Source organism: Protopterus annectens, chromosome 1.part0, assembly GCF_019279795.1.
Source record: "Protopterus annectens isolate FY-2018-M chromosome 1.part0, PAN1.0, whole genome shotgun sequence".
In the NCBI taxonomy this organism is placed as follows: domain Eukaryota; kingdom Metazoa; phylum Chordata; order Ceratodontiformes; family Protopteridae; genus Protopterus; species Protopterus annectens.
Genome location: NC_056725.1, coordinates 581687358 through 581831536, shown reverse-complemented (window position 1 = coordinate 581831536; position 144179 = coordinate 581687358).

Sequence of the window (144179 nt, the reverse complement as noted above, 5' to 3'; positions counted from 1 at the left end):
CCTCATTAGGGAAACCACTGTAAAAAATTTCTCCAAAGCCAACTTCACGCTTCTTAAGACAGAAGTGGTAAACTTCACAACACCCATGCAGACAGACAATAGAGGTACGATTGCTGAATCCTACACAAATGCACTTTATAAGCACTTATACGAGAGCATGGATTGTGTAATCCCTAACAGAACCAAGATGCTATCCTCCAAAAAAAAAAGGAAGCCAATCTGGTGGTTCCCTGCCATAAACAAACTCTACAACAGAAGAAAGAAACTGTTACAAAAAAGAGTAAAATCCCATGTTTGGAGGAACTGGTCAGCCTCAGTAAAAAGCTAAAATCTTTCATAAAATCCTCCAAAACTAGTTACAAAAACAAAATCACCACTGATTCTAAAGACAACCACAAAGCATTCTATAGCTATGTCAAGAATCTCAATGGCAACACTCAGATCTGCTCTGAGTTACAGCACAATGGCACTAAATATACAGAAGCAACTGATATTGCCAACATACTGGCAGATAGGTTCAGTGCTAACTTTACCCCCCTCTCACCCCCTAAAGGGCCCATCTCTATACCAGAAGAATGCAAAGTTCCTGTAATCACGGCTTCACAGGTAAAAAACACACTCTTCAAAGCCAAGAACACAGCATCCATGGGACCTGACAACATCCCAGGCTGTGTTCTACACAAACTACAGAACGAACTGGCACCCCACCTAAGTAACATGTTCAGTCATAGCCTCACCTCAGGCTTTGTGCCCACTGAATGGTGCACAGCGACTGTTATCCCACTCCACAAAGGGGGAGCCACCACAGACCCTGTAAACTACAGCTCTATTAGCCTGGCGAGCTTGGTCTGCAAGGCCATAGAATGTATCATCATGGAACTTATAAACAATGTCATTGGTAATCTCCAAACTCGGAACCCCATCCAGTTCGGGATTGTAAAAGGCAGATCATGTCTCCCAAACCTGATAAGACCTCTTTGAAGTGGTCATCAAAGGTGTAGATGAGGGTAAGGTGGTTCACACAGCCTATCTAGATCTTGCCAAGGCTTTCAACACCATTCCCCACTCTGGAATTATAGATAAACTCACTAGACTAGCTATAAATCACTATGTCACAAGATGGGTTGCCAAATGGCTCACTGACAGAATCCAAATTATGAAAGTAGCAGACTCCAAATCTGACTTCAGACCAGTGACAAGTAGAGTACCACAGGGTTCAGTCCTTGTCTTCTCCTGTTTGGTATCTACTTCTCTGAAGTACAGGCTAACAGAGACGGTCTTTGGCTAATGAGGTTTGCAGATGACTGCAAACTAGGAGCCATAACTGAAACTCCTAAAGATGTGGACATTCTACAAAGGGCCTCACTGAGACAGATGCCTGGTGTCAAAGCCATGGCCTCAAACTCAATGCCAAAAAGTGCATTGTCATCCCTTTTGGTAAAGATTCTGTACCCATGAACTACCACATAGGCAGTAGTCTACTTAACACCAAAAGTGTGATAAGAGACCTTGGGACACAGGTGGACAGGAGTCTCTCCTTTGATAATCACATCACCACAGTAGTCAGGAAATCCTTCTATGTGGCACACCTCATCACAAAAGGTTTCTCATCCAGGAAAAAATAGGTCATTGCTCCCCTCTACTCATCACTCATTAGACCCATTATAAAGTACAACGGCCCTTTTGGTATGTACCTCACAAGACATCTAGAACAACTAGAAAGGACACAGAAATACCTCAAACAGCTGCCCTATGCAGACCATCTCAAAAAACACCAGCTTTTCTCCGTTGCATATCACCTACTCAGAAGCGATCTCTTCCTAACATACAAAGCTATGTCAAACTCAGAGCTGTTGAACATGCTCCACTTAACAAAATCCCAATCCCTCTGAGCTACATACTCTAGGGACTTAAACCTTGTCACCACAATAAACAGAACATGATGGAGGGATAGACTCCTGTCCCAGAGACTTCCCATACTCTGGAACAAACTACCTATCTATATCAAACAAAGGTCCTCATTAGTGCGCTTCAAGAAAAATCTTGATGATTGGATGGAAGATAGAAAATTCACCCCGGAGATCATTTCTGTGGCTATGCTCGACATGGGCAAAGGAAAATAATTTTCTTGGGTGGCGAAAGCCAGGGTACCTTTTTGGCCAGGCTTATATAGGCCTTAAGGCTAATTGCCTAGTATCTACTTATGAACCTATGAACCTATGAGTACACACAACATAATACAGATTACACCTTCCCTCAACAAACAAAGAAAGGATTTTGAAAAAAAATTGCTAAGAAGACAACTTCTTCTGTAACTCAGTAGTATATTGCAGCATAAAGAAAAATAATGTACATCATTCACGGAAAATGGATAAAACTTTTGTAAGATATGCACATCTGTGGAGGGCAGCCAGGTATACATCACAGGCGTAAAGCAATTTGGTATGCTAATAATGCAAAACACCTTGATCTTGTTAATAAGTAATACAACACTATTCTGCACTAAATGGACAGCTTCCCACATTAAACTTTCCATTAAATGTCAGGTAACATTTTTAGAAACATTTTCAATGGTCAAAAAAATAACTGATATAAATGCCCATGCCAACAATTAGTAAGAAAAATGCAAGCAGTACACCAATAGATGTATTGTGAAGTGCAATCCAGAAGTAAGATTAAAATATATCACTTTGTAAAAAGCAGCAACATACCTTTGCAGAAAGTCAGTTGGTAAACAAGAAACAATGTTTTTATTACAAAGAGTAGACTAGAGCTGTCTGGATCTAAAAAGTCTCCTCTACCATGATACAAGTTTCTTACCTACACAATTACCTTTATATAGTGCAGATTCAGCCTTCTCAATACTGTGAGTATGCAAATGTGGTGTGAACTGATTAGCATTCATGAATTCAACAATTTGCACTAAGTGGAGGGCAGGTAAATGTGGTGTAAGGGCCTACATGATTTTGTGCACACATCTTAGCAGTAACTAATGGTTTGCTGCTGAAGGAAAAAAGGGAAGATTTGAATTTGGCTGCCTTCTGAGCAGAAATGAGCCAGGTTCTGGTGTGTGGCCATCAGCACTCTGGGTAGTAATCAGTGAAGAAAATGCATCTGTCAGGTAACATTCTCTATGTCTCAAGATGTAAGTGCAGTGAGCTTAGTCAAAGAGGACAACTCATGCAGGATTTGAATCCAGTTTACAGATAATTTTACAGAGGTGGTATAAATACATACTGGCACACATTTTGTTATATCATTGTGTTGTTGCTTGAAACTCAGCTATTCTCAGCATTGCTAACAACATGTGAGGTGCTGTCTGTCCCATTTTCCATTATTTGGCATTACCTGTAGGAGAAATTAATGTTCTGATATGGCAAGCAAATGTAAAAAGGATGAATGTTTCACTGTAATGAACTTCTTGCTCTAGTTATTGCTAGGTATACCCTTTGATTGATTTAATTTCCTTTCTTTTTTTTCTGTTTTAATTGTTTTGTTTTTTTTTTTTATAATGCCATTTGCAATTGTGCTCAGCTTGGCAGCTTGCAAACATGGTTCACTTCCTAAGAAAAATAGTGAAAAATATAATGTTGGAGGCCTTCTGTAGCACAAATGAATCTGGCACTGGTGAATTGCACTTAGAACTCTGGATCGTACTAAGTGAAGAAAATGCACCTATCAGGTAGCTTTCTTTGTAGCACATGGTTTAAAATTAACAGAGTTTAGAGAAATATAACAAGTGATGCAGGGTTTGCATCCATTTCACATATACTTTTATAGAGGGAGTCAGAATGCCATTTGTCATCACACTTTGATTAAGAAAATATCAATTTATGGAAATGATTATCATAATTATGTTTATTGCTACAAATGTTTTATTACTGCTTGCTATATATATGTGTAAAGATTATGTTAAATATGACAATGATGATATTTAATGTAGAGCGCACATGCATAAGTATGATGTGCACAATATCTTTTTTATAATTCTTACGAGTTACCACATATTATAAGCATGTGTTTATGACAGTATGTGTTGTGAAGATGTATGTAAAATAGCCCACCATATATTACACAGGTTACATAACTGCATGCATGGAAAATGTATTTACAAACACAAATACTGCCTTTTACAGAGAAATGCAGTACCATGAGTTAGTAAAGTTGTAGACGTACAGGTATCTCTGAAGTATATCTCCATTCATTCTAACATTAGTGTAACTCTAATTACCATGTTAAAAACCAAGTTCTTCTGTGGTGTTGACAGTTAATAAGCAAAGTTTAACATTTTGTTTTTTCTCAGGGGTTCAATTCCCAGGTGGCATTATCCAATATTATTGCTGTGTAAGTCACAACAGCCCTATATATCACAAGTAATACCATTTTCCTTCAACCAACCATGATTATAACAAACACCATAAAGCAATTCAGTGTTTAAATTTGGAACATCTGTGAATAGTTTGAGCTTTACACATGGCAAAAATCACTGCGGTATTTCACTCCTTCTGTGCTTTTTGATGTAATCATTGCCGATGTGTCTGACAAGTCATTGAAGTGCTTTCAATTGCTCAAATACAGCTGGCAAGGCTGTGCTTCTTTGGACACAAGCTGTTACACATGAGGTCTGAACTGGGTACCCGTTCAGACAAATATTTCTAGTTTGACTTCTGCAGAAATGGCTAGCAAAGAAAGTGATGTTGTTCCATTTAGCGCACAAAGGTGGGGTGTTGAGGAGTTCACTATTTTTGTTTCACGTCTGTTGCATTACAGCTGGAGGCTGCTGCAGGAGACATTACACTAGGTCTTAGTATAAGGCTGAGGTTTGGAATAGCTTGGCCAAGGCTGCAATAGTACATGATATTAATAATACATTTTTGCAAATTTAGTTACTGTAGACTCTCTCTTATCTGGTCTCTCTGGGACCAGACCGTAGGCTGGATAAATGAATGGCTGGTTAATCTGAAAACACATACAAAATAGCACTTATAGGTTATAAATCAGCTAGAATAACAGGATTTGTGTTAGTATGCATTTTTCTAATGAATATGAAGTCTAAATCGCAAATGTCTGTCATTATTTAGCCCAGGGAAGGCAGAAGTATTGTTCTTCACTATTGTCTTTTGCTAGGGCTATGGCAAAAGTCTGATGGCCGGTTAAAGTGGACGCCAGATAAAGAGAGGCTGGTTAAGAGGGAGTCTACTGTATTAACTTTGAAAACATATATCTGGTATGGCATAGCCGGGGATATGATTTTATTTGTCAAATCATATCATTGTGGTTGATTGATTTTCTGACGTATTAATGTCTTTCCATTATATCTGGATGTAACAAAGATGTGCATATCTGTTTCTTATATTTGTTTATATATTGAAATAATAAGATAATGTGTCATGCCATTGATCTAATTATTTCTTTTTTGTCTCCATCACCTTATCTCTCTTTTTTTGCATATATATCTATATCTAATCTATCTACCTATATCTATCTATATATCTATATCTATCCATATATCTATGACTATCTCTCTCTCTCACTCTCTCACTCTCTCTCTATATATATATATATATATATATATATATATATATATATATATATATATATATATATATATATAGCTATACTAATCCATTGCTGCTGAAAACAAAATGATCATCAGTACAGGGAACTACACCAGCCAGTGTGGTTCAGCCCTCCATCTAGGCAGCACAGACACCCATCACATCTGGGTTGCAACCTGTCAGCATTGCCTCTACAAACCCTGCCCTACCTGCTCAACCTGTGTCAAGTAGCTCTGCCCTGGCTGGTGGTGCACTGTTAGCATCAGGGACTCTCCAAAGTGATGAAATTGTGTGTACCACTCTTGCATTTATATCATGAAGAAGTGGACAGCTGTGGTGCTCTTCTGCCATCTTCCTGCAAATTCTGGCATTCTTCTCTGTGTTCTGTCCTCTGTTTGCCACCTTTTTTATCACTGTCCTATCAACCCCTTGTTCACACATGTAATCAGATGAAAAAATAGAATCACACACAGCACACATGGCCAGAAATTGCCCATCAAAAAGCCTTTACTTTTTGTCTTCAGCATTTGCACAGAGGCCGGCATGTCACACCATCAATTAATTGACAGTGAATGGTATTTCACATCCTATTGCAAAAAAAAAGTTGAGTTTTTGCTATTACATGCACAGGTCCAGTTATTTTAAACTTGTACTTAAATCCACTGTGCAATAGAAATACAGAGTAAATGCATAGTAAAGACACTACTTTGAAACTGTTACTCTAACAAGTCTTAGAATTATTGATGCAACAAGCTAGGAGTTCTTATGTAATGTGTTTCGATAATTCCCATCTCTGTAGGCTGATGTTTTTGCACAGAATCAAGGGTCTGATTACAGTAGTATGCCAAATTATTATTTCATGACAGTTTATATTTCTGTCATAAGTTTCACTCAAGAAGTCTGTATGTATCCCGTTACAACATTTCATTAACATAGCATTTGAATAGTGCACCAAGAAAGCATTTGCCAAAACATTCCATCCCCACCAGCGACACTTAGTAAACCCCCCTTATCCTGCTTATGTCTTAGTCTTGTTTCCCCTCTCCTATCCCTTCTTCCTCCTTATAGCAAGCACTTTATTGTACAGAGCATGACAAAGTAAAAATGCAGAAAAAGTAAGAGTAACACACCTTAAAGTTGGTCCTAAATTTACCATAAATAATTATTGGTATTTCTCTCTCCATCTCTTTCATCATCCCTTCTGTTTTGGTAAGCTGTGTCTGTCGCTTCAATGGTGTAATGCAAACTGCATAGAGTAGGAGTTCCTTTGTGGTCTGCTGAGAGATCTATAGAATGATTTTTGTATATTTTCAATGTTTTTAATCCAGAAGTGTGTCAAACTGTTATTTCCTGTTTTTATTAGACAATTTCGTGTGCAACTGTTGCCTACATATTGTTGTGAGTCACCATCATCCTGCTTCTGTTATACTCTACTTGCTCTCGACTTCCGTCTCTCCCTGTTTATGTTTCCTCCTTCTTCTGTGTCATCAGTCTGTCTCCTCAGCATTTGCACAATGCCTGGTGCTGAGCAGCGAGTGTAACTTAGGGGTAATAGAATTATAGAGCTTATGGCAAAATCTTGTGAGTTTTTACCTTTGGCCACATTACTCAGGTGCCCTTCACGCTACTCTGCTCAGCCTCACTGTGATATGTACAGCCATGCTAATCTTCTGCTCAACAGGCTGAAGAGTTGAATGTACACCACATAGGGTGTTCCAGTTGCAAATGTTGTTAGGAAGCATGCTGTCCAAATATTTCTGGCTTCATGACAAATGTGTAAATCATGACACATTACACCTTAAGATAACAAATCTCTTTTCTGCATTGGATTGTTTATTGTGCTGCTGGCTGTAATCTACACCTTATGTAATGTTAAAATTGCCATCACTGCAATAAAGCCTTTTGCCTACATTCTCCCTTGCCTCATGGTTTTGTGAATGTTCCTTCAAACCAGTAAAATTAAGGTTGTGAAGTAACATTTTCTTTGTGACATGTTGACAGAATTCACGTTTGGAAAATGCTTTTAGCATAGTGACAAGCATTTGAAAACAGAAATATGTGAAAAACATATTTATTTATATTAGTTCTGTGTGCGTAAGTGTTGCCTACATATCTTAGTAACCCACTGGTACCCTGCTTATGTCTCAGTCATGTTTCTATTTTTTTACCTTGCTTTCTTCCTATTGGAAACACTTGATTGTACATAGTAAAACAGACTGCTTATCATGAAAAATATAACAATAACACACCACAAAAATGTTTAAAAAATGGCCCAGAAAAATCTAATATTCTTTAGCTGTCTATATCCCTTTCTCCAGGTCTCTATCTGTTCTCACATGTGTATCGTCACTTTTTACTATTTCATATTTATTATGCTACTGGAAGCTATGAACATTTTATGGGATTTTACAGTTGTCATAAATGCAGTGAGAACTAATACATACATTTTCCTTTGCTTTATTCTGTTGTCACCTTTGAAGTGTGTGTGGTTATATGATATTCAGGTCTGTAGATTTGTTTTGGAAAGGTACAAATCTAGATATATGTCAACATGTTCTTGAATGTTTTGTATGATTCCTTTGTACATAACTGTTGGCTATACATTTTATCAATGCAGCATTATCCTGCTGCTATATTAATGTGCTTGCTGTATATTGGGAAAACTGTCTGGTATAGACCTTGCCTTAATAATTATGATGGCAAACTGAAGAGTAACATAGCTTAAATAAGTCCAGAAATGAGCCAGAAGCTAGTGTCTTAGTATGTCTGTATTTGCATCCCTGTCTCCAAATGTCCACCTCTTCCTATCTCTTCTGTGTCATTAAATAAATCTCCTTTGTTCAAAACTGTTTCTATATGCCATGTGTGCACCAGAAATAACATGTTTTTCTATCATGCGTTATATAACACACATATATAATGCATGTAATTATTGAAGAACTGTAACTGTCATGATAAACATGTAAATCATCACACAATGAGCATGACTAAAACAAATACCTTTTCTGTATTCCATTACATTCAGACATGGTTGTATGCTTATGTGATGTTCATGCACTGGCCCAGTAATCAAGGAGACTCAGTCCTCACCACTTACACCAGGGAGGTGCGTCCACATTGGGAGGATAAAAAGTACACACACACATAAAGTATAATTTCCCTTAAGAGCACACAGAGATCACAGTCAGTCTGGGGCTGGCTTCTCCCTTTCTCTCCAGATCCCCAGTAAGACTCCCCACTGGCATAGCTATAGGGTACAGATCTCAGCCTAATGGTCAAGCCAAAACCTCGAGCACCCTCTCTGTCCCACAAGTCCTTTGTGTCCCTGCCCAGGAAGTTGACACACACACTTTGAGATATGACTTATATACAAACACACAGACACTCCTGGGAAGGTTGGTACAGGTTCTCCAGCTATGCCCCCTTCTCTCCAGACTATAAGGTAGAAATCACTGCCACCAACCACTATTTATCAGCTACTAATAAGGCCCTTCCCAAAAGGTGACCAACTACACTGTTTAATATTATTGTTATCCAAACAGTAAGGGTTACACAGGGCTAAAGCTATTCTGGAGTGACACAGTACAGTATCACCAAATACATGTAAAGTACTCTAAGTTCTTAAATTATCACTACACAAAACAGCCACAGTTGAAAGGTGTAAAAATATTTAATAATAAATAAAAATAACAAAAGGCAATACTCACCAATTCAACATAGTGCTAATACAGAGTTCAGAAATCACAGGAACATGTTTTAAAATAATACTGTAGGATAGTCTGACATAAATGTAGAAAACAGCTAGATTAATCTGGCTATATTCTATCTATCTCAAAGAGAAATCACGTTTTAAGTACTACTTACATACAGAGCAAGCAAGTGCTGCTGAGTGGATGTTCTTACTAGATCCAAGACAAGTTACAAAATCCTATTCTTTGTTTCGGAGATAGCCCTTAAATTGATAATACACAGTAATGCTGAGTCTTTTCACATTACATCATTCTTGACACCTCTGCTGAAGTTTCCCAGGCTCACAGAACACAAAATTTCACATATCTTTGTAATTTTGCACCTGCCAGGAAACCACAGCAATAAAAGACACTTTACTTGTAAAATATATTAATTATCTCTTGTCTTAAAACAATAGAAACAATTTCTAGTGCAGACATCCTGTCTCTGAGCTTGAGATCAAACTGTCACAAAATGCTTTACTTATCAGCTTGCTTCCAGCAGGGTGCACTCTGGTTACATTTTTGAAACTCAGAACATAAAACAATTTTCTTACATTTATTACTCAAGCCTGTGGATCATATTAATATTTACAATGACATATAATTATTACAAAATTCTATCTTGCTAGACTGGCAGCCTTCACATATCTCCCCCTTGGAGAACTCAAGCTAGTTTTCAAGTGATCCTTGAGATATGTTGCTTGAGAGCATTAGGTCTCTCTGAGTATACCTTACCCCATTTCCAGTCTTGAGATCCCATCTGCATTGGCATTGCTAATCCCACTATGGTGCTGCACTGACATATATACTTGCGACCCTAGGCCCCACCTTAGTAACTTGGCATTCTGCTGGCTAGCTCAATGTAACCATGTTAAGGGATTGTGATCTGTAACTACAGTGAATTTCCTTCCATACAGATAAGGCTGACGCTTCTGCAGTGCCCACACTATGGCTAGACATTCCTTTCCTACAGTTGCATAGCTTTCCTCTCTAGGTTGGAGCCTATGACTGAGATAAACCACTGGATGCTCTAACACTTCTGAAGAAATCTAAGTACAGCCCCCACCCCGTGGTTCGAAGCATCCACCTGCACAACAAATTATTTGCTGTAATCTGGACTGGCTAACACAGGAGTCCTCCCAAAGCTTCTTTAAGCTTCTGGAATGTCTGTTCACCTGCTGTGGTCCACACTACCTTATCTAGCCTGTTTTGTCTTATCAGGTCTGTGAGGGGAGCAGCTATGGTACTATAACTGGGGACAAACATCCTGTAGTACCCTGTTGTCATTAAGAATGCCCTCACCTGCTTTTTGGTAACAGGTACAGGCCATGCCTGAATGGCTTTCACTTTGGCAGGTTCTGGCCTGATCTTACCACTCCCCACTCTATGTCCCAGGTAAGAGACCTCTGCCATACTCACCTGAAATATGCTGTGCTTAGTGGTCAATCCTGCCCTCTGTAGTGTGCCCAGCACCTCCCTGACATACTGAAGGTGTTCTTGCCAGGAATGGCTGTAGATGACAATAATATCTAGGTAAACAAGGGCAAAATCTCCTGCTCCTTCTAGGATGTGATCTACCAGCTTCTGAAAAGACACTGGGGCATTTTTTAACCCAAAGGGCATCTTTGTGAACTCATACAAGCCAAAAGGAGTCACTAAGGCTGACATCTCTCTAGTACTATTAGTCAAGGGCACCTGCCAGTAACCCTTGGTAAGATCAATGGTGGTAAGATACTTAGCCCCACCTAACTGCTCAAGGGCTTTATCTATCCTAGGCATGGGGTAAGTATCTGACTCTGTGTGACTATTTTATTTCCTGTAGTCCACAAGGATCCTGGTGCTGCCATCCTTCTTTGGAACCAGCAGCAATGGGGAGGCCAAGGGATTGTTGGACTCTTGAATTACCCCTAGTTCAAAGATTTCCTGTATCTCCTTCTCAGAGTCTTTTGGCACTCTCAGGCATCCTATAAGGGGACTGCCTAATAGGCCTTTGGGTTCCTGTATCCACCTGGTGCTGCACCAGGTGGGTGCACCCTGATTTCCCAGTAAACATGTCCCCAAACTCATGTAACACTGCTCGGATTTCTCCAACCTGGGTAGGAAATAGCTGCTGTGACATTGCTACCCCATCCAATGAAGTGTCAGTATTAGCCTCACTGAGGAGATTAGTCACCAGATCTCTCCCAGACTCCTCCTGCAATCCACTGCAAATACTCAGCACAAGGGCCTCCCTATCATAGTAAGGTTTTATCATGTAAACATGGTACAATTTGTGCTCCTGCATCCTGCCTAGCAGTTCCATCATGTAGTTAACATTACTGACCTTCCTTACCACCTTGTAGGTCCCTCACAGGCTGCTTGCAGCTTGTTGCATTTGACAGGAATGATAATCATTACCTGCTGCCCTACAGGATAATCTGTAGCTTGAGCATTCCTGTCATACCAGACCTTTTTCTGCTGTTGAGCTTTTGCCAGAATCTCTTGGGCCAAGCCCATGAGTTCCATGAGCCTTGTCCTGAGGTTTAGAACATATGCCACAACAGACTCCTGGTGTGATTCACACTCACCTTCCCACTCATCAAGAATTAAGTCTAGAGGCCCTCTCACCCTATGCCCATACAACAACTCAAAGGGTGAAAAACCTGTGGATTCCTGTGGAACATCTCTGTAAGTAAACAACAGATGGGCAAATATTTGTCCCACTCCCTCTTAAATTGGTCTGCAAATGCTCGTAGCATGTACTTGATTGTAGAGTTTAACCTGCAACAAGACCATTAGTCTGTGGATGGTAGGGCATGATCTTTAGGTGCTTCATCCCATAGTACATCCACAGACAAGCCAGCAGGTCTGACATGAAATTGGCACCTCTGTCAGTCAGTATTTCTTTTGGGAAACCTACCCCAGTGAAAATCTCTAACAAAACATTTGCCACCTTTTCCGCATCAGTGGACGACACCGCCACTGCTTCAGGGTATCTTGTAGTATAATCTACTACCACTAGGATATACTTTTTCCCTGTGGAACCTGGGGTACTCAGAGGCCCCACAATATCCATAGCTACCCTCAGAAATGGCTCCTCAATCACAGGCATTGGCATCAAACGAGCTTTCACTTTGTCTCTATGCCTTGCCTACCCTTTGGCACTGCTCACAGGTCCTGCAGTACTCTGTTACATCTCTGGAAATCACAGGCCAATAAAAGTTCTGCATATTATGTCTCTTTGTATGTTTTATGCCCATAGGACCTGCAAAGGGAATATAATGGGCTATGGCTAGAAGTGCCAGATGGGAGGCTCTAGGCACTACCAACTGTTGTAACCTCTAACCTTCTACCCTCCCTCAGGGGTCCACTTTCTATACAGTAACCCTTTGTCCCAGTATACAGATTCCCCCATCCCTTGAGAATCAGGTGCCTCACTAACTACCTGCCTCAGGCCTTGTAATGTAAGGTGTGAGAGCTGAGCCTGCCTCAACTCTCTCTTTGTAACCCTTCCCAGCTCCCCTTTCACAGGAAGTCTGGCATCCTGTGACAGTGGCGCCTCACTGTCAGCCTGTGTATTACAACTCACCTCTACCTTTGCATTCACTCTGTCCAAGGGAACATGAGTACCCACAAGGAGCTGTGGCGCACCTTCAGTCTCACTTCTACAGGGTAGCCCCCTTTCTGTATTCACCACCTCAAAAGTCCTGGCTGCAAGTGTGTGATCTGTCTGGGTATCCCCCAGGCTACCAGACACACATGCTTGTCTCCAAGCCTGACTGCATGTAACTGCATTAACACATGGTACTGCCTCATCAAAATCCTTCCCTATCAGGACATCTACAGAATAGTAGTTTGACATCCCTTTTGTCTCAAGACAACCTACTATTGGCATTTTGTCTTTCCCAATTACTGGCTCTCTCACCTTTTGTTCCCCACCTTGCCTCCATGGACATCTATATGTTACATTGCCCCACTGGTTGCATTCAAAACATTTAACCCTAGGTACTGGATGTGTACCTGGACTAGTGGCTTCTCTGCTTGGGTTCCTTTAGACCCATCCGCAGCACTGGGTGTCACTTTCCTGTGCAGTGATACCCTGCTTGCTAGGTATATGTCCAACTTCTTCCCCAACTAACCTGAAGTAGCACAATGTCTATCAGCTGACCAGATCCTCATGTCCTCAGGCAAAGTTCTAAGGGCTTGTTCCCTCAGCCAAAAGTCTGCCAGCCCTTCAAAAGTGGTGACCTGATATCCACTCACCCACCTATGAAAATAAGTGCTCAGTTCAGCAACATATTTACACACACTTTCATCTGCCTTCCGTTTAAGTTCACAAAATCTTTTCCTATAAGCTTCAGGTGTTAGCTTAAAAAACTCTAGCAAAAAATTCTTTACAGCAGTATAATCAAAAATTTCACGATCAGATAGTTTATACAGCAGTTACAACTTTACCATAGAGTAAGGGGGTCAGGAACTGTACCCAAAGCCTTTGGTCAACATCATACTGTTTACTTACCCACTTAAACATATGAATGAAACTATCAAAATTATCCCCCACTGTAAACTGTAGAAGAAATTTACTGACATTTTGTGCTTCTGGGGTCCAGTTACTACCTTTCCCATTACCTCCATGACTCTGGTGAAGAGTCAGCATCTCCTTTTTATATTGCCTCTGCATCTCCTTCTCCTCAGCTTCTATTTCAAATGCCCGACCTCTAACTCAAGTCTCTTTAGCTCCAGATGGATTTTTATGTCCTCTGTAGAACGGTTGAGCTGTCCATTTTCTGAGTGTTGTACATCTCCACGGCCAGTCTGATCATCCTCCTGGTTGCTATTTTCTGTTGCAGCTATGACCAATCCTGCAATCACGTCTGCCTTAGTCAGATTTCCATGCACCAGTCCTTTAGTCTGGCACATCTCAGCCAACTGGCTCCTTGTCAGCTTGCTATACTCCTCCGCTGACATGCTTGCCTGCTCTCCCTGACTAACTAAGCTAACAAAAGAAATAAAACAATTGTTATTTGAACCCTGAATGTTCACTGCATAGCTGATTTAGAGTAAAAAAACACCTTCAGTGATCACTGTACACAAGCTACAGGAATTCACTACCCACACCACAACAACCCAGTTATTATGTGATATGGCTAACTCACCACTATCAAACAATTAATATTTGATGTGGTTATCCCACCACTGCCAAACAATTAATATGTGATGCCCGTGCACTGGCCCAATAATGAAGGAGTCTCAATCCTCACTAGTAGCACCAGTGAGGGGCATCCACATTGGCAGGATAACAAGTACACACACAGTAAAGTACAATTTCCCTTAAGAGCACACAGAGATCACAGTCAGTCTGGGGCCGGTTTCTCCCTTTTATTCCAGATCCCCAAGAAGGCTCCCCACTGAAACAGCTATAGGGTACAGATCTGAGCATATTGGTCAATCCAAAACCTCCAGCACCCTCTCTATCCAACCAGTGCTTCACGACCCTGCCCAAGTAGCTCACACACACACTTTGGGATATGAGTTATATATAAGCACACAGACACTCCTGGGAAAGGCTGGCACAGGTTCGACTGCTATGCCCCCTTCTCTCCAGACTATAAGGTAGAAATCACTGCCACTAACCACTATTTATCAGCTACTAATAAGGCCCTTCCCAAAGGGTGACCATCTACACTGTGTAATACTACTCTTATCCAAACAGTAAGGGTTACACAGACCTAAGGCTATTCTGGAGTGGCTTAGTACAGTATCACCAAATACATGCAAAGTACTTTACACAAAACAGCCACAATTGAAGTGTTTAAAAATATTTAATAATAAATAAAAAGAACACAGAACAATACTCATCAATTCAACAAAGTGCTAATGCAGAGTTCAGAAATCACAGGGAATGCTTTAAAAAATTCTGTAGGATAGTCTAACATAAATGTAGAAAATAGCTAGAGTAATCTGGCTATATTCTATCTTTCTCAAAGATAAATCACATTCTAAATACTACTGACATAGACAGCAAGCAAGTGCTGGTGAGTGGATGTTCTTATTAGATCCAAGACAAGTTACAAAATGCTATTCTTTCATTCTGAGATAGACCTTAAATTGATAATACACAGTACTGCTGAGTCATTTCGGGTCGCATCATTCCTGACACCTCTGCTAAAGTGTTCCAAGCTTACAGAACTCAAAATGTCACATATCTTTGTAATCTTGCACCTGCCAGGAAACCACAGCAATAAAAGACATTTTACATGTAAAACCCAGAAATTATCTCTTGTCTTAAAACAATAGAAAGAATTTCTAGCCCAGACATCCTGTCTCTGAGCTTGAGATCAAACAGTCATAAAATGCTTTAATTATCAGCTTTTTCCAGCAGGGTGCACTGTGGTTACATTTTTGAAGCTCAGAACATAACACACTTTTCTTACATTTGTTACACAAGCCTGTGGAACATATTAATATTTATAAGGACATATAATTATTACAAAATTCTATCTTGCTAGGCTGGCAACCTTCACATATCTCCCCCCGGAGATCTCAAGCTAGTTTTCAAGTGACCCTTGAAAACATTGCTTGAGAGGGTTAGGTGTATTGGAGTATACCTTACCCCATTCCCAGTATTGACAGCCCATCTGCGTTGGCATTGCTAATCCCACTGTGTTGCTGCACTGACATATCATATGCTTGCAACCCTGTGCTACGCCTTAGTAACTTGGCATTCTACTGGCTGGCTCAATGTAACCATGTTAGGGGATTGTGATCTGTAACTACAGGGAATTTCCTTCCATACAGATAAGGCTGAAGTTTCTGCAGTGCCCACACTATGGTTAGACATTCCTGTTCTACAGGTGCATATCATTTCTGCCTGGGTTGGAGCCTATGACTGAAATAAACCACTGGGTGCTCTTCCCTTCTGAAGAAATCTGGCTAAGTACAGCCCCCACTCCATGGTTCAAAGCATTCACCTGCACAATAAGTTATTTGCTGTAATCTGGACTGGCTAACACAGGGGTCCTCCCAAAGCTTCTTTAAGCTTCTGGAATGCCTGCACACATGCTGTGGACCACACTACCTTATCTGGCCCATTTTCCTTATCAGGTATGTGAGGGGAGCAGCTATGGTACTAGAACTGTGGACAAACTTCCTGTAGTACCCTAATGTCCCTAAGAATCCCCTCACCTGCTTTTTGGTAACAGGTGTAGGCCATGGCTGAATGGCTCTCACTTTGGCAAGTTCTGGCCTGGTCTAACCACTCCCCACTCTATGTCCCAGGTAGGAGACCTCTGCCATATCCACTTGACATTTGCTGGACTTAGTGGTTATCCCTGCCCTCTGTAATCTGCCCAACACCTCCCTGACATGTTGAAGGTGCTCTTGCCAAGAATGGCTGTAGAAGACAATATCATCTAGGTAAGTAAGGGCAAAATCTCCTGCTCCTGTGAGGATATGATCTACCAATCTCTGGAAAGTCACTGGGGAATTTTTCATCTCAAAGGCATCTTTGTGATCTCATACAAATCAAAAGGGGTCACAAATGCTGACCTCTCTCTAGTACTGGGAGTCAAGGGCACCTGCCTGTAACCCTAGGTAAGATCAATGGTGATAAGATACCTAGCCTCACCCAGCTGCTCTAGGGCGTCATCTATCCTAGGCATGGGGGTAAGCATCTGACTCTTTGTGACTATTTAATTTACTGTAGTCCACAAGGAACCTGTTGCTGTCATCCTTCTTTGGCACCAGTACCATTGGGGACGCCCAGGAACAGTTGGACACTTGAATTACCCCTAATTCAACCATTTTCTGTATCTCCTTCTCAGAGTCCTTTTGACTCCCTCAGGTACCCTATAAGGGGCCTGCATAATAGGCCTTTGGGGTCCTGTATCCACCTGGTGCTGCACCAGGTGGGTGCACCCTGGTTTCCCAGTAATCATGTCCCCAAACTCCTGTAACACTGCTTGGATTTATCAACCCTGGGTAGGAAATATCTGCTGGAATATTGCTACCTCTTCCACTGAGGTGTCAGTCCAAGCATCACTGAGGAGATCAGAAATCAGATCTCCCTTAGATTCCTCCTGCAATCCACTGCAAATACTCAGCACAGGGGCCCCCCCTATCATGATAAGGTCTCATCATGTTAACATCGTACAATTTGTGCTCCTGTGTCCTGCCTAGCAGTTCCATCATGTAGGTAACATCACTGTAGGGTCCCTTCTAGGCTGCTTGCAGCTTGTTAAGTCTGACGGAAATAAGAAACATTACCTGCTGCCCTACAGCATACTCTGTAGCTCGAGCATTCCTGTCATACCAAACCTTTTTCTGCTGTTAGGCTTCTGCCAGGTTCTTCTGGGCCAAACCCATGAGTTCCCTGAGCCTTGTCCTGAGGTTTAACACACATGCCACAAATGACTCCTGGTGAGATTCACACTTACCTTCCCAGTCATCATGAATTAAGTCTAGAGGCCCTCTCATGCTTCTCTGTAAGCAAACAACAGATGGGGCAAATATTTGTCCCAATCCATCTTAAACTGGTCTGCAAAAGCTCGTAGCATGGACTTGATTGTAGAGTTTAATGCCTCAACAAGACCATTAGTCTGGGGGTGGTAGGGGGTGATATTTAGGTGCTTCACCCCACAGTACTTCCACAGACAAGCCAGCAGGTCTGACATGAAATTGGCACCTATGACAGTCAGTATTTCTTTTGGGAAACCTACCCTGCTGAAAATCTCTAACAAAGCATTTGCAACCTTTTCTGCCTCAATGGAGGGCACCACCACTGCCTCAGGGTATCTTGTAGCATAATCTAATACCACTGGGATATACTTTTTCCCTGTGGAACCTGGGGTACTCAAAGGACCCACAATATCCATAGCTAACTTCTGAAATGGCTCCTCAATAACAGGCAAAGGCATCAAAGGAGCTTTCCCCTTGTCTCCTGCCTTGCCCACCCTTTGACACTGCTCACAGGTCCTGCAGTACCCTGTTACATCTCTGGAAATCACAGGCCAATAAAAGTTCTGCATAAGATGTCTCTGTATGTTTTTTGCCCATATGACCTGCAAAGGGAATATCATGGGTTATGGCTAGAATCACCAGATTGGAGGCCCTAAACACTACCAACTGCTGTATCCTCTCACCTTCTAGCCCTCCCTCAGGGGTCCACTCTCTATACAGTAACCCTTGTCCCAGTATACAGGTTCCCCCTTCTCTTGAGAATCAGGTGCCTTGCTAGCTACCCACCTCAGGCCTTTTAATGTAAGGTGTGAGAGCTGAGCCTGTCTCAACTCTCTCTTTGTAACCCTTCCCAGATCCCCTTATAGGTTCATAGGTTTATAGGTAGGTACTAGGCTATCTGCCCGAAGGCATTTATAAGCCTAGCCAGACTGTGTTGACTTTCGCCACCCCCTTAGATTAGTTCCCTGTGCCTCTGTCCAGCAGAGCCATTGAAGCGATCTCTGGGGTAAACTTTCTGTTTCCCATCCACTCATCAAGGTTTCTCTTAAAGAGGGTTAGTGAGGATCTCTGCCTAAAGTAGATTGGAATCTTGTTCCAGAGCATGGGGAGTCTCTGGGACAGGAATCTATCACTCCAGCATGTCCTATTTTTGTTGTGGTGAGATTTAGATCCCTGGAGCGTGTGGTTTGAGGGGATATGGTTTTCTTTAGGTGGAGCATGTCCATCAATTCTGGGTTGGACATGGCATTGTATGTCAGGCAGAGATCACGTCTGAGTAGGCGGTATGCAACCGAGTACAGCTGGAGTTTCTTCAATCGAGCTGCATAGGGCACCTGCTTGAGGCCAGTGATCCTCTTGGTGAGTTACTTCTGTGGTCTTTGCAGTTGTTGCAGGTGTCTTGTAAGGTACATCCCAAATGGGGCATTGTACTCTATGATGGGTCTGATGAGTGATGCGTAGAGGGGCCCAATGACCTGTTTTGATCTGGATGCAAACCATTTTGTGATTAAGTGGGCCACATAGAAGGATTTTCTAACCACTTTGGCAATGTGATTATCAAAGGAAAGGTTGCTATCTGCTTGGGTCCCCAGATCCCTTATTACATCTTCTGTATTTAGGGAGCTACCACCTATGTGGTAGTTTGTGGGTACTTTTTGTTTTTTCCAAAGGGGATGACTATACACTTTTTGGCATTTAGCTTGAGGCTATGGTTTTGACACCAGGTATCTGTCTCAATGAGACCATTTTGGAGGATGTCTGTGTCAGCAGGAGAGTCAATTATAGCCCCTAGTTTGCAGTCATCTGCGAACTTGGTTAGCCATAGTCTTCCTGTGCCTGCCTGTACCTCTGAGAAGTATATGCTGAACAGGAAGAGTCCTAGGACTGAGCCCTGAGGAATGCCACTAATAACTGGTATAGAGTCAGACCTAGCTCCCGCAACTCTTACCATGTGGGTTCTGTCCATGAGCCAGTTGGCAACCCATCTCATGACATAGGGGTTTATGTTCAGGCTGGTGAGCTTGTCTATAATACCTGAGTGGGGAATGGTGTTGAAGGCCTTTGTGAGGTCTAGGTAGGCTGTGTGGACCACCTTTCCCTTGTCTATAGCTTTGGTAACTGTCTCAAAGAAGTCCACCAGGTTTAGGAGGCATGATCTGCCCTTAACAAAGCCGAACTGGGTAGGGTCCAGTGATTGGAGCTTTCCAAAGTCTCTGTTAATGAGATCCATGATGATGCGCTCCATAGCTTTGCAGACCAAGCTAGTCAGGCTTATAGGGTGATAGTTCCTGGGGTCCGTTGTGACTCCACCTTTGTGGAGCAGAATAACCATTGCTGTGCACCACTCTGTGGGCATGTAGCCTGTGGAGAGGCTGAGTTTAAACAGTGTGTTTAGGTGAAGGGTTAGTTCATCTTTGAGCTCATGTAGGATGCAGCCTGGGACACCGTCCAGTCCCATTGATGCTGTGTTTTTGGCTTTGGAGAGGGCTGTTTTAACCTGAGTGCCTGTGATTTCAGGGGCACTACTATATTCTTCTGGTATAGTTATGGGCCCTTTTGGGGGTGAGAGGGGGAGTGAGGTTTGCACTGAACCTGTCTGCCAGGATGTTGGCTATATCGGTCGGTTCAGTGTATTTTGTGACATTCTGCACTAACTCCGAGCAGATCTGTGAATTGCCACTTAGATTCTTGACATAGCTAAAGAATGCCATGTGGTTATCTATGGAGTCCATGGCAATTTTTCTTTCGAAGCTAGCCTTGGATGATTTTATGAGGGAACGTAGTTTCTTGCTGATACTGATCAGGGATGTCTTCCCCTCTTGAGATTTTACTCTTTTCTGTACTAGTTTCCTCCTTCTATTGTATAGCTTGTTTATGGCAAGGGACCACCAAACTGGTTTCCTTTTCTTGGAGGAGTGAGTCTTGGTTTTGTTTGGGATAGCATGATCCATGCATTCTTGCAGGTGCCCATAGAGTGCATTAGTAAAGGATTTTGCAGCTTGAACAGTGTTATCCTTTAGCATGGGTGCATTGAAACTTCCCACCTCGATCTTAAGTAACGTGAAGTTTGCTTTTGAAAAGTTCTTCATGGTGGTTTCTTTGACCAGGGGTGGTGACGGAATGTGGATATCCAGAGGGTTTAGTTTATGGTCAGATGGGTTGATCTCCGGTGTGGAACACCGGTTGCCCATGTTGGTGATGACTAGGTCCAATATGTTGTCAACTCTGGTGGGGGTGTTGACCAGTTGATCCAGGGCATTTGAGTTTATAAATTCTAGGAAATGTTGGGCAAAGGAGTTTGTACTTGAGTAGTTCTCCCAGTTAATGTTTGGGTAATTGAAATCACCCAATATCAGGGTGTTTGGTAGGACATTTATGTTTCCCAGTGTTTCCAGGAATGCAGAGTGGGGGTCCTGGGACATGGTGGGTGATCTGTAGCAAGCTATAATTTGAATAGCAGTTTTGCCCGTTTTTAGTTGCACATGGATGATCTCTGAAGCATCATGCTGTGCCACTAACCTGGAGGTGTGGGTATCCTTGATTAATATGGATACTCTCTCGCCTTTTGTATTTCGGTCCGGGTTTTGTGGCCGAAATGTATGGTATGAGTTGTAGCCTGGTAGTGCTTGGGTGCTCTCTGGAGCCTTAAACCAGGTTTCTGTTACTGCACATATATCGATTTTCTCCATACTGAGGAGTGCCTCAAGAGCATGCATTTTGAGGTTTAGACTTCTGGCATTGAGTAGCATTACCCTCAGTTTTTTTGTTATTTGTGCTATTTACAGTGGTGGGTTTGTCTTTTGAGGCTTGCCTAAAAAAGGCACTATGGGGGTGGCAAAAGCCTTAGCCAGTATTCAAAAGCCTAAGGGTGACAGGTGCAAGCCATCTCTAAAGAAGCAGCGTGGCTTGTCGAGCATGTCATCCCAGGCTGACAGACACTGCATCCCCTTTGAATGACACCAGAAGCTTAGCCAATTGTTGAAGTTGATAATTTTTTCTCTATACCGTGATATCATTCTTGGTGAGGGCAGGATGCTACTCAGGATCAGGTTCATACCAGCCTGGGCTACATGATCAGAGAGCTCCTCCATGTCTCTTTTCATGTAGTCCAGGAAGGTACGGCTCAGGTAATTAACACCAACATGGACAATGACAGAGTCATATTTGTACTTGTTCTGAAGTGACCTGAGTGCTTGTGTTATGTGGCAGATCCTGGCACCCGACAGGCAGCTAACAGTAACCTTCTCCTTGTTCAGCCTAGTGAGTGGGACGTCAGTGTGCCTGACTATAGAGTCACCTATTACTACTGTGTTGGGTATGTTATTTTGCCATAAAGGCTGTGATTGTGTGACACACTGGTTTTGTAAAGTGTGTGTTTCATGGTTTGTGTTGGGGGGGGTGGAGGTTGCTTGGATGTCTGCTTTGGAGGTCTCTGTTGCTTTTGCAGATTTTTATATAGAGCCTCCGAGTATGTTTTCATGTATTTATGTGTGTTTTTTTGACGGTGCTGGTTTCATAGGTCTATGTGAGACTGGTGGTGTGATGCAAGTAATTCCCTTCTCCTCTTGACTGCCTGGTCCAGTCTTGGGTTGAGAGAGCTTAGCCTCCAGTTTGGCTGTATAATTGCATCTCTCGCATGTATTAGTGTTTGGTGGAAGGAGGAGAGGGTTGTCTGTGTACATGAGGCAATTGTAACATTGCCTCAAAATGCCCAGATTCACCAGTTAGACTGGAGAGTACACCTGAAATTGCATTTTGGACATACCTGGATAGGTACAGTGAACTGTTTTACTGATTGGCTGGTAAGGTCAAAAAGAGATCCTTGTCCTTCTCTACAGTACAGAGGGGTCTAGTGCTAAGGTTTATTAGTGCTTGCTATGAGTTTTGAGCAAGTGCTGGGATGGGAAGTGAATGGAAGTCTGGCATCCTCTGACAGTATTCTACTACTCACCTCTACCTTTGCAGTCAGTCTGTCCAAGGGATCATCAGTACCCACAAGAAGCTCTAGCTCACCATCAATCTCACTGCTACAGGATAGCCCCCTTCTTGCAGTAATCACCTCACCAGTCCTGGCTGCAAGTGTGTGGTCTGTCTGGGTCTCACTCAGGCTACCAGACCTACATGCTTGTCTCCAAGCTTGACATCATGTAATTGCATTAGAACATGGTACTGCTTCATCAAAATCCTTCCCTATCGGAGCATCGGCAGAATGGTAGTTTAGTACCCCTTGTCTCAAGGCAACCTACTATTGGCAGTTTGTCTTTCCCACTTACTGGCTCTCTCACCTTTTGTTCCCCACCTTGCCTCCGTGGAAATCTATATGCCACATGGCCCCACTGGTTGCATTCAAAACATTTAACCCTAGGTCTTGGATGTGTACCTGGACTAGTGGCTTCCCCTGCTACTGCCAGATTCTGCTAGGGCAGTCTGGGCTGCCCACCATGGGTTCCTTTAGATCCATCAGCAGCACTGGGTGTCCCTTTCCAGTACAGTGATACCCTGCTTGCTATGTATATGTCAACCTTCTTCCCTAACTCATCTGAAGTAGCACATTGTCTTTCAGCTGACCAGATCCTCATGTCCTCAGGCAAAGTGCTAAGGGCTTGTTCCCTCACCAAAAGGTCTTCCAGCCCTTCAAAAGTGGTAACCTGATATCCACTCACCCACCTCTGAAAATAAGTGGTCAGTTCAGCAACATATTAACACACACTTTCATCTGCCTTGCATTTATGTTCACAAAGTCTTTTCCTATAAGCTTAAGGTGTTAGCTTAGAAAATGCTAGCAGTATAATAAAAAACTTCATGATCAGATAGTTTAGACAGTGTAGTTATAACTTTACTATGGAGTAAGGGGGTCAGGAACCATACCCAGAGCCTTTGGTCAACATCATACTTTTTACATACCCACTCAAACATATGAATGAAACTATCAATAGTATCCCCTGCTGTAAACTGTGGAAAAAATTTACTGACCTTTTGTGCTTCTGGGGTCCAGTTCCTCACTTTCCCATTACTACCATGACTCTGGCAAAGAGTCATCATCTCCTTTTCATATTGCCTCTGCATCTCCTTCAACTCAGCTTCTATTTCCAAATGCCTGGCCTCCAACTCAAGTCTCTAGCTGCAGATGGATTTTTAAGTCCTCTGTAGAAGGGTTGAGCTGTCCATTTTCTGAGTGTTGTACATCTCCACGGCCAGTCTGATCATCCTCCTAGTTGTTATTTTCTGATGCAGCTGTGACCAAAGCTGCAATCATGTCTGCATTAGTCAGATTTCTATGCACCAGTCCTTTAGCCTGGCACATCTCAGCTAACTGGCTCCTTGTCAGCTTACTATACTCCTCTGCTGACATGCTTGCCTGCTCTCCCTAACTACCTAAGCTAACAAAAGAAATAAAACAATTATCTTAACTCTGAATGTTCACTGCATGGCTGATTTAGAAAAACACCTTCAGTGATCACTGTACACAAGCTACAGGAATTCACTACCCACACCACTACAAGCCAATTATTATGTGATATGGCTAACTCACCACTATCAAACAATTAATATTTAATGTGGATATTCCACCACTGCCAAACAATTAATGTGTGATGCCCGTGCACTGGCCTAGTAATCAGAGAGCCTCAATCTTCACCACTAGCAGCAGTGAGGGGCATCCACATTGTGAGGATAACAAGTACACACACAGTAAAGTACAATTTCCCTTAAGAGCACACAGACATCCCAGTCATTCTGGGACTAGTTTCTCCCTTTTTCTCCAGATACCTAAGAAGACTCCCCACTGGCACAGCTGGCAAGCAAGTGCTGGTGAGTGGATGTTCTTACTAGATCCAAGACAAGTTACAAAATGTCATTCTTTCTTTCTTTCTAGCTAAGATAGCCCTTAAATTGATAATACACAGTACTGATGAGTCATTTCAGATTACATCATTCTTGACACCTCTGATGAAGTTTCCCAGCATGTGAGTAAATTTTACAACTGTATGTTAATGGAATTTTGAAACCAAGGTATCTGTTTTTCAGACTTGTTTTGTGGCACTTGTATCTAATACTATGTTCTCTAGATTGTGTAGCTATACAGGAATAATGATCAAATCTCACAGTGGTTTTTGAAATCAGTGTAAGGTATGTATAGCTTCTTGAGCAGACATGGTGTATCTACTTCTACTCAGGTGAAAAATTTAACCTGGAAGAGGAGTCTACCATCCACTTATCTTACTTTTACCATAAAGAAAACATGTTCTCTGGAACACACTGATGAGGTCATCCTTTCATAAATGCCACCTCTTACAACAAATGTCTGACTTCTCCTTTGACATTTGCAGCTAATAATGTGTCCTATAGGTAGTCCAACTAGATAGGTAGGTGTTCAAATCCATGATTGGTTAATTAGTGAGTACTGTCATGTACAACTAGCTCCATGACAACACCCCATATATATATAGGTCCACTTAGGAGACATATTTTCTCAGGCAGAAGGCTGCCCAGTACTTTTCTATTAACCTCAGGCAATGCTCAACTTTAGAAACAAAATGGTTATATTATAATTTCAAAAATGAAGTGCATCATAGTTGTAATATGACTTATCCTGTGGTGCTTTTGGCTAGTACTGTGCTCTATAGTCTGTTTAACTAAATATGTAAGATGTTTGAATCCAGCAAAGATTGACTAGTGTGAGTGCATCTTTGCCTGTTGTGCTATGTAGAGAAGGCCTTTAATGCATGTTGTATGTGTAGCTGTGTATTACTACTGTGTCTTCAGCTACCTTCTTTCCTTTTTAGAAGAACAACACCATATTAAACAAGGGTAATATCATCCATTGAAATATGCACTGTCACGATTGTTAACCAGTATCTCATGTGGCAAGTGCATTTCAGGCAGTGATTTGTACCTTGTGATCGTAGGTAGTCAATTCAAATCCAGTCATTGCTTTTTAAACTCACTTGTGTCAGTGAGACTGTGAATGTGCATGTAGGTAACAATGTTGTCACCAAGGTACCTGTTGTGTACATGTTTAGCTGGGATTTCTTATTATATAGATTTTTGCTCATGTCTCACACTGATATATTTTATTGGATAATGATGAGGCCATTGGATGAATTTTGGCTTTCCTAACCAAACATTAAACAGTAGCACACAAAACACACTTCCATATTCCATAGGCACCCTGTATATGGATATAATCTCCAAATACCAACTTAAACCCCAAAACTTGTAGAGCACCACAACAATAATTCCAGAATTTAATATATATCTATTGTAAAAAATAATTTATTGAAGTTCAATAAAATATTTTTATAATAAATATATATATGGGTCTCCTTCTGTTTGTTGAAAGTACATTTCGTCGACAAACAGAAGGCTGAGCCCACGTCCGCGAAAGTGTACATCGAAAGTGCACTTTCATGAAAGGCGCTTTACAAGTGGAGATAAGGCAATATATCTTTTTCCCCACTGTAGTGCGATCTCAGAGTTAGTATATTTAAGTAGGGGGGTTTGGGGGTGCATGACTGCTTGCCCCCCCTGCATAAATGTGATTTAGTGTTTTGTTTTTTTTTAATTTTTTTTATTGTTTTCGGGTTTTTTTTCGTTATTTTGTGTTTCTCAAAAGTGCATTTTCGACAAAGTGCACTTTCGCGAAAGTGAATTCAACAGTTTACATTTCAATGAAACATAATTTCGATGGATCAACATAGATACATATATATATATATATATATACATATATATATATATATATATATATATATATATATATAAAACTCTGGAATTATTGTCATGCTGCACTTTAAGTTTTTGGGTTTACTTGGTGGTTATATCCATATACAGGATGCTGTTGGAATACAGAAGTGTGTTTTGTGTAGTACTGTTCGATGTATGTCATGACGAGCTGTGTGGTTACTACTTTTTTTTTCTAAGCAAACTAATAGGCTTTTCTGGTAGTACAATACAATAAAACAATGTGAGAAATAGACATCTAATGGCAATCTTTTAAAGAAGTTACAGAAGTTACAGGCACACATATCCTTTGCACCAATAACATGATTTCATAGCTTCAAATAACCAAATATCTAAAAATTTTACCAGTACTTGTACCGTGGTATGTTCATTCTTCACAATATCAGGTAGCTTCACAATATCATGTAGCTTCTGTTATCATATAAGCAGGTGTTCGAAACCCATATTGAGTGACTGTAAGTATTTTGTGTCATTATGCTGTTATGCATAAATGACATTCACAACTGTTATAATTTGTACAATTACAGTGGGAGATGTCTGCCCCATCTCTTTCATCTCATACAAACTGTTTGCATCTCAATCATATGATGTGATGATGTCACATAGGTGGAGTCTCAGAACTGTGTTAAGACTTCCACTGTGGTGCATATGATTCATGCACATATCATTAAGCTGGAGGACTTCCATAGCTTACTGTTCAGTTTCAGCACAGAGCAAGATTATATGAGTGTACGGACATTACACAAAACAACACTTAATAAAGTTATTATTCTCAAATTTTACTTTGGAGAAAGAAATATAAACTCAGTTTGTAATTTCTTAGCAGAGAAATAGTTGTTCTGCAAATGTTGTGGTGTTAGCGATCCTGTGGTACGTGCATTTCGTAATGACTTGTATAGCATATCTACACAAATACAATGTAATTTCTGGAACAGTGTGTGTACAAAGTAACAGAAACTGTTTCCTTGGCCAAGAAACATAGATATTGCACTGCTCACAGTTGTGTAAACATTAACTTAGTTATCTCTTTGTCATCATTCTGACAAAATATTATTGTACAGATTACCATCAAATGTCCTTTCCTATGTCACATATTAATTTAATTTATTTGTGACAAGATCCATTGCTATGTCATGCGACAGACCCAGACAATACACAGCTCTGTAGATTGTGTAGTATGATAGGTAGGGGGTTGAATCTGGTAATATCTGTTACATACCTGTGTCACACAGGAGTGGCTTAGGCAAAGGAAGCATTTATGGCACAGTCAGAGGCCCACATTCTTAAGGTATCATTCTTCATGGCAGGGGATACATACCCATTAAAATAGGGGAGTGCTATAAGCCCTTCAAGTGTGTTCATCATGACACTCACAGTATTCCTATTTGGGTCTACTTCAGTTTACTGAAATAACAGATAACTGAAATTTAAATCATTGAGACAACATCAAAACATCAGTACAACGAAAGTTTAAAATACCAAAACTCATAACAATGAACAGCCAACTGTAGAAGTACACACCATTCCTGACACCCTAGACAACAACAGCTTCAGTGCTTTTTTCTGAAAAAGAATTATCTGCTGCTAATGTTACACAGCACTTGGAGTTTCTGAATGGAAGTCACGGCACAGTGAGTGTAGGGAAGTTTACCACTTTCCCCACTGTAGTATGATCTCAGAGTTGGTATATACAATTTGCAGGGAGTGTGGGGGTGTAGGGGGGATTGCCCCCATACAAAAATCCAAAAAAAGATACATTTTTGTGTTAAAATCATGTTTCACATGTGCAGTTGGTTGTAAATTCTTATGACTTTCAGAATCATAAACTTTCGCTGTACTGATGTTTTGATGTTGTCATCTTGATGATGTAAGTTTTGGTTATTTGTTATTTCAGTAAATTTTAAGTGTTATTATATTATTGTTTAGGATGTACCTGAATGTACAACACATGCTTGTCTAATGCATGTTTCAAGGTAATATACTCCCTTTCTATAATTGCCAAATGACAACAAATGGCAAAATATGTCCCTTCCTGATGTGCATGTCACAACAAATGTAGGGATCATTTCTTTTTGTTTAGACATGATGAACTGGTGAGTACAGAAGTACTGTCAGATATTATACATACATGCCCTGTATATACATGTCACTCAATAATTGTAGTCTGTCTGAATGTATCCATTGAGCTTGCTAACTATTAACATAAATTAGCATGTTATCAGCATTGATATCATATTTACTCCCCTTTGTTATAATGTTTATTGTGTCCCTCTGACATCATTTGTTAGCATCTCTGTTTTATTTATAAGCATGGGTTAAGAATTGTGAACAAGATTAATTATTATTACATCAATATGGAAGTATTTACATTTCAAATATTTCTTTGTGACATAAACCTATCTGACTGCATCATCTGAGAAAATTTTCTCCTGATACCCTCCCCTCTTACTAATATATGCATTAATACCATTGCATTTTATGTGCGTTCTCCTCATTAAATGTCCCCTGCATCATAATTCATGGAATTACTCTTACTTCATATTAGCTGCCTGTGCATGCTCACATAATACATTTGCTTACAGGCAAGCCATTTTGTTTACATTGTGTGTTCATGCTTGACTGTACCTTTTTATGGTTGCCAATACTGCTACTGGCCATGAAAAGGTGCTTATAAATATATAAGCGTAATGAGTAGCCTGCATATTCAGTGAGCACCGCTGCTCATTGTGCTAACATGCTTAAATCTTTTACGCTTCACTCAAAGCCTACGTGACTGTTAACGAATTCCAGGGTCTGTCTGTAATCAACCTCTTAACTATATTACAAGTGATCCATCCAGCATTTGCTTGGTGCGGTTTTCAATTATGTCATTTTTATATACTTTGATTGTTTCATTATATGCAGCTGCTCAGACATAACTGCCTCCATTGCAAGAAAAGTTGGAAGCATCTTGACTTGCAAGTAAAGAGTTATTTCTGCCATGTTCTTTTTTCTTGGGTGCTTTTTAGTTGGTATTTATAAATTTATTGTTTTCTTTTTATTTTAGTCTATTTTTTTAAACACCTTTATTGAATTATCACCGTGACACAGGCACATTTACATTTATATAAAAGTAATCAGACTATTTTTAATCACTTCTAAACACTTGTCTATTTATTTAGTTAGTTGTTTTTTTATTCAACAGGTTAGTCCAATTTATTTTATGTTCTGCTTTTAGGGAAAACCTAAAGTGGTATTTATACATATTCCTTTAATTGGGTCTTTCCGATTATATCTAATTCCACAGATGCCTGCAAAAATGCTTAATAGTGAAAAGTACAAAATCTTGCCCCCATGGCATAGAGTGACAAGGCCACGATTTTGACCCCAGAAAGCCATATTTGACTAACAACATACACACTTTTGGGGGGTGGGGCTAAGGAGCATTTTGTTAACAGATAACACCAGGATGCCGATTCTGGGGGGATGGAAGCAGCTAGGCCTGCCTCATCAGTATCACCTATATGTGGGCATACCTCTCAACCTCTGAGCATTAAAAAAAATCATAACACTGGCCTGCATAAAAAAAATCATAGTAGGGGGTTGAAAATAGGAGCACTTTCTTATTTTTCACAATAGAAATTCTTTATGTCCTAGACCATATATAGTTAGTACTAGGGAGTCTTTGTATAGGCTTATTTATTTAAAAAGATTTGTGCCCATAAACAGCTCTATCTCTATGAGGAGCATCAGAAATTTCGGAGAAACAAAGCTAAATCTAAGGGCCAAAATCAAAGCACTATGTAGAAATCATAGCAAATGACAGGTTTGTATATGGGTGGATTGCAGGACTGCAAGATACCTACTGGATCAATATGAGTGAGATCAGGCCGTAATATCCACGGTGACAACTTCCTACTCCCAATGCTAAGCTTTCACTTTTGAAGGGAAAAATATGGACTGATAATTCCCCCCAGAGAGGAATGAATGAGCTATTGGGACTTCTTTAACTTCAGGAGATACCTGGTTTACACCACTTGAGGAATGAATGAGCTGTAGGACACCAGAAGGAGAACCATTTTTTAAATCCTATAGAGTATTAAAGCAAAGAGGAAAACTAGAGTCAGTGTGAAAGATAAGAGAAATGCACTTATCACTGCATAAAAAATGAAGGGCTCTTGGAGCATTTCTGAAAGAGGTTTAACCAGGGTCAGGTGAAGGGGTCAGCTGCCCTATACACAAGCTGTCAGAGTAAGCGATCAGCAGGTGTGGATAGTTTGGGAGCGCAGTACAGGCACTCATTTATGAAGCCAATTCTACATTTATGATATCCCTGAAATACTGAAGTGCTTAGTAGGAGGTGAGTGTAGTAGTAACTGTATCTAGCTGTTTGATACACTTTTGCTACTATTGTAGGAGGTTTGCTTTTCAACTTTAGGAAGACTGTTTTATTTTTATTTTTTTTGCCCCTCAACCTCGAGCTGATGAGGTGATGGTTTGGAGATATGCACAGAGCACCAGATGAGTTAATCATCACTCTGATTTCTGCCTGTGACAAAATGGACAGGTACAAGGCATCCTCTTGCATTGTCAATGACCTTTGCTCAACTGGTGACCCAGGCATCAGAGGGCTGCTTGGAAAAGGGAATAATGACAAGCATTTTGCTTCCTCACCTCTCTCAATGAGCTAGGTGGGGTGGCTACTTTATAAGCACTCCATCCTCACTAATGTACATTTGTTGGAGACCAGGGGCCTACTGGAGACATTGGCATCCTAGGCTAAAATGTGGGATGCTTAGTTGATGGAAGGCCTGTGCAATTTATGTGAATAATCCATCCATTCTGTGCTCATTGCATACCCAGCTGTTAAGCACTACCACTTGTACATGCAGAGAAATTCTAGGCACATATCAAAAGAAAAATATTGGCCCTTCTGTTTAAAGTAATTCCCACTAAAGAATGCAATCATATATATAGAGGTTTCAAGGATAAAAAAAATATGTTTTTGTCTAATGAGCTTAAAGGCAGCATACAACATTTCTACGCAGTTATGACTTAGTAGATTCTTATTGCACCCATCTAGCAGTATCAGTTACAGGTACAGCACAGTTAGAAATCCATAACCATACATGGTTTTTAAGGTACTGGTAAGTCAACTCCACTTATGTTAATGTAATGTGCATTGTAGAACACGTCTTAGAAACTATATAAGGAAAGTGAACATCATCAGCATGCTACCCTCCATGCCAGCATTCTGCAGTGCTAGGGTGGGTTATGCAGTCTCCACCCCACCCACAAATACCAAATTTACAGTTTCTGGAACAGAAATGCAGACAGCAGATTGTTTAGCTTTCTAGCAGACTAACCCCCCCCCCCCCCTCCTTTTAGGGTCATTTTCTTCTCTAGTTGACTGCTTGGTAACTCTGGCACTCCTGTAAACAGAACAGTCTAAATGTGTGAAAACAGTAGACTATAAAACCTTCCAGCAGACATAAGCCTATTCTGTTGGGGTATTTTTCATCTCTAACTGACTGCTAAAGTGATTTCTGCTCTCCTCAACAGTTTCTGTTTCCCTGGAAGAAATATGTGGGTAGTAGACAGTGCAGCTTTTCATACACTTGAAACCCATCTTTTTGGAGTCAATTTCATTTGTAGCTGACTCTAAGGATTACTTGATGGACTTTTTATCCATGTTATTTGCCTTGCTATTATCCGTACAAAATGCTGCATGGTTGATGATTTCCCCCCTCCACTCCATATTTTAGCAGTTTCAAGCTTTTAGTGTTGTAGTTGCCCCAGTGCTAATGCTAACTATTTCTGCTTAGTCCTTTTATTTTTATTATTTATTATTTTTTGTATCAGAGCTCATTTCTGAGTCTTTAATGCATTTTCTTTATCAACACTCTTACTTTTACTCTGATAACATGGCAAGCTTACAGGTTATACTGTTGCAGTTTTCGGGGCCATGAGAAGTTGAGTGTTCTGTGACCGTAGGTTCTAATTTTCTTTGGTTATTTATTAGTCTCTGGAAGCTGGACAAATGATAAAGGCACTACGTTCTCCTAGTCATTAATGTTATTCTACTTACAAGTTGTTTAACTTGCAGTGGGACAATCTTACCAAACCTGAGCTGTATTGAAAGAATTGCACATTTATAAAGACCTGCAGAACAGACTGTTTGCTTTGCTTTTGTTGATTTTCTGTTATGAGCTGACCCAATTCATTGATACATATCCATCCCAGTTATCTTCTATAACTATTTATTACCTTACCTGATGATTTTTTCTTTCTTTTGTGCATGCTTTTAATGCATTTTTGTTTAAAAATGTTGCATCTGTCTATTCCAACTGTGTGAAAGTGATTTGTTTATCTTTTAGTGGCTATGGTGACTATGGCCTTCACAAAATGGTAAGTTGTAGTTTGCAGGAATAAACATGTTGAGAGCAGGTTATACAAGCTGTCTGAAAACCCATCTTGTTGGGGTTGCTCATTTCTTGTTGACTGTGTTTTGGGCAGAGATGTGTGTTCTTTGTGGTCAATGATAACTCCCTCGGCATCAGTACATTGGAGATTTTTATATTTAAGCAACTGTAATACTAGTTGTCCTTTTGGTTCTGTGTAATCTTTTGCTACTTTTGAGGCTCCATTCTTGGCTTGCTTGATACAGGTTTCTGTTTATGTCCATTTTCTTAGCTTTGTTTACTTAGGGTGGTTGGGTGATGACATCATCTTATTCTAATTTAGTTTTCACTGTCATGGTAAGTGCATTGTTCTGGGCTCCCTCCTAAATAAGTATGTATGAGTTTTATATATATATCTATATATATATATATATATATATATATATATATATATATATATATAATATATATATATATATATATATATATATATATATATATATATATATATATATATACACACACACACACACACACACACACACACACACACACACACACATTTTATTATATATATATATATATATATATATATATATATATATATATATATATATATATATAGTAAAAGCATTGAACAGGGATGGGACAATCTCTTCATTTATTTCTGATGCACACAGAAACTAACTTTTACACTAAATGCAGGGGTTTGAAGCTGTGGTATACTCTCCCCAGCTCTGCTCACTATACATGCATTTGGTCTTGTACCATGCCATACCTCTTGTCTGCTTATTTGCATTACATTCTGTTTCTTATGGGTTATTACCTAAAGGTGACCTCCACAGGGTCTATAAAGCAATGTCAGGTTGAGTACTATTTAATGTGTTGCTGGAACACAGTAATGTGAGAGCTATGACCTTATCAGCAAACCTAATACTGAAAGTGAAGAGCAATAATACAAAGAAGCAATGAGTGCATTAAATAATACCCTGCAAGGTTACAGAATAAGCTTCATCTTAGCATCAAAAAAAGTCAGACATTAGCTTACTTCAAAAACAAAGTAAAAATGGCCCGCTTTGTGACACAAAGGGATAAAGCCATGACTGTGCATCAGATGATCCATGTTGGATTAATGGCATGAGAGTCTGGAAGATCAAGGTTGGAAGGATGGGGGTAAATACCTGATGCTGTAACACCTGTTTTACAGAGAAGGAGGACATCTAGACTGCTGCAAAAATTACCCCTACGGGCATATTAGGGAAAGTATATCTTATTATGAACCAAGAAGATTGTGCACTGCACGAGGCCAGGGAGATTGGTATGCACATATGACACACACGTGCATCTCTCTAAGAAATCACCACTGTGAGCATCATACCCACTGTTGGGAAGGGTTAAGATGGCAGGACTAGTGCCTATCCTGTGCAGTGTGACATCCTACTCCCATCTCCCATCTCTTACCTCATGAGGGAAGGAATTAATGGATGGAGGCTTACCTCAACAATGAAATGAATGCACTGTAGGGCTCTCATTTTGGTGGGTGAATGAATGGATCATTTGTCAGTGTTAGCAGTAATGTATGTGTGTGTAGTGAGCAGGAACAAGAGGGTTTGATTAGAGTTATGGAGGGGGTAAAACATAATCTTGATATATATATATATATATATATATATATATATATATATATATATATATACCTGCATAGGAATACTTCACAATGCCAAAATCCTGAAAGATCTAATTTCATATGGCCGAGACTAGTTTACTATCAAAATGTTGAAATTCATATGGTCGACAATCATAACTTCGAAATCATTACATCGAGCGTTAAAAATACTGAAAATAAAAATGTCAAAGTTTAAATGGTCGACAAACATCTGCAAACTATGCCCACCTGCACCCCCCCACACCCTCTGCTACTTATATATTAAACCTCTGAGATCGCACAGCAGTGCTGACAAGGGTAAATCCTTGCCTGTTGTTAACATAATGTCGACAGGTAATTTGCATGCACTTTCTGTCGACCAAATGAACTACTTAATATTCATGTGTCGACCATATGCGTTGATCAAATGAATGCTAGACTATATGAATTTCAACGTTTTGATAGTAAACTGGCAGTGACCATATGACTGAATTTCAGAATCTCGACATTGTGAATGGAGATCTGCATACAGCGTGGAATGGGAGATTTCCCTTTTCCTCACTGTAGTGTAATCTTGGAGTTGGAATATTTAAGTAGTGGGGCTGTGGAGGGCACAGAGGGGCTTGCCCCCCTACAGAAACATTTACATTGTTGTTTTGTTTTGTTTTTTTTGATTGGTTTTGGAATTTCGATATTCCAAAACATTGGTCATATGGTCTTGATCATATGAAATTCGATGTTTCGAAATTTCAATATTCTGAAGTGAATCCACCTGCATATATATTAGATACTACTTGAAAGCATGGCTGGAGCTCTCTCTCTCCATATATATATATATATATATATATATATATATATATATATATATATATACCCATACATACACACACACACACACACACACACACACACGTACATGGGAAACAGAAAATAAGCAGGTCATCAAACTCATGTTATTATATTGATAAAACAAATAAACTGCATAAGAGGTTATGTCAGTGATAGTGTGTATAGAATGGTTTTATAAAAAAAGTGACAAGTAGAGTATTACATGTACAGACTGTAACAAATTTCTTTCTGATATATTAATTGTGTTGACTATTTTAAACAAAAGTGGAGATTTTAATAGTAATAAAAGAATAATGATGAATATAAAGTGCGTTTTGATGCAACTCTGTATCCAGGGCTCAATTAAATATTAGCATAAAGTATCTGCTTAAAATGAATTCTCTGAATCATAATGTAAAGTGGTTATTAGTGAATAGTTGTTCAGTTTTACATTTAAGCTGGTATAATATGAGAAAGTTTCAGGGACTGATGAAATGCCAATTGGAGGATAACGTTTTTTTCTCACTAAACACTAGAGTTGTTTTAATGGGAGACCAAGGTTGCTGTGTATAGCTACAGTTGCATACTAATGATGTGCATTTCACTTTACTGAACATATTTATATATCTTATGACTCACATTCACTTCTAACCCTGCTTCTTCTCTCCTCTCCTCTTCTCTTCTCTTCTCTTCTCTTCTCTTCTCTTCTCTTCTCTCCTCTCCTCTCCTCTTCTCTTCTCTTCTCTTCTCTTCTCTTCTCTTCTCTTCTCTTCTCTCCTCTTCTCTTCTCTTCCCTTCTCTTCTCTTCTCTCCTCTTCTCTCCTCTTCTCTTCTATTCTCTTCCCTTCTCTTCTCTTCTCTTCTCTCCTCTTCTCTTCTCTTCTCTCCTCTTCTCTTCTCTTCTCTTCCCTTCTCTCCTCTCCTCTTCTCTTCCCTTCTCTTCTCTCCTCTTCTCTCCTCTCCTCTTCTCTTCTCTTCTCTCCTCTTCTCTTCTCATCTCTTCTCTTCTCTTCTCTTCTCTTCTCTCCTCTTCTCTTCTCTTCCCTTCTCTTCTCCTCTCCTCTCCTCTTCTCTCTTCTCTTCTCTTCCCTTCTCTTCTCTTCTCTCCTCTTCTCTCCGAGCTTCTCTTCTATTCTCTTCCCTTCTCTTCTCTTCTCTCCTCTTCTCTTCTCTTCTCTCTCTTCTCTTCTCTTCTCTTCTCTCCTCTTCTCTTCTCTTCTCTCCTCTCCTCTCCTCTTCTCTTCTCTTCTCTTCTCTTCTCTTCTCTTCTCTTCCCTTCTCTTCTCTTCTCTTCTCTTCTCTTCTCTTCTCTCCTCTTCTCTTCTCTTCTCTTCTCTTCTCTTCTCTTCTCTTCTCCTCTCCTCTCTTCTCTTCTCTTCTCTTCTCTTCTCTTCCCTTCTCTTCTCTTCTCTTCTCTTCTCTTCTCTTCTCTTCTCTCCTCTTCTCTTCTCTTCTCTTCTCTTCTCTTCTCTTCTCTTCTCTTCTCTTCTCTTCTCTTCTCTTCCCTTCTCTCCTCTCCTCTCCTCTCCTCTCCCCTTCTCTTCTCTTCCCTTCCCTTCTCTTCTCTTCTCCTCTCCTTCCTTCCCTTCTCTTCTCTTCTCTCCTCTTCTCTTCTCTTCTCTTCTCTTCTCTTCTCTTCTCTTCTCTCCTCTTCTCTTCCCTTCTCTTCTCTTCTCTTCTCTCCTCTTCTCTTCTCTTCTCTTCCCTTCTCTTCTCTTCTTCTCTCCTCTTCTCTTTTCTTCTCTTCCTTCTCTTCTCTTCTCTTCTCTCCTCTTCTCTTCCCTTCTCTTCTCTCCTCTTCTCTTCTCTTCTCTCCTCTTCTCTTCTCTTCTCGTCTCTTCTCTTCTCTTCTCTTCTCTTCTCTTCTCTTCTCTTCTCTTCTCTTCTCTTCCTCTTCTCTTCTCTTCTCTTCCTTCCTTCTCTTCTCTTCTCTTCCTCTTCTCTTCTCTTCTTCTCTTCTCTTCTCTTCTCTTCTCTTCTCTTCCCTCTTCTCTTCCCTTCTCTTCTCCTCTCCTCTTCTCCTCTTCTCTTCTCTTCTCTTCTCTTCTCTTCTCTTCTCTTCTCTTCTCTTCTCTTCTCTTCTCTTCTCTTCTCTCTTCTCTTCTCTTCTCTCCTCTTCTCTCCTCTTCTCTTCTCTTCTCTTCTCTTCTCTCCTCTTCTCTTCTCTTCTCTTCTCTTCTCTTCCCTTCTCTTCTCTTCTCTTCTCTTCCCTTCTCCTCCTCTCTCTCTTCTCTTCTCTTCTCTCCTCTTCTCTCCTCTTCTCTTCTCTTCTCTTCCCTTCCCTTCTCTCCTCTTCTCTCCTCTTTTCTTCTCTTCTCTTCCCTTCTCTTCCCTTCTCTTCTCTTCTCTTCTCTTCTCTTCTCTTCTCTTCCCTTCCTTCCTTCCTTCTCTCCTCTCCTCTCTTCTCGTCTCCTCCTCTCTTCACTTCTCTCTTCTCTTCTCTTCCCTTCTCTCCTCTTCTCTCCTCTTCTCTTCTCTTCTCTTCTCTTCCCTTCTCTTCTCTTCTCTTCTCTTCTCTTCTCTTCTCTTCTCGTCTCTTCTCTTCTCTTCTCTTCTCATTGGGACACATCTAGACTTTGACACTTTTGACATCCTACTATTTACTTCCTTATGCCCACCTGCTATGTCAACTCATATGTATTCACTGGACAACCATTGCAAGTCTGTTTCTACTTCTTCTTATATTTTACCTATATCATCCTCCTGCCTTACATCTAATTCTATCTCCTAATTCTCTTCTTCACACTTTCCAACACATACGTAGTTCCTCTCTTCTTGGACTTCTATTTTTAATTCTAAAGAGTAACAAATTATATAATATTTCTTCACCACTTTTCTCTGGAATTTTGTTAGTCCTCATCTGCACTCTATTTTCCTGCCTAGGTTGAAAGGTGATTTACTAAGTATCAAAGGAATAAACCAAAAGTTAGATATCCTTTGTGCTTGGATCCTACTGGTCAATATGTGATTCTAAAGAATTTGCAGTTTTATTTCCTAACTTGTAAATATATTACTATATGTGTATATATGTGTATATGTATATATATATATATATATATATATATATATATATATATATATATATATATATATATAATTTCTGGAAGCAGTTCATGCAAAATGATATTCAGGAAGAGGAGTGAAGTTTAAGAAAAGGCATAAATTGAGTAATTTATATTTTGTTAGACTGAATGTTGATTGTTAAAAAGGAAACATGTATACTGCATGAGAATAATAAAACGTCACTATGATTTGTTTTATTTTTAAAAATGAATGTACACCTATATCTTTGTTTAAACTGCGAAATAAAGATGTTACAAAAGAAGAAATAAATGGGACACCAATCTGAGTGCATACACATAGTTCTATAGTTCTTCCTCTTTCCTGCCACAGACCACATCAAGCTCCAGCGGTGTAAGCCAGCACTGGTTGCAACACCAATGATCCTGTTGTAACAGTATGATCCTATCACTGGAAGGTGCAACCCCTGACTCCTCACAACCCTCAGGAATATGTAGCTACTGTTCTCAACATCCCATGACCTCACACCATATTATAGTTTTGCAGTCACCTGTCACTATGTGCCCTCAACTTCTGCAAGGGATATTAATTGTACTTTGCCCAACCCCTAACTTATATAGGTGTGGTGATGACATCTGATGTACGCTATGGCTGTCCATGCATTGCACTATGTAACCTCTGTGTGATACTGCATGCATTATTTACTCTGTGTTGATTGCATTATGGTCCATAGGGGCCAGACACAGCTTCTTTGCCAGTGTTTTACTTTAATTCACCCACCCCTGCCTCAGCAATGACATGGTGCAGCTGCTGCTGCTCCATATTCCTATCTTAGTTTCCACCCTGCACTTCTACTTCTGTTATGACTGGTATGCAAAGCTATATCAAGACATTTACCTGCTACTCAGTTAATGCAATGGCGTGTTGTGGAGCATAACATATTATACACAACAAATATCTTGCTGCTTATGTCTGAGCTGTATTGCAGTTCTCCACCGGTGGTATCCAGATATGAGAAATATCCCTACAATAGTCTGAATAATTGCTCCATTTCTGCATGGGTTGTGTTGTAGGCCATATCCTGCATGGTCTGGGGATTGTGTATTGTGATAATCAACCACGGCTGTAAGAAATAGCTGACATCACTTGTAGCACATAACAAGTTATACATATGTGGTTGGCTTTCTGCTTGCTTGTTACCTGGAGGAAAGACCTGTCTTCTAGCATGTTTTCTACAGCCAATCAATTGACTCTGTGAGACATCATCTCATAGCAACCAGAACTATGGATTGGACTTGTGCCGTATGAATGAATCATGTGAACTACCCTGGTGACACATGACACATATGAACATATTATAAATAATGCTATGGGCATTACAGACCATTTGGTTGTTCAGGGAATAGAATCCTTACTGTTTATATAGCACAGGCTCTCTGTACCAGGTGGGGCTTTAATAGTAATGCATGGAAAACTGAGAGACTTCAGACACATGCTGTCTGTACCTCCTCTGGTGAAGTGGCTGGCTGTGATTGACAGTACTGTGAGCACTGGCCTTAATGGCACCTGCTGTGCTGTGATTAATATACCCAACATAGTTCTCAGCATCTACATCATGAATCTCAATGGTCAAAATTAACAAATGTCAATAAATAAATAAGGTAGGTTATGTGCTATGCAGGAGCATTGCCATTTTATACATTTGTGAATTGACCCTCTATTTCGTGTTGCATCATTTTCATAATTTGTGTGGCCTTGTATAGGGTTCCTTATTATGTCATTGTACATTCATTGAAGTGTACTGCATATGGCATATTTTTAACTATTGCTTAGTTGCACCCTGTATGTCCTAGAATTTCTCACACCGTGTGCATAGACACTATCTGAGCAAATGTGTACAGTGCAGTGTAATAACTGTCTATCAATCGTAGGCAAAGATTTAATACTTCTCTGGAAAATAAAATGAGGTCCAAAAACACACAAAAAAAGAATTTTAGATTACAGATGCTGTTGAACACCATAAACAAAATTATGTTTACTGTCTGAAACAATATGTAAAGTCAAAGAAAATCTGAAGTAGTGCTCATTCAGTAAAAATATTCTAAATTTCTGGCAATGCAATTAAGAATAGTGGTTGCATAACATAATGATGACAAGAAAGATTCACAAGAGAAAGACACAAACACATCATAGAGAAATTAAAACTGAAAGGCACAGAGAGCCAGACAACTGGACAGTGATTAAATATTTTAAATCTGACAGTAAATACAAACTGGAAGGTATGAAACTGCCCTAATCAGATGTTAAGATTCAGGTTTCTGTAAAGCAAAACTGGAAATATAATTGGTTATTGAGTGTGCTATATGCATGTCTTGGGTATTTCTGTCCATTAAAACATTGTTTTTAGCCTTGATTCTATATATAGTAACTGCTGTCACTCTAATCCTATGTTTCCTTTTTGCTATTAATGGACTATTTCCAAAGTTTTGGCATAGTTCTGAGGTCACTATCTTTGTGGGTTTACAGTGTCACATTTCTACTGAAGTTTGCATATAGTTTGAACTTAGAAATGTTGCTCTAGTATTTATTCTTATCATAATGGCAACAATATCTGTTGCATTATGCATTCTTAAAATGCATTACTCAGTACAACCATAAATTATAATTATACTTTATTTAATAAGAGCACATTTCTTCTGAGTTACCAAACTTCATTCCAGCTCTAGCTTTTTAGTATCCTGGAAAAACCTTCTGAAGTTGTAGAGATTATCTGTCTCCCTTAAGTTTCAGTGAACTACTTTGAGGGTCTTCAGAGGACTGTGTTTCATTTGGGTGTGGTGCTACAGTACATGTATTGTGTTTATTTATTACCATAACCTATTTGTCTTATGTTTACTGATTGGCATCATAACATTTTAAGTCTACATTTATTTTACAACTTAGTTTATTTTGTTTTCAGCTTTTTTTCTGATATTCCTCTCCAGAATATTTCCACTTAATTCTGTGGTGCTGAAAAAAAACATCTATCTGTGTTGCTTGATTAAAGGTAAAGAAAACAAACAAACAAAAAAAAAAAAACACTGATACCAATGCTGGTATATTGTCCTTTATGAAGTACATTATAACTGATAAATTCCTGGGTCTGTTCATTTACAGTGTTTTGCTAGAATGTGTAACCTTGATTTCTGTGTTCTCTTTCATATTTTCAGAAAACTGCTTCAATCTGATACAAATAGTATATGGAATATACATAGCAACACTTACACATGGGCAGACTTGGTAGTGAATCAGTCAGTGGAGATGGGTAGAATTGAAATTAAGGACTACTAACCAGATACAAGTCAATGGACAGTCATTGCACTTGAGGCACTAACAGCAGTCATACTATAGAAGCAACAGATGCCCATACAAGCCCAATAAAACACTCTAGGTGCACAAAAATAAAAAAAAAGTGCATTGCACAACAAATATATAACATGTAGGACAGTACATTGGCACAGCAGATAGCATTTCCACCTCACAACAAGAGGTTTCTCACTTTGATTCTTGGCTGGGGTGTTTCAGTGTGGCTTATATGTCTTCCCTGTGTTTGCATGGGTTTCCTCCAGGCACTATGTTTTTTTTTTATACATTCCAAAGACATGCAGTAGGTGGATGGGACACTTTAAACTGACATTAGGTGTGTGTGCAATGTGAAAGAACAACTGTGCCAGGGCTAGCCACATGGTGGTGTAAACCTTGACTCTAGATGATTGCCACTTTTAAAATCAACATCCTGACCCCATCTGCAAAAATGGGAAAAAAGAGGTTGTGGGTGGATGAATGGATGGCTATAATGTGCAGGTTAAAGTTGTGTTTATGTGTATACAGTAATAGCAGTTTATAGCTATGTGTGATTACAGACAGACAATGCCATTCAAGTAGCTGTTGAAGTATAGCAGAAAGTTAGAAGCCAGTCTGGGATTTTAGGTGTGACTTGGGTTGGGTTAAACCCACTGCCGGACCAAAAATACTGAATGGACCTCAGCAGAAAGCAAAAACTACAAACATGACAAGGAACTATCATACTTTCATTAGGTTTCAGTTTATGTTTATTGTATTGCCTCACTTTGCACTTAACTTGAATAGCTATAATATATATCATTGCACAGCAGAACATTACAAAGCTAATTTGTACATAGAAGTGAACAACTTCTACAGTGATGGTAGATGTGGAACTTATAGACCATATAAATGTGTAGGAGAATAGAAGTGGCTCATACTGTAAGGAAAGAAAGAAATAAAGAGGTAAATATGCAGCAATAGTCAAAAGCAAATAGCAGCAATGTTAGCAGTAGGTGTTTTTTTTACTGTACAATTTGTCACATAACTGGCTGAGACTGATGCAGAAATTGTGGTCAATTCCAACTGCTGTGATGTAACAAACAGAGCCAATGCAAATAAGGCACAAATACCAGCCCACTGACAAAACAGTGGGAGTCATCATGATCCATAAATTATTGACAACAACAATTAGGGTTAAAGGGTAAGGACAGAAGGCAACAATCAGGCATTCTATCAATAAGCTAATGACAGAGATATTGCACTGCACAATGATAAAGTTCTCAGTGAAATGTTTTGGAATTGGATCTTGTGGCAGAGATCATCCAGTATCAGGGGCAGGATGGATGTACTGACCACAAGCTATTGCATAATGACAAAGTTCTCAATGAAAACTTCCAGAGTTGGGCCTCATGGCCAAGCTACTGCACTATCAAGATCAGGACTGGATGTAGTGACCAAAGGCTATTGTGCAATGACATACTTCTCAGTGAAAACTTCTAGGAGCTACGTCTGGTAGCAGAACTTCTGGAGTATCAGGGTCAGGACTGGATATGGTGCCCACAGGCTTTTTTTCACAATGATAAAGCTCTTGGTGAAAACTTTTGGGAGCTTGGCCTTATGGCAGAACTCCTGCAATATCAGAATCAGGGTTGGACAGGCTATAAGCTTGTGAGATGGGCCTTGTGTCAGTCAGAGCTCCTGCAGTATTGTGCTCAGGATTGGATGTAGTGACCACAGATTATTGCACAATGACAAAGTTCTCAGTGAAAACTTTTGAGAGTTGGGCCATGTGGTAGAGCTCGTATCATGGTCAGGAATGGATGTAGTGACCACAGCCTATTGCACAACAACAAAGTTCTCAGTGAAAATATTCCAGAGTCTAGCCTTAAGGCAGAACAATGACAAAGTTCTCAGTGAAAACTTTAGTAAGGAGTTGGGCCTTGTGGCAGAGCTCCTGCAGTATTGTAGTCAGGAATGGATGTAGTGACCACAGACTATTGCACAACAACAAAATTCTCATTTTAAACATTACTAGGGAGTCGGGCATTGTGGCAGAGCTCCTGCAGTATCATGGTGAGGAATGCATGTAGTGACTATAAGGTACTGCATAAATTAAAAGTTCTCAGTGAAAACTTTTTGGGATTGGAGCCTTGTGGCAGAGTTCCTGTAGTACAGGGTCTGGATTGGATAAAGTGACAACAGGCTCTGTACTATGAAGGAAGATGGTGACATTTACTATGTCAAAGACAATGCTACTTTGAGTCTGTTTCTTGATTTGTTTTCAAAATCTGTAAGTGTCATCAATTATAATATTCTTATACACATATTTCAAAATATTGGTTGCATAGTTTATCAACTATTTAAAATATACAGAGGAAATACATGAAAGTCCCATTGTTCTGGGCTCTCATTTATTAAAAGAAAAAAAAAAACACACCAGAATTTCCTAAAATACATGTAGGCACAGTGTAGAGCCTACACGGAATGTATCCATGTACACGGCCATGGTCCCCTCTCGTCAGTGTGCCATGCATATTAATGATGGTGAGCTGCCGAGTGACAGCCAAGGAACATGGATATTTAATCAGTGTAGGGAGAGGTGTAGTGGCTACCAGTGGCTGCAGATGAGTGTGAGTCTCCCTGTAATACTCCCTGCCACTGTTGTAATGTTGTGATGTTGCGAAGTGTGTCAAACGTATAATATATAATTTTTATGATGTTTTATGTTTTTTTTTATATTTATTTGTTTTTTTACCTGCATGTTTGTGCGGTGCAGAGCAGAGTGCAATAATGTTAATCTGTGCTCACATATTGAAAGATGACACCTGCCAGACATCTAAAAACAGAAACCAGATGTAATTAATTATCATAATTAAATGTATTCTTTTTATTTATTTTTTTTCAATTGCCATTTGCGTGGCACAGCGTAGAGTGCAGTAGAGCCAAGCAGAGTTTATACATACATAGCCAACACCAGCCAGACTTCTAAAAATAGAAACCCAATGTAATTATTTATTTATAGGTGTGTTTAAGCCTGTGTGCTCAGTGTGGTGTGGTGCACAGCAATGCTGACAGGTAGCCAAGTAGTAAATGTGAAGGTGTACTAGTTTTTATAACATCCAACTAGCTACATGGGTAGAGTTACAGTCTTATGTGTAGTAGGACCTGGGTTGAGTCCGTAACAGGCAGAATATGTCTGCAAATGAATGTACAATTTTTCTTCAATTTCATTAAACTATTGTGAATTTTGACACTGCTGCGCTTTGCTAAGCACTGCTCATTCATGCTAAGCAGTGCATAAATATGCTAATGGCTAGCAATGTTTGCTCAGTGCTATGCCTCACTAAAACCATGTTTCTGTGAATTTTTGCACTGCTTGGCTTCGCCTAGCTGATTTCCGCACAGCTAAGTGACACAGCGCTTTTCCGAATGTTGCTTAATGATGAGTAAGGACAGGAAATCAGCTTATATTAAGCCCAATAGTTGGGAATTCTGCATCATTCATTGGAGTTCAATCAACTTTTGGTATGGCTGGCAGTGTCGGTGAAGGTGTGCGCTTTTGGGCCAGAGGAGGGGTATTCAGGAGTCCAGGGTCATCATTGAGATCCTGGTTAAAAACCATGAATGCCGGCTGATACAGGGTGGATTCCAGGGCTCAGAGTGTAGGGTGGAGGCCTGGGACCATTTGGCCAGGGAACTCACCAGTGATACTGGTATCCCCCACACAGGTGAGCAGTGTCATCACCGTTATGATGACCTGAAAAGGAGAAAGAGGGTAATCTTGGACACCTGGGTCCAGGAGGCTACAGCAGGGAATCCCCCACAGATATGTAAGTACTTTTTCCTCTGTTTTACCAATATGCAATCTGAATGTCTCCTAAACTAGTGTGCTTCTCTCCCAACAGCTGAAGCTGAGATGGCTTGTAATGTTGAGTCCCATGCCAGGCACCTAGCCAGGTTGTGCCCTGAGCATGGTAATTAATGATTTGGTATGCTAACTGTAGTGCAATAAGCAAGAAATGATAAAACATTTGCTGCAATAAAGTATACACAAGAAAAAACTGTAGTGCAATAAATGGGCAAGTAGAGCTGTAGTACAATAAATGGGCAACTAGCGCTGTAGTGCAATACATGAACAATAACAACTGAAGTTCAATAAACAATAAACAATACCAATAACAGTAAGCAAAAGAGTGCTCAGCAGAATTGTATTGTCATAACCATGGCAGTTGAACTGTATGCATTGCTTGTCTATGGTAAGGTTGCTGCAGTCAAGTGTAACACTGCAATAGCTGTAAAATGCAAAAGTAATGGCCTACAAACTGTATTGCTTAACTCATAGTACTATCCAAGGCTGTCTCTAGGCCAATATCAGTCACTGGAAGCAAAGCTCTCTCCACCCAAGATTGTGCTAGACAGTCAAGAGGAGAGGGTTAACACCCGCACTACACCTCAAGCAACACCTAGTCCATCTAAACCCACACCACCAACACCCTCACTTGGCAACACTAAACCCTCATATGCGGAGGCCCTTAACAGTAACCTGCCCAAGCAACAAGGACCTCCGAAGCTGAAATTCAAACAAACACCAATCACAACCAAAGTGTCACATAGCTCACAACACCAATGTGCCACCCAACAACAGCCCCTAAAGCAAGACAACGTACTCAGCAATTTAGTCATAGGTGACTCTATAGTCAGGCACACTGATGTCCCACTCACCAGGCTGAACAAGGAGAAAATTAGAGGCAGCTGCTTGTCGGGTGCCAGGATCCACCACATAATGCATTCACTCAAGTCACTCCACAACAAGTACAAATATGACTTTGCCATTGTCCATGTTGGAGTGAATGACTTGAGATGTACCTCCATGGACTATATGAAAAGAGACATGGAAGAGCTCTCAGATCATGTGGTCCAGGCAGGTATGACCCTAGCCCTGAGTAGCATCCTGCCTTCACCTAGAATGATACCACAGTATAAGGACAAAATGATTGACTTCAACAATTGGCTAAGCTTCTGGTCTCATTCAAAGGGGATCCAGTATCTGTCTGCCTGGGATAACATGATCGACAGACCACGATGCTTTGCCAGACATGATCTGCACCTGTCGCCCCTGAGATTCAGGTTACTGACTAACGCTCTGGCCACCCCTATAGTGCCTTTTTTAGGCAACGTTCAAAGGACAAAATCACCACCATAACAGGTACAAGCATGCAAAATCTGAAGGTAATGCTACTCAGTGCTAGAAGTCTAAACCTCAAAATGCACTCTCTTGATGCACTCCTAAAAATGGAGAACATTGATATCTGTGCAGTAACTGAGACCTGGTTCAAGGCTCCAGAGATCAGCCCTGCAATACCAGGCTACAACTCTTACCACACTTTTTGGCTGCCAAACCAGGACCGAAACACTGAAGGTGGAGGAGTGTCCATATTCACCAAGGATATTCACACCACCAGACTGGTTGCCCAACACAATGCATCTGAAATTCTCCAGGTGCAACTAACACTAGGTAAGACTGCAATCCAAATTGTAGCTTGCTACAGATCTTCCACCATGCCCCAAGATTCTCACTGCACCTTTATAAACATACTGGAAAATATTAAGATACAACCAAACACCCTAATACTTGGTGATTTCAACTACCCTGCCATTAACTGGGAAAACTACTCATGTATCAACACTTTTGCCCAATGGTTCTTGGAATTCATAAATTCCAATGCCCTTCATCAACTAATCCATAGTCCCACCAGGGGCTCCAATGTCCTAGACTTGGTCATTACCAACATGGGAAATCGATGCTCCACACCTATGGTCACCCCCTCGTTGGTCAGGTCTGACCAGAAGCTAATCACCCTTGACATCCACATCCCTCCCCCACCACCCAGCAAGGAAACCTCTGTAAAAAACTTCTCCAAAGCCAACTTCATGCTACTCAAGTCAGAAGTGACAAACTTCATGACACCCATGCAGACAGGAACTGAAAGTTCGACTGCTGAATCCTACACTAAGGCACTGTACGAGCACATCCACTTGTGTATGAATCGTGCCATCCCAAACAGAACCAAGACGCTCTCCTCCAAAAAAAGGAAGCCAATCTGGTTGTCCCCTGCCATAAACAAACTTTACAACAAAAGAAAGAAACTGATGCAGAAAAGAGGAAAATCCCAGGAAGCAAAAAACTCCCTTACCAGTCTCAGTAAGAAGCTGAGATCCTTCATAAAATCCTCCAAAGCTAGTTATGAAAATAAAATTGCCATAGATTCCAAAGACAACCACAAGTCATTATATAGCTATGTCAAGAATCTAAATGACAATGCTCAGATCTGCTCTGATCTACAACAGAATGGCATTAAATATACTGATCCCAAGGATATTGCCAATATCCAGGCAGATCAATCAGTGCCAACTTCACCCCCCTCTCACCCCCTAAGGGGCCCATCTCAATACCAAAAGATTGCCATATTCCAGTAATAACGGCCACACAGGTAAAAAACGCACTCTCCAAAGCTTAAAATACAGCATCCATGGGACCAGATGACATAACAGGCTGTGTACTGCATGAACTACAAAATGAACTGGCACCTCACCTAAGTGTCATGTTTAATCATAGCCTCACCTGAGGCTTCGTGCCCACTGAGTGGTGCACAGCTACAGTTATCCCACTCCACAAGGGGGGATCCACCTTGGATCCTTGGAACTATGCCTCATCAGTCTGACAAGCCTGATCTGCAAGGCCATGGAACGTATTATCTTGAAACTTATAAACAAAGGCATTGGCAACCTTCAAGAACTGGCCCCCACCCAGTTTGTTTTCATAAAGGGCCGATCTTGTCTCCTGAACCTTACTGACTTCTTTGAGTCAAAATCCAGAGCTGTGGATGAGGGTAAGGCCATCCACACAGCCTATCTGGACCCTGCCAAGGCCTTTGACACCATCCCCCACTCGGGAATCATAGATAAACTTGCTAAGCTGGGCATTAATCCCTACATCACTCGATGGGTTGCCAACTGGCTTACTGACAGAACCCACACTGTAAAAGTAGCCGACTCCAAATCTAGCTCCAGACAAGTGACAAGTGGAGTATCTCAGGGTTCAGTCCTGGGACCGCTCTTGTTTGGCATCTACTTCTCTGAGGTACAGGCCAACACTAAGGGACTCTGGCTAACAAAGTTCGCAGATGACTGCAAACTGGGAGCCATTATTGAATCTCCAAATGGTGTGGATATCCTACAAAAAAGCCTTACAGAAACAGATGCTTGGTGCCAGAGCCATGGGCTCAAGCTCAATGCCAGGAAATGTATAGTTATCCCCTTTGGGAAAAAACATGTACCCGTGAATTACCACATAGGTGGCAGCACACCAAAAGTGTGAAAAGAGACTTAGGGACACAGGTGGACAGTGGTCTCACTTTTGATAACCACATCGCCACAACAGTCAAGAAAGCCTTCTATGTGGCATACCTCATCACTAAGGCCTTTTCATCCAGAAAAAAAGGAGGTCGTTGTCCCACTGTACTCATCCCTCATTAGACCCCGTTATAGAATACAATGCCCTATTTGATATGTACCTCTCAAGACATCTGCAGCAACTGGAAAGGCTGCAGATATACCCCACTAAAAGAATCACAGGCCTAAAGCAGATGCCCTATGCTGACCATCTAAAAAAACTCCAGCTATACTCTGTCACATATCGTCTACTCAGAGGTGATCTCTGCTTAACATACAAAGCCATGTCAAACACAGAACTGTTGGACATGCTACACTTAAAGAAATCTCAATCCCTCAGAGCCACATGCTCACGGGATCTCATCCTTCTCATCACAATGAACAAAACATGCTGGAGGGATAGATTCCTGACCCAGAGATTCCCAGTCTCTGGAGTAGACTGCCCATACATGTCAAGCAGAGCGCCTCTTTGGCCCTTTTCAAAAGCAACCTTGACGATTGGATGGGAGATAGGAAATTCACCCTGGGATCACATCAGTCACCCTGCTAGACAGGTGTCCAGGGAAATAAATATTGTGGGAAGAAATAGCCAGGGAATTATTATGGCTAGGCTTGTATAGGCCCCAGGGCCGATAGCCTAGTACCAACTTATGAACCTATGAACCTATGAACATAATGCTCTTTGTTCCTCCTAATTCAGGTAATAAAGGTATATGGGTGAGGTAGTCCACTTCATGGGCAGATATTGTACGTGTACTTCACAGATATTTCAAAGCAATAACAATACAAAATGTTCACCAGCATTATTGATACTAAAATAAAGCTGTTTTAATATATGCAGTACGGTTGTATTCCATGCATGTGTGTTGTACTGTCAGTGCAGTCAATTCTAACACTGTAATAGTTCTAGAACGCAAAAAGAATATCCTGTAACCTCTACTGCTCAACTCATAGTATGGTTCAAGGTTATCTCCAGCACACTATCAGTCACAATGCTCACATTTTCTCCTTCCCCAGGATGGAACAAAAGGTATATGAGTGAGGTAGTCCATGTTATGAGCAGATATTGTGTTTAGATTTCACAGAGTTTTAAAGTCAATAAGAATAATGTTTTCACCAGCATTGTTGATTCATAAATGAATCAGTCTGGTTCCAGTATGGCTGTATTCTTTGCATGTCTGTACTAATTTCCTGCAGTCAATTATTACATTATTTCTAATTGTTCCCTGCAGTCACAGCTATTGGGTTCTATTCCCATGCTTGCAATTAAGGCATGATGGCTGTCTAGGTTATGAACTGTACACAAACATGTCTCTCAAGTGTCACAATTTCTTGTACTGTAATTAATATTGTGCAATGTCTGTCACAGGATTACCACAGAAATGCTTACCTGGAATGCAAAGTATTACCAAATCTGCTTACAGAACACTTTGGTAGTTATATAAGTCCACATGATGTGCAAGTGTTCTGTCAAGCTGTGTACCTACATTTGTTATTGCCTGGCCCATACTGTCCCTTGAAACAGCTTGAGAGGTGTGTACATGCTACATCACTTATAGGACACTTGCAATCACTTTACACAAAACTGACAATAATATTAATACTGTTTTTCAGGGATATAATCTGCAATGTCACTAATGGACTGTTTTTCATTCTCTCACCACCCCTTATCTGCAAGTATTTAATATTGGTATGTATTATTATGATTTACTATTAACATATATTGTTAAAATAACTATATTTTGGGAAATGTGGTTTATTATTATGTGTTATTATGCTTTCATACTGACATATCTTGTTAAATTAACTGTTTTGTTGGCCTTATGCAGTTTATTATTGTTATGTGTTATTATGCTTTCGTATTAATATATCTTGTTAAATTAACCATGTGGTTGCCCTTATGCATTAACTGTTACTGGCATACTGTTAACATACTGACTGTTCTGTTATTGAATGTTACGTCATGCATAATATACATTGCTATGTATTTGGGTTAATTAAAATGATGTTCCATGCTGTTAATACTAACAATGATTTGTTCAGAACTAACCTCAACTTATTTCTATACCTCAATTACCATAACACATCAAGGTAGGCTGGTTCCAGCTGATCCCCCTGCTTTGCCTCAGCCAGCTGTGGCACCGTGTCCCAGCACATCTAAGACCCAGACCAGTGGTGGCCCATCTACTGCCCCTGCAATACCTGCAGCATCAGGTAGTGCCACCCCACAAGATAGAGCTGTGGCGGAGGGGAATTTGTCACCCTGGCTAAGCTGCTGGTCTTGGTGTGCAAGATAGTCCACAGTGGCTATAACCACCATCTGCACCGGATTGAGGACATGCTGGCTAACCTGGGGGGGGGGCAGCCTCACCCTGGTGCCCAGCCTCTAGCAATGCCACCTCCAGGGCAGTGAAGGAGCAGTGCCGACAGTTCCATGGGGATGTGAATCATGCTGCTGCCATCTGGAGGCACATGGGACTTGAATTCCACAACACCCACCCTATCCAAGGTGTTCAGCCCCTCATGTGCCACACACTCCCTCTGTCTGCTGTCTTGTCTGTCTTGTCTGTTTGCAAATGCATCCTCACCTACCTAACTTACCTCCCCCACATGTACCTATGTCTCTTCCCCAACATTCCACTCTCACCATAAAAAAATGGGCACCTGTCCAGAAAAGAAATTTTGTCACATCCATAGCTCTCCATTTCGCACACATGTCCACCGGACACATGTAATCTGGTCCAACTGGGTTGACAATGCAATTATGATAATCTGTAGAACATGTGGAGCTTTTCTCCCTGGGCCTCTGCTGAAAAAAGGCTACTTAGCTCAGTCGGACAAACCCAGTCAACAAATGAAAAATAAAATAATAAATTAATGAATAAATAAAAATGTTGTCCTCACTCCTCTCTCTGGGGTTTGAAAGTCCAAAGTCATCTACAAATTCTGTCAAAGTGCACAGTTGTTGCTGTACAAGAAATGGATAGCTATGGTTCTTTCCTACACCTTCCTGCATATCCCTCTCTGTCTTTCACTATGTTTTTCCCCCTGCTTGCCTCCATTTCACCACTTTCCTACCTTCCCTTTTTTCTTTATATTTTTTAGAGCAGCTTTGCTAAGCACAGCTAAATAGAGCTATAATGACTATATGTGTTTATAACATTGGAAGACACGTACAAAGTAAACACTGCCTCCATGTTTCAAACCTGCACCCATTGCACCTGCAGCACACTGCATTAACCTGCCACACCACACAACTCTTCATTAAAATAGGTGGTTTAAACAAAACATAGTAATTGCCAATTACAGTCATTAGGTGTGTGTCAGTGGAGCTGCATGCTGTGCCGCACCGCACAAACTGGAATAAAAAGTAATGGAAAAAAATGGGACTGTACCTTGGACTCTAGTGCAATAGTGCACCACTAGAAAGCAAAAGACATGATAATGGATGTAACTGAGGCCTATGATAGCAGGTAAATGTGCCCTTTTATCAGCAACATCTAGAAAGTCATCTACTAAGGTAATAATGGCAAAATACGTGTTCAACTGGGACTCTGGTGCAGAAATACATCCATATAAAGCCATTCACATACTGATGGATGTAGGAAAATGTTTGTCACAGCCTGTGTATGTGTGCACATATCATGCAAATACACCTGCTATAGCAGTGACTCAGTAGCTCAGTCTGTTAAATACCTAGCATACAGTGCATTTTGCCACACACAGTCCTGGGTTCAGGTCCAGTGTTGTGTTGCATTTCAATTACATTATTATGAAGGCAATGATTAATGAATGACTCATGCACTTTAAATGACTGCTTTTCAGTGCTGGAAGTCACAGGCCTGCAGGTAAGGACACACTTCATATATCCGTATAGCATCCATATACCATATAGACACCATATGTCACCTAGTAATCTGTTACTGACACAGTTGCCTAACATATATACCTTAAACACATACCTTAATTGGAGTGTAAAGGGTACCGTCATCTTCGCTCTGCCTCTACGATAAGGCTGTCACAGCTGACACAGATACAACTATAGCTTGTTGTCCTCCAAAGTGTTCATACTCTCTGCCTATGTCTATTACCTGCAGCAGCAGCTGCAGCCTGTTTTACACACAGGTCTATGTAAAGGTTTCTGCTACAGACTTACTATCTGCAATGATGTAGTCTCCTCACCCCAGTAATGTCCATCTCAACAGCTAAGAAAGGGGCCTTGGTCGATATGAAACCCTTATATATTGCTAAGTGGTTGCATGTTATTTGGCTAATGATAGTGAAATTCAGCTGTTTTGGCTGCAATTAGCATATCAGAGCCACAGATTGGTTTAGAGGCAATTACCTGCTAATGAGAAGCATGTTAAAAATGCAAGCAGCTCGCTATCGGGAAACATTCTGTATGAGACTTTCCTCACACAAAGCACATCATTGCAAAACATTACTAGTAGCACATTTCATCATAGGAGTACTACACTCCACCAGGTATGTAACTGTTTTTTGTGTATAACAGGATGCAGATGGGAGTACAGCGGTATGGGGAATAGGGATTACAGCAGTAAGTCTGTCTTAGCCCTATAGTAATGACATGTCATTGATATCCTGCTGTCTTACACCTACAGGGGACTTACAATACTTCAAGGTTGCATTGTCTTTTGTCATTGTGGAACACTGGTGTTGGACTGTCCCTTTATAGTGGTTGTAAAAGCACACTGCTATTTGTTTGGCACTGGTCTTATGACATATTATTGGGTGGTTGGCCTTAATGGACACCACAGTAGACTAGAGTGTTAGGTGTATGATCATACAGCAGAATCTTTCATGGCAGACAGGAAAATACCCCAGTACTGATACTATCTCGATTGTATCCACAAACATAGTATGTTGTCATGCTGTGGGGTATGACAAGTGTGAGCAAGCAGTGGATAGTGCTGACCATTTTGCCCTCGCTGTATCTGTACATAGTGGATGCTCACTTATCTGATCCTCTAATGTATTCCCCTTGTGTTGTCTTTCAGGAATAATGTACCTTAGACGCCATGTAAGATGCAAAGAATGAAATAATGCTTGAAGGACTAAGGCATCGTCATCATCACATCCTGCTATCCAGGGGGGGGAGACATAACAGGGAACAGTAGGCTGCACTGTGGGCAGACTTTGCCCAGGATGGGAATGTCAGTGGCCACCAGGACAGGACATATGAGCAGACTCAACACCAAGCAACAGATATGGTGAATGCTGCACAATGCAGGGCAGCTGATGTAGCCAGGGATCGTGCCATCACTAGTGGAGGGGTTGCAGTGGAATAACCACTCTTTGCCACTGAGGAATTCCTGGTGAACATAGGAACACATGACAACTCCCAGGCATACATCACACCATACATTGTAGAGTTGGGTGCCACAGTGTCCACAACAGAGGAGCATGCAGGTAAGCTTACTGTGATCACCACTGTAATACTGTAGCAGTCATTGCATCAGGCTGTACATACTTTTATGTGGGAGTCAGGTCTATGTGCTTTGAGGTGGTGGGGTTTAAGCTCCGTTTTTATAATCATACACAAAATGTCACCAGTACATCAAGTAACACAGTAGCTACTGTACAAGTGAGATATATGCATGCATTACCTTGTTGTGCTGCAACATGCAGTGGTACTGACAGTATCTCACCCTCAACTTTTTACAGGTCCAACAGATGTTGTCTAAGGCCATGGTCCTGCTCCTGGTAAGCTTGATACTGTTTTGGTATGGAACATATATATGCTATTAAAGTTAAGGGCCAGAATAATGCCATATGCACACTTAAGTTTGTGTGTAACCAGAGAAGAATGTTTGTATGCTCCATTCTGGAACATTTACCTAAGTTTTTTAAAATGGGTAATCACAGGAGTGTAGTTGAATGAACAGAACCACTTTTGCAATTGTAGTTAAGAGCAGATTAGCCTCCTGATTTATATGAGGTAATTAATCTAACATGACTTTTAAAAACTGAAAGGTTGATGGTATATACCTTAGACACTGAAACCTGTATTTGTATATATTTGTTAATATAGGTGTACTGTGTTTTATGTGTTGTTTTATCAAGTATAGTTTCATACTGAATAACTAAAAGGTAAATTGTAATGGTCAAGTTTCACTTGATTTACCTGACATTCTTGTTATACAGGCCTTCAGTTAATGTGTATTTTGTTGTGAGGAAGTCTATTGTGCATGAAAGCGGAGATGAGGGGATGTGAGACTGGTAATGTAGTTGTTGATCCTCATTATTATGACTCTTGGTAGATTTTCCATACATAATAGTGCAGGTAGTAATGTATTGCTTTTGCGTTGGTTTTCACAGGTGACTGGGGGGTGGGTTAGAGTCTCTCTCCCCCACACAACCTTCTTCAAACTCTGATGATGATGGTGTCTACAGTGAGGCACAGGTGGGGTTGTTAGGGGCTGAATCTGTCCCAGAGTTTGACATCCCTCTTCTACCCCCATTGTTACCACACACAGTCAATATGCACACACATATCCAATCCCCACAGGTCACATATATTGGACAGTCAGAGGGTGGAGACAATACACAGGAAAGTGTGGCAACTATGCCTCCATTTTGTGTAGACACTGGAATTAGCCAAAGAGCTGGTGAGGTCTCCCACAGGCGGATAGACAGGGATGCTTGTAGGAGGACTGCTATCCATCCACCACCTGTTGCAGGTGTCAAATCATGGGTCACTTTGTGCATGTTTTCAGTGGTCATGGAGGCACAGACACATTCTGAACAGAACACTAGACATATGCTAAGAATTATGGATGCAGCACAGTCTGACATCTGTGACTGCCTCCACCTCATTGGGGACACCCTGGATTGGTTCACTGATGCAGTGAACAGACAGTGGGCTGAGACAGTGTCTGTCTTAGACAACAAATTCTCATGGTTGGAACATCTGGTGGACATAGGTCAGCAGCACCATCTGCTGTGAGTTCATGTGGCCATGCACAGTCACACTCCCATAGTGACAGTATGTCCAGCGCTACAGGGGGAGTGTCCTGTCCACACCATGATGTGGCAGGCCATGGAAGCATGGTCCTGAGAGGTCCCACGGGGGACACAATCCCAAGAGACAGCAGTCACCATCATGTACTTGCATCATGTCTGACCTTGGGCATGGTGATGCCAATGCAACTCCTGGCAGAGCCAGTTCCTGTGTTCAGGGTCAAAGATGGTGAACTGTCAACTCTACTATGTATGGTCCACAGCTGTCTAACAAACACATGTGTAGGGCTAGCACTCACACACCACTGTCACATGCAGGTCACCTACAGACACACTAGGCACCTCTCCATGGCCCATATATCCTGCTCCCCTTCCTGACTCACACACATGCTGTCAACCATTTGGGCCAGCCTAAGCCTCTAGCACCCTTACACAGCACCCTGTGCAAGTGATGATACTTGTGCCACATCCCTGTCATTCTTGCCATTGATGCTGGGAATTGATGCTGTGTGTCTGATGCACAGGCTAACTATATTACTTGATGTGTACTTGTGTAATGCAGCATTGTTTTGCCATGCCATTTGTAGTGGTCACCAACAGATACTGTATGCTGGCATGTATCATGACTATGCAACATACATTTGTGTACCTTATGTTGTATGATGTTGCACTGGCAGTATTGTTACATAATGACAGGTGTGTCACGGACCTGTGTATGTTTCTTTTTCAGGAGTCTGAGGGGGTAACTTATGGACACACAGCAGCAATATAGCAGCACAGGATGGCATGGCAGCACAGCAAAAATATGACTTCAGTAAGGTACAGCAGTATACGTGCATGGCTACATAGGTTTATATGTGCATAACAGACTAACAAGGACAATGGTGGCAGTCAGTGTACTTATGCATTCATAATTTATGATAAGGTTTGCTACCCTTGATACGTGTCACCTGGGTTTTGGAACCTATTCATCTACAAGTTGTGGTGATGGAGTTGACCCATCTACAGATAGCCTTTGTCTGGTTCAGATAGTTGGCCAACATCACTTATGCTTGTCATATTCTGCATCCCATTGTGTAACCTGCACATGATGTGTGTCACAACAGATGTATGTTTTACATACATGGGGGGGCTGTTTCATGTGGGGTGTACTGTCTATGTTACATATCAGTCTCCCCAGTATGTACTATGTATACCATATTGATGTTGTAGGTGTGTAGAACACGTGAGACATGTGTTACACCTGTCATGGCAACACGGGAGATACACAGTGGGAACTGACACCTCCCTGTATTGGAACCTACACATCCTCTTCAAAGCATGTAGGAGACAGACTACATGTATACAGTTCTGACACGGACTCCATAGGACATGTAATCTACACTGTGTTTTGGTGGATCATGGCACCAGTGTGGCTGCTACAGTTGTACAATATGTCTGTGTGGTGACATGGCAAGGGTGCCATTGCACACAGTGATATGTGTGCTAGCTGCCACATTCATTCAGTATAGCAGTGACAGCCTGATATTTACACCTAAAACCTGTCGGTATAAGTGGTATTATAGTGAATGCATTCGCACATCCTAACAAACAGTGACCGTCAAAGAGTATAGTACTGTGTGTCCATACTCTCGTATGTAATGGCTCAAGTATGTGCAGTGTGCAAACACTAAAATATTTTCCCCACTGAGTAGCACATCAGTCTCAATATATGATGTACATATTCAGGGTGAAAAGTGGGCATGCAGACCTGGCTGCACAAGTTTACATGTAATGTGCCTCAGATCACCATCTCTCTACAGTGATATGGCAGGAATCCTATGGCATAGCTGAGGCCACAGTCACCAGTAGGTGACATACTCATAACCTCCACATACTCTTCCCTCAGCATGCCAATATGTGAGTGCAATGGCCTTTTCTTACTGTACCTTTCCAAGCTGTACTGGCACCTGCACACAACAGTATGGTCCATCACAAGCTCACTTCACATCTTCAGTATGTGCTCACTGCTGATCATCTGCAATGAGTGTCATTGCCACCTGTGGCATATAGACTACTCAGAGGTGATCTGTGCCTTGCATACAGGGCAAGGTGTGACCCTGCTGTAGTGCATATGCTGGCTATCTGTAGGAAGCATAGTAGATGGTTGACTTACTGTAAGGACATTAACCTAGCATGTGATGTTAGTACTACATGCTTGTAGGAGACATTTGTCTAGCAGATGTAAACACACACTTGAAATAGATCCTGCCTAATGATACACAGAGCACCTCCATGCACCTCAGCACATGCCTTCTGTATTATTGGCTGGGCGACCATCATCTCAACACACGGCGTCTGCCTGAGTCTCTGTTGGACTGGGGCAATATGTGCTGATCCTGTACCGAAGGGTATAAAGATATTTCTGATTGTGAGGGCTGTATGACCATTATGCTAGTTAAGTTCACATGTCCTATGGCTCCATAACATGTTGTAAAATGATGCAACAGCCACACACACAAACATGGCCACATTCAGGCTAGCACCATTTCCACTCACTACATACAGGACCTGCCAAAGCACACACGTAGTGCAAGTTGGCTGCATGTAGATTAGAACACTCGCCTAGGTACTGGAACACACTACAGTTCACAGTACCTGCTGCATGCAACCCATCTCATGTCTGCCAGTACTATCAGTTTAGAACATATAATGCTTGTTGATATCAGCAGCCCATGTTGTGGTCAGTCATTTGGGGGGCAACATCACCCACTACAAATAAACGAATATTAAACCTACCTCTGTCTATGTTACAAAGGTCATCATACGTATGCCATATGGGTATACATATACACCAAGATGAGCAGTGTGAGATTAGAACCCCTACCTAACTAGTCTTATACACTTCAGCTCACAGTACTTATCACATGTGTCACATGTGCCATGGCTTTTGCCTGATGTTAGACTGTCAGCTGGAAGTCTTAAGGTGGATGACATCATCAGGCCTTGTAGAGGAGGCCAGTTTGGAAGCCAGCAGCTAGTTACAGGGCCAAAAAGTGCATAACCATTGTAGGTGGATAGCCCATGAGGGCATGTCCATTGTGTTAAAGGGGAACACACACACACACACACACACACACACACACACACACACACACACACACACACACACACACACACACCAAGTTGGCTGGAGTGAGATTAGAACCCCTACCTCTCTATTCTTATACACTATAGCTCACAGTACTTATCACAAGTGCCACAGATTAGGTCTATTGTATATGTGATTGCAGGCACAGTACTTGTGGATTTCGCAAACTATGCTTGTGTTGCACAGCATGTGTGGCCTGCAGAGTGATCTTTATACTGTTACTCCATCTAGTGTCCTAACAGTGAGATAACTATTATCCTTGCTATATGCTTTTCAGTTACCGGTATGGCCATATGTGGCTTATTGCAGTTAGATAGGCAAACCTGTGGTGAGGGACTTTGCGCCCTGTCCATGAGTGCATTGACAACAACATACATTATACCAACTGCTCACCTGTGTGTCTGTCTACACGATGACATCCAGCAGGCACAGGGGTCTATAGGTGAGTGGATTATGTACTGTTGTGCCCTTAGTTTGGTTCTTTTGAGCAACTGTATGGATGTGTGACTGCAGATTTACTCACCATTAATAGGGTATGTGGGACAATGCATACATCCACACATATATCTTCTATAACAGAGATGTCTCTATAAATTTAGCGGTGTGTGTGTGTGTGTGTGTGTGTGTGTGTGTGTGTGTGTGTGTGTGTGTAGGATATGTATATGTGTTATGTAAATATATGTGGAGAGTCCATGTATCACTGTAATATATACAGCTATATATATATATATATATATATATATATATATATATATATATATATATATATATATCTATTTGACAGTACATAACAATAGATATACTAATCACACGAGAGAGAGAGACAAACAGATATATTTACACATTGCAGGTCATTTTGATGATGAGGCAACAGAATTGTGCTCATTTTGCCTAAGTGTAGAAGCATGCCCATTGGCACTGCCAGTACTTACAAGCTGACTCCAGGCCAGACCTACCTGTACTCCAGTCTGAGATTTTGTGTTTTGCAGGCATTTTCAGCTGCACATGTTTCTGCAGTACTGCACTGCCCTCAAATTGTCCATAGCATTCCCCAGCTGTCTGCTGTACTTAATATGTGACTGAGGTTCACACTGTTACTCCACAAACAGACTGACTATCTGCATACCTCTCAACTGTACAGATTTTTGCAGAATGTCCAGAATTTTGCCTCATATTTCTGGTCTGTTCCTCATACATTTGTGGTGTTATGGTAAATTATTGTATATTGAAGTCACTGAATGATACTAACTACAGACAAACATTTCAGTGTTGGACTTTATATCCTTCATATATTCTGTAACAATGCAACTCAATTTCATACTAGCAACTTTCTAGGTTAATTGGAAGATTCTGTACTGTCTATCTCTGTTTTTGAGCCTTTGTCCCCCTCATACTTCCTGGCTTGGTTCAGATTTCTTGCACACACAGATTGAAAGGTATGACAGTCTGTGGAAACACCAACATACTATTACCTGACATGCCAAAGCTATGCATACTTCCAGACTTGAACCATCAACACCATTATCCAAACTAACATCCCTAGCCCACTTCACCACACCGGCTGCCAGACAGAGATGTGTCCTTCATCACACAATCAACAGCATACATATGTACATTGTTATCTCTGTGGTACGTGAGATATACGATGTGTGATCAGATTCTATGTCACAGTCCTGAGATTGCCTGGTCTGCTGATATACCATTGCTAACTTCCTGATATAGCATTTTTATGGGAACACTGATGTGTTGGGGGTGGTGGAAGAACAGCACATGATCTGCTGGCAAAGACAGTAGTGGAAATATCATGTGACCCCCCCCCCCACTGTTTCACATCTCCCTTCACTGCTGTAGTGAATATTCCAACCACGAGGCCTAGTGAATATTACAGAACACATACTATTGGACTGGGTATCTGTAGTCCCATGTGGGTGTTACATCTCTCCAAATAGCCCACTATATTCCCTTGCATACATGCAGCAGGTCCATACATATGATACCATATTATAATACTCCTTACAAGTGGTGTGTAAGTGAGTTACTTACCTTGCAGATGCAGCAGTTGACAGAGCTGTAGTTCAAGGCTAACTCTGTCTGATGCACACAGTAATGAATATCTGTGTACATGTGGCTGAAGAGGACTGCCGGGCGCCACCAGATATATCAAGGCACTGGAACCGTGACTTCCGAAGCCCAAACACATGCTTTATGATGTATGATTATGATGTTCCTAGTTTGTGCATGTGCCTCATTATGGCATTCTTCCATGGGTGTGTGTGCATTTCTGATGAATGTCATCATTTATGGTTCCAGTGCATAGCCAGCATCCCCCAGTAAATGGCCGTGTGGTATGTCCCCCCTAGCAAACACTTGGTACAGCTATGATGCATGCCAGATATGAAAGTTGTGATAACTGCCAGGCCTGCCAGCACATACATTCATGATAATGCCCTGGGATTTGCACATGACCTGGTTGTTGATGGAGTGGTACCCCTTGCTGTTGATGTAGATTCTTTGGAAGGTACCTGTGGCTATTATCCTAAGGGCTACAAATACCTTTGTTTTCATTGGGATGGGCTCCACTCTGTTGGCTCTGTGTCTGAGTTCAAGGAGCAGAGCTCAGTGAGTTCTTGTAGTATGCCCCTGTCCACTCTATAGTACTCTACAGTCACCAGCCATTCTAGCTCCTGGAAGGTTACTCTGGGCCTGAACACTCTTTCCTTCTCTGTCTAGGCTTATTGACAGCAGCAGCAGCAGCAGCATTGACTTCACCATCTAACACATACAGATGTAGCAGACCTGCAGCAGGCCCTAGCATTCTTTCAGTTAAAATTCACACGTCTGTACTTCAATGATGCAGAGTATGGGGGAAAATTAGTGTTCTGTTGTAGTTGCTGACTGTGTGATTGGCTACCTATGATGCATTCCACCTGCCTAGTATATCATTAAAATCATTTAGTGGCCCTAGTTTAAGTTGAACAGAGGTCAAACTTAATTAATAAGTAATTGCCTTTTTGATACACTCAGCACTGCAGTGCACCATGCAAACATGCACACTGTAGGTAAACAAAGCTTAGGACTTAGTGTACACACCCTCATACTTCCAGGCTCAGCAGAGCAGTGTGCTGTGCAAACACATAGAAACAGACTCCCTGTATGTAAACAAAGTGTTGCATTAGTGTACACACCTCCCCAGACTTGCAGGCTCAGCATGGCAGCGTGCCACCCAAGCAGGCGCAGCTAAGCTCAAATTAGCTTAGAAGTTATTGGACACATCCTTCCTTGATGTTAGCTACCTCTTAGGTGGACACCAACATGGTTCTGTGCCTACACGGAGGGGGTATGGAAAAACAGATACCCATTTGTGCTATTCAGTAACTCCACCTCATTTGAATAGAGATCCATGCTCAGACCCTGGAAACAACACAGTTCAAAGCCCTACTATGTTAGCAACAGCAGCAATACACCATTACAGATACTCTATGCAGGGTCCTGTAATGCATTTCTGTCACATAATACTACTTTTGTTTTTCCAATTTTTTTTTTTTGTAATGAGGCATGTTTATGCACTGCAGCGTGCCATGCAAATATCCACAAATTATTAAAAAATAAATTATTTTAACTTATTTCTCTTATTTTTTGCAGACACACAGTGGATAGTTTCACTCATACATGTATCTGCTATGCCATTTCTGTCCATCTACATACATTTTTACAGCCTTTTGTCTGCCTATATTCCCGTACACAGAATTTTTCTGTCTACATTACAGACACTGAAACTGGGTCTGCACAGCTGCCTATCTGCTTGCTGGATAGCTGTACCTGACTCATTTGCATGGAATTCACCTGCTTATGAGGTGATTTACATGCCACAGATATTTCTGTGTTGGTGTGTGTGTGTGTGTGTGTGTGTGTGTGTGTGTGTGTGTGTGTGTGTGTGTGTGTGTGTGTGTGTGCACGCCACCTAACTGTGTTCACAAAATCTAAAACCTGTTTACTTTCATGTAAGCAGCATGGTACAATGCCTACATGAAAAACGAGACAATGTACGCTTTATTAAATTCCCCCCAGAACATACTGTCATAAGTTTTTACATATCTTATTATACTTTTCCAATTAATTAACAACCACAATGTCAATCATACTCATACAATAAAATATAATCAGATGATGGAAAACAAGTATCTTTTTTAAGCAGCATTGTTTTAAAATCAGTTTATTACCTGCAACATCAAGATCATATACCACATTGTTGTTTATCTAATTATATTATATTGCTTTAGCAAAAATTAACATTTTCTCCTCCTCTAACAGATTTTAATGTTATTTTCAATGCAATAAATTTTATAGAATGCTGTTCCCCTTCTTCATCAACATGCTTTCCTAATACACATATTGAAATATATAATTTGAATGCAAAATATGTGCTCTAGTATCATAATATGCTTAAGTGTCCTGTTGGACTTGCCTACATAGAATTGTCATTATCCTCATCAACCCTTTTCCCAATTTTTCTACTTGGAGTGTCATGTCAACTATTGCTATCTGTCTATATTCAATGCCACTGTGTAACCTTCAACTGTCATGCCTGTCTACTGCAGGTGTTTTCTCACACAATTCATACATATCTTTGCTGTGTTCCCTCATTTCCTCTTGCATTCTTCCAGTTGGTCTCAAATCTTCTTCACCAGATTGTCTTCTGTTTTCCTTCGAATATGCCTGAATGACTATAATCTTTTCTCTGACTTTCCCTGCAAGTGGAGTTCTGCTCTATTATCTTAAATTCTTCATCTGCCCCATAGTGTCTATCCTACTATCCACCTCAGGCACTTTATCTCCATCACCTCTATCTTCCTCAACTGCTTTGCCTTCACTCCCAGGTTTTGGTACAGTGTAGTAGTACTGGCCAAGCCTGTTTTATACACTTTATGTGTCAGCTGCTTTGGTATTCCTCTGTTGTACACTATCCCTGACACTCTGTACTAGTTAGCTGTAGCCCCTCTGATTATAGCTTTGACATCCTCAGTTAGAATCCATTCCTACCCTTCTCCTTAACCGCCCCTCCCATATACTTGAAGCTGTTTAGCTGTTTCACTATTTCCCCTTCTATCTCAATTTCAACTTCTTCTGATTCCATTTGCTGCCATTAAAACTGTCTTATCTGTACTCAGTTTCATCCCATGTGCCTTCAGTTTTGCATTCTATTTCCTCATCATTTGTTGAAGTTCTTGTTCAGAGTCTGCAGTGCCACATTGTTTGTATAGAACAGCTTTGTTCATCTGTCTCCTTTGACCAGTTTGATAATGTAATCCATCACTTATATGAACAATGATGGGTACAAATCTGAACCCTGATGTTCACTCACTTCCACTAGGAGCCTCTCTGAGACTGTGTACTGATCATATTTGTGTCCTGTGGTCCTTGTACATAACCTGCAGTGAATCTACCATTGTTTCTGGGACTTTACACGATCACAGGATTGCTCCAATCAGCTTTCTTAGGAACTAGTTGAATGCTTTCTCCAAGTCTAGAAATGCCCAGTTGGACACTTTCCTCATCACTAGGTTATATTCAACTGTCTCACCACAAGCATCAGGTCAGTTGCATCCTGATCTGTGCATCTTTCATCTTACTTTCTACTACTTGCATATTCATTTATCAGTCACCCTTTCCAGAGCTTTCTTTCAGTGTGACAGGAGTTTGATATCTCTATACTGCCCACAATTGTAAATTACTCCTTTGTTCTTGTATACTGGTATTAAAATGCCATATTATCAGTACCCTCTGAAGTCATTTCTCCCCTAACTCACCCAACATCTTCATCGTACCTGCAGTGATCTCATCTGCCTGATGTTTCCCTGACTTCATTTTTCTTAGTGATGTTCACATGCAAACCTTTCAGCATGACTGATGCCTACCAGTAGACAACCTGCCATTGACTGATGAGCCTTTCATTTTCTCAAAAGGTTTTAAATGTTCTCATAATAAGCCACTGCTTCCTAACATCCGCCCTTCCACTCAGCCTAACAGCCACACTCAATGCAACTAAATGAAGTCTGACTGAATGTAAAAAATCATCTAAGTCCTAGCTGCTCACCACATAAATAACCACTAACCTCTCTGACCAAACTCTTTCCTTAATAGGTAATTCACCCACAAAAACACCAAAAAATAACAAGGCTGAACTATACACTTTCTTTGTAGATTTAGCCCATGACTGTTGAATTGCCCACTCTGCTCTAGCATTCAGATTTCACAAACCACCTTTGACATACTTGCTGGGAATTATTCTACATCTGTGGCTATTGCCTGAAGTCCACAAAACTGAAAATGAGATCAGCTGTTAGCAGGAATATTCAATGTACCTGCTACATATTTGCAGAAAATGATAACCTTAAGAGAATGCAAAATCAACTTTCTCAATAACATCTCAACAATATCAGATTTTTCTGCTTTTCGCAGCAAAACATGCACAAGCACTGCATTCTCTAAATGGCAATATGCCCTTTTATTGCTCATTTCCTAATGGCAAAGTATCAGGGCTGCCCAAATAGCAGAAGCCGTTCTCCATTTCAAGGGTTAATCATGGGGCTGCCAATCAATTATCCTTAAATTTAACATCCATCCCTAGGCTGAAGAAATCCAATCATCCTGCCACATAGCCACCCCAATAAAGTGCCCCAAAAGCTAGTTCCATATAACCAAATCCTCTATGACTTTATTAGTTAATCTATCTCTGTGTTCCTTTTTCTTACCACCCTGCCAGAGACCTGATACATGCCCTATCTGGACCAAACATTTTACACACAAAGTTCAGTAACCCAAACAATTCCATCATGACAATGACCCCAGCTTTACCCTTACCTAACATGTTTTCTATCTTACCCTGCAATTTATGAGTTCACCTTAAGTGATCAGTATATAAACACACAAAGAATATGTAACTATTAGACATTACTACACTTTCCCACTTCTAACAAATGTACAGACAGCTTTGTATGTAACCCTTTGTGTCACCCAAATTGTTGTGAAGGTTTTCCAGTACTAGAAATACTGGATGCATTTTATGGAATAGCAGAAGTGCAAAGTCTTCTTCATGTGGGGAAAATCATTTTACAGCTGAGTCAGGATTAAGTCAGGTGCCCTTCAGGAGTTAACTCAGAAATCATGAAACACGTAACATGCTCCACAAATGCCAAGCACTACGTGTTTCAAACTGTGTTGACTTGAGTCAAAAAGATATGTCTCCATCCTAATTCATCAATTAAAAAAACAAGCAATTCATGCAATAGTCACAAACTCCAAAGACACAGATGAATTCCATGTGGTGATGCCAGTAGGACAATGGGTAATGACAAGGAGAATCCAGTTGTGTTCCACCAAATTTTTAATGCAAATATAGGTAATATAAAATTAGTTGAGCCCCTTCTTTCCTGACATTAGGAACTTCATCAGAACAAATAATCAGAACTACAGACATCATACTAGATATTTAAACATAAAAACACAGCTCCAAAAAGGTTAAAACAGATACGATCATATTATTAATTCAATATAATTTTAAGGCTTTGAATTTTTAAAGAGGCTAACCTCGATTTTTTTGGATGATTACACTTCCAGTCTCTTAAGTTTTAGTACAGCAGCAATGGAACAAGCATCATTCAAACCTGATGAATGTGTGGCATCCAATAATAATTGCCACTTTAATTCATTTTTATCTAGGTGCTCACTGACCAAATAATCCCTGGATTCAAAAATTACCTGTTCAACAACAGTAAACTTAAAAAAAAATGCACTGGAAATTATGCAATGTGCCTATATACGTATTCTTGCATTTTCTAACATCAAGTAGGTGTTCGTAAATTCTCTCTTTTAATCTCCTAGAGGTTTTGCCCACATGAAATGCTGAGCATGTGTTACAATAGGACAGATAGATGACTTGTTTAGAATCACATAAAAAATGTCCTTTTATAGAATAGATGCAATGTCTGACCATAACTTGCCTTCTGACTAATATGTTGGAGGACTGTGAGCACCTCACACATTTTATCATGCCTTTTTTCTGATTGTCCGAAATATCATTCTGCTCCAGTAACTTTTTGAAAGCTGTATCCTTTTTATAAACAACATATGGTATAGCTCCAAGTTTGTTAAGAAATCATAATCACTGGAAAAAAATATTCAATTCCTTTTAAGGCAATTAAAAATGCCCTTACTCTTCAAATTGTATAGTAATAAAGCACTTGTGCTGTTGGTTCAACAGGTTCCCTCCGCTGCCTTTGGCTGTATCAACATTATTGTCAGTGCCATTAACATTGGGGCATTTGTCCCACCTAGAATGGGTTTGTAATACCCTGATTATCTTTTTGTAATGACCTCCTGTTTTATTGGTTCCACAAAGGAAATAGGATAATCTCTGCTAATAAACATGCTCTGGATATTGTCACACTCCTCTATAAAGGTTTTTATGTCTGTAATCATCCTGGCCATTCTCACGAGCTGCCCCTTCACCATTGCCTTTTTCTGATGCAAAGGGTGCCAGCTTGAAAAATGCAGTATTAGAAAAAGTAGTTTTGCCATAAATGTTAGAAAACCTGTCTTGTGCTCATGGTTTTTGGTTAATTCAACATCTAAAATCAAATTTTGTCCATGTTATAGGACCATGAAAATTTTGAAAAAAGGAAAAATGTTATTAATGTAATTAAAAACTTCCACCAATCTCTTTTCAGAGCCTGTCCACAAAATAAAATATTGTCCAAAAGTTGAGTGTAAAGGCCCAACATTGACTGAAAACACTGTTCAAAATGTAACTCATCTCCCAAAAGGCCATGACCAAATTAACATAACTGGGGGCGCAAGCCACCCCCATTGCCATACCAGTTACCTGCCTAAAATATTGACCATCAAAGAACAGAAAACTGTTCCTGAGCACTACCACAATGAGTTTAACAGTGATACTAATATTGCCAGATTCCATAATGTTCAGATCCTACAACACTTCTTCAAAACATAATAATCCCTCCCCCCCATGACAAATGACAGAAAAAGGATTAACATCCATAGAAACAAAAATGCAATTCTCATCAAATGGGAGGGTATTCATTTTTTCTAGGAAATGCCATAAATCTTTGCATATTTGTGAAATGGCAGCAACAGAATCTTTAACTAGGTGGTAAATATACTTGGCAATATGTGTTTTTGACCTTTTTGCATCTACTCTCCAAAAGCAGCCCCAAGGACAGACAACTCCAAAAAACAAGAAAAAATGAATGCAGTTGCTCAGGAAAACCAATCACTTTATTTAACTCAGCACCTTCGGTAAGAGCTTTCGCCTCTCCAAATTCAACTACAGAGACTTCTTCAGAAAAAAATAAAATGCAAGATGCTTCCTTTATACATACATTCACTATCACATGATCATCACCCCAGAAAACCTAGTCATATGATCACTAACCACAGACTCAATTCTACATTTTATATAAAAAAGTTACATTAATAAAACTTTGTTATTAGAAAGGAATTGACTACAGCAACATTTTATCCAGATAACCTAAAAATACCTTTTCTTTTATGCTTCATTAGGGAGAACTACATGTGAATTATACAAAATAATTTACGAACATAAATATGCCATACAGATAGGAGATGAGAGAAATGTTATGAGTAAACATTATAAACAAAAAAGTGTAAAATAAACTTTTAAGTTTTTAGTTTTAGAAACACAAATACTGCCAGCATATAAATATAGAGGAAGAACTTGTTCGGTTAGAATACTGTTGGCAAGTTAAACTCAATGCATGTTTCCCACCAGGTCTTAATAATAGAGAAGAATTCATTATGTATTTAAAAAGAAAAGGGCTGAGGCATTAAAGAAAAGGTATTTTTAGGTTATCTGGGTAAAATGTTGCTGTTGTTAAAATGTTGCTGTAGTCAAGTCTTTTCTAACAAGAAAGTTTTTATTAATGTAAGTTTTTTTATTAATGCAAGTTTTTTATATAAAATATAGAATTGAGTCTATGGTTAGTGATCATATGACTAGGTTTTCTGGGGTGATGATCATGTGATAGTGAATGTATGTATAAAGGAAGCATCTTGCTTTTTGCATCTGCAGCAGGTCAAAGGGGTGTCAGAAACATTTTCATGAATCTTAGGTATGCCGTTTATTCTATAGGGTTGCCACCTTTTCAAATGCTCAAAGTGGGACATTTTTTATACAAATGTCAGATTTTGCAGGCCGAAACATACCCATGGCCAGTACAAAGGACAAAACTTCACTTTTTTGCCCTAAATAAAAGCTTATTCTTGTAGAATTTTAGTTGCTTATTCTGTTTTGTATAACATTTAGGTGTTTCAGATACAGAATAACTGTTTTATGCACCTATTACATAAAATACAGGAAATAATTTTGTCCTAAAATCTCAGGACATTTCCCATTTTTACAATTTTTTTGCAGGACACAACTGCCCAAAGAGGGACTGTCCCTCACAAAGTGGGATGGGTGGTAACCCTAGTTTATTCTGGCTATAACCGGTTTATCGTTAAATAGAAATTCATAATCTCTCTGATTCAGTTGGCCCTGCATTAACATGCCATATAGCACAGCATCAATTTTTCACATAAACAATAAAAATTTCATTCCTAGATATCTCTTCCTAGGTATCAGATAGCAATAATTACATCATTTTGTTGCTGTACTCAAAGCTAAGCATGAGCACCACCCTTCCACCCTTATCTGGTTCATGACTCTAAGCTCTTTGTCTAACCAAATTTCTTTTAGTAACATACTTTTGTTTTTATTCAAGGTATAAAACTTGTCACTGGGTTGCATACTCAGTTGTCTAATATCCTGCTCACACAGACATTCAAACATCCTAATGGTATTCTTTAATAGTGGGGTAAACAAACTGCCCCTACTGACAGTATTTAAACTGTCAGACAAACTATTCTGTGAAAACCAAAGACCAAGATTTAACTTTCAGATATATAATTTAAAGTCAATTAAAGCATCTGCAATATTGGCAGGCTTAACTAAGCGAAAGTTAAATCTTGCTGTTTAACAGAATAGTTTGTCTAATGGTTTAAATACTATCAGTAGGATCAGTTTCCTTAACTCAATCAGACGGCAGGGGGGGCCCAGATTGTGCACAGTTAGAGGTTTTAGAATTATGCTGGCAGATATGCAGTAATGCATGTGCTTTCCCAGGACTTAATGAAACATGTTCCCTTTACCCCATTTTGAAATTAAAAAGTCTAACTTGGTAGGTAAATATTGGAATGTTACGTATTGCTCGATGTATTTATTATTGATCATGATAAATTAATATTTCTGAATATTAGATGGAGTGTGTAGGTATTATAAATTGATTTGAGTTTGGTAAATATGTCAGTAAATTTTAGTATAAGTATAAATATGTATATCTTTTTATTTTTTATGGTTTGTAGTGATTTTGATGCGTATAATAACCGTTCATATAAACTGGTTGGTTTGAAAGGTATTTTTATCGTGAACACAGATAGCCTTAGGACATTTAGAGTTTCATCGCACAGGATTTTAAAATGTTTTCTAAATGTTTTTAATGGCCTACACTGTTTTTAAATTATCCAATGACATAGATGCTGTTAACCAGCTGAGGTGTCTGTGTATTCGTCTCCACGGCTGTAGGATATTTATTGCAGTTGTTGTGAGTTTGTTTTTAGTCTAAAGAAATCCCACAATTAAGTGGGACGAAAAGCGCTTAACTTGTATTAAAAACTGCTTTAAAACATCATCATCTTCTTTCGGCTGTTCCCATTAGGGGTCGCCACAGCAGATCACCTGTTTCCATTTCTTCCTGTCCTCTGCATCTTGCTCTGTCACACCAACTACCTGCATGTTCTCTCTCATCACATCCATAAACCTTACCTTAGGCCTTCCTCTTTTCCTGTTACCTGGTAGCTTCATCCTTAGCATCTTTTTCCCCAATATACTCCGCATCCCTTCTCAGCACATGTCCAAACCAACGTAATCTTGCCTCTCTGGTATTGTCTCCAAACCTTCCAACCTGGGCTGACCCTCTAATATACTTATTCCTAATCCTGTCCACCCTCGTCACACCCAGTGCAAATCTTAACATCTTTAACACTGCCACATCCAGCTCAAATTCCTGCCTTTTTGTCAATGCCACTGTCTCCAACCCATATAACATAGCTGGTCTCACTACCCTCTTGTAGATCTTCTCTTTCACTCTTACTGGTACCCGTCTGTCACAAATCACTCTTGACACTCTTCTCCACCCACTCCATCCTGCCTGTACTCTCTTCTTCACCTCTCTTCCACAGTCACCATTACTCTGAACTATTGACCCCAAGTATTTAAACTCATGCACCTTCGCCACCTCTACTCCTTGCATCCTCACCATTCCTCTATCCTCCCTCTCATTCACACACATATATTCTGTCTTAGTCCTGCTGACCTTCATTCCTCTTCTCTCTAGAGCATATCTCCATCTCTCCAGGGTCTCCTCCATCTGTTCCCTACTCTCACTACAGATCACAATGTCATCTGCAAACATCATAGTCCATGGGGACTCCTGTCTGATCTCGTCTGTCAACCTGTCCATCACCATTGCAAATAAGAAAGGGCTCAGAGCTGACCCTTGATGTAACCCCACCTCCACCTTAAATGCATCCGTCACTCCCACAGCAGACCTCACCGCTGTCACACTACCCTCGTACATATCCTGTACCACTCTTACATACTTCTCTGACACTCCTGACTTCCTCATACAGTACCACAACTCCTCTCTAGGCACCCTGTCATATGCTTTCTCCAAGTCTACAAAAACACAATGCAACTCCTTCTGACATTCTCTGTACTTCTCCATCAACACTCTCAGAGCAAACATCGCATCTGTAGTGCTCTTTCCCGGCATAAAACCGTACTGCTGTTCACTAATCATCACATCCCTTCTTAACCTAGCTTCCACTACTCTTTCTCATAACTTCATGCTGTGACTGATCAATTTAATCCCTCTGTAGTTACTACAGCTCTAAAAACTGCTTTAAATATATTTATATATTTGTATCTTTTCTGTGCCTATGGTTTGGTGGTGTACTGCAAGTCTCAGCTGTTTGTGTGGCTTCCAAGTCTCTACGAAACATCCCAAATACAAATCAATTCAAAAAGCAACTACAACTTTTCCTCTTAAGTTCATGGATCGTTCCTTGCCTGGAGCCTACATGAGCCCTCCTATTTCTCTGACCTTTTCTCTTTTCTTTTAACTCTCTTCTCTTCCTCTCTAATCACTTTATGGCTACTTTTCTTTGAATCTGCCTTTCTACAATTTTAAGTAGCTGTACTCATGTAGTAGTGAGACTACTATATATATCCACTGCAACTAAAAACAATGTAATTAGGTATGTAGTTCATCTATTTTTATTGTTGCTGACACTCTTATAGTACATTGACTCCAGTCTTCCTTTATATTGTACATCCCAAGTCTCATATGTAAATACACATTGTGCATATTTCAAATTGCCTGATTCTGTTAAATTGATCTCATTCTATTTGTTTATTGTAACTGTATTTTGCTTACATTTTTCTACATATTCCACGTTTTACTTTTTATTTTTATAATATTGTATAACTTATAATACATTTTATATGTTCTATGAATATTTATATGTAATTGCCTAAGCTTTTCTCCTTGGTTCTCCACTGAAAATGGGCTTCTAGCTCAGTTGGACCAACCCAGTTAACAAATCTCAAATAAATAAATAAACAAATACATTGTGGACCGACTCTGAAAAGAGATTGGTGGAATTTTTTAATTACATTAATAATATCATTCCTTTTTAAAAAATGTAATGGTCCTATAACAGTGACAGAATTTGTTTGTTAGATGTTGAATTAACCAAGAGCAATGAACACAAGGCCTTTTTTACTAACATTTATCACAAACATACTTTTTCTAATACTTATCTGCATTTCTCAAGCTGGCACCCTTTGCATCAGAAAAAGGCAGTGGTGAAGGGGAAGTTCATGAGAATGGCCAGGATGATTACAGACATAAAAACCTTTATAGAAGAGTGTGACAATATCCAGAGTATGTTTATTAGGAGAGATTATCCTAGTTCCTTTGTGGAACCAATAAAACAGGAGGTCATTACAAAAAGACAATCAAGGTTTTACAAAAACTTCTAGGTGGGATAAATGCTCCATTGTTAATGCCAACTGATAATAATGCTGATACAGCCAGCAGCAGTGGAGGGAACTTGTTGAATTAACAGCACGAATGCTTTATTACTACATACAATTGGACAGTAAAGGTACTTTTAATTGCCTTAAAAATAATTGGTTACTTTTTTTCTGGCTGATTATGATCTTCATTATATAATTGGAGATAGACCATATGTTGTTTATAAAAAGGAAACATCTTTGAAAAAATTACTGGAGCAAAATGCTGTTTGCGCAGTCAGAAAAAAGTTCTGATAAAATATTGCAGGTGCTCACAGTGCCCCAGCATATTAGTGGGAAAGCACGTTATGATCAGAGGTAGCAACTATTCTATGAAAGGACATTTTTCATGTGATTTTAAACAGGTCATCTATTTGGCCTGTTGTAACACATGCTCAGCATTTTACGTGGGCAAAACCTCTAGGAGATTAAAGGAGACAATTTACGAACACCTACTAGACATTAAAAAATAGTTCCACCAAAAACACAAAATGAATGAAGCCAAGGACCACACCATCAATAATTTCATCCAATGGTATACAGGACTTCATCTGAGTTTTCTTTCGTTATTTGACATTAAAAAATGAAAGAATACAGACACCTTATATAGCCACATTGCACAATTTTCTACACATTTCTTTAAGTTTATTATTGTTGAACAGGTAATTTTTGATCCTAGGGATTATTTTGTCAATGAGCACCTACATAAGAAATGAATTAAGGTGGAAGTTATTACTGGATGCCACACATTCAGCAGGTTTGAATGATGTCTATTCCATTGCTGCTGTATTAAAACGTAAGAGACTGCAAGTGTAATCATCCAAAAATGTAGTTTGCCTCTTTAAAAATTCTAAGCCTTAAAATTATATTGAGTTAGTAATATGATCTTATCAGTTTTAACCTTTTTGGATGTGTGGTTTTATCTTTAAATATCTAGTATGATGTCTGTATTTTAGACTATTTATAACAGTAGTGACAGTTTCAGGCTTCTTCCTATTCAGCCTATACCTGGCGTCATACCTACCACACCTACAACTCAACAGTTTGACTTTTATACCTGGAAAAGTAATAATTTTCAATTTGAGACATTTCAGAACCATGGAAACCCCCCAGGGAACTAAGAATCCATTTGTCAACAGCTGTTCTCTCTTGATGAAAAAGCTGTTCGCGTTTAGAAAGCTACAATTTGAGAATACCCATTTGCTTTAAAGCATAGCTATCAATTTGGTCCTTAAAAAACTGAGATTGTGGAAGTTACCTAATGGGGTGATAAAAGTGTCTGAATACCATAAGGAACTTTCGGAGATCTATAACAATGCAGTAATTAATTCATGATGCTCATGGTAAAATATAATGATCTTCAAATAGAAACTGTATAAAGAATTAGATATTCTAAATATCTCTATTTCCAAAGATCTGTTCTTTGACCACTATGAGACTAATTACCTCAAAATATTTAAGAAAGTTGATAACCTCTGCAATAGAAAATGAAAAGATTCCGCAGAAAGTTAAGTGAGTACAATAGTGATATAGCTAAACCAACTCCCCCTCTCAATATGAGTTTCCAGATGATTGACAGTGCTATTACACCAGTTACATGCCAGCAGGGAACTGTTACTTCCAAAATTATAAATGGTTTCCACTTAGGGCCGGCCCCTTTAGAACAGGAGCAAGTTCGGAGATCAGAAAGGCTGCAGGAGAAGGAAACATCAAAGAGTTTTGTTGAGGAAATTACAACAGGCAAGGGGCCAAACCAAAGACATTTTACAACAAAAAGAATGGGAAGAATCATTAACTGTTGCTCTAGCGCCCCTTGTGACTACTACTGAGACTGCAAGCAACAACACTTTCCCAGAACCGGTTAATAATACTCTAAATGACTTTATTATTTACAGTTACACCCATAGTCTGGTAAATGCTAAGCATGCTGACCTTTTATCTAAAGGGCTTAGTTCATTCCAGCTAAGCATGCCAGTATTGCTGATGTTTTAATTCTCCTGAAATTATATATCCAAAAGTTCAATCTTGCTCTTTGGTTTTCATAGAATAGTTTGTCTAACAGTTTAAATACTATCAGTAGGAGCAGTTTGCTTAACTTACCATTGCTTAACCCACCATTAAATAATACCATTAGGATTTCTGAATGTCTGTGGGAGCAGGATATTAAACAACTGAGCATGCAACCCATTGAGAACAAGTTCTATACCGTCAATAAAAACAAACGTATGAAATTAAAAGAAATTTGTTCAGAGAGCTTAGAGGCATGAAACCAGATTGGGGGGGGGGGTTCTCATAAGTAACATTGAGTATAGCAACAATATTATGTCATTATTGCTATCTGATACCTATGAAGAGGTATCTAGGAATGATTTTTTTTCCCTTGTGCAAAAATTGCCACTGTGCTATACAACATGTTAATGCAGGGAAAACTGAATCAGAGAGATTATGAATTTCTACTTAACAACAAACTGGTTACAGCCAGAATAATCAGCATACCCAAGATTCATTAAAATATTCCTGACCCCCCCCCAAGACTTGTTGTAGATGCAAAAATGTATAAAACACATTATATTGCCAAGTATATTGACGACTTAGTTAAAGATTTAGGCACTACCATTTCACAAATATGTAGAGACTTATCTAATTTCCAAGAAAAAATGAACACCCATTTGATGAAAATTGCATTTTTGTTACTATAGATGTTAACAATCACGTTTTCTTTCATTCTTCAAAGGGAGAGATTATTATAGTTTGAAAAAGTGTTGCCATATCTGAACATTATAGAATCTGACAATATTAGTATCACTGTTACACTCATGGAGGTAGTGCTCAGGAATAGTTTTCTCTTCTTTGATGGTCAATATTTTAGGCAGGTTACTGGTGTGGTAGTGGGGGTGGTTTGTGCCCCCCAGTTATGCTAATTTGGTCATAGACTTTTGGGAGATGAATTACATTTTGAACAGTATTTTGAGTCAATGTTGAGTCCTTTACAATCAATTTTTGGATGATATTTTTATTTTGTGGTCTGACTCTGAAAAGAGATTGGTGGGATTTTTTAATTACATTAAAAGTATTGATCCTTTTTTAAATTTTTCATGGTGTTATAACAGGGACAATATTTGTTTTCAAGATATTGAATTAAACAAAAACCATGAACACAAGGTCTTTTTATTAACAATTACCTCAAACATACTTTTTCTAATACTTATCTGCATTTCTCAAGCTGGCACCCTTTGCATCAGAAAAAGGCAGTGGTGAAGTGGCAGCTCATGACAATGGCCAGGATGATTACAGATCTAAAAACCTTTACAGAGGAGTGTGACAGTATCCAGAGCATGGTTATTAGGAAAAATCATCCTATTTCCTTTTTGGAACCAATAAAACAAGAGGTCATTATAAAAAGACAATCAGGGTTTTTCAAACCCAGTCTAGGTGGGACAAATGCTCCAAAGTTAATGTCCACTGACAATGATATTGATACAGCCAACAGCAGTAGAGGGAACCTGTTGAATCAACAGCACAAATGCTTTATTACTACTTACAATTTGGTCACTAATGGAATTTTTAATTGCATTAAAAAGAATTGGATACTTTTTTCCTCTGATTATGATCTTAATAAAATTGAAGATAGACCATATGTTGTATATAAAAAGGATACATCTTTCAAAAAAATTACTGGAGCAGAATGCTGTTTTACACAGTCAAAAAAAGGCATGATAAAATGTGGGAGGTGCTCACAAAGTCCAAACAAATTAGTGGGAAAGCAAGTTATGGTAAGAGGTAGCACATATTCTATAAAAGGGCATTTTTTCAGGTGATTCTAAACAGGTCATCTGTCTGGCCTGTTGTAATACATGCTCAGCATTTTATGTGGGCAAAATCTCAAAGAGATTAAAAGAGACAATTTACGAACATCTACTTGACATTAAAAAATGCAAGAATACAAATGCCTTATACAGGCACATTGCACAATTTCCAGTGCATTTTTTTAAGTTTATTATTGTTGAACAAGGATTCTAGGGGTTATTTGGCCAATGAGCACCTAGATAAAAATGAATTACAGTGGAAATTATTACTGGATGCCACTCATTCACCAAGTTTGAATGATGCCGGTTCCATTGCTGCTATATTAAAACTTAAGAGACTGGAAGTGTAATCATCCAAAAAAATGTGGCTTGCCTCTTTAAAAATTCTAAGCCTTACAATTGTGTTGAATTAGTAATGTGATCTTTATTGATTTTACATTTTGGAGATGTGGTTTTATCTTTAAATATGATGTCTGTATATAGATTATTTCTTCTGATGAAGTACCTAATGTCAGGAATGAAAGCACTCAACTAATTTTATATTATCTAGATTTGAATTAGAAACTTGGTTGAACACACCTGGATTCTCTTTGTTGTTACCCATTTTCCTCTTGGCTTCACTGCACAGAACTCATCTGTATTTCTGATTCATAAATAACTTATATGGAGAATGGCACATGAAGGCAATCATGAAGAAGACATGTTAATTCCCATTAAAGCGCTACTAAATTGCCTATGATAAGCAACATGGGGAAAGTACTCATAAACAATTCATAACAAAAAAAAACAACATTCAGTTGGAATACTTTGGAGATGATATTGTACAGATGTGTCAGGAAATGACTTAAATATGGTATCAAATCACTGGCTTTGCAAGATTAACTCATGACAGATGCAACGTAAACAGGTGTGGAAAGTCTTTCTGAAAGTTGGCTGAAGTGTAATCCCACATGCGAGCAACTAATTCTACTGCAGCCTAAATGTGGATGATGACAATACGCTGGTGATTTTTTTAGCCTCTGTAACCATAGTACAAGAGCGCTCTGACCTTGAAATATAACTACCTTTTTTTCTTGTTACAGTTGTGTAAAGCTACATACTTTGTTAAAGTCTCCCCTTATTAACCCCGTCATCCTAAATATTAGATGTTGTAGAACCATTATTTCTGCACAATCTTAGCAATGTCAGGCTAATAACTCATTGTGATGAGTTTAACTTCACCCCTCTGTGCTATCCTCTTTACCTTACAGTCCCAGCATCATTTACTTTATGCAATTACAGACTCTTTCCTCCTCCCTTGATTGGACCACACTGCAGTGTCACCCAACCTCTGAATTAGCCAACCAGTAGAGACTTATCAATATTTATAAACAGCAACAGAAGACTTTGTCACATTTAGGCAATAAGTTCTAAATTCATCATCTATCACACATACTGCTATTTCAAGAAAAAGTAAACTAAAAATGAATTTAAAACTATTTAGATACATTTCCTTGGGATCAGGCCCCCATACACACACATACAGCAGCTCATCCCTGCTGCAGCTGCACTCCACAGCCATTCCAGTGTCCCATTACATGGCTATTTCTCTTCATTTACCATAAGCACTGCTCAAACCTGTCAGTGTGCATACTGTTTTCTTCTTTACTTTTACAGTGATTGCAAATATTTGGATTTCATTTAAAACTTTTATTTCAAATTTTATGGCAAAAACATGGATGGACGTTTCCTAAACAAAACAATGCATTCTCACAATGAAAACAGATTTGGCATTAAGAGTAAACTGTTCTGCTCTTGAAACTCACATACAACGGAACAGCATTGATACCCACATTCAAAGAAAATACATCTATCCAGTGGCAGTTTAAGTTTACCTTTGGTTTGTTTTCAAACCATAGGCTCCTTACACACATACTTAGGAACATGCATACATGTATGTGTTCTTTGATTCACCTTCCTAATAGTATTACATTATATTCCTTGTATAATACAGCACCACTTGTTAGGAGTGTTTCATATTTGTAATATTGGACATTTTTCCGTTAAACAATGAAACAAAACATACAAACCAATAATCACAAAACATCCCATTTCAGAACATTTCAAACATAAAAGGCCACTCAAGTTTCTATCATTACAATCCACCAATATCAGTCAATATGCACAATCTCTGCATAAGTAAATGCCATCTGAATAATTCCACATTAAAGAGATCTTTAACTAATGAAGATGTTGCTGCTAACAAACAACCTTATGTTTCTGTGTTTCATGTACAAATTCAGTGCCTGCTGCCCTTGAAGAATAAATTGCCTATGTAATATTAAAAAAAATAAAAAAAAAAAGTGGTTAGCTGGTAATATTGCAATAGTTAATTAATGGCAAACAGACATAAGGTTCATAGCTACTAGGCATTTCATCCAAAGGAGGGCACACTCAGGACTGCAGCATCTCCACCCCCCCTTAATGTACAACACAGTATCAACAATTCCATCTGCATGGTGTGGGAGTAGAATCCATAGCCTTCTTTATCAAAAATAAGGGTGATACCTGTGGTGCTACTGACATAGCTTTCATGTTTTAAAGCACAGACAATGAAGACCATTTGCTAAGAAAAACAGTTGCACATTGAAAACAGACTTAGCATGAGCAGCAGTAAACTTCTCTTTTCTCGAAGCTCACTATTCCTTGAAAATGCACTGAACCTCACTTTTTTTTTGAAAATGCACTGAAAAACTCACAGTTCCTTGAAAATGCACAAAAACTTACAATTCCTTTAAAAGGCACTGATGTAGTTGATGTAGGTTCAGGCTATTGCCACCTGGAACTAAGGTACAGTGTTTGAACCTGAGTAAATTAACTAACCTACCATCCATAACTAGAGTAACACACACACACACACACACACACACACACACACACACACACACACACACACACACACACACACACACACACACACACACACACACACACACACACACACACACACACACACATATGCACACTCTGTTTCATTCATGGCAGCAGACAAAGAATAAACACTTTACTGTGTATTTGCTCTACAAGCAGAAGAATCAGGCAGTAGGAACATTATGTGTTTAAATTCCAATCACAGACATGGAAAAGAAGATGCAAACAACAGCAGGTATATGTGTGTGTGTGTGTGTCAATGCATGCAGGAATGTACACCTGTGTTGCATGCAGAGGGTGTTCTTAAAGAAAGTGCCCATTAAGAAGACATGGATTTTTTTTAATTAAAAAGTAAATGTGGCAGTCCCCCTGGCCAGCTTACTCCTGCCAGCCAGTGGGGACCCCTCCCAGCCAACGGGCCTTAGGTGACTGCCTAGGTCACCTAGTACTGGATCCAGCTCTGCTAACAGTGGCAATATACTCTTCCTCATCTTGAATTATTTCCAGTTAACCCCATTACATATATAACAGTATCTTTAAGGACTAACTTTCCTAGTCTTATCTATCCTTTCTTTTCAGATGATATTTTGGAAAGGTTGCCCTCATTAGCTGTTGTATCTTCCACTTTCTACCATGTCTATCTCACTCACATAATCATCTATTTGCTCTCATCTTGAAAACCTACTCATTCTAATTTTGTTCTTTGTGCCACAAAGAACTCCTCAGTCCTTCTCCCTTTTATATTCTCATAGAGATAACAAGGCTATTCCACAAGGATATCAGTATAACAAGGCTACCGGTATATTCTTAGTCACGTCTCCCCTGCCCCATACATTTCCCTGTGGAGTAGTTGGAACAACTTTCTTCTCCCTCTTATTCTCTAATTGCAGCCCTTACTCTACCCTTAAACTTCTTCTCAAAGTTCTACCCCTTGTTCTTATTGGTCTTGCTGGCAGCAAGTTCAAACTTTCTTCATTCATTCAGCCATTAATCTCATTGCTTATTTTTCCTGTTTGTAGCAAGAGTGCATTCTACAGAAAGATTCATTTTAACATTGCCATCATCCACTGTTTTTTGCAGCTGACAGTGGCAAACAGCAAACCTTTAATCTTAGTCCCTAGTGTTACACCTTTACTTCCCTTGGTAATAACACAGTCATATTCTCAACTATCATCCGCATTCACCTTTCACTTTTTTTACTAGCTTGTTATTAGACACAATAAGGGTACATTGATCATAATAAAATTGTATTATTTGCTATTGCATATTCTAACATTGCCTCCTTCTTCTGTTCTTACTCTCGATTGCAGCGAGAGCCAACCTTACATCCTTCTAGCAATGCCTTCTTCATCCTTCCGTTGTTTTTGGTGGCAGTAAGAGCAGACTTTATTCCCACAGTCTTTTATTTTCTCCTCTTCTTTTGTTTGTAGCAGTCACATAATTTTCATTACCACACCTGTTCACCCTCCTATCCCCCACTTGCTCTTGGTGGCAAGAAAAGTAAGCCTACCTTATTCTTCGATCCCTTTACTTCATTCAATTTTTATTTGCTAAATAGTTACCAAATAATCATATCTCCTTTCCGCCCTTCTCAGTCCTTATACTTCTTTCATTCTTTACTTAATCTCATCCCTTGAAATCAGTCACCACTTGTTTCATGACAATGTCTGCTGTCTGTAATATTACCACTCACTCTCTAGCGACTTTCCCCTCAACTAACAGAATAACACTCATGAAATTAGTGCTACTGATTGCAGTGCACAGTATTCCTTTCTGCTTCATCCCTTAGCTAGTTGACAACACTTGTCTACAGCTGGACAAACCATTCTATTTTGAAGAAAACACCTTAAACAACCCCAAAAATACAATTCAACCCCCAATACCTCTACAAATAGCATGAAGGGTCTCATACATATTCCAAAATTTTATCCAAATATCACAAAATTGTGCATAAAAGTTTTAACAGAGTTATACCATTCCCTACTTAAACATGTGTGCTATGTGTTATAAATATAAACCCATGTCCAGCAATACATCCTCAAGTTCAGGTCTGTATTACCTTTTTGAAAGGACTGTTCATTGAACAGCCTTTCATCGATACATATCCACAGAAATACCAAAACTCCGAATGGCTACATAAGCAAATTTATTTCCCAGGGAAAGAAATCGCTTGGCCATTGTTGGGAATTTTCCCTTTCCTCCACTGTAGTGCGATCTCGGACTTGGTATATTTAAGTAGGTGGGTGTGGAGGGCATAGCCCCCCACTTCATTGTGTGTGTTGGTTTGTTTTGTTTATTGTTAGCCCAGAGATTTTTTTCCCTGGGAAAAAAATCGCTTTTGTGGCTGTTCAAAGTTTTGGTATTTCGGTGGATATGTGTCGATGTAAGGGCGTTTGAAGAACAGCCCTGTTGACATCATAATATAGACCTCTGAAGTTCTTATAATAACATTAGGAGAAATACTAAAATTCTAAAGATAGGGTTCCTTAATATGAATAGCATAAACAACAAAGTAGGCCATTCTAGATGGTTAGTGCAGCAAACTCAAAGGCTATCACTAAGTTCTGGCTAAAGGATACACACTGAGCATAATTTTTTATTAGGCAAAATTACTTCACATATGCAGATAACAGATCAGGTGCTTGATTAGGAGGAAGAATGCTCCTAATGATTAAGGATATTCTGCAAACAGTCATTTTAGGAGATTTTAATATAAATGCTGTTGGCCCAGAAGACATCATGCTATATAAATTTTTTACCTCAAGTGGTCCTCAACTTCAAAACACTACTTAAAAAAAATAGTTCCTGAACAAATATAATAAACAACTTTGCTTGCTTTTGCATGAAAGACTCAATCTTCCTAATTGCCTAAGTGACCACTACCCAGTCATGTCACTTTCATTTTTAAAAACAGAGACCCTCCAACGCTAATAATATGAAAGTCTTCACATAACTTGCAGAGAACAGATAAAAGTGAGGTATATAGTTTAGTTGAAATACAGTTTACCAAGAAAAAAGGCTCTATTTCACTTTATTGAAAAACTGTCAGTTATCAAAGGCAATACCCTCAAATTCATAGCTATCCTGGATGGCAGGCTTGCCTTCAGTTACCCAGAAAAACATTAAAACATAGATGAAACACAGATAATGCAACAAAATAGATGATATTACAGCTTACACTGCAAAACATCTAGACTGAACAGGAGTTTCTTCCCTCTATCCATAAGGCTGCTGAACTCAAATGTCAAGCATGACAGCAGATAACAGGATCAATATGCCACAAGCTGTGGTATACTGCCTGTATTTACTATTTGGCAATTGCTTAATAACTGGAACAGTTAGCTTATCTCTTCTATTAGTTTTAGTGCAACAGCCAGAGTGAGCCATCACTCCATATATGTGCAATATGAACAGAGTTTATCACACTGCTAATGTGGATGTGCAAAATTCTAAGCAAACCACAATGGGAATTCTTAGCCTGTGAAATATCTACTTTTTATACAATAACCCCCCCCCCATTAATATTCCAAAATGTGCATGCTGATTGGTCAGCGTGCACATTGTAAATCAGACTTAAACTAATGGAAAAAGGTCCAGTCGCCTGGACTTTTTCCATTAGTATAAGTCTTTTTTTTTTTTTTACAACAATGGAGAATGCAAGATCTCCATTGCTTTTTAGAAACTGTCTCGCTATGTTAAAGGAGTTTAACATAGTGAGACAGCTTTAAAAAAAGCAACAGAGATCTTCTTTTCTCCGCTGCTTTTTTTAAAGCTGTCTCGCTATGTTAAACCCATTTAACATATGGTATGGAATCTAGGTCCAAGAAGGTCATTGTTCCATTGCATTCTGCATTCATCTGACCTGTCATTGAGTACAATGCCCCCTTTGGTATGTACCTAACCAGGCATATCAGACAACTGGAATATCCATAGAGGTTCCTCTCTAAAAGAATACAGGGCATATGTAACATGTGCATTACAAACTGCCTCAAAGCCCTATCCAAATATTTTGTCTCCTATAGACTGTTGAGGGAAGATCTATGCCTGGCAATCAGGCATTGCCAGACCCCATCCTGATGGACCTTCTGCATATTCTCAAAACAAACAGCACCAGAAATGTAAAACTCCCTTCTGCAATTCTTAAACCTTGCCTGTGTTATAAATAGGAACTGATGGAGATACAGCTATGTATCCCAAAGACTACACCTTCTCTGGAACAGGGTCACCATCCATGTGAAGCAGAGTTCCTCCCTAACCCAATTCACATGTAACTTGGACAAATGGATGAGGAACAGGACATTCATTCCTGGTTTGGCAGCTATGTCTCTAATGGACACAGACAGCTGGTAAATGGTTCAACTCCCAGACCCCTGCTTGTAAATGATTCATCTCCCGAATCCTGCTTACACTTATCAAGGGTACCAGAACTTGTCAGAAATTTGTGATGCATGCCTAGACATAAAAAGGTGCTAGGGCTTGTTAGCCTAGTACACGCCTGTGAATCTATGAACCTATTATAGTGCCTCTCTACAAGGTACCAGGAGTCTAAACAAAACAGATGCCTGAACTTGAGGCATCTCCACGACTTGAATGTATTCATATATGTGTATTCATAGAGACATGGTTTCAAAATAATGAAATCACTCCCTTTTTTCTTGAGTTTAGTGCCTATCTTTCCTTCAGACCTATGGGCAATTGTGGGGGAGTGTCAGTATTTTTCAAGGATATCAACTCATGATATATTTTACATGACACTAAATCAGAACTCCTAGATGTCCAAGTCACCTTAAATAAGATTAGTTATCATTTGATATCTAACTATAGAACACTCTCTGTTCCCTTCTGAACATGGTAAATATCTTAACACCTTAGATGAAACCCTGATTAAACCCAATACCTTTATACTGGGGGACTTCAACAATCCATTAATAAATGGCTGAGTGACTCTACCAGAAGTCAGCATGCCAAAGACTTTCTTGATATTGTAAATGCAAACTCCCTTCTATGATTAGTTATTATTCTACTATATGCCCCAATACCCTTCTCCTTATCCCCACAAATATCACCACTTCTTGTACACCTCCATATGTATCATCTCCCCTTGTTAAATCTGACCAGAAATCAGTGATAGTTTCCTTTAAAACAGGTGGTACTTTCTGTGCAAATACCCATGTGTTTGGGGTCTTTTCAAATGCAAACCTTCTTCAGTTACTTGACAGAATATATAAATTCTGATTTATGGCCTGATGAATCCCATTGCTAAAGATGCTGCCTCTGCCTCTGACTTCTACTCCCACTTAAAACAATAAATAGAAGGAACTTGCTGAGTGGACATATTAACAACTTAACAAAAAAAAAAAAAAAAAAAAAAAAAAAACAACAAGAAAAAACTGCCACAACAGAGCCATGGATTAAAACTAAATACCAAGAAATGCATAACAGTTTAATTTGGGAAATCATCCACTCCTGGTAACTATCACAGTGACATCACACCCCTAAGGGATTTGGGGAAACATATAAACAGTAACCTAGCATTTGACCATCACGTATCTACAGTAGTGAGCAAATCATTCTGCATTGTGCAACTTGTAAACAAAGGTATGGAATCTTTGTAGAGTGGGGATCCCTGGTTCTAACTAGCTGGGTTCTGTCTGTGAGCCAGCTGGCTATCCACCAGATGACATAAAGGTTTATACCTAACCTTCTCAGTTTGTCAACAATGCCCAAATGGGGTATTGTGTCAAATGCCTTGGCCATATCAAGGTAGGCAATGTGAACCATTCTGCTCTCAACCATTGCTTTGGTTACCTTCTCAAAGACGTCCACCAGATTGAGTAGGCATGACCAGCCCTTCACGAAACCATATTGTGTTGGGTCCAGTATCTGGATTTTTCTTATGCCATTATTGATCATTTCTATGATAATTCTTTACACGGCTTGGCATATGAGGCTAGTGAAACTTATGGATCTGTAGTTTCCTGGGTCTTAGATCTTCCATCTTTGTACAGAGGGATGACTTTGTTCCAAATTAGAACTTAATTTGTTGGAATATCCCGCAAAGTGATTTTTGTCTAAAAAGACACTATGGTGGCCAAAACATTAGCTAGAATGCAGAAATCTTGTTAAAAAATTCCATACAATCCATGGCAAAACTGGAAGGCTTCCCAGGTCTTTTGCCACAATTCTACACATACTGGACCCTTGTAGAATGGCATCTGCTACCTAGCCAATTATTAAAGCTAATCATCTTGTCTTTGTATCTTAACATCATTCTGGATGAGGGTGAAATACCATTTAAGAAGCGTGTCCTTCCTGCCTTGGACACATGCATAACCAGCTCAGTCATATTCTTCTACATGTCAGAATAAACCACCTAAGGTCATTCACCCTCAATTGGGACACTATCTGATCATAATAATATTTGTCAGTTGGGGGGTTTCTAAGAGTTATTTTAGAGTCTTGGATCTCAAAAAGAGCTCACAATTCCCCTGTACTTTTGCAGCCTGGAGAGAGTGGTGACTGTATGCCTGACAGTAAAATCACCTGTTACTAAAACCTTACTATGTGTAGATGCAGTCTCAGTAAGTCTTAAGTGCTTGGAGCCTACCCTCTTTTGATGTTTAAAAGTATGTGTACTGGCTGAGGGCATACAGGGTGAAGGCGGGTGTGTTGCTTTGTGAATTAATGGCTGAAGTTTCTTAGTCCTTAGCATGGGGTGCTTAGGCAGTTTTCTTGACAACCTCAGTTTAAACTGGTTTAGTGGAGATGCTTAGTGCTGTCCATCTTTGTGTGTCTTGCTTATTCAAATGTATTCTGTGGTGAGAAGGTGACCTCTTAAGTTCAATAAGAACTTACTCTCACATACTGAATCATTGTGAGGTAGGAATAAAGAGTTTTCCGTAAGCATAAGGCAGTTGATACATGGCCTAAAATGCCTAGTACTTTCAGGCTGGCTACAGAAGGAGCAAAAGCTGACAAATATTCCATACTGACTAGTGCTGGCAAAGGAGTATGAGAAAACAGGACAGCTTCATAACTTAAGTCATGGTGTAAGAAACAGAGTGATAATATGAGATGTGACAAAGAGGTACAGGAATATGAAATGTGAATGCTCTAGTATTTGTAAGTTCAAACAAAGAAATGTGACAATGACTGAAACAATAAGGTTCCAGTAGCAAGTGGCAAATTTAAATCAGACAGCTTTACCTAGTAGACTAGTATGATTTCTACCTAATTAGTAGCAGCAATGAACAACAGCCAGCCTAAACCAATAGGTCTGGGTAAGGTAACTACAGCACAGCAGGTAGTCAAACTGAATAGCCCCCAAGGGCTGTACTTATAACATGAAATAGTTCAAATGCATTATCAGCAGGGCAGCCCATCATTAAAATCCAGCACTGCTTAGTGCAGTACCTATAGAGCAGTCGTTTTAGATATAATAACAGTAGAGAAATGGAACAACAATGGTCAAAAAGTACAATCAGAACCTAAAATGATAAATTAATTTGGCTTATATCAATCCAGTATCAGTAACTGGAAATACTGCAGTATTATCTAGATATTCTCATTAGTGAGAACAACAGCAACAAGGAGCAACAACACAATATTATTTAAACTTAATAACACTGCCATCAACAAAACAGTGATCATTTTACTAAGATAGCCAGAAGAAGTGCAATCAGGAAGTTGTTAAAAAAGGGACAATGACTTCAAAATATGTAACAAGGTAGCAGTCAAGTCAATCAGAGTAGCACAACTAACGTAACACAAACCAGATAGTGAAATATATATTACTGACAACAGTGATGAAGAGATTGCCTGACCTTTTGCAGACTAAATTATTGTGTTGGCAACATTAATGGGAGAAAAATTGGATCTAGCTGCTGTGCAAGCACTAAAGAAACCTTCTGGTATTTAAAGTTTGCAACGTTTTACCCCTGTAGAAACCACACAGTCAAAATGAAGCAAAATCCCCCACAGAAGATACCCAGACACAAACAGGCACTACAATCCTTCTCTGGGACCCAGGCTCAGGGAGCTGCCATGTAGAAGCTTCTGTAATCACCAAAGGCTGGAATACTACATAGCAGGTTCTAGGAAACAGATGTAGTCAGTGTAGTCACTGAATCAGTAAAAACCCATTAGGAAAAGGGCTCCAAAGTTTTATCCTCCTTCTATGAAGTCTTATTTTCTTTCAATAAGCCCAGAGCTCAGGTACACTGAACTGAGGAAGCCTCCTGGTATTTAAAGTCTGTAAGGTTTTGCTCCTACAGATGCTGGCCAATTAAAACCCCTACAAAACCAAAATTAGGCGTACCAATCTTTCTCTGGAACCAAGATCAGGTAGCTGTTATGAGGAAGCTTCTGCTCTCACCAGAGGCTAAAACATTATACACCCAGTCCTATTAAATGATTGCTACTGCTCATCACTCCTCAACAGGCTGTAGCTTGGAAACTAGTCCTGTATTCTTAGAAATAATGGTCGTAGTCCATTATACAACCCCCTTCCCCCTTTCACACTTGTTATGTGTGAAAGAGTTTTTTTTTCCAAAACAGTTCCAGATGTTTGGAGCAATTTCTCAGAGAACATTAGGAACAGGGATTATCTAATGGCTTTCAAGAAAACTCACAGAGACCAAAGAAAGTAAATGCAAGCACTTGAGAGACAAATCAAATGCAATGTCCCACTACTTTTTTAAGGTTCCATTCCAATATTTGCAGGTTTAGTGTGATTGATATCTCCTTAACACAACAAGAATGATGCTAATATAATTATCCTCCCCCACTTTTTTGTGCAGCCATACATGTAAGGAAGAACTTTGCTTACATAAATGGGAAGCCTGTCCCAGAGAAGAGGGAGTTTCTCAGTCACATGCCTGACTCTTCAACAGGTCTTATTTATGTTGCAGTAGAGACTAGGGTCCCTATATTGAGCATTTTTGATGCATTTTTTTTTTAAATGTCAAACAGTTCCATTAAGGCTGGATCAAGACATGCTTTGTAGGCCAGGCATAGATCACCTCTTAGCAGTCTGTAGGAGACTGAGTAAAGGATAAGATTTTGATGCAGTCTGCATAGGACATGTTGACTACATCATGAATTCCTTTTATGAGGAATCTCTGTGGACTCTTCAGTTGTTGTATATGCCTCGTCAGATGTATACTGATGGGGGCATTGTACTCAATGAGGACTGAGTACAACAGATCAATGATATCTTTGGACCTATATAACATACCATTGCTTATACTTTGTGTAACATAGAATGATTTCCTTCTACATTAGACACATGGCAGTCAAAGGCCAAGTCACTGTATACATGTATATCCAAATCCCTGACCACTGGGTCTACCCTTAGGGGTGTATTATCAATGTAGCAATTTGCAGTGGTGGTCATTTTTCTGAATGAAACTATTATGCATTTATTGGCATTGATCTTTACACCATGCATGTTGCATCAGTTATTAGTCTATGTCAGGCCCTCTTGAACGATATTTGAGTCATTGGTGGATTCTATCACTGCAGTTAGTCTACAATCATCTGCAAACCTAGTCAGTCAGAGGCCTTTGACATTATCCTTGTCTTCAGTGAAGTAGATGCCAAAGAGGAGTGGCTCCAGCACTGAGCCCCGAGGGACCCCACAAGTGACCTGTCATTTAGTGAAAGTTGACTCCCCTATCCTGACTTCTTGGGTCTTATCTGTGAGCTAGATGGTTATCCAGTGAGTGAAATAGAGGTTTATACTTAATTTCATGAGCATATGTGCAATGTCTGAGTGAGCTATTGTGTCAAATGCCTTGGTCAGATTGAAATAGGCAGTATATGCCACTTTGCCCTCATCTATTGCTTTGATGACATGCTTGAAAAAGTCCATCAGATTAAATAGGCATCATCTAACCTTAACAAATCCAAACTGAGTTAGATCCAATGTTTGAAGGTTACATATGTCATCATTTATCATATCCATGATAATTCTTTCCATGGCTTTAAATAAGAGACTAGTCAGGTGTATGGTTCTATAGTTTCCTGAGTTCATGGATGGTTAGTCCTTGTGCAGAGGATTCACAGTTGCAGTTCTCCATTCATTCAACAAAATTCCTATTTGCAGTGGTTGAATAGTGAATGGAGTGGACCCTATACTTCATGTTTCCTGCTGTTAATGTGGCAATATGAGATATTATCAGGTCCCATGGATGCAGGGTTTTTGGTCTTGGAAAGTGCTTTTAGGGCCTGTTCCCTAGCAATTGTTGGATGTGTTATGTTTGAGGATGTTTTCTTAAGAGATATCTGGTGGTGAAAGCAAGGTAAAGTTGGAGCTGAACTTATCAGCCAGTAGAATAGCTATATCCTCTGGCACAATATAGGTGGCTTGATTTCCAATTAGTTTGGCACAATGTTCTGATTGCCTTTTAGGTTGTGGACATAGCTGAAGAATGACTTATGATTGTCTTTAGCCTGGAAGGCTACATATACCTCAAAACTGGCTTTGTTAGACTGAATTAGTTCAATGTGTTGCTTATTACATTTGACGAGTGAGTTCTTGCCTTACTGGACATTGCACTGTTTTTGGACGTGACTTTTTTCCTTTTGTTATACAACTTGTTTGTGCTGTGATTGCTCCAGAATGGCTTGCTTTTGAGCTTGCCCTGTGCTTATCTTGGGTGGGTCTTGCTGAATTTATGCAACTGTATACATGGTTGTAGAGAGACTTTCTGACTTTCTCTCCATAGACAGCTATATTTCCTGAGTTTGGAGAGAGGCTTGACATTTTGCCAGGGTGTCACTTAAAATCTGGAAGTTTGTCTTGGAATAATTCCTAAAAGTTCTAGGGCTAGGCAGTGGCCCAAGTTTTATTTTTATTTCAAAGGAGATAGCTTTATGGTATGACTTGGCCAGTGCGGATGTTACACTTGGGGAGGGGTGTAATATTGAACCATGTTTGTGAGGACCAGATCAAGGTTGTTTGTACCCTTAGTAGGTGTGCAGGCTAGTTTGTCCAGGGGGTTCATATTAACAAAGTTCAGAAATCTTTAGGTCTGCGTGTTTGGGGTCAGGCATGTTTCCCAGTTTATAGAAGGGTAGTTGAAGTCACCCGTGAGTATGGTACTGCATAAAATGGATAGTGATTCTAGTTTATTTAAGTAAGAGGTGTTGGTTTCTTGGGTCATAGTAGGTGTTCTATAGTTCACAAGGATATGATATTAGATGGTGTGTTGTAAGGGGAGAAGCACTAGGGCATTATACTGCTTGATCAACCTTGGGATGTTACTATTTTTCAATATAAATTGAGACACCTCTATCTTTTGTCCCTTTTTGTGTAGTAGCAGGTATAAATGTGTGGAAGGCATTATAGCCATGTACTTCAAGGGATGGCCTCCACTGCTTTAAACCATGTCTCAGTAACTACATAGACATTTATATTTTTTAGGGTGAGGAGAGCTTGCAGTCAGTGGAGATTTTGGTTTAGACTGCTGGAATTGAGTAGTATCACCTTTGGATTATCAGGGTTGGTTTAGCTATGCTGGATGGATTATCAGGTTTGCAATGCCTAAAAAACAGCACTCTGGGGGTGGGCAAAGTATTAGCCAATGTACAGAAGCTAGAGAGACAGGTGCAGTCCATCCCTAGTGAAGCAGTGTGGTCTATGTGTCCCCTTTGAATGACAGCAAAAACTAGGTCAGTTATTAAAGTCAATTATCTTCTGTTCATATTGTGGCAGAAGGTAGAATGCTGCTCAATGCAAAGTTCATACTGGCCAGGGACATACAGTCCAAAAGTTGCATCCTTTCTCTCTTCATATAGTTTAAGGAGGTACATCTCAGGTCAATTACACTCACTTGGATTATGACTGACTCATACTGGTACTTATGGTTCACTGACCTGAAAGCAGGCATGATGTGGAGGATCCAGGTTCCTGACTAGCAACTGACAGCAACTCTCACTTTGCTCAGCCTGGTGGGTGGAATATCTATGTATCTCACAATGGAATCTCCCATGACCAAGATATTAGATTGGGAGATTGTCTGCCTTATGGGGTTAGACATTAAGACACTGTGAGTTGAGGCTGATTGGGTCTTGTTGGGTGTTGCTGTGGTAGTGTGTTTTTGAGGTTGGTTAAGACAGTTATCATAATTCTTGAAACTGGAAGACCTTTGAGCTTTGGAAAGCTTAGCTTCAGCATATGTGTGTCAATGTTTTTGCCCTGTGGTGTATACAGCAGATGAAGTGAGGTGTTGTGTTTCCTACAACCTATTTTGGTAGTTGCAATGGTTTTATGCAGGGGCGGCCCGTGCTATTGAACTGCAGCCCCCCCCCCAGCAGTAAATCAAAGAAGAAAGACTCCAGCTGTAGAAGAAAGAAGAAAAAAACATTAAAAAAGAGGACAAAAATCACAGACTTTCTTGCATGCACACTCATGGCATTTCTGACATCTAGACTGCTGCTATACAAGTCCTGAGCATGCACAGAGCTCCAGACTGAATCAGCAGCAGTCCAGATTACAAACACAGCAGTCAAGAGCATCCCAGAAGTCTATACAGTTAGTTACAACTGCATAGACTGGAAAGGGATCAGACTGTAACATCTGTAGGCTAGCCTACTCTTGCAGGAAGGAAGGACATCACCATGGGATCAGTGAGCTAACAGACGGCCCTTAGCAAGTGGAAATATGGAGCTATACAGCACAACAGATTGCCCTGGACACAGGCAAGTGTGTGTGTGTGTGTGTGTGTGTGTGTGTGTGTGTGTGTGTGTGTGTGTGTGTGTGTGTGTGTGTGTAATGCCCCAGTTGCTGTAAACTGGTGGCTAGAAATACTTCAGGCTTAAACCCTGTACCTTGGTTGCAGGTGGCAAGGGCCTGAATTCCCTAGCCACCACCATTTGTAAAAATGTGTAGATTTTTGCCTCATATTTGTTCTGCTCTGTTCCTCATAAAATCTGTGGTTTCTGTATTTTTGTTACCTTACACAGTCAGTAGTGTAGTGGTGCACTGGTACCACTGTTGTCTAACAGCTATAGGTTCTCTGGTTTGATTCTTGGCTGGGGTGCATTGGATTTTGTTCCAAGTCACACTTTCCTGGTTAACAAATGTTAAATAAATAAAAATAACAGGGATTTGAATTTCAGACTTCATATTCTTCAGAAAGTACATGGTAACACAAAACCTTTTATTCTAACAATCTTCTAAGTTTATAACATGAGTATTTGAAATTTGTCCCTATTTTGGGGACTGTATTCCCCCATTATTGGCTTCGTCCAGGTTTTTTGTGCTAAGGTTGAGAGCTATGGTGAGAACTAAATTCACTGAATATGTTTGGGGGCTGTATTCCCCCATTATTGGCTTTGTTCAGGTATTTTGTGCTAAGAGGTTGACAGCTATGGTAAGAACTGAATTCACTTAATGGTAGCTATTTAAGTTTCAGTCTTCCTCTCTTTCTTAAAACACGATTTGGCATAAGGGTATATTGCTCTGACTGTTTAGCACAGGGTTCTGGGTCCAATACTTGGCAGTGAAATGTATGGTGGTAGCACAGCATTTTATTCTAGCAACTTTCCAGCATTAAACAAGCAATGTTTAAAATGTGTCCCTGGTTTTTGGGTTTTTGTCCACCCCCAATAAATTTTGACTTTTTCCACTGCTGCAAAGTTCAGAGATACAGCTGGGTGTCAAGTAGATTTAACAAGAAGCTGAGAGCTGCAGGGGAACAAATGTTTAGTGCTGCTTATGCTACATCAACTTGTATTGTTAATAGCACAACAGGTAGTGTATTTGCTTTTAATGCAGAAGGCTGTGGGTTCTACTCCCACAATAGATAGCTGCATTGCTGATACTATACTGTGTTATAAAGGGGGTGGATGCTGCAGTCCTTCTTGGAGAAGATACCTAGTAACTATGAACCTGTTTTCAGTTTGCCATCCATTCCCTATTGCAATATTACTAGCTTATCATTTTTTTAATGCAACATAGGCAATTTATTCCTCAAGGGCAACATGCACTTTATTTGTAGATGAAACAATGAATTATAAAGTTGTTTGCTACCAGCAACCTCTTCATTAGTTACAAATTTCTTTAATGTGGAATTATTTAGATGACTTCTTCAGAGATTGTGTATATTTGCTGATACTGATGGACTGTAGAAGTTTGAGTAGACTTTTATGATGGAAATGTTCTGAATTGGTCAGTTTTGTCATTATTGGTGCATGCATTTTGTTTCATTGTTTACTGGAAAAATGTTCAAAACAAAATTAAAACGTCCTCTAACAGCTGTACTGCATTGTACAAGGAATATAATTTAATACAATCAGGAAGATATATCAAAGAGCATGTGTATGTTTCGTGTGCAAGGGGCCTATGATTTGAAAACAGCCCAAAGTTAATCTTTATCTGCCACTGGCAAAATATATTTTCTTTGAATGTGGGTTTCAATGTTGTTTGAATGTGAGTTTCAAGAGCAGAGAGTTTCAAGGGCAGAGAAGTTTTAATGCTGTCTGTTTTCATTGTGAGACTGCATTGCTTTGTTTAGCAGATGTCTCAGTGTTTGTGCTGTAAAATGCAAGATAAAGCTTTCAAATGAAGTCCAATTCATTGCAGAAGTAAATCAGTATGGACATTAGTGTTTATGGTAAATGGGGTGAAATAACCAAGTAATGGTTCATTGGAATGGCTGCAGGGGGGAGACTCCATTTGACCATGATTTTTTGAGGGGGAAGGGAGGCAAACTCAAAGACAGCCCCGGCTGAACTATTCCTCTCAACTGTCCAGATTTTTACAGAATGAATAGATTTTTGCTTCTTATTTTTGGTTTGTTCCTCATAAAATTTGTGGTTTTCTGGCAAATCATGTAGGAATTAAGTCACAAAGTAATGACAGACACTGAGTTTCAGACTTCATAACCTTCAGAAAAATGCATGCTAAAGCAAGACCTGTTATATTCAATCAACTGCCTCAGTTTATACAAGAGCAATTTTTAATACTGTTTGTATGTTCCCCCAATATATTTGGCCTTGTCCAGATTTCCTACATTAACAGGTTGAGAGGTACGTGCAAATAAATTGCTTTATAGAATTAGGCATATCCAAACCTCTCAACTGTTTACAATTAATAGATAACTGTAATAATCAGAGTTATAGATTACCTTTATTTCAGAAATGCATGTAGATTATTTTATTTTGTCAGCTGCTCTAGTTAGCAGTACTAATATTAAAAAAGTTTCCCTTCTTTGACAGGTTCCCAGTTGTATTGTGTGGCTATTTTATATTTTTGCATCACATTTTTGGTCCATTTTTCATAAAATTGTGGGTTTTTTTGGCAAATTAGTAGCAAATCATTAAAGACTGAAGTTAGAAAATAATGACAAACATTTGAGTTTCAGATTTCATACCCTTCAGAAAATTCATACTAATGCAATGTCCACTATTCTATTATCTTTCTAAGTTTATAAGATCAATATTTAAAAATTGTCCTTATTTTTGGGCCTCTGTCCCACTTCTATGTATGGCTTTTGTCCAAATGTATTGCTCTGAGGTTGAGAGGTATGACAAATGTGTAAGGCCATCGCAGTCAGCCAGAGATATTTCAAATTGTGACATACTTGTTGCACTCCACTTCCCCGTGTAGTGACTCTGGATGTGTCCAAGCAAGGCAAGGAGCAGTTATGCAGTGTAAATGTGCAGAGTATCTCCCCATCCAAGGCAGACACAAAGTACTACTGTGGCTTTTCATCTGTACTTTATTTTGCAGAATGTTCTGGTTTCTGTCATATTTTTATACTGTTGATTTATGCTTATTATTATTCAGAAAGTGCCTGTTGCTCTGTGTTTAAGTAGCAATGCTTTAATGACCATCAGGTAAGCTTGTCTGAGATTGTAAGATGCAAGTAAGCTTTAATAAGTATGCTGTTAAAGAATTGCCAACAATGAAAGCCTTTCTGTTGTTGCCATGCAGAGAATATTTACATAACTAGATAACGTATAAGCTTTGGGTATTGAAATGCATATGACAGTATTTGTAATAAAGGACAGGATTACATTATTTTAAGAAGCTCATTACATTTGTTGGAGACATGCAGTCATCTTTGCAGGCTTTACCCATAAACTAAACAGAATGCCAATCTATCATGTGTGGTCCATAACCTGTGCTGTAATCCTTTAAGCAATTTATCTTGAGCTTGTTTCTTGTTTGCTTTTCATTTTTTACTTTGATCTTGTTTTCCTCATGAAATAAGCAGACAGTTGTTGTCAGGCAGCAGGTCTTTTTTGGATAAGAAACATTTTTACAAGTGGGGGTACCATAGAGATTGCTACTTTCAGCATGTTACTTAGTACTTTAATAAAGCTGAATATAAATTATAATTAGAAATGCAGTGCAAATAGAAGTGGTTTGAGTTGAGTGCTGCTTGTTTTTTTCTTATTCTTGATTTTGACTGGCATTCCAGTAATGTATTTAAAAAGTAATTTATTTTTTCATGGCTCACAACCTTTTTGTTTCCATCTAGATATTAAGTAAGCTGTCATGCAGCCAATGCATTGAAATATTCTTTTCCTTCTACACTTCATTTTGTCTTGATTGGACTCTCATAATGACGGTTTGGCACCCAGGGCAGCGGATTTAATTAGAGTTACAGTTTTTGTGGTTTTGAGCATAGCTCCACCCCTTTCTAGTTGGCCGCATCCCTTCCCATTGACCCCACCCATTCAGCTGTCTCCTGCAACCCCTGTTTGATTTGAAGTCACCAGCCACCACTGGTTTTGTGTGAGATTATTGCCTCCAGAGAGAGTGTACTCTTACAGCTCTCACATACTGTGTGAGATTATTTGAGAATTAAGTGGTTGTCAGGGAACATGAGATAATTTCAGCATACCAAAGTCTGCCAAACTGGCTACAGAGACAGAAGAAAAGTCAGGATATTTATATATTGGGTTTAGTGGGATTAGTACCAAAATTGTATTTAAGTAAGAGCTGAATTTGTCCACTGATAAGTTGGCTATATCCTCAGGGGATGAGTAAGTGCTGTTCTCATGTATTACTATTGAGGATTGCTAGACATTACATCTAAGATTTTTGGCATAGCTGAAAAGGCTTTGTGATTGTCCTTAGCAGGGGTGGTAATTATCATTTCATACTTAACTTTGGAGGATATGATTTTGTTTCAGTGTTCTCTGTTGATGTTTTTGAGTTGATTTCTAGATGATGGAGTATTAAGTTTGCCTTTACAGGCTATGAATTTGTTTTTACTAGGGTTCCACCATAGGAATGTATTCCTATGCTTGGCATTGTAGTTATGTTTTATGGGCACAGATTCCTTGGTGCATGCTTTGGATGCAGACATTGACATCTGCAAATGTGGCAGCTTTTGAGATGGGTTCAGCAAGATTAGGGGCGTGCTTAAATTTCATCAGGTCATTATTTAGCTGGATTAGGTTTCCTGCTGTTTTTGCTACTTTTCTGTAAAAAAAACTGTAAGCCTGTTTCCTACCTTTCCTGTAACTAATGTTCCAGATACAGATTTGCTGTATCCAGGACTGTATGTAAGCTTCTGAGCCTCCCAAGCCTTTCTGTGTTGAAGGGAAGCCTTCTAGCTTATCAGTGGGATTGGTAAGCACTAGGTAACATGTCTACCACATAAGGAGTGGTTCTGGCCCAGAAATTGTAGTTATTGGTGGTTTGGGCAATCGTTCATCTTTCTGATTTGAAAGCCTGCATTTGCACTTGTTTCTGTCCTGTAACTCGTCTAGTACAGATACAGATTCTTAGTTTTAGCACTTAAATTTGCTTATTCATGCTCAGCACTTGTTCAGAACTTGTAAGCACTAAATAAGCTACTAATTACTATAGCACTCAGTCTTCCTTATTACCTAGAGGAAAACAGTTTTTGTACTTACTTTTCTCACTGGCATAGAGAAAAACAGCTCTTATACTCACTTTCCTCACTTATCTAGAGGAAAATAGTTTTTTATTCAGGCATGTCCAAGGGTCAGCTCCCAGTGTTCTCTCCTGTCTATCTGGTGAATCTGGGTATCTTGAGGCAATGTAGAAATTGCCTCATGTAGACAGACAACCCTCTCCACCTACCACCCAACACTACAACCTGTGAGAGATGAACTTATCTAGCCAAACTGGAGATAAAGCTCTCTCCAATCAAGAATGAACTTGACAGTCATGAGGAGAAGGTAAACATTTGGACCACACCACACTCATCACATAGTCTCACGAAATCTACACCACTAAAATCCACACATAGTCACACAAAAACATTTGCGGAGGCTCTCAATAATAACCTGTCTAAGCAACAGAGACTGTCACAGCAGAAATGCAAGCAACCTCCATCCCCCAACACAACCCAAATGACACATAGCCCACAGACTCAGTGTGCCACTCAACCACAGCCAATAAGGCAAAACAACATACCCAACACACTAGTCATAGGTGACTCTATAGTCAGGCACACTGATGTCCCACTTACTAGGCTAAACAAGGAGAAGGTTACTGTCAGCTGCCTGTCAGGTGCCAGGATCCGCCACATAACACACGCATTCAGGTCACTTTACAAGTACAAATATGACTCTGTCATTGTCCACGTTGGTGTCAATGACCTGAGATGTACCTTCCTGGGCTACATGAAAAGAGACATGAAAGAGCTCTCCGATCTTGTAGCCCAGGCAAGTATGACCCTAGCCCTGAGTAGCATTCTGCCATCGCCCAGAATGATACCGCAGTACAAGGACAAAATTATTGACTTCAACAATTGGCTAAGCTTCTGGTGTCATTCTAAGGGGATCCAGTATCTGTCTGCTTGGGATGACATGGTCGACAGACTACAATGTTTTGCCACAGATGGCCTGCACCTGTCGCCCGTGGGATTCCGGCTACAGGCTAAGGCTCTTGCTGCCCTATAGTGCCTTTTTAGGCAGGGTTCAAATAACAAATTCACCACCATAACAGGAACAGGCAAGCAAAAACTGAGGGTAATGCTACTCAATGCTAGAAGTCTAAATCTCAAAATGCACTCACTCGAGGCACTCCTTAAAATAGAGAACATCAATATCTGTGCAGTGACTGAGACCTGGTTCAAGGCTCCAGAGACCACCCCTGCACTACCAGGCTATAACTCATACCACACTTTTCGGCCATGTAACCTGGACCGAAACACCAAAGTCGGAGGTGTGTCCATATTCATTAAGGATATCCACACCTCCAGGCTAGTTGCTCAGCATAATGCATCTGAGGTTATCCAAGTGCAACTAACTCTGGGCAAAACTACCATCCAAATTGTAGCTTGCTACAGATCCCCCACCATGCCCCAGGATTCCCACTCCTCTTTTCTTGATGTACTGGAAAATATTAGAGTTCAACCAAACACCCTAATAATGGGCAACTTCAACTACCCCACCATTAACTGGGAAAACTACTCATGTACCAATTCCTTAGCTCAACGCTTTCTGGAATTCATAAACTCCAATGCCCTAGATCAACTTATCCACACCCCCACCAGGGGCAACAATATCCTAGATCTAGTCATTACCAACATGAGTGACCGGTGTTCCACACCTGAAGTCAACTCCTCGTTGGTCCGATCCGACCATAAGCTAATCACCCTTGATATCCACATCCCGCCCCCACCCCCCATTAAGGAAACCACAATAAAAAATTCTCCAAAGCCACCTTCATGCTTCTTAAGACAGAAGTGGTGAATTTCATGACACCCATGCAGATGGACAATACAGTTACAACTGCTGAATTCTACACAAATGCACTCTATAATCACTTACACACGTGCATGGATCGTGCTATCCCAAACAGAACCAAGACGCTATCCTCCAAAAAAGGAGGCCAATCTGGTGGTCCCCTACTATAAACAAACTGTACAACAGAAGGAAGAAACTGTTGCAAAAGAGAGAAAAATCCCATGAGTGGAGGAGCTCCCTGGTCAGCCTCAGTAAGAAGCTGCAATCCCTTATAAGATCCTCCAAAGCTAGCTAGCTACGAAAACAAAATCGCCACTAATTCCAATGACAACCACAAAGCATTCTATAGCTTTGTTAAGAATCTTGATGGCAACATCCAAATCTGCTCTGAGTTACAGCACAAAGGCATGAAAATTACAGAACCAACTGATATTGCCAACATCCTGGCAGATAGGTTCAGTGCTAACTTTACCCCCCTCTCATCCCCTAAAGGGCCCATATCTATACAGGAAGAATGAAGAGTCCCTGTAATCACAACTATGCTGGTAAAAGCTGCACTCTCTAAAGCCAAAAACACAGCATCCATGGGACCGGACAACATCCCAGGCTGCGTTTTACACGAACTTCAGAACGAACTGGCTCCCCACTTAAGCACCATGTTCAATAATAGCCTCGCATCAGGCTTTGTACCCACTGAATGGCACACAGCAACAGTTATCCCACTCCACAAAGGGGGAGCCACCAATGATCCCGAGAACTATCGACCTTTTAGTCTGATGAGCCTGGTCTGCAAGGCCATGGAACATATCATCATGGAACTCATAAACAAAGACATTGGTAACCTCCAAATTTTAAACCTTACTCAGTTCGGGTTTGTGAAAGGCAGATCATGCCTCCTGAACCTGATCAACTTCTTTGAGGCAGTCACCAAAGCCGTAGATGAGGATAGGGTGATTCACACAGCCTATCTTGACCTCGCCAAGGCTTTCGACACCATCCCCCATTCTGGAATTATAGCTAAACTCACTAAACTAGGTATAAATCCCTACATCACAAGATGGGTTGACAACTGGCTCACTGACAGAACCCACACTGTAAAAGTTGCAGACTCCAAATCTGACCTGAAAGCATTGACAAGTGGAGTACCACAGGGTTCCATCCTGGGACCTCTCCTGTTTGGTATCTACTTCTCTGAAGTACAGGCTAACACAGAAGGCCTCTGGCTAATAAAGTTCGCAGATGATTGCAAACTAGGAGCCATAGTCATGTCCCCAAATGATGTGGACATCCTACAGAAAGGCCTCACTGAGACAGATACCTGGTGTCAGAGCCATGGCCTCAAGCTCAATGCCAAAAAGTGCAGTGTCATCCACTTTGGTAAAAACTCTGTACCCATGAACTACCACATAGGCAGCAATCTACTTAACACTGTATGCATGATAAGAGACCTTGGGACCCAGGTCGACAGTAGTCTCTCCTTTGATAGTCACATCACCACAGTAGTCAGGAAGTCCTTCTACATGGCACACCTCATCATAAAAGGGTTCTCATCCAGGAAAAATGAGGTCATTGCTCCCCTCTACTCAACACTCATTAGACTCATTATAGAGTACAATGCCCCTTTTGGAATGTTCCTCACCAGACATCTGCAGCAGCTGGAAAGGTCACAGAAGTACCTCACAAAGAGGATTACTGGCCTCAAACAAATGCCTTACACTGACCGCCTCAAAAAACTCAAGCTTTACTCCATAGCATATCGACTAATCTGAGGTGATCTCTGCCTAACATATAAAGCTATGTCAAACCCAGAGCTGTTGGACATGCTACACCTAAAGAAATCCCAATCCCTCCAAGCTACATGCTCTAGGGACCTAAACCTTGTTACCACAATAAACAGGACATGCTGGAGGGATAGATTCCTGTCACAGAGACTTCCCATACTCTGGAACAGGCTACCCATCTATGTCAAGCAAAGTTCTTCATTAGCACTCTTCAAGAAAACTCTTGATGACTGGATGGGAAATAAGAAATACACCCTGGGGATCACTTCTGTGTCTCTGCTCGACAGTGGCACAGTAAAATAACTTTCTTAGGTGGCATAAGCCAGGGAACCTTGTTGTCTAGGCTTACGTAGGCCCTTAGGCCGATAGCCTAGTACCTACCTATGAACCTATAAACCTTACATTAGTCAGTGTTCTCTGTTGATGTTTTTGAGTTGATTTCTAGATGATGGAGTATTAAGTTTGCTTTTACAGGCTATGAGTTTGTTTTTACTAGGGTTCCACCATAGGAATGTATTCCTATGCTTGGCATTGTAGTTATGTTTTATGGGTACAGATTCCTTGATGCATGCTATGGATGCAGACATTGACATTATCTGCAAATGTGGCAGCTTTAGAGATTGGTTCACCAAGATTAGGAAGGTGCTTAAATTTCATCAGGTCATTATTTAGATGAATTAGGTTTCCCTTATATTAGTCTCTAAATACAGAAGGGTTTTTTGGTATTTCAGGTTTTACCTTCATAGTTAGTGTTATGAAATGGTGGTCAAATTTGACCAATGACATCGTAAGTGCATGTGTTAAGTAAAGGGTAACTATACTGGAGAGAACCACACCCAGTATATTTGAACCCCTTGTTGGGACTTGAACCAGCAGGTCTATAGAGCTGTCAATCATGATGTCAAGAACCTTTGTGCATATTTATTTAAGGTGGAGTACATTTCCCAGTTGATGTAGGGATAGTTGAAGTCTCGCAAGGGAATAGTATTAGGCTTGATAGGGAAGGATGTCAGTTTATTTAGATATGCCTCATGAGGTGCAGGTGACATACAGGGGGTATGGTAGTTGGCTATGATAGATATGGAGGAGGTTGATTTCATCGTCCTGGTTACTATTTGAAGGTGAGACGGCTTCTTAGTGGTGGCACATCCTCTGAAATTGTAGACATATGGGGATCACTTCCCATATACAATATCAACAGGAGTTGATAAGTGTTGTAACCAACTAATGTCTGAGCTTCAGGCATATATTACTTTGATATTTTTTTTTAAATATATCTACTTTTTAGTGCTAAAAGCTTATTTATTAGTGTTTTAGCTTGTTTTTACTATGGGTGCTGATAAGTTGTGTGTGTCAAAAGTAAATTAAATATTTGTAAGGTGATGATTACAGCTTTAAACAGATATGCCTGGTATTCATGGAAAAGTGCTGCACCCCTTTGCAGCACTAATTATTGAAGAAGTTATTGTGCAAGGTGCCATGCAGTTAATCAACCATGTATTAGGCACTCTGTAGCACCAGCAGTTAGTAAAAAAGACACCATTATTTAATTCATTCATCTATCTTTCTATCTGTCTATCTATCTATCTGTTTATCCGTCCAGCTTTCTATCCACCTATCTATCCTTTGTTGACTGGGTTAATCCTACTAGTTTAATGACTTCTTTTCAGTAGTGACTCACAGTAGTATTTATATTACAAGGGGACATTTTGGCCATGGTGCCAGTAAGCTTGTCCTATTCTTTTTGATGGGACCACAGTTTAATAGCTCATCCAAAAGATGGCTAAAGACAAGTGCTGTGTGAATGAGAAGAGCAGAAATGGGCAGCTCTACAGCTGGAACCATGTTATAAAAAGGTGCGTAACTAACAGGAAGGGTGTCACAATGAAGGCACGCTAGTACAGCCAAGTCAGTTTGTGCCCGTGTAAGCAAAGAAGTACCACATAACTGCAACTTGTACTAATCCAGTAGAAGAAGGGCAAATAGCACAACTCGACAGGCCACTGGCAGTGTGCACCACAAAGTACCAACCCTGTTCATTATGTAAATGGGGAGAAAATGAGATATCTATGAAAGTAGAAAAGGGGAGAACTTCAAGCAGATAGAAGCAAACAAGAGAAACCATAATGTGTGTATGGTGGGATGGAGGGAGGGAGGGAGGATACCTTTTTTCCAAGGAAAGATCCACTTTTGAAAATTGGGATAGGTAGTAAAGGCAGTTAGAGACGGCTGTGAATGGAATAAATGAAGCAACTGGGAGATATACACACAAAATGTTACTAGGAGAGTGGACTGAAACAGACATATAGAGGTTTAGTGTGGGGAAGGTTGAAAAACAAAGAAATAATGTGGAATAACATATAAAGCAGAGAAAACACTGGGATTGTGATAGCACACACATTGTCCTGGCATGCTGGATTCCAAGCCAGCCCAGAAGGCAAAAAAAAAAAAAAAAACATGTGCCAGTTAGTTGGGTAGCAGATATTTTGGGTCAATTTCTACTCAGTTAGCCTGATGTGGGTGATCTGCTAGTCACATGACTACATAAGCCAAAGAGAAAGAGGTCCACTTTGATAAGGTAGGCATCCAAGTGGTTCTGCATCTCAGTTGGCACCAGCCTCCAAAATGATGTCAGGAGACTGGCCAGATCCATAGCGAGTGCTTTCAGAAGAGGAGTCATCGCACAATCCTGTGAAATTGCCACAGTAGGCACCAGTGTCCACTTCCAGGTTATCTTTCACATGAAAACAATCATCCCCCAGCTGAGAGGCAGTCCTAGAAGCCAGTCATAGCCCAGAACCATAAGCATTAACTAGCACAGACAGACACTCATGTAGCTGTATCTCCCCCTCTTCCCAGGCTAGACCTGCAGAAGGTAGACACTATGGGGGAAAAATTGATTGCATGTATATTATACAAAGACAACTACAGTCATACACTGGATTGGTCCAAATGTCATACATACCGTGCCATTGGCATAACCATTCCTGCCATCTCTGTCCTCCATCTATATTAAGTTATCACTGCTCTGCCAATGGAAAACAAAGTATGCACTCCTAAGTATACATGTAGAACAGATAAGATAGCAGAAAACAACAGTATATACAACAGTGCTGACAGCACATGCCTTGTGCTGTCTCTACCCAGTCGCTGCCTGATCACTATACTGATGTTACCACTGTGCAGCATATTGACTGCATGATAGGTTACTGATATGATACTTCACAGAGAGGTAAAGGTAAATTGATATGTGAAATTCCAACAGATAGATCCACTACAGGTGGTGGACTGCTCATTTAAGCTGAGGATTTTAATTCCATGCACTTGTCAGGGGAGAGGACCCTGATACAGGTGGTTTGGATGTGAGAGCTGGGTCATCACTGTGTGCCAGTTGTGAAAGCATCAGGTTAATAGTGTCCAATTTAATAATTATAGCATACTCCATTCCATATTTCAAAAGAAGCATTGACTTCCTGCCTGCAACTGCAACAACCTGCATAACAAGGTATGTCTGCCAAAGTATGCTGTATTTTAATGCGTAGTATTATGGATGCTGCAATACATTATAGGGTCATATGTATGTTGGCAGACAATGGTGTCATATGTGTTTCTGTTTTCACAAGTTTCACTATGCGGATGGTCTCTCTCAACAGAGTAGCACAGGATTAACATCAACAGGGTACATGTGGCTGATTATGGTGGCAACATGTAAGTGGCATGGTCTGATGACACAGTGGTAATTTCAGCAACACTGCAATGGGATGGAAGACCCATGCCCACCATTACTGAGGCCTCTGTAGGAGTACAGCTTCAGCACATAGCCTCAGCAGGGCATAATAGATATTTTCTACCTGTGAGTTTCTCACTGGCTTCACTTGTGCCCCAAACACACACGATATATAAAATGTGCACAGCCTCTGAGGTGCACACATATTACATCATCAGGTTTCACCTGCCACTCCATCTGTTTTCACAATGTCCTGTTATGTAGCATAACACACATAAACGCAACAAAATTTTGCTGCAGATGTCTGGACTGTATTTCAGTGACCCTTCTGATGTATCTTGACAAAGACAGCATCTCTTGAGACAGCTGAACACCATATTCACTATATTACACTTATCTACATGTGCCATATTACAGACCATTTATTTCATGCTTTGGGAGTTGAACATGGGAATTAATAATAATAATAATAATAATAATAATAATAATAATAATAATAATAATTCCCATTTGTTAACCAGGTAGGCCCACTGGACACAAAGTCCCTTTTCAAGGCAACCCAGGAGTAATGCCTGGTTAAGTGATTTGCTCAAGGTCACACAGTAAGTAAATGGGGTCTGAAGGAATCAAACCCTGTATCATACAAACTACAGCTCACAGCCTTAACCCTATCCACCAACCACCTGACTAAAATTAGCAACCAGGGCAAAAAGATATACCCGATATTACTTGCAACATGCAACAAACAGTATAGAATTATAGGCTTGCTCCCTGCTCACATAATACTCTTATCTATAGGCCTACCCATCTAGCTTGTATGTGTACCTACCAACTAGGTAAAACTGCAGGGAACCCCTTTGCTGGAAACTTTTGAATAGTACAGAATGTGTGCCAGATGTGTGAAAAAAGGGGAGCTGCCCAGGTGGTGCACAGACTAATTATAAATAATGCCCTTGGCATTACAGAACACCTAGCAGTTCAAGGAATGTAAGACTTTCCTGTTGGTGTGTCTCAGTAATACTGGACCAGCTAAGACTATTAAAGCAAGAGGTGAACAATCTATGGCTTAGAAGACAGCAGGGGAAATAGGCTGTGTTGTACAATTCCGTGTGTTGCTGGTTCTCTCATAATTAGTCCTGAAGAATAACATATGCTCTTCCACACGCTATAGCATAATGTCAGAGAACTGGTTCAGGAATACATGAAAGTGACATAGGCAATATCAGTAATGTGTTCCCAGCAGGTTATGGAATGGAAACTGTTACAATGATGGTTAAAACTACACATACCTTAGTATCCAAAGGAATGGGCATATCATGATTCTCCCTCATTTCTGCTTGTGGATGACACAGTTTGACAAAATTCCTTATAGTCTCCCTTTCCACATTGAAAATGTCCAGTCTGCTGGCCACTTAGCTAGTGGTATGTCATACACTGTATATACCTCCTGCGTAGAACCTATGTCCTCTTCTTAGGAATCAACTTGGGATTAGTGCTTCTGTTTAACTCTTGGTAAGAAAAGGAGCAGAGGGAGATTATTTCCTAGCCTTCATAAAGATTACAAATTAATGAAAAGCCTGAAATGTGCATCTTAGGAGCCACTTTTGGATTAATGGTACAGCTATGCTTCTGGTAAGACAATTGCTGGTCTGTGATTGGGCAGTGTGTATGGCACTTCACTGATTGGTCTGGTTGCAGTTTTGGTGATAACATCTTCAAGGTCTTTGTGCAATCTGTCTTTCTGTTGCATCCAACTGCAGTAGGTTCTATCCAGTGTATCTGCCAAGAGACGTCTATGGCAAGTGCACTGAACCCAAGAACATTTGGGTCAATAGTGCTTCTCAGGCAGCAGCTTGGGATTCATGCTGCTCTTGGCTTCTGCAGACAGAAGAAGCAAAGGATCATTGATTCCTAGTTGTGTGCAGTTGTGTTGTGACCGGCACTATCTCCCCTCAAGACCAAGAGCACCATGAGCAATCAGCTCCAAACTGCATAGGCATTGCTTCCCCTTCAGCCCACATTAGTAAGCACCTGGAACCATGGATTTACACTTTCCAATCATCTCTGTAGCCAGCTTGGTTTAATGGGCATCTTAAGACAATATAGCAACTTTCTTTTGTTTAATGACAACCTCCTTCTTCTTAAGCAAACTAACAAAGAATGTGAGAAATGAAGTTATATATTGTTATTGGATGTAAAGTTCTCACATGAAGAAACAACAAATAACAAGTAGGTTGCCAGTACCACACAACATCACACAAAACCAATCGTGCACAGCTCAGACTAAATATATAGACCTACATATGCCGAAACTCTTAAAGGTGACCTATCTAATCCACAAAGGCCTCATAAATGTAACCTCAGAAATGATTACCTTAAGTAACCTCACAAACACACAACACAGGTAGCATCCACCAGGAAACATACATTTAAGAGTCACTCTGACTAATTTCAAAAGCCTATAAGGAAAAGCTTCACACAATTCAATATCCTAGTAATAACTGACTCCATATTAAGACACACTGATGCAACACTCATGAGGCTATGCAAGGAGAGATTCACAGTCAGTCACCTGTCAGGTGCCAGGATTCACCACATCATGCATGCGCTCATGTCCTTGCACCTCAAGTATACATATCACCCAGTCATGGTGCACCTGGACATGAATGACTTGAGACATACCTCCCTGGACTATATGAAGAGAGACATGACAGAGCTCTCAGAGTGTGTGTCTGAGGCAGGTATGACCTCAGCCTGGAGAAACATTCTACTATCACTAAGAATGGTGATGCAATATAAACAAAAAATTATTGACTTCATCAATTGGCTTATCTTCCTGGGCTCATTCTAAGGGGGTACAATATATATATATATCAGCCTGGGAGAAGATGATAGACAGTCCTAACTGCTGTGTCAGGAATAGCCTCCACCTATTCTGCCAAGGCTTTTGTATACTGGTTAAATCCTTGCTCACCCCATAATACCTTTTCTGGTAATGTTAACAACAGAGAATCCAGATAACATAAAGGTATTGATGCCAACTATTGTTGCCACTAATTCAAACATCCCTCTATTTATGTGGACCATGTTACTCATTTAAAAAAATGGGTAAGCACCAAAGAGCAGTATACCAAATTTTTTTTACCAAAGAAACCTTTGTTGATATCCTTCAAGTTTCCATGCTAAATATGTTATCCAGTAGTAATAACAATTAGTCCTTGTACTGTCTTCATAAACTTACTCCAAACTAAAGACACTGTATATACCTCTGGCAGCCATTTCTCCCACCTGCAGTCTTCCAAGTAAACCTTATACTTTTCCTATTTTCATGTCTGCTGAGCCCATGTGTTCAAATTCCAGACCTGTGTATCACTGTCAGCAAGATTCATATATTTCTGAATTGGTCAGCCATTTTGTTTGTAATCATCTTCCTACACCATGTGGCTCATTTACATATGTTTCTCTATACCATGATGTATTCATTAGCATACTCTGCATATTTGCCCCTTGCACATGACAACACTATCTGTGTGTTAGAATTGCACAAACCTTGCATATTCCTGTTACTTTTGCTAATATATGAACTGCATGATGTCCTAAATTCCTTTATGCCAGTAATAAGTTCATAGATTTGTACTAAGCTAACTGCCCTTGTGAGCCATTTTAAGCCTAGACAATTGCCCCTTGTGAGACTAAAACCCTGCACCTTGTGTCTGTAAGGAAAACACTTTAACCATTAGGCCACCCATTAGTATTTGAAGCTTTCTGTTTTATTATCCTTCAGGGAGGTCAGTTTATTCATGCAGGGTTTAAGAAGCTGTCATTCAGATTAAAAAAAAAAAAAAATTAAATGCACATCTTGCAAAATGTATTTACCACATGCCAGCTTAGTACACTGGGCAGTCTGAATGTGTACCACATCTCAGATTGATTTACGAAACAAAAATAAATGCAGAAAAGTATTCCTTAATAATTCAGTTTAAAGCATTTGCTAACATTTTCCAAATCCCAAATGAGGCCTACACTAAAGAATTAAGTGCCACATTCTTCTATAGCATCATAATGGCCACAGCAGTGACATAATATCTCTGCTTCACTCTTGTCTTGTCTAGCCAGCCCATTTCACATTTATCTTCGCATGTAGAGATGACTATAAAATTCTGTATAATGCCTACTAAATTATTTTTAAGTCTAACTAATAATTATGTGTTCTGTTTATCCAAATATTGCATCAGATGTATCGCTGGATGAGATGTTTACAGTATTCTTAGTATAATATTTCATTTGCTTTCTTTTATAGTCCTGTAACATAATATTCCATTTTATGAATCTGTTTATACGCTATTTCATATTTTCTGAAAATTGTTTGCAACAGCATGTTTCTTTCCTGATCTGTTTTCCACCTGTTCCACCCAGCAGCATTCAGAATCAAAGACAAATTCTGGAATAACTATTACTGTCAGTAACTCATTAAAGTGTAAGACATTTGAAAGAAAGAAAGAACTATGCTTCATTTACCATACACATTTCACTTTCCGTTCTTGACATGTACACTTTGTCCCCTTTTATATGATTTAACGATGTTTTCTAGAAGGCATAAACAATTCTTTGTATGCCAACCTCCAGCTGTTTTTGAAACATGCATGCAGCTTGCATAAATCAGTAAGACAACTAGGTACATTTTAAAATACATTCTTTTTCTTCTCATGTAATTTCTTCTGCTCCACAACTGTGCATTACAATTCCCTTTAGTAATCAGTTTTTCCTGTTCAGTAACTGGGAACTGGTTTGTACCATAAATAAACTTCAGAATTTCTAATCCTTTCCATCGGATTCCACTGCCTTCTATTTAGAAGGATACTGATGTAGGCTTTCACATGCTTAAATCTAGCCTGACATGAAAATAGCTGTAAAGTTCTTGTTAACTGTCTCATTAATTTTCACATATCCTTAATAGTTCATATTTGTACACATAAGTCAAGAATGATGTTAACTTTTATGTTAACTGACTATGTAATGTTAATTCCTGAAATAGTCATTGCTAGTATACATAAGTCATTGTCATAAGCCAAATACAAAAGTCAGTTTATGACATTTTGAAGTAAATATATTTAAATAATAATAACTGCTAAGGAATGTAAAGTCTGTGGCTAATAAATATAAGTATAACAAAATGGCCATTTTCATGACTTATTTTTGTAGTAGTAAACTTTCTGTTAGTGACCAGTATAGCTTCTATTTCTTCAAAAAGGTACATACACATGCACTCAGATGCATTCACACTGCCAGACACATGCACCTACATGCAGATATACACACATCTACACGACAGATTGTGAACACATAATAGAACACAGAATAACACAATGACTTCATACACTGCTTATCGGTATTTCTACAGTGGCTAACATGAAAGAAAAAGGCTCTCAGAACATTGCATGTGTGAATAAATTAATGAATAGTTGACAATATTTTAGACACAATAATACTTGTTCTAATTATACCTCCTACTACCCATTCCTACCCTGTGGGACCGAAGAGATAAATATGAACACAAACACTGCTAGTTCTCAAGAAACTATTTAAATCAATCAGATACAGAAGGACAGCAGGGCATTCTTTGCTTGCCTGTAATTCAAACATCAGAAGATATACCACTACTTGCAGTGACACAGAGGGACACGGCTACACTGAGGGTGAGGAAATGGGGCAGAACATGCACATCTACACATGAATAGCAGAGGGGATAACAGAGGTAACAGCAATGACATCCAAACAAAACTGAGACAACCAGAACACATTCAGTGTAAAGACACACGTGTTGTATATGTGTCATGTGTTATAATGGAGGTTGCCATGTCAGTGCATAAAATGATATATGACACTGACCATACAAGCCATATGTGAGCTGTATCCTATACTGGCATGAGTATATATTATGTTAATTGTACATCAAAAAGAACAACTGCAGACAGTACATATGTATAGCCATGAAATAGTTCCTTTTATCCCTGATCTGTTTGATCAACTCAGTGGCTCGATTTTCAGTTTAATTCACACTTTCATTCCCCATACTAAAGAATAGAACGCAGCCTAGTGGGTGACAGTCCTCCCATCCATGACATGGAACAGGGCTCATCCCAAGTAAAGTGAGAGTCCTATGATTCATTCATTCACTGCTCAGGGTGTCAGATAATCATATTGTTTGTCACAAGGGCAAAGCCCATTCTCTCCCCAGGCTGACAGCCATTTGGCCCATTTGTTCCATAGGGTGGGCTCACCAGAAATGGCCCTCAATTAGAGGCAGGATATGGGTGTTGTGGGTGTTGTAGAACAGTAGCTAGGTGTTCTGCAGATCCCCCCTCCCACAGAATCCTACTCCTCATACAGCCCCTATGAGTTTCATCATGGCTGCCACACATCCGTGGGATATATGCTGTTACATCCATCTCCACTTATTAAGCAGGGTGTGCTTGACACATTAATTTCCTGCAGTACACTGCCATCTGCTCCTGGGGGGGGGGGGTCACCCAAATGGAAAACAAGATCTGCATCCTTAACCTACCTCCCCAGCCTGGCCTCTTCAGCTCCTTATTGAACTCAGGTCCCCTTGAAAACAATTAGGGCTTTATCTCTCCACCACAGGAGTGTGTGCTGGGGGGCTAACACTGTTCTATCACCAGAATGAGGCAGATGCTCACAGGCACACACACACACACACACACACACACACACACACACACACACACACACACACACACACACACACACACACACACGTTTTGTACAGTGCAGTGAATGCTGAGTTAAACAATGGTTCTGCAACTCTGAAAGTGCACTGAGAGTGCCTACAGTGATGTGCTATATAGATATATGTGTCATCAGGGCTTTTCTTCATAATTTTTCCAAGAAATCTCACTGTTTGCTTAGAGAAGTGTAGTCATGTATTTGGATAACACTGTGTTCATCTGATAAATGCTGATCATCACCTCACCAAAATCACAAACCTCTGCAAAGGAAGGAGAACTGCAGTTGGCATAACATTTGAACCTCATACTAACAAATGTTTGTTTAACATGTAGGACCCTGAACACGATATGCACCACACAAATAACTTGCATGGAAGTATAGTATGCTGCAAGTCCATATACCCTGGTCTGTATAGTACAGGATATGTCCAGTATTACGTGTGGAGCTGGGAAATATTAGCATCTGCAATGCCTCACACCAATATCAAAATATTTCTTTAGAATAGCCGACTGTGTATGTGATTCATTGGAATTAATCCATGGGGCACAATTTTCATTAATCCCTCCCTTAGTCATTTAGAATGAAACAAGGTCATGATTACAAGCAACTTGTGTTTCTCATATGCTCAAACTATACTTTTTGTAGTAGTATTCCTTTATATTTATTGTATTTCAGCAATGTACTATTTGACTTTTGATTAAAACCAAAAGATTTAGTTTTGGTAAAAGTAAGGGATTTTAAATTCAGCACCTAATGCATACAAAGCATGTAGTCTAACACTAAACTATATCTACTGTGCTACATGACTTCTTTCTCTTCTGCTATATGGGTCAGGAACAGCATTCTTTCAATATACATTTTTTCTGTAGGGCAACCTATTACATGAGCATAGACTCACACACTAAATGTAGAAGTAGATATAAGAGCAATTCGTTCAGGATAAATAATCACATATTAAGATATTCTTTAGGTAAAACAAGTGTATTGATCTCTGTATTGTGAATTATTTTTTTTAAAATTAGGTGGCCTGTGTAAAAAAGAACCCTAACCTAAGGGTTCTCATAGTTGAAGTATAAGACTTTCCACAGGCAAAGTGACAACCTTGTTAGAGGTTATTATGCAAAGTTCACACTTGGGAAATATGTAAAGGACAAATTCTCTTTAAATCATTTCATAATAGGTCACCCTTTAATGTGGCCATTTTGATAACACCTGATAAAAATGTGGAGGATACAACAGTCCACAGCCACTTCAAAAAATATGCAAAGGATGTCCAGACTATAATTACTAATATATCAGTCAGCAAAATTTTAAAAAGGTGACCTTTGTTTCTAGATTCTTCATTTGGCTGTCTCAGTTTGTGCACAGCCTGATGTTTTACATTAGTTGTGATAGTTTAGTTTTTACTCAAGCTTTGCTGCTCCTCTTGCCCTTCATATATTACATGCATTGTAAATCCTAATTTGCATTCAGATTCTATAAATCAGTGCACTCTTGCTTTCAATTTGAGTAAACACTCACATACACAAACATATACCTGTCTTAGTGAAAGGTCTGCTTGGAAACACAAGAGAATGCAAGCTTTTCTACCTGCTGATCGTGACTGATCCTGGTGTAGAAGAGTGGGGCATAGCTGTCAGGGTTACCATTCATGCTGTAATAATTTTAAGTGATTCTGCCCGGATAACTGACCTGCTGTTTGTGAGCATGCTGATCACAAGCAAAGGCACGGGAAACTCCATCCTCATTTTTTTTTTTTTTACTTTGTACCCAGAAACTTGAGAACTCTATGCAACATTGTCTAATCATTGAAAAATATGTGATTAATGGCCAAACACAATAATTATTAAGTCCTCTTAGGCTTGCAGATGCAAACTAATCTGAAACATTAGAATGAGAGTTCTGATAGTGTCTGCCATTGACTGAAGGGATTTCTGAGAGAGACACTGGCCTTCATAATGCCCCAGGTCTTGTAACATTTCAGTGATTGCACTTCAGCAGGTATCCAGGGAGATGAGCAGCCAACTTCTGGAATCCCAAAGGGGACTCTAAGTTTCTAAAGGGAAACATCATAAATCCTAAGGAACCCTACTGGGAATGATGAACTGAAACGGACATGAGACCACCAAAGATCTAAATGACTGTGTACTAAACAGTAAGGATGTATATATGTCGTTCTTTTCCCTGTGGGAGGATTCATTCTTTCACATGATAGTGCATTACAATGGCTGTGGAATCATCCTTTTTATACTGATGTTGTTGTGTCTTTTGGCTTTTCCTGGTTAGGGGTCGCCACTGCAGAACTCCGGTCCACTAATGATTGGCAGTAGATTTTTACATGCCGAGTTGCCGGCCCTGACACACAACCTTCAACGAAGGTATGCCCATTCACGCATGTCTCCACACAGAAGACGCTCTAGCTGAGAATCGAACAGGACAACGTCTTACTATGAGGCGACAACGCTACCGCAGCACCACCACCGCAGTGAATTTGGTCAATTTTTGCAATACAAAGCTACTCATTATTTATAGGAATTTTTTCACTCATTGCAGCATATGCCACCAGTTATATTTTCACATAGGTTTGTGTATGGATAGCCCAGTCCATTATACCACTATGTCTCACAAATCATCCTGTCTCATGCCATGCAGCAGTGCTTGAACTGAAGAATGTAGATTTCATCCTGAAGGAAGTCTTCATCATTTGTGGTTTATGAGAAGGCTGTCATTGATACCTTGCATTCTACTTTTCTTGACACTGCTCTTAAGGGCTACAAATTTTACTTGTCACAAATTATTTAGCAGAAGGTGTAGTCCTAAGGTCTTAGCACTTCTTATGCTATCAAAATCAGTCTTGCCTTCAAATTAAAGATATTTGTAGTTCTCATTTACTTGCTTAACTATCAGGTAAAAGTTTTGACAAAGTCTTGAGAAAATATGCTTCCTTGCTGAAAAGTCTTGACTGATTCCATTAAAAGGAACTAAGTGCTTGGCAAACCATCTGGTGTGCAAAAAGTCATCTACCTCAACTGTGTGCCATTTCAATCGGAAATACTGAAGACCTTCTTGAGGCTGACTATTCCATCACCCAAAACCAAGTAAAGCATGGCATAGCTGGCAGAGGTGGTTTCCGGCCTGGAGGATTAGCTTGGCAGCAGGTGAAAAATATGTATTCAATGTCAGAAAAAGTAATGCTTCATGGGGAAATGCTATCATCAAAAAGGCAAAAGCAGGTGGAAAGGAATGACAGAATGCATGCACTAATCAAAATGAGACCATGCTATACTGAGGACAGGTACCTCACCTGAACAGTTCACAGCTTGTTCATTTCACATCCACTACTAGAAGCACAGAAAGCAATGCCACGGGGTAATAACTGCCCATTCTGGAACAGTTAAATAAATGAATTAGCTGAAGAACACAAGACAATACCATTTATTCCTGTGGAAGATTCGGATCAGCAGCATTAACATGACATAGGTTCATAGATGTGTACTAGGCTAAGGCCCTGGAGCCTTTACAAGCCTAGCCCAGAGGAGTACCCTGGCGTTGTGCCACCAAACATTAGTTTCCAGTGCCTCTGTTGAGTAGAGCCACTGGAGTGATCCCTGGGGTGAATTTTCTATTTCTCATCCACTCATCAAGATTTCTCTTGAAGAGGGCCAGTGAGGTGCTCTGTTTGACATGTATGGGAAGTCTATTCCATAGAATGGGCAGTTTCTGAGTTATGAACCTGTCCCACCAGCATGTTCTGTTGATTGTGATAATGAGTATGAGGTCTCTGGAGCATGTGGTGCAGAGGGACTGGGATTTCTTTAGATGCAGCATTTCTAACAGAGCTGGGTCAGACATGGCATTGTAAGTCAAACAGAGATTGCCTATAAGTAGGTGATATGAGACAGAGAATAGTTGGAGTTTTTTGAGTCTGTCCATATAGGACAAGTGTTTGAGGCCTAGGATCATCTTTATGGGGTACTTTTGTGGCCTCTCCAGTTGTTCCAGGTGTCTAGTGAGGTACATGCCAAAATGGGGCATTGTACTCCATGACTGGCCTAAACAGGGAAGAGTAGAGGGAGACAATGACCTCTTTCTTCCTGGATGCAAAACCCTTAGTAATGAGATGTGCCACATAGAAGGACTTCCTGACCACAGTGGCAATGTGGTGATCAAAAGAGAGGTTGCTGTCAACCTGTGTTCCCAGATCTCTTATAACGCCTTCTGTGTTCAGTGGACTACCATTGATGTGGTAATTCATGGGAACCGAGTTTTTCCCAAAGGGAATGACAACACATTTTTTGTCATTGAGCCTAAGGCCATGGTTCTGAAACCAGTCATTGATCTCACTGAGGCCTTTCTGCAGGATGTCAACATCACTTGGGGAGTTAATAATAGCTGCCAGCTTGCAATCGTCTGCGAACTTTGTCAGCCAGAGTCCCTTCATGTTGATCTGGACATCAGAGAAATAGATACCAAACAGGAGAGGACCCAGGACTGAACTGTGTGGGACTCCACTCATGACTGGTCAGCAGTCTGACTTGGAGTCAGCTACTTTCACACTGTAGGTTCTATCTGTGAGACAGTTTGCAACCCACCTAGTGATATAGGGGTTGATGCTTAGCTTAGTGAGTTTTTCTATGATTCCTGAGTGAGGAATGGTATCAAAGGCCTTGGCCAGATCAAGGTAGGCTGAATGAACCACCTTGCCTTCATCCACAGCTCTGGTGACAGACTCAAAGAAGTCAACCAGGTTGAGCAGGCATGATCTACCCTTCACAGAACCAAACTGTGTGGGAATCCAGAGTTTGGAGATTCCCTATATCCTTGTTTATTAGGTCCATGATAATGCATTCCATAGCTTTGTATATCAGACTCATCAGGCTACTGGGTGATAGTTCCCAGGGTCTGTAGTCACTTCTCCTTTGTGGAGAGGGATGACTGCAGCAGTGTGCCATTTGGTAGGGAAAAAGCCTGAGGTGAGGCTGTGATTGAACAGGGCACACAGGTGTGGTGCCAGTTCACTCTGTAGTTCATGTAGAACACAGCCAGGGATATTGTCAGGTCCCACAGAAGCTGCATTCTTGGCCTTGGCCAATGCTGTTTTAACCTGGCAGCAGTAATACTGGGTGTCTGGCAATCTACTGGTATTGTGATTGGTCTTTTGGGGGGGGGTACAGTTGGCACTGAATCTGTCAGCCAGTATATTGGCAATATCTGTTGGCTTGGTATAGGAGGTACCATTGTGCAGTAGCTCAGATCAAATCTGAGTATTGCTGTGGGGATTCTTTACATAACTATAGAGGGCCTTGTGGTTGTCTTTCCTATCTGCTGCAATTCTGTTTTTATAACTAGCTTTAGAGGATTTGATGAGGAATCTCAACTTTTTGTTGAGGCTGATAATGGAGTTTTTCCAGTCTTGGGACTTCACCTTATTCTGCATCAGTTTCTTCCTTTTGTTGTAGAGTTTGTTTATGGCAGGGAACCACCAGATTGGCTTCCTTTTTTTGGAGGAAATCATCTTGGTTCTATTGGGTATGGCAAGATCCATGCATTTGTGTACGTGTCCGTACAGTGCACTGGTATATGATTCAGTGGTCATGCAACTATTCTCTATTTGCATTGGTGCCGTGAAGTTAGCCACCTCTGTTTCTAGGAGCCCAAAGTTAGCTTTGGAGAAGTTTTTCATGGTGGTTACCTTTTGGGGAGGGGGGGAATATGATTTCCAAGGTGATTAGTTTGTGGTCGGATCTAACCAGGGAGAAGTTTACTACTGGTGTAGAGCAATGGTTGCCCATGTTAGCAAAGACCAGGTGAAGGATGCTGCTACCTCTAGTGGGGGCAAGAACGAGCTGGTCCAGGGCATTGGAATTAATGAATTCCAGGAAACATTGGGCAAGTGTATTGGTACATGAGTAGTTTTCCCTGTTAATGGAGGGGTAGTTGAAGTCACCCAGTATGAGAGTGCTAGGTTGGACCCTAATATTCTCCAAGGTGCTTAGGAATGTGGAGTGTGAGTCTTGGAACATGGTGGGGGACCTATAGCAGGCTAGGACCTGAAGTGCTGTCTTACCCAATGTTAGCTGCACCTGAAGTATCTCTGTTGTGTTATGTTGGGCTACCAGTCTGGAGGTGTGCAATCCTTTATGAATATGGAAACACCACTGCCTTTGGAGCTTTGGTCCAAGTTCTGGGACCGAAAGGTGTGGAATGAGTTATAGCCTGGTAGCACAGGGGAGCTTTCTGCTGCTTTGAACCAGGTCTCTGTTACAGCGCAAATGACAATGTTTTCCATTTTAAGGCGTGCTTCAAGCAAGTGCATTTTGAGATTTAGACTTCTAGTATTGAGTAGCATCACCCTCAGATTGCATTTGTTTGTAACTGTTATGGTGGTAGTTTGGTCTTTGGAACACAGCCTAAAAAAGGCACTATAGGGGTAGCAAGAGCACTGACCAGTATCTGAAAGCCCAGGGATGACAGATGCAGGCCATCTCTGGCAAAGCATCGAGGTCTATCAATCATGTCATCCCAGGCAGACAGAAACTGGATCCCCTTGGAATGACACCAGAAACTTAGCCAATTGACTGACTATCTTTATTTTTTCTAGGACTACACAGCAGGGCATTGCTTAACTGTAGGACTGGTCAACTTTCTGTCCAGATGCTAAAAATTAGCTTTCAAAATGATGTGTTCAAAAAGCAACAGTCATCAAGATTGCAGACACAAAAACAAAATGGTCCTATATGTAAGAATTATAATAATGTGAGTATGCAGTAATTACAGTTAATGGTTAATATGAAAACATGTACACATACAACAATGTGGGAACAAAAATCGTAGTACCCTTTATTTAAATATCTACTGATGGCTAGCTGGAAATTAAAAAGAATATTTGAGAAAATTTCTACATTCTTATAAAATAGACACATACTGAATAGATGGTTTATCTGGGATATATCAGCACCAGTGGATGGTTAAGCACACATATATTTTAACATCTTTCTTAATTTTCAAGCATGCTTCCTATTGGCCATTCTCTCCACTCTTCAGAACATTTCAGTTCGAATCGTTAAGCAGGTCACAATGATCATCTCATCTATTTTGCCTCAGTTTTAGAACACCTAGCCACACCATTGCTTATTAAGAAGTCTGCTTTTTCCACAAATGGATTCAAAGTGTGGAATTTAGTTCGCAAAACATTGTCATTTAAGTAATTTTCACTCAGGAGATATCATATCTGATTCATGAGGCCAAATGCAAATGCTTTTCTGGTGTTGCCTGGTATTTTTAGTATTAATACATGAAAGCATTTCACACCTGTACTCATCTAAGTGCACACTCTTTAAATTATACTGCTTTTTGGAGCAGATTTATTATTTTCATTCACATTGTACTTTATTGGACAACAACTAGCCTTAAATGTATAACAAGAATGATTATCGATCTATAGTTTTTAGGACAGCTTGCATGCTTGGAAGATGCCTATTGTAAATGTGATGAGATCATGAAATTACAGCAATACATTTTTATTGGGAAGAGGATCTCTGTCATAATTATAGTACTGAAAAGTGCACTATTTTAGATAGTATGAACAATTGTTTCTGAAGGTTAAGAAAATAAAGAGTTATGAAATGGAACTGTTTTTAGTTCAGAACTGTTCCCATGAGCAACTGAAAATAGCCGCACCACTTCCAAAGAATTTGTATATAGAGAAATATGTGTCCTTATGGGCAATAAGGAATTCTGGGAGCAAGATCTTAATGGTTGATAAAGGAATTTAAAGTAGAAAGTTTTACTGCAGAGTAGAAAATGTTCCTAGAGACAAGTATTGAAAGGCACAAATGAACTCTATTTAAAAAATTGAGAAGTTAAGGGGAAAAACAAGGAGGAACATTGCAGAATCAGTCATTTTTAGGACAAAGTGCAAATGAGGCACTGAGAGGTAATTTACACATCATGACCCCATTGTTATCAATTTTGCAAGTAAGGCTGTATGTGGAGGAATATTTGAGGGTGGTATAAATTCTCATCAAGGGGTTGTTACGTATATATATATATATATATATATATATATATATATATATATATAAAATATAGTTGGTTTACTATCAAAACCTGGAAGTGCAGTTGATCGAGTGTCAGTTCTAGGAAAGTACACTTTTAAAAGTACACAATCCTGAATTGACATAGTATGTACGCATAATAACAAATGCACAGTGTGATTCGTTATTATGAGTTTGGCAATGTGAATGGAGATCTTGCTACAGTGAGGATCGGAGAACTTACCTCTGTCCTCACAGTAGTGCGATCTCACATTTGGTATATATAATTTGCAGGGTCTTTTTGGGGGGGCACAGGGGGCTTCCCCCCTGAAAAACAGTAAAAAACGTATGCTGTTGACTTGAAAGTCTAGTGGAAAGTTATGCTGAATAGCTTGAGTGACTGACATCACCTAAAGCTATTTCGAATTATATCGAATGCAGACGTTGGACAACTGACATTCGACTTAGTGTAGGAAATTAATTTCATTTCCGATGTTATTTTTTGTTATAAGCAAACAAAGAAGTGTCATTCTTTATTTCAGTAGTAAACCATTTATTTTTCTGTATAGCTTTACTGACAATGCTTGATAACCAACTAGTCAACAGCATGCTTCAGTAACATTAGAGTAGCTATAGACAGTGTGAAGTACATCACGTAAAAAGGAAAAACAAGCAAAACATATGTTCAATATACATGGTGTGAACTAAAATGTCTGTATTCCCACAGGAGTTGGCAGCCCAAGGTACACTTTCCCTAATACACTTAAACAGGCAGCTTATTTTCAATATCTCAAACTCTTATAGGTGGGCCTCAGTTGAGTTCAGCCTCCAGTGGCAAAATCCAAGGTGTCCACTTATTCCTCTCCTTATTATATCCCTTTTTTAATCACAGCTGCTTAATTTAAATAAACCACTTTCATAATCTCCTTAACCTCATCTATAACAGAAGCCACCTCCAAACACATCCTCTTTGTAATTTATTTCTTCAGTGTTAAAATAGGAAGGACCAGTAATGCCATCTCATTTTTATCTACTCCATTTTGCAAAATACTCAGTCATCCATGACCCTAATGTGCTATGAAAGGTTGCACAGTATTAATTAATGGATGATTTCTCTTCAGCAATCTGTATTATTAAGAAAGCATGTATAAAGACTAGGAAAAATGAGATATGAAGTGTCAGTAACTAATGGATGGAGAGGCCTTGCAATAGATTACATTTTTGTTGATCAAAATTGCAAGGTACAATTTTATTGAATATTGCTGTAATCAGCTATATCATTTGGAGATAATAGAATTACAAATCATGTAGATAAATAGGTTTTTCATCATCCTCACTGCTGTCTGATCCTGGAGTTTGTATATATATAGAAATGCGGGGATTATGAGTGGTGCAAGAGTCTAACACTCTGCAAAGTACACTGTTTTGCAGTGTCAGGCTTTGATGATGCTGTTAGTTGGGACTCAAAAATGACAATGGAAGAAAGTGCTGAGAAAAAGTTGATCTACGCCTACAATGAAGGCAGTCATAAGGGATGCAAATTTCTCAGAAGTCAATATAATGATAAAAAAGGTCATAACATACATATTGACCAAACTAAATAAAATTAAAACTGAGATAACATACATAGGCACCAAAAGTTTGAGAAACAATACAATTGATACCATTGTAAGTGAATTATTTTAACTGAAACATATTACTCTCAGATATAGGCCATCAATTTAATTACATTTGGATCAATATAGGAAATCAACATAGCTTGTGATTCATCAGTACCAAAATAAGGCACATTAATACTCTACTGGAAAAGCAGGTTCAACTACTAGAATTTAAATCAGTTGGTAAATGGCAGCTGTTTCAATGTAGTTTATATGAATTTACCAAAGAGAGTATTCATCTAACTCCAGAGGGAAAGATGGAACTGTTGTAATCAGTCATTGGGAGATAATACATATAAGAGAACTTAAATGCAACACTTTAGGATTTTTAGTATGGAGAAAAGGAAGAGGTGTTAAAGTTTTACATGCAGAATGTGGTAGAAAACATATAGGGATGGCATCTAGCTGTGATGTAAAGATTGACATTGTGTCTGATTCCTGAATGAAGTAAAGTGATTCAGCAGCAGACATTGTAGGGTTTAATTTCTGAGTATGTAACACAAATTGTGTTATCTGAAGAGAGATCTATTTTAGCAATAAGTGGGCAGCAACATCTATACTGCCCATTAGCACCATACAATGAAATCGGAAGAAGACATCACCACAGAAGAGGTACAATGTGCATTAAAGAAAATGAAGTTACAGAAAGTGGCAGGCAGAGATGATGTCACAGCAGATATGATCAGGATGTTGGGCACACTGAGTGAGGGCACACCTCACCGTTTCTTGAGAAGGAGTAAACCAGATATCTGGACAGTAAGCATTCTAGTGCCAGTGTACAAGAACAAAAGGGATATGCATGACTGCATGCAGTACAGAAGTATCAGACTCTTGTCACACTGCATGAAAGTGCAGGAAAGGATGCTTGATAAGCATACACAGTAGTGGAAAGTAAATCCAGAGATGAGCAGCTCAGATTCAAATTAGGATGCAATACAGGAGATCAAATGTTTAAAATAAGACAAATAGTGAAAATGAAGCTGGAGATGAGTGAGGAGTCCAAGTGGGCATTTCTTGACTTAGAGAAAGCGGGTACCTGACAAATCTTCGAACACTCAACATTTCAAACGTTACATGGACAAGACCAAACGTTCAAAATTTTGAGTGTTCGAAGACAGGCTTTCAATGGCACCATACGGTGCAGATAGGGAGAATTTCCCTTTTCTGCACTGAAGTGCGGTCTCGGAGTTGGTATATTTAAGTAGGGGGTATGTGGGGGTGCAGGGGGGCTTGCCCCCCTGCCTACGCTGTTAAAGTGTTTTTTTCTTTTTTTTTTTATTTGATGTTGGAACATCCAAATGTCGAACATTTGGTCTTGACCATGTAATGTTCGACATTTTGGATGTTTGAACATTTAACATAGACCTGGAGAAAGCATATGACAAGATTCCAAGAATGCTGATTTTTATCAGTCTTGCAATGGTTCCATGTCGCAGTAGGTCAATGGACTTTGTTCATGCTATAAACATGGACCTAATTACACAAATATGAGCCGTATTCAAACTCAGAGAGAGGTTTCTTTTCAGAGTGGGTTTTCATCCTGGTTCAGATCTGCACTCACTACTTTTCATGTTGGTCATGGACTACATTAGCAAATAGGTTGAAGGACACATATCAACAAAACCTACTATACTTAGATGATGTAGCACTACAAACAGACTCTGAGTAGAAACTTCAAGAAGTGATATGGAACTGGAAGGCAAATCTTGCAGGCACATGGGTGAAACTGTGTACAGACAAGGCAGTGATAATAGGAGTAAATAGGAGAAATCAGAAGTAGCTGAAAATTGAGATGAAAGAGAAAATAATACAAGCTAACAGTGTCAAGTATCTGAGATGTGTGGCTGAAGAGGAAAGTCTGAATGAAGAGGTCAAAGCTTGAATTAGTGGTGCTGCAGCCATCTGACACAAAGTGCCAGGTGTGGTATGTAATAACAGAATGACAAACTAACTGAAAATGAAGGTGCACAAAACATTGCTGTGATCAGTGCTTATGCATGACATAAAAACCTGAGTAGTGAAGGTAAAGCAGCTGAAAAAGAATGAGTAGATGGAGATGAAGTACCAGAGACAGGTAACAAGATGCACACTGTGGACAGATGATGAAATAATGTCATCAGAGCAGAAAGCAAGGTAGTCCTGGTTACATAGAAGGACAAGTTGGACAGACTGCTGTGCTTTGGTCACATGTGTTGGAAGGTAGAAGACAATTTGATAAATCAGATTTGGGAGTGAATGGAAGAAGGCAGAAGAAGGTGAGTCCATTCAGTAAAAGGATGGATGGATTGTGTGAGATAAGACCTGCATCAGGCTGTCATGATATTCAAAGAGTGGTTCTGAAGCAAGAGAGGTGGTAAAAATTGACCCAACCATCAAGCCTTATTTAGAAATGGGAAAATGGGGCTTGAGGATTATGGTTATAGTGACTGGGCAGCAAAGAGAGTTAAACTCAAGGCCAGTGACTTCAAGCTATAATCTGTAGCCATTGAATTTAATGAGTCAAGATAAATCTTCCATTGAAACAACACACAGAATCGTAAGGTCCAAAGTATCTGCCTTGGGTAACATACCTGAAGAACTGATAGCTTCATTTTAAATCACTTAACATTTAGTCCTCTTGCTGTGTGATCCCATTTATTCTTCTATGATCTGAAATAGGACGAGCAGTTTTGTCTCATGTGATTCTTTTCCTGAAGATGTTGCAACATAGTTGTGCCACAAAATGATAAAATATCTAACAGGGAACAGTACTTAGTTGGATAGCTTACAAATTCATGAGGAGGAGAGGACTTAAAACTGAGAAATACAGTCCCACTGCTTGGCAGAGACCAAAACTGTGTCTGAATGTATTGTGTTCCAGCTAGGTATGCTTTGTGAAGGCATCTGGAGATACTGTAATACATGTGTTTTTCTGGCATGTAAATGACTTGAACTGTATGAGTAAAGATGCATTAAAGTAGAAACTGAAGATGTAGCTTGGGGGTGGAGCCTAGATGGCCAGTTAAGCACAGCACTTTTTCTAGTTCTATAAAATTAATATAATAGGCAGGAATTACACTAAGATATATGTATATATATATATATATATATATATATATATATATATATATATATATATGGGTCTACTGTTTTTCATCGAATATCAGATATTCGAAAAAGAGCAGTAGACCGCTCAGTTACACAAAAGTGCACTTATTCAAAAGTGCACTTTCGCAAACTCAGCTTCTACGAATGGATCGCACCACAGTGGAGGACAGCAGGAAAACATGCTATGTCCTCCACTGTGGTACAGTAGTTACGGACCTTAGGGTTAGGGTGCGGGTCATGGTAAGGGGATAGCCCTACTAGCTATCCCCTTAACATTACCCACGCCCTAACCCTAAGGTCCGTGACTACCACACCACAGTGGAGGACAGGCTATCCTCCACTGTGGTGAGGTAATCACGAACCTTAGGGTTAGGGTGCAGGTCATGGTAAGGGGATAGCCCTACTAGCTATCCCCTTACCATGACCCGTGCCCTAACCCTAAGGTCCATAACTACTGCACTATAATCAGTAGTAGCCCGTTCACTGAAGCGGGTTTCGTGAAAGTGCACTTTCGATTAAGTGCACTTTCACGTAACCCAGGGTCTACTGTGTGAGTTCAAAGAAGTGCATTTTCAAACTTATACAGTAGACCCATATATATATATATATATATATATATATATATATATATATATATATATATATATATATATTTTTTTTTTTTTTTTTTAATTTTATAAAATCTAGTCACTAATAATCTAAACTTTAACTTTACAAACTTTGAGGTTTTTATTCCAAACAATTCCTGTCAAATTATTTGAGACTAAAGCTGAAGAAAAATGAACAGCTCTAAGTCTTCACAATCCGATGCACTGAGGAAAGAACTGCAGCTGGTGTCTTCCACTCTACAGTCACTATCACTGAAGATGGATGACTTCCAACAAAAGCTGGAGAATTTAAGTGAGAATAGTTCTAAACAAACTGAAGTTTTTAGAGACCTTTTTCAACAACATCAAAATAAAATAATAGACATGGAAACAGCCATAACCGACATAGATGGAAGATTAAAGGAGGATGAACTGCACACAGACGTTCTTCTTAAACGAAACACATGGCTAATGAATAAAATTGATGATCTTGAAAATCAGGAGAGAAGATGCAATATTCGAATTTTCAGAGTATCAGAGAAAACAGAAGGTGAGAACATGAATTTATTTTTGAATAATTGGATTCCCAAAATTTTAGACTTGCAAGATGGGCTCTCATTTGGTATAGAAAGAGCTCATATGGCAATTGGCAAGCCAATGCCCATATCGCCCACAGCAACACCGAGATCTATTGTTGTAAAATTCCTCTCTTATCTTGATAAGGAACTAGTGTTAAAAACAGCTTGGAGGAAAGCCCCATTAAAATGTAACCAACACCCCATCAGATTTGACAATGACTACTCTGTGAGAATTCTGGAAATGAGGAAGAAATGTTGGCCACTGGTTAAACATCTGAAACAAAACAACATCAGAGCCCAAATATTGTGTCCAGCAAAAATCAAAATGCACCTTTCTTTTGGTACAAGAATCTTTAATAACCCGGTTGAAGCTATTTCCTTTATAACAAACAATAACCTAATGACCATCCCAGATGATATGGATTTTCCCCTTCTTCCTTAAAGAGAACATCTGAGAAAAATACATGGAAATGATGTCAAAAAGAAGAAAAAAAAACTGAGACTTCATCTACCACAACAAATTCATCTCTCAAAGAGTCAACTGGTAAATAGGTAATCAAATCTTGTTCTTTTTTTTGTTAGTGATTAATTTCTCTTAATGCATACTTACTGTACCATTGTGGTAATAAATGTAGTAATAAACGCTGTTTAAATATCATTTAACACACACAGCAAATAGTTAGCTAACAGCAATAATATTAAGGAATTGTTTAAAAAAAGTTTAATCTCATTGCATACTGAGATAATTTATAGCCAAAAAGAAAACAAAAACAAAACTGAGCTGATTTCCAAATAAGGCACTGTTAGTAAATCTAATATGTGCAGCTGCTGCTTTAAGTGAGTTGGGGGAGGACTCCATGCTGCATACATGTATAAATCTTTACTAAAATACTAATTCAGCTTGTTTAACCAACTACATAATATAACGTGTCAAAATAACAATTACATTAGATAATCAGTGTTTTTTTCATTTATTTAACCTTGAATACTCAATTTAATGTCTTATTAATGTTAGAATATCTGTTACACTAACATCTGTTAGTAAAAATACCACAATTTATTTAGCTTTATTTTCCTCTTTTTTTATACAAAGAATGTTGTTTAAATTCCAGGTGAAGCTATTTCTTATCTTGAGATGACCCTTGAGCTGTTTTTAAACTGCCTTGTTTTCCCTAAGCCTTATGGAAGCTGTTGATCCATTCTGCTATGTTGCACCCTACAGGAAGTGTAGGGAACAGTATTGGAGATGCACCCTTAGCTTCAAACTTCCTAGGTAAACCTAAAAACACTCAGACTGCTGCATGTAAGTAAGTTAGATTATTTTATTTATATAAAAAGTTACTTTTTTCAAGCTGATGTTTAGAAATTAGAAAATAACAGTTTAATATGATTACTAGTTTAAATTAAAGCTGACAGAAACAAGTATAAGCCTGAATCAGTTCAGACTTAGAAACATAAATATACACACAATTTAAAGTCTGTAGTAGTGTTTCCTGATTATGTAATACATGAAGGCTGTAAACTGTACAAGCTTTTGAGAACTTTTTTATAACTGTACCCTCAAGCTTCAGTGCCAAGGAAGTTCTATTAGACTAAAGAAAAGTATAGAGTATTTGTACAGCAGAACCTTGTTAAGAATTTTTTCGTATTGCTGCATAAGACTAGACGGTCTTTATGGGTGTCATCTAATAACATTTGTGACTCAAAGGTGTTATAGCTTTGCTAATTGTAAACATTAAGGCATTTACATGCAAAAAAAAATACATGCTTCATTACTATGGGGACAAGAAGATGTGTGAGATGGTCCTGTATGTCACTGACAAACAGTACTTCTCAGAATCTTTTGCTGACTGCTTTTAGGGTGAATGAGCACACAGTTAAATGTGATTATGATACTGTAGATAGCTTCACTAAGATATCAGGTCCAGTCCAGTCAGCAGATTTTGGCTATATAGAAGCTTTTATAACTGTAAGAATGTTGAGCAAGAAAAACTTCTAAGAATCATCTGTCTTTTATGAGCTGAATAAAAGGTGTAAATAACTAGATTTAACATTGATTAAAATACATGAGTTGGCATCTGGTGGTAAAGTTAAAAACTGAAAACCTTGTTACATCAATACAACCTAGTTAATGATAAGGTCCCTTTTCTTAATGAACATATAACTTGCTTCTCTTTTACAAAGTTTGTTGAAATTTCTCTATTACATGCAAAATATCTAAAGTAACTATACTCTATTATATGTAAAATATCTAAAGTAGCTACACTCCAACTGAGATTGTTTAGAAAACAAGAGCAAGTTAAGAAGACCTTGCAGAAGTAAAATAAATAATAAACAGATGCAAGATGAATGGCTAGAATATAACACATAATAAATTATCTGCATTTGAACAGAAGATGAAATAGAGCGTGATGTAAACAAGTTTGTTTTAATAATACAGGAAATGTAATAATTATCACTAACCTTTACTTAACAATGCTTAGTAGCTGTATGACTCTGCGTTATTACCATTATAAGAATAGCCTACATGAAGTTTTATTTTTGCAGTGTTGGTGAACAGTCAGCATTAAGCACATTTTAATGTAGTCACCTCACTTTCCCTTTATTAATTTGGTCATTCACTACTTCTTGTTACAAATAATATAGATATTAATGTATTCATACTTTTAATCCTATAAAAATAAATGCAGTCCAACATATCTATCATCTTAATAATATGTACTTTAATATATTTCACTGAGGTAACTGTGAAGCCTGTTAATGTTAACCTAAGAGAAATCTTTGGGAGCTCTTACTTTTACATTCAGCTTTTACTTGATTAAAACAATACAGATGAACAAAAGATTAGAGTGTTGATGAATAACTATGCTCAAGCAATCATTTATGCATTTTTATATATGCATTACACTGTCCCAAAGATTTTTACACAAGTTGTTGGTTAATTAACATGTTTTTAAATACAAAATGAGAGACTTCAAGTTGGACTGACATATACTCTAACTAGATATAAATGTCTGAGCAAAACTATAGGCTCCTTTGATGTTCATTACTGTTGTTCACAATACTTTCTAATATATCTGCAAAGTCTTTTGAAAAAAAATATATATATATGGGTCTACTTCATTTGCCCTAACTTCCAATTGACTGACACCCATTTGACTGAAATTTCATTTGACTGACACTTCATTTGATTGACACTTCATTTGACTGACAAGTATTACTGGTAGTCTCCGGAGCACTGTAAGGCAAGTAAATGGAATATGTCCCCTTCCCCACTATAGTGCGACCCTGGAGTTAGACTATATAGTTAGGGGGTGTGGGAGGCACAGCTCCCCACAATGGGGGGGTGTTGGGGGTAAATCCCCCAGTTAATTTCATATTATATTGTGTGGATTTGCTTTAATATTGCTTAGTAAAACAAAAGTAAGTGGGGGACTTTGCCCCCCACACCCCCCATTGTGGGGGGGCTGTACCTCTCACACACCCCCATAACTATATATTCTAACTCAAAGGTCGCACTACAGTGGGGAAGGGGACATATTCCATTTACTTGCCTTACAGTGCTCTTGAGACTGCCAATAATACTTGTCAGTCAAATGAAGTGTCAGTTAAATGAAGTGTCAGTCAAATGAAATTTCAATCATTTGGTCTCAGTCAAATAGGTGTCCATCAATTGGAAGTTAGGGCAAATGAAATAGACCCATATATATGTATGTGTGTGTATATATATATATATATATATATATATATATATATATATATATATATATATATATATATATATTATACAAGGGGAGCCCGACTTCCTTTTTAACCTGTTTATTTTTGTATAACATAATTAAAATATGAATTTTTATTGACACCAGCTATAAGATAAAGATTTTGTACTTGTTTTAAACTCATTTGATCTCATATAGTAATTCATGTCAAAGATAGGAACCTCAACATCCAGTATTACATATCGAACTTAAGATACTAATATATGCGCATTTCTTCTTTGTCATCACATTTTAATAACTTAGTGGAAACCGTTCAATCAATTGTATGTTTACAGCACAAGTCTCTTTACTAGTACATTTTAGAGCTGATAGATATGTTCATGATGGTTTGGGAAAAAAGTTTGCTTGATTTTATCTCATCTTTCAAACTGGGATTTTTTTTTTTAATTCCATGTATGTGTGGGGGAATTACATTATTTGTTTCTCTATGTTTTAATATGATTATTTTGCTGTTTATTTCTGCATTTAGGCCTGATTATAATATACCATATTCACAGTCATGAATCTTGCAAACATGTCACTTAAACAAATCAAAGTTTGAAAGTCTCAACTTTTCATTGAATGCTTTGAGATAATAAAATCAGTTATTACTGACCATTGGAGAAATTACTCCTATAACTCACCATGTCTTTGTCTTTAGCCTCACTTAATATAAATGGCATCAATAATTTAAAGAAGAGGTCAAATCTTTTGAGATACCGTAACTTAAACCACAAATAGTATTCCTACAGGAAATACATTTTAAAAATACAGAAAAGGATGTTTGAAAACCAAACAGTTATACAATACTAGCTCATGCTTCATTTAAGATTAAAAGGACAGGAGTGATGATCCTATGGAAGAATAATATTATCTGCCCTGAAATATTGTATAAGAATTCCTGCCTATATCACCAAACTAAAAGACTTTAAACCATGGTTATTATCAGAATGAAACTTCTTAGAGACAAATAATAACTCTGAAACAAACGTTATTATGGTTTGGGATGCTCAAAAAGCATATAATTATGGTAAATCTATAGTCTGGTATAAGAAAAAACGTAAGGAATGGGAATCTGAACTACAAAACCTATACTCTCAATTAACCTCTTTGAGGTCTAAGTCATCAGAATTAAACTCAAATAACAAAAAATAAATATACCCAGTAAATAAGAAATGTCTAGATACTTTGCCACACAAAACAAATTTAGCACTAGAAAAAATTAAATTAAACTCTTATTCATTTACTCCCAAGCACATGCACAATTTATTAAGAGTAAAATTATTACATGAAGGTACTAATAGGACAGTTTCTGATATCAGAGATATATTAGAAGCCTTTAGATATCATTTCACCAAACATTATAACTCTGATAATATAAACAAAAACTTTACAGCCCAAGAATTAATCTCTTTAAATTTGAATACCATCCCAGAAAATCTTAGTACAACTCTAGAGAAATGAATAATTCTAAATGAAATCAAAACTAAAATCAAAAACCTTAAACCTAACAAAGCTCCTGGCATATATGTAATCATAGCAAAGATTTATAAGGTTTTTCCAGATTCAATTATACCTTAACTTCATAAGACCATGGTTGAAGTACAAACTAAAAATTCGGTCCCTCCCTCTTGAAGATACTCCTTGATTACCCCTTTTCTTAAATCCAACAAAGATTTCACAGCTATGTAAATCGTATAGACCAATTTCCTTATTAAATAATGACTACACAATCATTATGTCTATATTTGTGGACAAAATAAAGGTTCCATTTTCACATTTAGCTCATAATGGCCAACCAGATTTATTCATAAAAGGTACACTCATGATAATATCAAAAGAATATTAACATTAATAGACTTCTTAAAGAAAATGAAGAAGCCTTGTTGGTGAGTCTAGACATAGGAAAAGCATCTGACTCTGTAAACTGAGATTTTTTTTGTTTGAAACACGAAAAGCATTCTTGTTTCCAATATCTTTCATCTCCATGATAAAGGCTATTTATAAAGATAATTTGGCATACGTCAAATTAGTCCCCTTCACTTCAAAGTACATCCCCATAACCAAAGGCACAAAACAAGGTTGCCCTTAATCCCCGATATTATTTTCCCTTGTCATAGAAATATTAGGGTCATCAATAAGAGATAATCAAAAAATCAAAGGCATTAATATTTATAATCAATACAATTCTGACATAGCTCTATTTCTGGATGATATTCTGCTTACCTTACCTAAGTCAAATCACGGATTATTAGAACTAGACAGAATAATAAATAACTTTCAAAAAAGTTCAGGCTCTACTTTAATAAGCAAAAATCTAAACATATTATTGTTAATAACAAAGGGAAATCTCAGCTAGTTAACCAAAGCATTATTGGAGAACAAGTTAGTACACTAAACTACTTAGCGATAACCTTATGCAAAATCTGGAAAAAACAAGAGAAACAAATTATAAAAGCATAATATCTCAGGTAAATACATACATAAATAGTTGGAACAATATGTTTTTTTTTCATTCCAGGACAGACTGCAATTGTTAAAAATGACTCTCTTTCCAAAAATGTTTTATATTGCTCTGGCTCTAGACACCCATCCTAGGAATAATTATATTAAACTCATAAATAAAACTTTATTAAACTTCCTATGGTACCCAAACAAAATTAGGATTGTGTATACGGATCATATTAGATCTTGGGATGGTGGTGGCTTAAGATTCCCTGACTTGGAAACATATATCAAAGCATCATTACTTAAAAACGCATTACATTGGATTGACTCAAATTACAACTCACATTGGAAAGTAATTCATATAGTTATAATACAAAATGAAAGCTCACTGTCATGCAAAATTTCTTCCAAACATCCCTCCAATAAATTATGGTTCCTTGTTAGTCATACTGTTCAAAATAATGTGATAAAACCCACGAAAATAAACTATCTAAATAACATTATTAAAAACTCAAATGCAAATATTAAATCCTGGTTTGACCTAATAATCCCCTTTAAAATCACAAAAAACTTCCCGAATAAACTTTACATTAACATGTTTAATGAAGGGGCGACTACGAATTTTTTTTGTTGGAAACAATGTATTAAAGGCTTGGAAACTTTGCAATTTCAGCAAATTATGAAAGAATATAACTTGTCAACCAAGATTGGTTATTACTACAAAGTGCAATTGCTTATTCTCAAGACTTATGCAGAATTATTCAGAACTCTTCATATTTAGATCACCCTCCCTTAATCACTCTCATATCTGAAATATTATTTAATGATCAACAGTTTGACAATTTAATATCCAAATTATACACCATTTTTTTAAGTTACAGGCCCATTTTAACAACTAAGCAATGGAACACAATGTCTAAAAGCCTACTTCATAGTGTCTCCCAGGCAGAAAAACTTAAAATTCTGTCTTCAGTAAAATTCACTTCTTGGTGTCAATATTGGAGTATATTTACTTGAAAGTATTTACACAGAACATTTTAACTCCTGACAAAATTACTAAATTCAAAAAATTGAATAACATCATTTGGTGGAAATGTCTAACATCATATAAGGCAGATTGGTTCCATATTTTCTATGATTGCTCTAAACTAAGGAATTTTTGGAGATATATTGATGATTTTCTTTCAGCTTTATTTTCAGATAACTTCATATTAACTAAAATTTTATTTTTTCTTAATGTTGATTAAACCTTTTCTTTAAAATAAATCAGATTCACACTTATTATGGACAATATTAGCAGTAGCCAGGAAATGTATTACAAGAAAATGGATTTCTACCACCTGAGTCTTGGTGAATTTCTCTCCTTATTAGAACTAAAGAACTTAAGAATATATCCGAGGAATTTTACTAACAATCCATGGACAAAGGTTTCAAACCTAGCTGAGACTTTCCAAACTGATTTTTAACCCTGTTTAATTGTTATTTGTTTGCTTCATTGAAAGTATTTTTCTTAAAATATTTGTACTACTCAAACATTTTCAGGCCTATGTAAATAATATAAATAGTTGATTTAGTTTCATTGTTGTTAAAAGTTGTCTGTTCTGTATAATCAATGTATTAGACAGTGTTTACTCTCTTATTTTATCCTTAATGAAAATATTGGGGAAAAAAAGCAGAAAATGACGTGGTTTTAGAAGTGAAATTCATTACACAGGTTAAGGAAATATTATCTGCTGAATTGGAGTAATTAACATTCAGTTTTATTAATCACCTCCATGCTTGTGAATTTCACCATGGGTTACTGTATTCCAAAATGTATCCTTGTAAAAATCTGGATTAGTTATTGTATTCCCTAAAAACTGCCACAACAGAGTTCCTCCTTTAGTCTTATCCAGCTGTTGTCTAGATTTTCCTAAGATGAAGCATGATGTTTGGTGGTGGTCTGTTCTTATCCAAGTCCATGTAATCCTCAGCCATAAACATATCCTGAATCCTTAGATGAAATCTACTGTTCATTCCCTTGGCAATGATATGCAAACATACAGAGTTTTTATAACACTTAACAAATTATCATCCAGACAAACTTCATCTGGACCCTGATACAGAATTTAGTAATTTAAAAATCATGTGACTCTTTTTTCCAGTTTTTGTTTGTATTTGGTGACTGTCGTTATATCTTGTAATGTGACTTTGTCCAAACAAAAATCAAATGGAGAAGGACAGCAGGACCAGTTATTAATGTACTGCATTGCTGTAACTGAAGTTCCATTTACTTTCAAATAACAATTCACAAAAAAGTTCTGTAAAGGTGGTATCCATTTAGTCATACTTCTTACTGTTTACCAGGGCAAACCAAAACACAGAATCAAAGACTGTACTAAGATCATTATCATATCTACCTGTATATCTGAATATACCATCTGGAAATATCTGATATGAACATTATGTTTCTCATGTTTGAAGTATGTTTACCAAAAGATGTTAATTTAACCTACTTCTGCTAACGTATCTGACAGAATGATTTAGACTACCTGTTTTATTACTCTGGAATCCATTTATAAAAATATTTTCAGTCTTTGACAATAGTAGGTCAGTTTAATTCCACCCCCTTTGAAAACTGGAATATTTAAGGCTTCTTTCCCATTTCTTAAAAAGTTGCATTTATCCTGAATACTTTTTTAAATGTAGGTAAAAATTACAGTGAAAGACAAACTTAAAAAAGACAAGTGTACAACCTTCATAGAAGGCGATTCCTGTACCTTCAGCTTACTAGTGATCTTGTAAAAAAAAAAAAAGGGAAATCACGTAGATCACAGCATTTGCTACATATATTTAAAATTAGCCAGTCACATAAAGGACTCAGTATCTACTCATGTATCCATTTTCTAAACTGCTCTACCTGGTAAATTTCACAATGATAACATGATAATGAGGTTAGACCCTATACATCACCAGTGCAAGTCTCATCCTAAGGCAATCTAAGATGAGTTAATTTCATTTTAATAGGCCAGGCCTTATGAACGTCCTGCACAGGTGCCCAGCAGGCATCATCACTATGTGCCCAAGCCACCTCAACCCAAAGGAATCATGGTGGTACTCTGAGATCCTGTAGGATTTTTCATATCCTCACAGCCATGGAAACTAAAAACAGCTAGTATATGAAGACTCATCATCTCTGTTGCATGAATCCAGAATCTATCCTTTGAGTGACCATGTTAAGCTAATTCCAACAAGTAAGGATTGAATCATAGAATGATCAGTGAAGTGAAGTGAGAGCTTTGCCTTATGATTCCATTCTCACTTCAGCATCAGGGTCCTCCAAAAGTACAGCACTTTCAGTACTGAAGTCACTAATCACTCATCAGTGTCCTGATCCACTCTACCTTTTCTCATGAACAAGGCTCCATGGTCTTTAACTTCATTATTCTCCATATTATCTGCTGACAGAGGTGATTCTGTTCCCAAAGAGAATCATGATCTTTATCTTGGAGGAACCAGGTTTTATCACCACTGCTTTACACATTCATAAAATTATTCCAGTGCATGCCAGAAATTGGGTCACTTGTTGCTAAGAGAATAGCATCTCCTGCAAACAAGATTATGATCCTCACTTCGCCAGACAGAATAATCATCAGATGTAGGATTCACATTTACATGTAGTAATAATTTCATGCACAAGATGGGAAGTAAGACTTATCCTTTGTGGGAGTCCTATATCTATCCTGCATGCACTCAGGTTAATAATGAAAATGGGAAGGGACTGTGCATTACTCCTCCTGAAATGTAATCTGAATCATGTGAAGTAGATATAAAAGGAAATAGTCTCTTTTATGTAACCATTTCATGTACCATTCATGATAAGGTGCTAATGAGCTTCATCCTGCAGTCAAAGGTGTAAGTCCTTCTCTTTCTACTTTCAAAATATATGATTCAAAGCAAATCATTTAATCAGAAAGTACTCCTATGTCACCACTGCCCAGTGGGATTAGCTGGTTGACAAATAAAAATAATAATAATAATAATAAAAAATAAAAGTCTAGTCCAAAACTATTAAAAGGAATGTTGGTTACGTATAACACAATCAGGAAGTAGAGTAAGTAAGTACTAAACATTTGATGAACACTAAATTAATTTTGATAATGATTTTTGTAAAGTAACCTGTCTAAATACAATGAACCCAATGCATAGTCAGTGCAACAAGTTTGATTGTACAGTTTTAAAACATCATTATTCAAACATAGCATAAAGAGCTGCATCACCATCCAAGTAACAGCATGTACAAAAAGTGCAATCAGGCAGCATATAACCACTCAGCACAGTATATACATACATATATATATATATATATATATATATATATATATATATATATATATATATCCATGAAGAACAACATCACCACAATAGCCTTATAAACCAACCATGGCAACCAGAGCAGCATGCCACCATCCATTCAAACCTGCATTGTATGAAACATCAGAAAGTGAAAATAGCGGGGTCTGTCCTGAAACAGACCCCTCTACTACCATCCACCAGCCTACACTCTGACTAATCTCCTTTTCTCGTTCCACTAAACACCCATAACCACCGCACTGTATGTCCTTAAATGCCATAACAATGTTTATATTGAATAAGTCAAGGTCCACATTACTAAAATGCACACTATCATCTCTACACTGTAATGGATCACTATAAGCTAAACTCCAAAGAGGCAACACACCAGTATCGAAACAACCAACTACTATCACTATGATTGATAAAGCCACCTCTAAAGCTTTAAAGCACAATGCCTTCCACTAAACTAACCCAAGCATTATTTCCAACCAGGCAAACAAAACCTTGTGCAACCTCTGCTTCAAAACTACCAAATCATACACAGTTTGTGCCAATAACTGTCTATTTGCCACAAAACTCTAATGTTATTTCATAAGTGAATAACCCCCCCCCCAAAAAAAAAAAATTATCTGCTTTTACTGTATTTGTGTTTCTTCCTATTTTATTTTGCTTTTGCGTCATCTTAAAAGTACTCAATTGTATTTATTACTGCTTGGTGTAACTCCTTCTAAGCCTTTTAGTTTAAGCACTTGGGCTTCAGACCAGTTGTTTTACATTAGGAAGGTTCGTGGCCTGCACTGTGGTGGCAGGACAGGTAGCTTGCATCCTTCTAAGTTGGGAACTGCTGATTGAGGGCTCAGTGTCTGTTATTCTAAAAGTGTATTAATTCTGGTTTAAGCACTTGGGCTTCAGGCTAGTTGTTTTACATTAAAAGGGTTCATGGTCTGCACTCTTGTGGGAGGAGAGGCTGGACTCTGCCCTTCTGAGCTGGGAATTTCTGGTTAAATGCTTATAGTGCCTGCATATTTGAACTGCTTCTTACTGAAATTGGTACACCTTGTTTGCTGTAGCATAGACAAGATCCAGGCCTGCTGAATCTAGCTTTGTGTGTATAACTTGAGCACTAATCCAGGCATTCTTTAAAGTATTCAATTGTATTTATTACTGTTTGGTAGTAACTTGATTAAAGTGTAGCTATCATTCTAAGTCTTTTGGATTCAGCACTTGGGCTTCAGACCAGTTGTTTTACATTAGGAAGGTTTGTGGCCTGCACTGTGGTGGCAGGACAGGTAGCTTACATCCTTCTAAGTTGTGAACTGCTGATTGACGGCTCAGTGTCTGTTATTCTAAAAGTGTATTAGTTCTGGTTTAAGCACTTGAGCTTCAGGCCAGTTATTTTACATTAACAAGGTTCGTGGTCTGCACTTTTGTGGGAGGAGAGGCTGGACTCTGCCCTTCTGAGCTGGGAATTTCTGGTTAAAGGCTTAAAGTGCCTGCATATTTGAACTGTTTCTTACTGAAATTGGTACACCTTGTTTGCTGTAGCATAGACTAGATCCAGGCCTGCTGAATCTAGCTTTGTTTGTATGCTTGTTGTTTGTTTGCTTGTTATTTCCCTGTAACGCTAATTCCACCTAAAACGCGGCTTTTCAGTGCTTCTGTGGATCCCTAGTGATATCTGCATTGCTTACTGTACTTATTTCCTTGTTTCACTTGAAAGAAAGTTACTTCACCTGTAACACATTGCATTTAAGTTACCTGGCACTTGCTCACTAAAGCAATTATATAAGTCAGCACTAAAATATTAAAAGCACTACACCCTCACAAACTCCCCTTGAGTACCTCGTTCCCCATTGGCCCATTTTTTCAATTATAAAGGAATTCCCAATACTATTCTAGCATGTCCAAAGGTCAGTTGTCAATCTCCTCTCTGGTCCAGCTGGTGAATCTGGGAATCTTGAGGCAATGTTACAACTGCCTCATGTACACAGACAACCCTCTCCTCCTCCCAACAAATTCCAACACATGTGAGAGATGCAACCATATAGCCATACTAGAGGCTAAGCTCTTTCAACTCAGTACTGGCGAACCAGTCATGAGGAGAAGGAAACCACACTCACTGCAATTCCAGTCTCACATAGACCTACCACGACAGCAAACCAAACACATAAACACGCAAAAACATACTCGGAGGCTCTAAATAAAAATCTGCCTAAGCAGCAGAGACCTCAAAAGCAGACACCCAAGCAACCGCTAGCCCAAAACAAAACATGTGCAACACATAGCTCACAAAGCCTGTGTGCTGAACAGTCACAGCCCTTAAGGCTAAACAACACACCTGATACACTTGTAATAGGTGACTCTATCGTCAGGCACACTGACGTCCTGCTCACCAGGCTGAACAAGGAGAAGGTCACGGTGAGCTGCCTGTCGGGCTCTAGGATTCGCCACATAACACAAGCACTCAGGTCACTCCAAGGCAAGTACAAATATGACTCAGTCATTGTCCATGCTGGTGTGAATGACCTGAGACGTACCTCCCTGGACTACATGAAAAGAGACATAGAGGAGCTCTCTGAGCATGTAGCCCAGGCTGGTATGACCCTGACCTTGAGTAGCATCTTACCCTCACCAAGAATTATGCCACAATATGAAGACAAGATGATCAATTTCAACAATTGGCTTAAGTATTAGTGTCATTCAAAGGGGATCCAATGCCTGTCAGCCTGGGATGACATGCTCGACAAGCCACAATGCTTTGCTAGGGACGGCTTGCACTTGTCACCCTTGGGCTTTCGGATATTGGCAAAGGCTCCTGCTACCCCCATAGTGCCTTTTTTAGGCAAGGCTCCAAAGACAAACCCACCTCCATAGGTATCACAAGGGATAAAAAACTAAGAGTAATGCTACTCAACGCCAGAAGTCTAAACCTCAAGATGCATGCACTCAAAACTCTCCTTAGCATGGAGAATATCGATATCTGTGCAGTAACAGAAACCTGGTTCAAGGCTCCCGAGAGCACCCCAGCACTACCAGGTTATACCTCGTACCATGCTTTTCGGCCACAAAACTTGGACCGAACCACAAAAGGAGGGGGAGTATCAATATTCGTCAAAGATACCCACACCTCCAGGTTGGTGGCACAGCACGAAGCATCAGAGACTATCCATTTGCAACTAACAGTGGGTAAAACTGCCTTCCAGTTTATAGCCTGCTACAGACCACCCTCCCAAACCCAGGAACCCCACTCGGCCTTCCTGAGAACACTGGAAAATATGAAGGTCTCTCCAAACACCATTATATTGGGCGACTTCAACTACCCAAACATAGACTGGGAGCATTACTCTAGCTCCAACACCCTAGCCCAAGGTTCCTAGAATTTATAAACTCAAATGCTATGGAACAATTTGTTACCACTCCCACAAGAGGGGAAAACATACTGGACCCACTGTGTATCCCTCACTGGTAAGATCAGACCATAAACTAATCTCACTGGATATTCACATCCCGACTCCACCCCCTGCCCTGAAAACCACAGTGAAAAACTTCTCTAAAGCAAATTTCACACTCATCAAAACTGAGGTGGAATCCTTCAAAGCCCCTGGGCTTGTGGAAAATACGGCCCAGACCACAGAATCCTTTATAAACACATTCTATGAACACCTGCAGGAATGCATGGATCATGCAATCCCAAAGAAAACCAAGACCCAATCCTCCAAAGGCAGACGTCCTGTCTGGTGGACCCCAGCCATAAACAAACTATACAATAGAAGGAGGAAGCTACTACATGGTAGAGCAAAATCCCAAAAAGGGAAGGCATCTCTGATCAGTATTAGCAAAAAACTACGGGCACTCATAAACTCGTCTAAGGCCAGCTTCGAGAGAAAAATTGCACAGGACACTAAGGATAATCACAAGGCTTTCTTTAGTTATGTTAGCAACCTGGGTGGGAATTCCCAGATATGCTCAGAATTAGTCCAAAATGACAAAAAATACACCAAACCCACAGACATTGCCAACATCCTAGCTGACAGGTTCAGCGCAAACTTCTCCCCTCCCTCCCCACCAAAAGGGCAAATATCTATCCCAGCAGAGTGCTGCCCCCCGACATCTCAGATGCTCAGGTAAGAGCTGCCCTCTCCAAAGCAAAAAGCACAGCATCAATGGGACCAGACGGTGTCCCAGGCTGCGTCCTACATGAACTCCAAGAAGACCTAAACCCAAACATAAAAATACTGTTCAATCTCAGCCTTACTACAGGATATGTACCCAAAGAGTGGCGTACAGCAACAGAGGTCCCTCTCCACAAAGGTGGTGCCTCAACAGATCCTGGAAACTATCACCCCATAAGCCTGACTAGCTTGGTCTGCAAAGCTATGGAAAGGATCATCATGGACCTCATAAATAAAGATATTGGGGACCTACAGACACTGGATCCTACCCAGTTCGGCTTTGTTACGGGCAGATCCTGCCCTGTAAACCTGGTTGATTTCTTTGAAACAGTCACCAAGGCCATTGACGAGGGGAAGGGGGTCCACACAGCCTACCTGGACCTCACAAAAGCCTTTGATACAATACCCCACTCGGGCATTATAGATAAGCTCACCAGCTTAAATATAAACCCCTATGTCACTAGATGGGTTGCAAACTGGCTCAAGGACAGAACCCACATTGTTAGAATTGCTGGAGCCATGTCAGACTCCAAACCAGTTACAAGTGGCATCCCACAAGGCTCAGTCCTGGGACCTCTCTTGTTCGGTATATACTTCTCGGAGGTACAGGCCAGCACGGAAGGACTGTGGCTGACCAAGTTCGCAGATGACTGCAAACTGGGCACCATAATCGACTCTCCAGCCGACACAAGCATCCTCCAAAAGGGCCTCATAGAAACAGACAACTGGTGCCAGAGGCATGGCCTCAAGCTAAACGCCAAAAAGTGTATAGTCATCCCCTTTGGCAAAAACAAAGTGCCCACAAATTACCACATAGGTGGTAATCCATTAAGTACAGAAGAAGTAATTAGGGACCTGGGGACCCAAGTTGATAGCAATCTTTCATTTGACAACCACGTGGCCAAAGTGGTTAGAAAAACATTTAATATAGCCCACCTAATCATGAAGGGATTCACATCTAGATCAGGGGCGGTCATCGTGCCTCTTTACTCATCCCTCATCAGGCCCATAATTGAGTACAATGCCCCTTTTGGGATGTACCTTAACAGACACCTGCAGCAACTGGAAAGACCCCAAAAGTACCTCACCAGGAGGATCAAAGGGCTCAAACAGATGCCATATGCTGACCGGTTAAAGAAACTCCAGCTCTACTCAGTGGCATACCACCTGCTTAGAGGCGATCTGTGCCTGATGTATAAAGCCATGTCCAACCCGGAATTAATGGACATGCTGCACCTCAGAAAATCCAAATCCCATCGAGCTCTGGCTCGAGAGACTTGAACCTCAGCACTGAAATAAATAGGACATGCTGGAGGGACAGATTCATAACCCAGAGGCTCCCTTCACTCTGGAATAAAATCCCAGTCCAGGTTAGGTAGAGTCCCTCATTGACTCTCTTCAAGAGGAATCTTGATGAGTGGATGGGAGATCGTAGGTTTACTCCGGGTATCACTTCTGTGTCACTGTTATACAGAGGCACTGTATACTAACCTCGAAAAAGGGCATAGTAAAATTAATTTAAAATGGGTGGCGAAAGCCAAACACACTCTGGCTAGGCTTATAAATGCCCTAGGGCAGATAGCCTAGTATGAACCTATGAACCTATGATATCACTGTACTGAAATCTCAAAGTAGTGATCTTAGCAAACAATTGCTTCCAATGCAGGCCTCTAAAATCTTATCAAATATCCTCCAATTTCATTGGGATTAAGGTATAACATGCTGCCAAAAAGTCTGATAGCTGCATGCTTTGCCAAAAAAAAGAATATTCAAGCATAAGACTCTTTCTGCAGCCTGAAAAAGAATTAAACAGATATCTGCTAAAATACCACAAAAAAAAAAAAATTATCCAGCGTAAGATAGGAATAGGCAAAACAAAGAAAATCAAAAAGACAAATTTATAATAAAAAGCTGTGGAAAAGGATGACAGGAAATCACTCGAAAACGTCAGATTAAAACCAAGACATTATTAGCACTTTCGTCCATCAAATCAGTGAATTTCATCAGATAAAACAAACTTAAAAGTTCTGTACTTTTATATAATATATGCTCCAATCAATGTTCACCATCCCAATATTAATGGAACCACCTACAACACTGAGCAAAGTCCTATTAAGAACCAAAGAAAACTTGACACATTTTAATATATTAACCTTTGTATTAACCATCAGGTTTAAATCAATTTAATTGTGGAAAATGCGTTTATAATATTCCCATCTTAAAAATGTTTATCTATTGAGTTTTCAGTTTTAAGAAACAAGAAATGGCTGAATGATTACTACGGTACTTTTTGTTTGTTAAAGCTGAAAGCTCTCAATAGATAACATTTTTTTAAGATTGGAATATTTTAAAAGTACAACAGTTAATATATTAAAATGTGTCAAGCTTTATTTGGTTGCTAATAAAGTCTTGATTTTAATCTGACATTTTTGAGTGATTTCCTGTGAGGCTTTTCCATAGCTTTTTATTTCTGGTTTGCAATATAAGAATAGATCTGAACGCCATCTCCTGGCACTGCATATTACTGCAATTAAGTTAACCTCTTGAGCCAAATCCAGTGCTCTTCCTTTTCTAATAGCATGAGAAGTAAAACAATCCCCGTTAAACCCTTAGCTTAGCAGCATTCCTCTCACAGCTACATCAAACTGAATTATTTTTACTGCTTTCCCACCAATCTTCTGAAGAAACAACTGACCTGCCTCTGGTTTAGCCACATTTCTCCAATGAATAACTCTTGACACTGGACACAGCAGTTTTTCACTATTGACCTGCAACACCACCTGTTGATCCTGACCTTGCTGATCCCCTTTTGATCTACATAACCAGCCCATTGCCTCTGCTTTAGTAATGCAGACATCTGACCAGTACAAAGTCCCTCATTAACCCAGAACCTACCAACATACATAAACACTGAAAAACAGATCACAAAACATGTTCATTACCACTATGAACAACCATTTTCAAATCCACAAGCAACAGTCTCAAAAGACACTTACCTGATGGTCATTGTCCAAACCTGCCATTTTCTCTCTCTTCTAACCCTTGAGCATCCTTAATAATCCCCATTGAGCTGCCATATGCACCTCGACTGTCCACACGGCTTCACCTTGCTTCCACCTGCGAACTAAATATCTACACACCAATCTCACAGACCAGTTGTGATCACTAGGAAGCTGCTGCCTAAAGGCCAAAAACAATGACACAACTGAACTAACAGATCACCTGTAGCCCTAGATCAAGACTGCGTCACTAACCAGTCCATTATATCCTGCCAATATTCCAAACTTCCTTTGGCATTGGCACTCCTATTAACTCTGCACCTGACACTATCTGACAGAACCTGTTGAACTGAAGATGAGATAGACTATCAACAAGTTTGTTTAACTCACCTGACACATGCTTAGCTGAAAAAGACAGACTGATCAT